At 37.3% G+C, this 144,179-nt stretch overlaps 1 protein-coding gene and 1 pseudogene across 2 annotated transcripts; both read left to right on the forward strand.

Annotated features, from left to right (window-relative positions):
• The window catches only part of LOC114507306, an 18,868-nt pseudogene extending 6,988 nt beyond the window's left edge, over positions 1-11,880 (forward strand).
• A 35,893-nt stretch (positions 11,881-47,773) lies between these two features.
• On the forward strand, positions 47,774-107,238 carry TES (testin LIM domain protein). 2 transcript variants are annotated; one of them, XM_036010828.1, is made up of 8 exons: positions 47,774-47,984; positions 48,604-48,686; positions 75,258-75,343; positions 96,487-96,739; positions 97,809-98,144; positions 99,273-99,488; positions 99,890-100,048; positions 106,447-107,238. In XM_036010828.1, exons 3-8 carry the CDS (start codon positions 75,258-75,260, stop codon positions 106,633-106,635), a joined length of 1,239 nt encoding a protein of 412 aa, XP_035866721.1. In that variant the 5' UTR covers positions 47,774-47,984; positions 48,604-48,686; the 3' UTR covers positions 106,636-107,238. The 2 variants fall into 2 exon arrangements, with proteins under 2 accessions (XP_035866721.1, XP_028381571.1); XM_028525770.2 differs by lacking the exon at positions 48,604-48,686 and having other exon boundaries at positions 47,775-47,984.
• The last annotated feature ends 36,941 nt before the right edge of the window (positions 107,239-144,179 follow it).

The following is a 144,179-nucleotide window of genomic DNA, read 5'->3' on the forward strand; positions in this document are numbered from 1 at the left end:
ATAGTTCAGAGATCCCTGGCAATTTCGAGGAAGCTGAATGGAAGGGGCTTGTTCAGAAAAGCAGCCTATTCTAACTAGAAAAATAGCTTTGTGATTTCTACTCTAATCTGGGGAAGAATATACTAATCTTGTTATAGAACAGACCTGTGGAAGAGTCGAACAATATACTATTACCAAGTGGACCCCACCCTTCTCATGGGGTCCCCCTGTTCAAAGTTTGCCTGGCCAGCCACCAAGGGAATTACATCTCTCAATGCCAGAGAGTCGTGAAAAGGAAAGGAATTATTTATTCAAAAGTTATACAAACTTAAGAGTAATTACTTAATGTTTTCTTTGAGATACCAAAGTCCCTTAAAATACCCACAAATGCACACAATATTTCCTTCCCCCTTTGCCCAGCCCATGGTACCATATCTCAGGGAAAGAAATAGAAGTCTGTGGCTTCGGTAGTCCCTCGGTTCCCAGCAATCCACGCTTGGCTGGCCATCCTCCTGTGGTTCCCCACACCATCAGGTGTGTTGCCTCCAAAATCTCCAGTTAATCCAAAAGCATGTGGCACCTTTTCATGGCCCACCAGCAAGTCCTCTCATCCCTTTTCTTCCCAGCAAGGTCTTTCCTACTTTCTAAGCCACATGGCAAAAGGGAGCACCCCAAAGCTTTATGGCCCCAGCCTCTCATGGCTGCCAAGCCTGGGTTTAAATCCCAACGCCAATCTTTCTCTGCAGCTCCATTTGAGACTTCTCCCACAATTAGCTATACCTTCCAGCATTCCTATATTTTTCCAGCTTTTCTGGTCTGCCATAGTAAGTCCAGGCAGTCATGGCCCCATGGCATGGAGCCAATCATCTCCAAGCTCTCACACAAGTGCTATAACCAGAGGGAGCTGCCTCCCAGTTACATCATGGATTGAAGTCACTCCCATCCCCCTGGCTCAAAGCCTGGCCACAGCTATTGAACATATCCATGAAACCGGTTAAAAGTTATAGATGTGTTAAATGACCATGCCATAGGCTAGCTGAAAAACTATTGCTATGCAAAACAGCTTTCAATGGCCCTGCTCCATGTGTCCCATCCCCCAGTTCAGACTTGTGGGGGTAAGGACATCCTATATATATTTTTTAATATTTCCTGGACACCTTGAGTCCTGGACCCCATTACAAATCCCTATTTGGCGGCCCCTGGCTGCACCCTGTATCAATCTCAGCAGAAGACAATTTTGGGAGAATTTTCATCAACAGCTCACATCTTCGAAATTATTTTCAAAGATTTTTAAAGCATATTCTCTGGAAGTAGAAGCCTCCATTTCAGGTCACCCATAGCAGATCTCAGAAAGTTCTTATTATTCAGATATTTAAATTATTTCAGTATTCCCTTATCCTTTGCTTTTCCATATGCAATTAAAATATCCCCCTGTTTCCTACATTCTTATTTATCTTTCTAATAATGAGTGTGGCTCACACTCATTACCATTTTTCTCATTTGTCTCATAACATTCTTCTAAGAAATAACATTACCATTTGAATTTCACAAATTTGACTATAAACTCAAAGAAATATTATATAAAGTCTATAAATGTGTAAAGGTACTAAACAAGCCAACAGAAAAAAATATTTCTAAAATTCAGTTCTAGATCTTTCACATAAGCCTCTCCAATATAAATCTACAAAAAGATATTTTTGGCCCATCTTACTGTCTATAGAGTATATTTTAAGTGACTATGTCTTTATTTCTCATTTTCAATAAGAAATGCCAGCTAGAACTCTGTAGCTTTAAATGAGTACTATGGACAAGAAAAAATATTAAAGTGAGTAAGTCAAATTATGTAGTTGTATGAAATATTATGCAGACTTCTGAAGCATGTATTCCCATTTCTTGTTGGCCTGATGTAATATAAGCAACTAAATACTTCTCTAGCAGAATTTAACAAATTTACATCCTAATTATTCCCTCTAAGCAATTTATTTTCTATTTTTTAAAAATTCTGACACAAATCTCTCCAAAAGGGAAAGGTATGGTAAAGAAAGTTTTAATGACACCCAAAAGAAAAAAAATTAACTTCTGAGCTAGCTATAAAATATTTAATGAAGTTCTGTGTTCTCCTTGCTGAAAGTAGACAATAATAAATATCTATCTTTCTCCTTTCTTTTGTGATAGCATATAAATATAAAATGTAATACTACTAGCATACAATAACAATATAAATTCTATTTTACAGTATTTTACAAATCCTCATTAAAATTCTGTGAATTGTAGAGGGCTTTTACTCTTTGCTTAATTGTACTTTTGTTTTCAATATTTGACCAATTTTTTTATTTTTCAATTAGAGTTGACATCCAATATTATTTTATATTAGTTTCAGGTGTATAGCATACTGGTTAGACAATTATATAATTTACAAAATGATCCCCCTGATGATTCAAGTACCCACCTAATACCACACATAGTTATTACAATATCATTGACTATGTTCTCTATGCTGTATTTACATCCCTGTGACTATTTTATAACTATGAATTTGTACTTCTTAATCCCTTCACCTTTTCCACTGCTCTCCCCAAGCCCCTACTCCTCTGGCAACCATCAGTTTGTTCTCTGCATCAATGAGGCTCTTTCTGTTTTGTGTATTTATTCCTTTTGTTCTTTAGGTTCCACATATAGGTGAAGTTACATGGTTTTCCCTTTTCTATCTGATTTATTTCACTTAGCATAGTACCCTTTGGGTCCATCATATTGTAGCAAATGATACAGTTGTACTTGTTTTTATTTTTTATATTTTCTCAAATTAAAAATATAAAGTGGACAAAATATAATTAAATATTCATTTGTATTCTTAAAATGGTATAAAATATTGTTCTAGTTTATGTACTACATAATTAATATGCTTCAAACAATAAAAGTCAACCATACAAGTATGAATTCATATAACCTGTATTTTATATCATTCATATCTAATTCAAGTGATTTTAATAGTTTTTATTTTTATATAATTCATTTTCCCCATTTAAGGGCTATCTAAAATAGGATTAAACATGGTAAACAAAATGAGCACTAAGTTGCAAGTGTATTAGTGCAGTGCATAATGAGAAATAATACCTTACATTGAATTATAGAATTCAAAGTTATTATGTTCACATGAAGAAAATATAATTTTCAAAATTTTGGATTTATAGTGTATATATCTTTATCAAAAATATACCCCATAAAATAACTTACTTATCTGGTGCTCTTTTTTTTAAATTAATATGATTGATGAATGATAGATAAGGAAATAATATATCTTACATTACATATAATAATATCTCCAACCAATCCTTTGTAAACACATATATGCATAAAATGAGATAAACATCATTCTCCATAAACTTTGGAAAAATTTGAAACAATTTTTGCACAGCCAAAAGAGAATATTTTAGAAGTCTCACGTATCAGTTCTTCAATTCACCACTTCCTTTCTCTTCTATCAAATTCATCATTGAAGCATTATAATAAAACATTACCAATAATTTTAACATTAGCACTAAAAATCATATCTAGTTCTAACCTATAGAGTAAAATATAAGTTAAATATTTCTGATACTTAAACACTTAAAATTCAGTTGAAATTTATACATATGTGCTTTTAAAACCCTAGACATAGTGATTTTATATTTTGCATTATAATTAAATGATTTAGAGAAAAAAATACCTTTAGTAAGACTCAGGAACATAATCTGTGAGAATCAATCTCTCCATTTTTTTTAAAGATTTTATTTATTTATTTTTAGAGAGGGAAGGGGGGGGAGAGAGAGAGAGAGAGAGAGAGAGAAACATCAATGTGCGGTTGCTGGGGGTTATGGCCTGCAACCCAGGAATGTACCCTGGCTGGGAATTGAACCTGGGACACTTTGATTCCCAGCCCATGCTCAATCCACTGAGCTACACCAGCCAGGGCTCATTTTTTTAATATATGAATTTTTTCTGTTTACTTCTACCTCTCTACTTTTTCTACTTCTAAGGGAGGCTAGGCTATATAAACTATGATTTAGTTTCTCTTTTTGGCCTTGTATTTATTTCTCACATGTCTGACTGTTAAAGCATTCTCTAGTATTATTTAATAGATCATGATGTGAACAATTTGCTTTTACAAAGAACAGACCAGTTCTTTTATTTTCTTTCTTCTCCCTCTATAAAACATTTTATTATGTTATCAACAACTATCTATATACAAATAAAAGTAATGGGTGATTAATATAAAAACTAAGAAGCAAATACAAATTGTAATGTATAATATGAAGACAATACTGCCACTGTTGGGTGAAGGCTCCAAATAGAAAATAAATTGTTTCTCTGTCATTAACATCTGGCTTCTGTTTCCCTGGATTTTATGAACCTCTTTGGAGAACTCAGCAATAAACCCAAGTAGAAAACACTGGGCTACCATGGTTGAAGATTTGACAGGACAAGTGAGCTGTCTTCCCAGAAAAAGAAAAGTAGGTCGCTATCAATCTGAGGAAAGAACAGTTGGTTGAGGTGTTTAAAAATACAGAGCAATAAAACCTTTAACTTGGAGACACAAAACCATTCTCCAAAAAAGCATCATCAGTATCACCACCAGCAGCACCACCAGCAGCAGCAGCAACAAAAACAGCAGGAGCAGCAGCAGCTACTGCCACCACCAATACCTACAAATGGGCAACAAGGCCTCAGACAAAATGAAGTCTTGACTATTGACCTGAAGAATTTTAGGAAACAAGGAGCAAAGACCTTCATCCAGTGTAGCCAGCTCTTTGTGGGCAATCTTCCTCCTGATATCACTGAGGAGGAAATGAGGAAACTATTTGAGAGATATGGGAAGGCAGGTGAAGTCTTCATTCATAAGAATAAGGGCTTTGGCTTTATCTACTTGGAAACAAGAACTGTGGCAGAGATTCCTAAAGTGGAGCTGGACAACATGTCATTCCGTGGAAAGCAGCTGCATGTGCGCTTTGCCTGTCATAGTGCATCTCTTTAGGGGTTAGGGTTAAATCTTCCTCAGTATGTGTCCAACGAACTGCTGGAGGAAGCCTTTTCTGTGTTTGGCCAGGTGGAGAGGGCTGTAGTCATTGTAGATGATCGAGGAAGGCCCTCTGGAAAAGGCATTGTTGAATTCTCAGGGAAGCCAGCTGCTGGGCAAGCTCTGGACAGATGTAGTGAAGACTCCTTCCTGCTAATTACATTTCCTTGCCTGTGACTGTAAGAGCCCATGGACCAGTTAGATGATGAAGAGGGACTTCTAGAGAAGCTGGTTATAAAGAACCAGCAATTTCACAGGAAGTGGGAGCAGCCACCTAGATTTGCACAGCCTGGCTCCTTTGAGTATGAGTATGCCATGCACTGGAAAGCACTCATTTAGATGCAGAAACAGAAGCAGGATCAAGTGGACCTTTTTATAAAAGAAAGAAAAGTAACCTGTTACACACACATCGTATCTGTGTGTGTGTTTGTCAGTGGGTGGGTGTGATGATTGTTACCAAGGTTCGCCATTTTCATCTATATTCCATTTTCTTGTCCTTCTAACACACTTAAAGTTAGCAGTGTCAGTGGGACTACTGGCCAGTGAAATGAGAAGATTTGACACATTGACTAGCTTTTGCTTCACTCTCCAATCCCCTTTCCAGCTGCCAGGTGATCATGGAAGCAGATGTTCAAACATAGCTTCCATCAACCCAGGGCCCCAAGTGATTGATGGGCAAAGCTCTCCTATAACATATGCTGGGCTTGTGACATAAATAAAAAAGAAACTATTTATTAACTACTAATATATGGAGGTTATGTGTTTAATGCTGCCAATTATGACTGGCTCAGGAGATGAAATTATAATTATTCTGTTTTCAAAAGTAGCGTACCATTACCTACCCACATGTAGAAGACTGAACTTCTGCACACTCCAATGAAAGCTATTGCCTCTATATGGATATTCAGAATAGCAGCATGGTAAAGTGGAACCAGAACAAACTTGGAGATTTGGCTAAGTGTCCAAAGTAATGCAAATTAGTAGCAAACCTTGGACTTTTCATTAACTTGTTTCATTACTTTGGGCAAATCATTCAAGCACTCTAAACTTAAATTTCCTGTTTGTAAAAAGAAGACAATATCAGCCCCTCTATGTAACAAAGCTAAATGTCAAAATGATTTATAAGTTTTATATGTTGCTCTTACTAGAGCATAGAAATATATCCCATTCTTAAATCCTCAATCACCTAGTAAAGCATCATATCCCAATAGGTAATAAATAAATGTTTAGAAATTACAGGCAAATTCTTCTGGAATTATTCAAGTATTTAATGAATGTCTGACTGGTTTATAGACTAATTGAGAACATGTCTTTCAAGAAATACTTCATTAGCAAAGTATTTAATAATTTTAATGTGTTAGATACTTATTAACCATTTACCACATGCCAGATACTGTTCTAGGTACTGGAGGAGTGGGAAATTGAGCAAATTAGACAAATTATTTGCTGTGATGAAGGAAACAGAACATGGCAAGCAAAAATTGTGTGTGGGAGGAGGGAGAGGGAAGAATGATTAAGTGATCAGGACATTTGAGCAAAAAATTCAGTAAAGGAAGGTAAGCCATGTAGCTACTTGAAGGAACAGCATTCCAAGTAGTGGACACAGTATGTGCAAGAGCCCTGAAGCAGGAGTGTTTCTAATGTGTTTAAGAATAGCATAAAAACCATTCCAACTGAGGCCACATGAGCAAGACCATAAATGTAAGCAATCAGATCAAAGAAGTAAAGGAGGAACCAAGTTTCTTTTAGTTTATAATATCAACAATGAATTTTATTCTGAATGACATAGAAAGCATTAGAAGGTTTTGAACAGCAGAGAAACATGAGTTGACTTACATTTCAAAGGATCACCCAGGTTGCTGCTTAGTGGAGGATAGATTGTTGAAGGATCAACTATGGAAGCAGGAAGATAAGTGGGAAAGCTATTGAAACAGTTCAAATAAGACAACCAGTTCCAAGAAGTCATCATATATATTTATACAAAAAAATTATATATACATATATATATATATATATATTAGAATATCGTTCTGCATCCATACTCAGCTCTATGCTACTATGACAACAGTAGCACACAGAAGAAAGGTTAAGGCTGTTGTGAATCTACATCCTGAAGTCAAGGCAGCCAGGAGACAACAGTTGCTCCAATAGTTCCTGAGAACTGAGACTATTAATGTTACTACCAGCTCAGCCCCATAAACCACTGCTAAGAACAAAATCTCTGGAATCTTTAAAGATCTCTGATGCTTCTGAGTGTTACTACCCGCTGTCAGGGGTGTACACTCAGTGCAATAAAAACCCCACAACAATGTTTATCTAGAAAGGACCTACTTTTTCTCTAGCTATTGCTGTGTTCTTCTGTTGGGTTCAATTAGCAGGACATAGACTAAGCTTCTACAATGAAGATTTAAAATACAGTGGCTTAAACAAGGTAGTTTATTTTGTGCTCATATAATCATAGAGATAAGAGGTGACAGGACTGGTCTGAGTAATCTGCCACTCTCAACAGGGGCCTTTCATTTTTGGGTCAACGTACCTGTATCAGTTTCATCATCTACTAGTGGTACACATCACTTTCCCTCCTATCTTCTCTGTCAGAACTGAGTCTGTGAGGGAAACTGGAAAATAACACCAAGTCAGGCAGACATGCATCCTGCTAAAACTCAGGATTTCTTTTAATAAAGAAAAGGAGAATGTATTTCATTGACATCTAGGACACTCTGCCACAGGAATCTTAATAGGTGTTACACATGTGAGACTTGACAGGAAGAGATTTATGAGGTTACCTCCCTCCCCATTTTATAGATTAAAAACCTAAAATATAGTCTCGTGCCATCTTCTAACTTATTCAAAAATATCTGGAAAATCAGTGAGTGACTTTCCTTGTTATCATTCACTATAAAGATTCAATATTCATACACTTGTTTCCCTTAGTAATTTATGTCCTTTGTATTTATAAAAAACATTGCTGGAAATAATTTTATTCTTCCACATAGCCCTTTAAAATTATCAGTGATTCAGAAGTTAGAAAACTAAGAATTACAGGATATACGATGTAAAACTTAGCTATACTTGAGGCCTCCATTTCTTCTCCCAATGGAGAGACACATTTTAATTTACAGTTGCAGACTCTAACCTCAAAGGAAAACCCCTTTTCACTGAGAAAGATTGAGAAAACTGTATGCTATTTCACCCTAAGTTATCACTCCCATAAACAAATGAATGCATATAATTCCCCAGCTAGGGGTTATTTTTAAATCTTGATTCTTATTTTAAAGTAAATATACAAGAAAGGAGTTACAGAAAATAACTGCAAACTTCTTTGCAGTAGTGATACTACAGTATAATTGCCCAGGCTGGTAATAGGCATTTTACACACAGCATCTCTAGTTCTTCCAGAGCTTCAGGGAAGATAATATGATCCCCATGTTATTTTACTTTTTTACTACAGTTATTTTTTTTAAGATTTTCTTTGTTTTTAGAGAGAAGAAGGGAGGGAGAGAAATATCAATATGTGATTGTCTGTCACATGGCCCCTACTGGGAACCTACTGGCCCAAAACCCAGGCATGTGCCCTGACTGGGAATCAAACCAGTGACCCTTTGATTTTCAGGCCCATGCTCAATCCACTGACCTACACCAGCCAGGGACAATGCTCATATAAAATCTTAGAAAATAGATGCTTGAAGAATTTAAGTATCTTACCCAAGATCACATGGTTATTAAGATAGAGCCAGAAAGCCAATTGAGGTCTTAAGTAGTATTGTGTTAGTGCTGCAATTGATTCCATGATTAAGTTGTGCTCCTTGGACTGTTAAGTTAGACAGTGCACTTCTGGAAAGGGCCAGCACTTGAAATAACCACTACTTTTAAGTGTCCCTGAGTTTCCTTTGGTTTTTGCTCCATTCTTAATCATTTTTTCATATTTCTTAATCATTTTTTTATATTTTAAGTATCTAGAGAAAAAAACTAAGAAATGTTCACTACAGAGTTAAAATTGGTCTGTTTTAAGATACTAATATCAAGCAAAGATCTTAGCTACTAAGTTACAAGAAATAGAGCTCACACTGTAAATTTAGAAATGACCCACATATAACTTCAGTGTGGCTATTTGTGATTTTCTAATTCAATGAACTTAAACTGAGAAGAGTAGAATATTAGCCAGAATGCCCATTATTAGGTTATGTATACTTACCTCTTCAATCTATCAAAATAATTGGCTTTCTTTTTCTGTTTTTAGTGCAGTTTCTATATGAAAGGTTGGTACAATTATGGCAATTACAGAATTCACCTCATGTGCAAAGATAAAACAAGTAAAACAAGCAAATACCTTCAAAACAAAACTTTCTTCAGGAAGTAGATTTATTTTCAAAAAGTAAAATCTACCGTGGAGTTTGCTCTTTTTTAAAACTGTTGAGACATGGACGATTGGCACTTTTTACTTCTCTATTCTTGTCATTGTAGTTCCTTTTTTTCTACTTGGGTAATAATCAAACTAATAATAGTCTTAGTTCTTGTTAAAAAGTCCCCCCTGGTGGTGGTGAGGGAGATAGTGGAATTAAACAGTTGATTCAATCTCGTATGACTGTATTGTAGTTCCTGAATTTAGGGGTCTAGAATAAAAATTTTGTGTCAAATATACTACATAGCCACAAAAAAAATGATACAAATTTAAATTGAATACACTATGGCTAGATGGAATTTCCATTGGTGGCACAATAAAACTGACTTCTAATAAAAGATTTAGTTGCACCTTCTCTGTATTAGTTAGTAAACATTTTTTATGGATCATCTGAGAAGACTGGAGGGAAAAGTGCCAGTAAAATTACTGCCTTAAAAGGCTAATGAATAGTACTGAGTAGGAATGCATCAATGCCAATTACATTACTAGACATTTGCAATAATTCAATAAGAAGAAAAAATGGGTAAAGCCCAATCTCTATGAAGGTACGGTATAAATCAATTTCACTAATCCCTTGGCCTTCTCTCATATTATCCTCAAGAAAAAGATGATCAAATACCAGGTGATTATGGTTGAGGAAGACTGATATCACTCCAAAGTACAGGCACTTGTGAAATGCCAGCAAATTCCAAACAAGTCAACATTTTAATCAGCTATTTGGAGGAATTTACAAGCCATGCTCTTCTGAATCTTGCCCATTTGCCTCAGCCCCACCCCACATCATTTTCTGAGCTCTTCTGTCCTGCTCTGTGCCTGAGAGTAGAGACTCATTCACTGTGGAGCTAATGAACTTGCAGCTTCAGAGCCCTTCATATGTTGCTTCATCCAAATCTGGTGCCTAAGATCACTTTTAATTCTTTTACCTAGAGAAGGCCTCCATACCATGTGAGCTTCATCCGCATATAACCTGGATCCAACCCTGCCTAGGAGCCTGCCTCCTTCAGACTGTCAACTGATATGGTAGGCAGAACAATGCCCCTGACACAAATGTCCACATCCTAACTCCTGGATCCTGTGAAAGTTATTAATAGCAAAAGAAGACTCAATCTACCATATTGTCTTTAAAGATGGAGGAAGGGAGGAAGCTAAGAAATGTGGATGACACCTGAAAGCTGGAAAAGACAAAGAAGTGGATTATCCCCTAAGGCCTCCAGAAAGGAACAAGCCCTGCTGACACCTTGATTTTAACCTAATAAAACCTCTGTAGGAATTCTAATCTACAAAACTATAAGAGAGTAAATTTGAATTGTTTTAAGCTACTAAGATGTGGCCATTTTTACAGCAGTAATAAAAAATTAATATACCTGGTTTGATTGCATTTGGCTAATGAGAATCATCAGAAGAAGATTGGAGACCGAGAAGAGAAAGCGTTTCCTTACTGCACTCTACCTATTCTGTGGCCAGCACCCTCACAGGGGCTGCATCTCTCTGCAAATAGAATCCTGCCTGGGGCCCCTCCTTTACTGCCCCAGCTCACTGGGATCCTAGAGCACAATTTCCCGTCCTTGCCCCTTCAAGGCTAGAGCTGGCAACGACTTCTCCCTCTTGCTTATTTCCTTATTCTACCCACAGTTTTGGAAATGGTACCTCTAGTGGGTCGAACAGTGTTGCCCAAAAATTCATGTCCAGCCCTGGCTGGTGTGGCTCAATGGATTGAGTGCCAACCAAGGAGTCACTGGTTTGATTACCAGTCTAGGGCACATGCCTGAGTTGTGAGCCAGGTTCCCAGTAGGGGTGTGTGATAGGAAATCACATATTAATGTTTGTCTTCCTTTCTTTCTTCCTCCCTTCTCCTCTCTAAAAATAAGTAAAATCTTCTTTAAAAAATTTATTCCTATCCAGAACATCAGAATATGACCTTATTTAGAAATAGAATCTTTTATGTGTAATCAGTTTAAGACCTTGATATAAAATCATCCTGGATTCATCATTAAATCCAATTATTTATGTCCTTGTAAGAAAAGAAGACACAGAGTTACACAAAGAAGAATATTATGTGAGGATGACTTTACAAGACAATGAATGCCAAGGACTGCTGACAAACAATAGAAGCTAGGAAAGAAGCAAAGACAATTTTTTCTTTAAGAACCTCTAGATTCCAGGGGTGTCAAACTCATTTTCACCAGAGGCACTTCAGCCTCAAAGTTGCCTTCAATGGGCTGAATGTAATTTTAGGACTGTATAAATGTAATTTCTCATTAACTAGGGGCAAGAATCTTGGTGCTACCACCAGGAGAAACAAGGTGCCCAGCCAGATAAAACAGGTGGAGGGCTAGTTTGGCCTGCGGGCCTTGTGTTTGCCACCTGTGATCTAGAAGGGACCAACTCTGCCAACACCCTGCCTCCAACTCTGCCAACTCTGGCCTCCTTGACTATGAAAAAATAAATTTCTTTTGCTTGAAGCCACTACTAAGATTGTAGTAATTTGTTATGGCAGCCCTGGAAAACTAATACAGTACCTTTGTTAAAGTTTCTTGAACCCCCTGAGTTGGCTTCTGTTTTCTGCTGGGACCCTAGCTGACACAAACTTATGCCGATTATACTTGTAAATGACAGAAGATGGGAGAGAGGGTAAAAACCTTGGATATAGAGTCAAAATTTAAAATTATCTCAGTCTATGTGAAGGGCCACAACAAAAGTATAACAAACAGCCTTGTAGTTAGTGTCACCCAAATCAGTCACCACAATTTGGTATCCCTGACATTGTGCCATTTTATGTATAAAATGAAGTTAATAGATCTTGTTCTTCCTATCTCACAATGTTCAAGAATAAGAAGAAATAATAAAATACAGAGAGATAAGTATAGAACTAGGAGCCACAGATCTGAGTCTAGACCTGACTCTATCACCAACAAGCTGTGTAATCCTATTTAAATTAACCTCTGTGATCTCTAGTTCCCTCATCTCTAAAATGAGGAGACTGGACTAGATGATCTACAAGTGGATCATTCAGTGCTAACATTCTGTGGTTTGGTTGATTAGGACAGGAAGACATGTGAAAAAAAAAAGCCTATTTATGGAAAAGACCAAGGTGATTTTCAGTAGTTGATCACAAGCTCAAAAGTAACCAAGCAGTGAGGGGACTGCTAAAAATAAACAGTTTAATTAAGTAATTTAAAATAAAGGAAAGTGCTTATAGATTTAGTGTACATTGGAAATGTAATATCCATCTAAAGGGAGATGAGTTCTACTGAGATACATTGCATGGTCAGTTATAAACATCAAATTGTAAAGGAATACTAACAATGAAAATTTTTTCCAAGCCAGGGTTATTAGAATAGTTTGACACCTGAAAAATGTTACATATGTATTGATTTAATGAGCAAAGAGTATATATACTGAGGAAAGGAAGATTTAAAATGATAGTAAACAGAGAGAACTAAAGCCAGTTAGTCAAAGTGAAACAAAAGTAAGTAATTTTAGAAGAACACTCAGGAGAAGACTAATAGTAATTATGGCTATCAAACATTAAATGGTAATTTTGGATGCTGGGACTGTTTAAGCTAAGTCTAGATAGCATTTTAGGGTTGCAATCACCCTGGCAGTGGTTTGTTAAAGATGGCTTGCACCAGCTCACAAGATATAATTATTGTCATCTCTTCCAAACTACTTGTTCATTAATATTATTTAAGTAAGTTGAAACTGGCCATCATGGGAGTATTTATACCACAAAAATAAGTTAACACTAAAAATAATGGACTTTGTTTTCCCTTAAGGCTTGATGGTTAAGCATTTACCATTACACTACTAGTGTTATAGAATTCCAGTATTTGACCTTGAATAATTCGACCTTGTATATTTACTCTCATTTCTATGACTCTAAGATTACATTTGACTTTGTCTAGTGGAGGGAAAAGTCAGGAGAGATAACTCTAAATTTAGTTAAAGAGCCTTCAAATTGGGACTTTTGGAGTCAGTTTCCTTGTTTTGCACACTTCTTCCCTTGATGATGACTCTTTCGCCCACTTTAGATATCCCCACCCTACCAGCTTTCTGAACTTCCTTTCTTTCTTATCAAAATGAGGATAGATTTGAAACCAGAGTACATGCAGAAACATAATAAAGACCTTCAAATAGGTGAAAGATTGTCATGCAGAAGAGATAAAGCTATTGCTATTGTGTCATTCATTAGCAGAGATTTATAGTATGATTTAAACAATATCAACAACTATGTATGGATCAACACCATTCATTAGTTGGCATTTTTAATCTACACATGTGAGGAAGTATCTCAATACCCCCTGCATTCTCTCTCTCATCTGTGAACTAGGACTTATAACTCCTAACTCAAATGTTTTGAAGATTCTATATGACATAATAAAATGAAAATATTTGTCAAGTACTATGCAAATAAAAACTTATTATTACTATATTATCACTAAATTTTATTTGCATTCCAATTCAAAATTGTACTTATTCTATGATTTTAACAAGAACAAGAATCAGCTACACATCCATACTCCACCATCCCCTGTCCACATCTAGCTGAATGTGATTCACAAGCAAAACAATGCAATGCAGACCTTATCATTTCTCATGTGATAGCAGTTGTGACCACTGCAAACAGATCTTCTTCTGTGACTTTGCCCATCTCCTCAGAACATTAGTAGAACTTATGATATCAAGGGTATCCCAGAGCCTTGCTCATGTGGAGCATATCTTTTCTCAACATAGTTATTCTGTGCTTTAGAAAATAAATAAAATGTTGAAAATAAATCATTTAAAAATAACTCACATTGTATTTTCTCTTGCAATGTCCTTTTTTTCCTTGTCCTTTTAAAGGCCATTTCTTAAATAAATAAACAAATAAATATTTCAGAATATAGAAAAATAAAATTTAAAAAAATAAAGGCCATTTCTTCCACCACTAACTCTCAATGTCCTAGAAAAAAAGAGAGTTATAAGAGCCTAGAACAAAAAGATCATTGTTTCTCTTTGAAGCCCAAAGTTTAAATTTTTGAGTCTATACCAAGAGATACTCTTGAAAGTCAGGCTTTGTAGAGACAGTAAACAATGTTCTAAAATCCAAAGTCTGCCTTTGCATATCAAGCTTGGAGGTCTGACTATAAATTTTGCCTATATAATGCATAAGCAGAGAAGATTCAGGATAACACATGAAAACCTGAAGTTCCTATCTGCCTATTGGTTTCAAGTGGACAATTGGGAAGGAGAATGCTGGGGGATGGGTGAGAGAGGTAGGGTGGGAGGTTCAGGGAGTAAGGAATGAAATTCGGATGAGACAAGTCCAGGGTAAGGAAGCTGCAGGTACCTGAAAAGGGCCTCAACCCAGAGGTTTGTAAAATTTCTGATAGAAACTCAAAAAAAGTTGAGAATAAATCTGACAGCAACTGATCTGGTACTCCATCCAGTTCACACTGTGAGGAACGATAGAATAGCCACGGCAGAGAAAAGGCCTAGGTATGTGGGGCTGGGTGTTCTCACAGCTCCCCCTTGCCTCCTGAATAACAGAGAAGTGATACAGAAGTTCTCATTCGAGGCAAAATGTAGATGAAGTAAGCTTACCTGATGAGTCTGGAAGAGTAGGGAATTAACTTTTTAGCAGGGAGCTTTGAGGTCAGCTTCTCATGTAAGGGATTGAATTAGAGTCTGGAAGGAATCAAAACAGGACTTTGCCAAAGAGGGGAGGTGACCAAATTCACCAGCAGTAATTTCCACACAATGTCAATACCAAGATAACAGAACACAAGTTTATACTACCTAAGGACACATTAGAAGTGGTAGCAGTGGACATGGATTCCTCAGTGAAGGCCCTAGTGAACTACAAGTTACATAGAGATGTGTCATCGTAAGACAAAATGTGATTTAAGTTATGAGAGTAGGATTAGACCCCCAAAGAACCCAATACAATGTCTATGGAAGCCATACATAGAGGCAAAATGTAGAGAAAAGCAGATTGTCTTTCTTGGCCCTGATATGTGTCTTTTAAAAAAAGGAGAAGCACATATATGAATGACTGAGCTTAAGAAAAAAAACACTGAATTTTACCAAAAGAGACTACTTTAAAACAAGGGCATGAGCTACTTAATTGATGTTTATGCCCATCCTCCAAACCTCTCAATAGCAAAAAATGGGTGCTTGTAGGTAAAATTAGGTCAAAATAAAGAAAATAAAGGTTATTCTCTTTTCTTGCACATCTGAATAGTGAAGCATATAGTTTAATCTCCCATCACCACTCCTAGTCATTTACTTTGGGGAAAGGTACTTTATGTAATGTCAGTTAATAAAGAGACCAGCAAGCCCTTGGTTCTTGCCATGAAAGGGTTACAGAGGAAACTCTAATTTAAAGACCTGCATTCACTGTCACTTATGAGATAGAAGCCTGTCCCCTTGGAGATGGGGCAGCCAATGTCCATCAGACCACAGCCCACAGCACCAGACTCAAGTGGATTCACGTAGTGATGGTCCTTTCTATAGAAAGTGGTACTTTTCCAGGGGAACATAGTAGAGATTTGTGGAGAGTGTCCAGAAAGTAAATGTGTGGACTTGTAGGGGAGATGACTGGACAGGCACCTTTCGAAGGTGGAGCATAAGTCACCCATAAAAGTCCCCTCCCTGGGAAGCCCTAAGTATTTAGGTCCATTAACATTTGGGATTCAAAGAAATTTTGTTAACTAAGACTTAGTCCTTTAAACCTGGTAACTCCTTTCTAAAACTCTCCCCTTAACATGAAGAAGTCACATATTCTCAGAAAATCAAATGTGATGGTTTTGTGGAAGATGAAGGAATAGGGTGACCCAGATGTTCCATGGCTCCAATGAAAAAACATTGTTGATGGATTGAGGCAAATATACCTCAGAATATCAGAAGATGAATAGAAATACTAGAGCCCAAAGGAAAACTGGCTATAGGGGAGGGTCCCTGGGATTTGAAAAATATTCCAGAAGGATATATAGATGAGAGATTTCTGCAAATAAATCCTCTAGAGACTCTCATAGGTTATTGGAGGGGAAAAACGGACCTAGTATACTGCACGTTCATTGTTTATGTGTCATTGAAAGACTAATATGATTTGGATTATGAGCAAAATTATGGTGATTTGCTCTCCTTTCCTCTATTTTCTAGTTTATATAGTTACATAAATACTATTTTTTATCAAAAAAATAATTATTAACACTTAGAATACACCAAACATTTTCACCAGTGAGAAAAAGAGACAAAATTCAATCCCTGACTGTATTTTAGTTAAATGCAATGTAGGAGTAGATTATAAATAGAAAAAAGCAACTGAATTTCCCCAGAATCATTCTGTATTATGGTTTATTCCTCATTTCATTCATTGTTTTATCAAAACTGCCTAAAGCACATTGAGCAAAAAAAGATCACTTTTCATAACCCTTTAGATCTTTAAATCGGTAGTAATTTTAACTTAAACAAAATTATAAAAATGAATCAAATTATTTTCACAGCCCACCATAGCCACTGCATTACCACCACCACCACACACACACATATGACATCATACCATAGCAGTAAAACTAATATAAGTGAAAAAACACTGGCAAATCAAGTATATGTTAAAATAATTATTACAGTTTTATATGAGTGTCCAATAATGTAAAAAGGAAATTGTTTATTTCAGAATAATAAAAAGTATTTCATATCTCCATTAGGTGGCAGCAAAACTCTTTCATACTATTAAATTTTCAAAGCCTTGTTTTTAATGCCTTCCTACCAGGTTTGACAGATTATACTGCACAGACAGAAATAAAAATGTTCAATTGTTACCTCTCAGATGAAAGGGCTCCATAAACATCAATATTTATAGTGCATTGAATTTAAAGGCTTACTATTTAGAGTTAATTATCCTTAAAAAATTTTAAAGCAAAAAGAATTATTTAATTTTTCAATTAAAATCCAAATATTTCAATTTAATCCAAAGACTTTGTGTGACTTATCTGTGCCAGTAATTCTCTAGGAGTTTTCTATTTTTATGAAGTTGGCTCCAATTTGTAGAACTTGAAATGGAATTAATAAATACTAGCAACATTTTTAAAAAGTCAGGCTGCAACTTCTATCTCCTCTCTCACCTGTCTCCTGTCACCTATGAAAACTTCCCTCTATCTACAAAGTTACATCTTGCCTAAAAATTTAAGCTTGAAAATCATAACATACATCATTAAAATCACTCTACCTCTCTAAAATTTTCTAGATAAAACAAAGATATCTGTTCCCCCCCTTCTAATTTCAGGTGTTCTAGAGGACCCAAGTCCATTCTCAAAGTTTGGGTATGGGATCTCCACGTGTCTTGTTCCTTCATTTATCAAAATCTTGGGGTGTAGCAGAAAAGGGTCCAAGGTGGCAGAGTAGATGAAAGGTGTACTCACCTCTTCCCAGGACCCGGCTAGAATTACAACTAAAATATAGAACAAGCAACCTGAATAGCCAACTGAAGACTAGCTGAATATAAATCTTATAACCAAGGTTTACAAAAGCAGCCATGTTGAGACTGGTAGGAAAAGTGGAGACTCGAAAAGGGCTAGCCCTGCTCCCATAGGAGGTGGCTGAGGTTCAGGAAGGATATCTCAGCTGCAAAGCCTCTACCCCCGGAAGAATGTGAGTTTCAACCCCATGCTAGGCTCTCCAGCACAGAACACTAGAGCTAGGAAGAGGTACCCACATAACATGTGGCTGTGAAAATAAGCAGGGATTCTGTTTGCCAGGGAGAGAGAAGAGTCTGCTAAAAAGTAAAGTGCCCTCTTAAAAAGCCAATGCACAAAATCTCATTGGCAGCCACTCACCCAGGGATCCTACAGAGGAAAGGGAAAGCAGACTTGAGTTGTGTGAGGATAGACTGGGGTTTCTGGCCCTGCAGAGAGACCTAAAGGGATAATAGCCAGGATCCTTAATCTGAGTCCCTCTCACACTGCAGACACCACCTTCTTCAGTGGACTATTTCCATTCTTAGGGCATCAGCCTGAGGGATTGCAATAGCCCCACCCTCTGTCTGGTCTCTCTGTCATCCTCCTCTAAGGAGCTCATACCATGCTAAGGAATCAGTTTCCTGGACTGGGGAATAGAGGTCCAGGCAGACTCAGGAGATGTCAATGGCTGAGTTATGTGGCTTTAGAGCTAGAGGCCATCCCCTCTACTTTTCTGTGAACCTGATTGGCACCTCTAATGGAAGGTTCACTAGCTCATGATCCCACCATGCCTAGGAGGTTCAGGCCGAACCCAAGATAGACTGAGATGTGTGGATCTGAGGTAGGGTCCACTACTCTACCTTCCCCCAAGCCTGACCAGTAAGTGAATCCTCCTCACAGGAGCTCCACTAACCCCACCCAACAAACTCCCAATGGCATGTCCCACTGAGCTCAGCCACCTAACAGAATCTGGGAAAGAATGACTTGTGTGGGTCTATTATGAGAAGCCATTTTCCCCTTGCACATACACCAGTGTGGAGCATTCCCTTCACATGGCCAAGCCTTGGTGTGTTAAAACTGGTAAACTCTCCTGGCCTCACTCTGACCACTCTGAGACACTGTCCCACCCATCAGGAGGAAACCAGCTTTGGTATACCTGGCATTTTTCAGAGTGCAGTGTCCTCAGAGCCAGCACTGGCACTGAGTTTAAATCTGTATCAGTCTGGTAAACATCAGTCACTCCTACATGGTGACTCACTGAGAACCTACCTCATGAAACTCTAGTACTGCTAGAGGTTCTCTGAGTGACTGAGCTTAATAAGCAGCTGGCAGGTAGAGGCAGGTAGAGGTGGATAGCAGGGTGTCTTGGGACTTTTGCTGACCTACCCTGAGCCCATTTCTGGTAAAAGCAGCCTTGGTGCACAGCTTGGTCCTTCCATGCACACCCGCAGAGGCAGCCACAAACTATGTATTGCTTTGTAACTCCAAAGAGTTTGCCCAGGGCCAGTCACACGCAGAGTCTGAAATTGATCTGCACTAAAGTGTCTCCCAAGAGGCTGCAGGACAGGCATATCCAGTGACCATTTTCAAACAACATCAGAGAATATCCAATTAGATCCACAAGTGGCATCTCCAAAGGGAGATTTCAAAAGGTACCAGGCCCTGCTAAGGCAAAGTCCAGTTTGTGTGATCAGCGCCTGCACAGCCGCTTGTATACTCTGATTTGTCCTCACTGTCAACCAAATGGGGAAAAAAAGGAAAAAAAACTTATATCTGACAAAATAGACTTCAAAACTAAGGCCATAAAAAGAGGTAAAGAAGGTTACTACATAATATTAAAGGAATTGATCCAACAAGAGGATATAAGGATATAACCCTTATAAACATATACACACCCAATGCAGGAGCACCAAAATACATTAACTTTAAGGAAGTCTTGCACTTTAAGGAAGAAATTGACAACAATATTGTAGGGGATTTTAACACTCCACTGTCATCAATGGACAGCTCTTCCAGGTAAAAAATCAATGAGGATATAGTGGCATTTAATGATGTACTAGATCAGATTGATTTAATTGATGTTTACAGAACATTTGATCCCAAAGCAGCAGAATATACATTCTTCTTAAGTGTACATAAATTGTTCTCAAAGATAGACCACATATTAGATCACAAAGCAAGCCTTAACAAACTTATGAATATTTAAATTATATCAAACATTTTCTCAGATCACAATGACATGAAATAAGAAATCAATTTTAATACAAAAACTCAAAAACACACAAATACTTAGAGATTAAATAGTATGTTATTAACTAATGAATCGGTTACCATAAAATCAAGGAAGAGATAAAACAAAACAACAACAACAAAAAAAACCCCTGGAAACAAGTGAAAATGAACACACACAACTAAAATCTATGGGGCATAGCAAAAGCAGTCCTGAAAGGGAAGTTCATAGCACTACAGGCCTAACTCAAGAAGCAAAAAACCAACAAACCCTCAAATAAACAATCTAACACCACACCTAAAAGCACTAGAAAAACAACAAAGCAGAGAGCAAGTGGAAGGAAGTGATCAAGGTCAGAGAGGACAGCAAAGATGTAAAGACCAAAAAAAAAAAAAACCAAAACCCACAATACAGAAGATCAATGAAACCAGGAGCTGGTTGTTTGAAAAAACAAGGCTGATGAACCTTTATCCAGACTCATCAAAAAGAGAGATAGAGACAGAGAGAGAGGACTTGAATAAATAAAATCAGAAATGAAGAAAGCAGAATAACTACTGATATATCAGATAAATACAAAGAATTGTAATAAATTACTATGAAAAATTATATGCCAAGAAATTGAGCAAACTGGGTAAAATGAATAGTTTCTACAAACATATAATCTCCCAAAACTGAATCAGGAAAAATCAGAAAACCTGAATAGACTGATAACAACTAATGAAATAAAGCAATAATAAAAAAAACTCCAAGCACACAAAAGTCTTGGACCAGATAGCTTCACAGGTAAATTCTACCAATCATTCAAAGAAGAACATAACCAATCCTTCTCAAACTATTCCAAAATTTTCAAGAGAATGGAAGAAACCCAAGCTCATTTTACAAGACCAGCATTATCCTAATTCTAAAACCAGATAAAGCACTACAAAGAAAAAAAATTATAGGCCAATATCTTTGATGAACATAGACACTAAAGTCCTCAATAAAATATTCACAAACCAGATCCAGCAGTATGTCAAAAGGAACATACACAATGATCAGTGAGATTTACATCCCTGGGATGCAAATTTAGTACAATATTTGCAAACCAATAAATGTGATAAACCAAATAAAAGAGAATGGATAAAAATTGCATGATTGTATCAATAGATGTAGAAAAAGCATTACATAAAAGCTAGCACCTATTTAAGAAAATAAAAAACTCTAGGTAAAGTGGGAATGTAGGAAACATACATGATAAAGACCGTATATGAAAAACTTACAGATAACATCATATTCAATGGGAAAAACTGAAAGTCTTTTCCTTAAGGTCAAGAACAACACTGGGATGTCCATGTTCACTACTCTTATTCAGCATAGAATTGGTAGTTTTAGCCGGAGCAGTTAGAAAAGAAAAAGATATAAGAAGTATCCAAATTATAAAGGAAGAGGTAAAACTGTCATTTGAAGATGGCATGATACTATATACAGAGAACATTAAATATTCCACCAAAAAAACTACTTACTAGATCAATTCAGTACAATAGCATGATACAAAATTGATTGTGTTTTTACATACTAATATGAATTATCAGAAAGAAAAACTAACAATTCCATTTACAACTGCATCAAAAAAAAATTAAAATAAAATACCTAGGAATAAATTTAACTATGGAGGTAAAAGACCTGAACTCAGAAAACTATGACCTGTGTTCAGAAAATTATGACATTGAAAAATTAACATCATTAACATCTCCATAGTACCTGAATCAACTTATAGATTCAACACAATTCCTATCAAAATACTAATGGTGTACTTCACAGAACTAGAACAAATAATCCAAAATTTTATATGAAAACACAAAAGAGCCTAAATAGTAACAAAAATCTTGAAAATATAGAACAAAGTTGGAGGTATAAAGGTACTTGAGAGTGAGTCAAGATAATAAGAAGCTTGGAAATATCCTGGGCAAGTGGAATGGGGAAACTGAATCAAGAAAATTAAACTAGACCAAACAGATTGAGCGACTTACAGCCAGCTGGTGAATTTCAAGAATTTATCTTCCCTAACCAAGGACACTTGAGAGTGAATGGTTTACTAGTCTCCTCCTTAACCAAAGAATATGTAGCTTAAATCTCCTTGGTCTGGGAAACAGAACAGAGGCCTGATTTTTGTCATTTGGGCCACCTATACCCAAGGACAGATGAAATCAGAAAAAATAACAAAAAAACCATTAAAAGCCAAATGGACCCAAAATAAAAGTAAAACAGTATAATGAACCAAAGAATATTCTCCAAACCCCACTATGTGTTCATTCCAACACATCAGCATATTAAAATGCACCTGAAAAACTAGTGAATATTTTTCTGAAACCCTCTCCTAAGTTTCTCACCCACAGAAAAAGGATAAAAAGCCCCCAGAACAAAGACAAAAGGCATGCTTACTCTAGAGTATTCTCATGCTCCTTCTCAGGCATGAACTTTTTATTTACTCTAAGGTTCCCAAGGAGACTTGCAGCCAGGGAAGCAGTGGGCAGAGGCAACCTGACCCAGGCTTACCCCCGATTCTGATCTGGGAGATGGGACACATGGAGCAGGGTCATTGAGAGCTGTTTTGTACAGCAACAGCTTTGCAGCTAACCTCTAGCATGGTCATTTAACACATCTATAAACCTTTAACTGGTTTCATAGATATGTTAACTAGCTGTGGCCAAGCTCTGAGCCAGGGGGATGGAAGTGACTTCAACCCAGGACGGAACTGGGAAGCAACTCCCCCTGGTTACAGCACCTGTGTGGGAGCTTGGAAATGATTGTCTCCACGCCATGGGGCCATGCCTGCCCGGACTTACTATGGCAACCCAGTAAAGCTGGACGAATATGGGAATGCTGACATGTGTAACTGATTGTGGGAGGAGTCAGAAATGGAGCTGCAGAGGAAGATTGGCTCCGGGATTTAAACCCAGATGTGGCAGCCACGAGGGAAAATCACCACGTGGCAAAATCACCACGTGGCTTGGGCAGAGGTTGGAATCATGCGGCTTTGGTGTGCTCACTTTTGTCACATAATTTAGGAAGCAGGAGAAACTTTGCCTGGAAGAAAAGGGGTAAAAGGACTGTTGCTGGTGAGCCATGAGAAGGTGCCACATGGCTTTGTATTAACTGGAGGTCATGGCAGTGACACAGCAGATGATACCAGAACCGAGGGTGCTGCCTGAATCACGGACTTCTACTCCTTTTCCTGAGATATGGTACCCCAGACTGGGCAGAGTGGGAAGGAAGGACTGTGTGTGTTTGTGGATATTCTGAAGAACTTTAATATTTTAATGAAGATATTAAGTCATTACTCTAAATCTGTATAACTTTTAAATAAATAATTCCTTTCCTTTTCACCAGTCTCTGGCATTGAGAGACGTCTTTCCTCTGGCCACAGGCAAAGCAAACCTAGTATGGGGGAGAGCCCCTGGAAAAATGGGGGGTCTTTTTGATAATAATATATCATTCACCACCACCACCACCCCCACGTCTGTTCTGTAACAATTCTGTCTCCAGGGCCCTCTTTTTCTCTGACTTCCAGGTGAGCTAACAGAAGCCCCTTCTTGGCTCACTCCTTGCCAATATATAACTTTTCTAGAAAGCCAAAGCAGCCGTACCTAGGCTCTCACCTGTTACTTCTTATACCCTAACACTTTCCTTTGTTTCACTGTCCCTAGCCTTAATAAACATATTATTAAAGTTACCTGAACTCATGTTGTGAAATCTTTGCTATGCTAAGTCAAGAATGCACACACTACAGGCCAGCCTGAGGCAAACCCTCTCCAGCCTGGTGCCTGTCCAGTAAAAGAGCAAACTATACTATGAGGCTATTGTGATCAAAACAGCATGATAGTAGCATAAAAAGAGACACAGAGATCAATGGCACATAACAGAGGCTCAGAAATAAACCCACACCTACATGGTCAATTAATCTAGACAAAGGAGTCAAGAACATACAATCAGGTAAAGACAGTCTAGTCAGTAAGCGGTGTTGGGAAAACTGGACAGATAAATGCAAAAAAAAATTAAACTATATTACTTTCTTATACCATACACAAGAATAAACTCAAAATGGATTAAAGACTCAAAATGGATGTAAGACTCAAAACCATAAAAGCAGAAAACATAGGCAGTAAACTCTCTGACATTTCTCTTACAGTATTTTTTCTACTATATCTCCTCAGGCAAAAGAAACAACAGAAAAAAATAAACAAATGGGACAACATCAAAGTAAAAAGTTTTTGCACTGCAAAGGAACCCATCAGCAAAAAGAAAAGACAACCTACTGATGGGAGAAGATGCTGATCAAAGATACATCCAAAATTTATAAAGAACTCAAGTAATTCAACACCAATAAAACAAACAATCTAAATAAAAAGTGGCAGGGGACCTGAATAAACCCCTCTCCAAAGAAGACATACAGATGGCCAATAGACATATAAAATGATACTCAATATCACCAAATATCAGAGAAATGCAAATTAAAACAACAGTGAGATATCACCTCACACTAGTCAAAATGCCTATCATCAATAAATCAAAAAACAAGTGTTCTTGAGGATGTGGAGAAAAGGGAATTCTTGTGCACTATTAGTGGGAATGCAGACTGCTGCAGCCACTATGAAAAAGTGTGGGAATTTCTCAAAAAATTAAAAATAAAATTGCCTTATGACTCAGTTTCTACTTCTGGACACATATCCAAAGAAACCCAAAACATTAATTTGAAAGAATATATGCATTGCTATATTTATTGCAGCATTATTTACAATAACCAAAGCAACCCAAATGCCCATCAACAGATTGTCTAAATAAGATTTAGTACTTTACCTGTTGACAATGGAATATTACTCAGCCATAAAAAAAAATAATAAAATCTTACCACATGCAACAGCATAGATGGACCTCAAGGATATTATGCTAAGCAAAATAAGCCAGACAAAGTAACAAATGCCATGTGATTTTATTTACATGTGTAATCTAAAGAACAAAATAAACAAATAAAACAGACTTAGAGATTCAGAAGACACACTGATGAATGGCAGAGGGAATGGAGGATTACAGGGATTGGTGAAAAGGTAAAGGAATTAAAAAGTACTAATTGTTAGTTACAAAGTAGTCATGGAGATACTAAGTACAGCTTAGGGAATATAGTCAATAATATTGTAAAAACTATGTATGTTTCCACATGAGTATTAGAAATACTGAGGGGAGCACTTTTTAAAGTATATGATTGTCTAACCACTTCTATACATTTAGAACTAATACAAAATTACCTTGAATGAAAACTGTAATAAAAAAATAAAATTAAAAAAATATGTGTATTTATTATCAATCACGTATCAGGCAGTATATCAGGCACTAATAACATATGGATAAAAAAAGTCAGTTGTAGCCAATATCTTCATGGGGTTACAACTTATTTTATTATAGCATAACAATTAATTCTGTTCTTTCCTTAGGAAAATCAAGAATTTAAAGGAGATTTCAGAGAAGACAACAAAAATAAATTACCCATGCCTTATATATTAAATTAAATTAAGTTAAATAGATATCTTAATTAAAAGGAAGAAAAATAAATATTGAGACTTCAGAAATTAAAATACTGACTTTTAAAAGTACTGATATTCTAACTAAATCCATTTTATATAAGCACCAACCCACTAGATGTGCTATCACAAGTTCCAGATATTGTTAAAACATAAACTTCAGAGAGAAGAAATTAATACAGCTTGAAATAAAGTAATGGAGAAAAGAATATGGACATAAAATTCAGTAAAAACAATATTTAGATTGCTCAGAAGGATGATCATCTCGTAAGAATAAAGTATTAATTAATGCAATTTGTGAAAATACTTTTTGCTATCTAGTAGACAATTGATCATTGTCATCATGAAATAATAGTTGTTAACATGGAAAACTGGATTAGACAAAGCCATAAAAGTTTTACACCAATAATTAATTTTGTTTCCAGAGATCAAACTACCGTATAAGATCTTTAATATTACTTCCTTTTCTTAATCCTTACCTGAGGCCATGTTTTTTATTGATTTTTAGTGAGAGAGAGGAAAAGAGATAGAGAGATAGAGAAAAAACTGTAGAAACATGGATGTGAGAGAGAAACATGTATTGGCTGCCTTCCATAAGCACCCTGACTGGGGTTAGGGGGAGGATTGAACCCACAACCTAGGTAAGTGCCCTGACCAGGGGTTGAACCTGCAACCTGCTGGTGTACCGGACAATGTTCCAGCCCAGTCACCTGGCCAGGGTAACTTTTTCCTCCAGTCCCATAATAGCTTTTCCCTACTTTCCACTATTTAATTTGGTATACTATAGCTCTTTTCATAATCTTACCTCGTCCTAGATCTCTAGCCTCATTTTTCCCAATTCCCCAATCTTTTCCCCACTGCATGCCCTGTAACCTGGTCACACTGAACTATAGTTCCCCAAGTAAGCTATGATCTTTCAGTTACTCATTTTGCATATTCTCTTCCTTTTGCTTAGAAAAGTCTTGCCTTTATCTTGAAAAAGAAATCAGAATATGCTAGTTTGCTAGGGCTGTTATAACAAAGTATCACAGACTGGGTGGAAAAAAAAACAACACAAATATGCATATATCTCCTCACAGTTCTGGAGGCTGGAAAACTAGAATCAAAGTGTTGGCAGCGTCAATGACTTCTGGAGAGCTTCTTCTTCCCGTCTTCACATTGTCTTCTTTCTGTATCCTTCGGTGTTCAAATTTCCTCTTTGTACAAAGACAATTGGTTGCAATGGATTAGAGCTCACCCTAATGACCTCTTTAAAGATTCTATCTCCAAATATATTTACATCATTCTCAAGTACTAGAGTTAAGAATTCAACTTTTGAGTGTTGGAGGGACACAATTCAGGGCATAGCACAGACAGTTTGTACAATTTGTACACAGACAATGAGTACAATATATAGCTTGATAGTAATTTCCTCCAGGAAGCCTTCATCTTGAAACTTTCCATCTCAGGCTGGGTTAGGTCTCCTTCCCAGACCTCCCGAAGCAAGACATACATTCCACTCACACATTAAACAGTCTGTTATCTTCCCTCTACTATAAGGTGTGTCTTTATTTTCTTTTATCCAGACACCTATTCCAGTGCCTGGTACACACTAAGTCTGTAAGACTCCCTGTACTTGAATGCTTTATTGAAGTATAAGCCCTATTTGGCTGGGCTGTATTTTGACACTATTTCGTTTCTTGAGATAGGAAACATAGAATTAGAAAGTTCGGTCATGTTAATTAAAAGAGCAATCTAAATAGAAACATCTGGCAGGGAATTGGAAATATGCACATGGGCTCAATGGAGAAAATCATGATAAAAATATCATTTGGTGAATTGATGTGGTAATTTAGAGAAAACATGTAAATAATAAAAGTGGCATGGAAAAACTATTAAGAAATGATAAACAATTTAAACAGTGGAAGAAAGAAGAGGGAAATAGAAAGGTCAGAGAAGTAGAGGAAGCTTCTAGGGAACGGTTTCATTTTCCATTTACTCTACTGTATTTGAGAATGGTATTTTGTGGTGAGCTGTATTTCCTTTATGTTGCCACTAGAGGTCTCCAACAACTCCTGCAATATCTGTCAGGCAGATCTCTCAGCAAGTGTCTTTTTTTTTTTTTTTAAGATTTAATTTATTTATTTTTAGAGAGGGAAGGGAGGGAAAAAGAGAGAGAGAGGGAAACATCAATGTGTGGTTGCTACAGGCCATGGCCTGCAACCTAGGTATGTGCCCTGACAGGGAATCAAACCTGCGGTGTCTGGTCCACAGCCCGCACTCAATCCACTGAGCTACACCAGCCAGGGTAATGATGGCAGCAAGTGCCTTTTAGCTGTTCTTAGAAGGATTTTTCCAGCAGTGACATCCACTCATCAAGACCAGGTGCCACATACCAGTGATGTTTCATTGGATGCCTGACACTCATGACTGAGCTGAAGTTCAGAACAGTCCTTCAAGTGACTTACAGTCTGTGGTTTACTGACTTCCACATAGTCTCTTGTATTGGCAACTTTGTCACATAATACATGAATGAGGCATACCCTGCCTATTTCAAGAATTGAAAGTGGTTATCTGTTTGGGACATCCTGAAGTGCTATATAAACAGAATGAAAAGAACTGAATGTTCTTTTGAAAATTCCATTATGATATTGTGACTCTAGAAACTCTTCCTTCTAAAAAAAAAAAGAAAAGAAAAGGAAAATAAGTCTGTCCCCTAGAATGAGAAAAGATTAGACTAGATAAAACTGACAAATGTTTATTTCATAAACATATTTTGTCTAATTATTTCTGCAGACAAAAGTATTTCTGTAATGATAACTTCATCTCCAAAAAGTTATAATGCAATTATTATAAGTTATATGCATATGTATTTCTATATTAGATTTTTAAAGTTCTAATAAAATGAATATTTTAATAACACAGAAAAGTAGAGGTAGCACAATATCACTCATCTATTTCCTGTATCATTAACATTTTTGCATATTTGTTTGTTCTGTATGTGTTCTTTTTCCTGGACCATTATAAAATAAATGATAAACATTATAAGGCTTCAACCAAACTACTTTAGCATGCATTTCCAGAAAATAAGAGCATTTCCTACCCATTGTCAGTACTGTCATCACATCTAACAAATTTAGGAAACTTCTTGATGTCATCTATTTCTGCATTTATATTTATATATTGCTATTTGTCTCCAAAACATATTTTATTGCTGTTTTTGTTTTCAAACCAAGACCTAATCAAGGACCATGCATTGTCTTCGGTTGTTACATCTCTCTTAATCTAAAGCAAGGTGTCAAACTCACTTTCACCACTACATCAGCCTCATGGTTGCCTTCAAAGGGCCAAATGTAATTTCAACTCCTTAACTTTTAAGGAGTAGTTACATTTATACAGTCCTAAAATTATTTTGGCTCTTTGCAAGCAACTGAGAAGCTGATGTTGCCCCCAGTGAAAATGAGTTTGACACCCCTGATCTAAAGCAATTTCCATTTCCTCTTCCTTTTTCTTTCATCATAGAGACTTTTCAAAAAAAGACATGTTGTTTTGTAGAATATTACATATCTTTGATTTGTCTGTGTATTTCCTGTGGTATCATTTAAATTAATCTTCTATTCTTTATATTTCCTATACACTGGAGGTTAAAACTATAGGCTGAATTATAGTCTAGTTACACATTTTTAACCAGAATAACTCCTAGGTGATAACTATGTAGAACATTGTGCATCTATCACATGTTTGATGTCCCATTATAAGTGATGGTAAATATGATTTCTGGATTAAAGAGGAGACAAGCTAGTCTCTTTGTTTTAAAGTTACATATATTTTTTTACCTTTGGGACCTGCGTGCAATCTGTGTTCCCCACTGACCTTTTACTTAATGGTTTTAGAATCCAGTCGTTATCTCGACTGTGATAGGGAGAATAAAGCCCTGACAAGAATATCCACATCTTAACCCTCAGAACCTCTGAATGTGCTACATTACACACACAAAAAGGGGATTTTTTGAGATGTGATCAAGATTAAGGAATTTGAGATGGAGTCCTCATCCAGGTAAGTCCATTCTAATCTTCTAAGAAAAGCAGAGAACCTTTCCTGGCTGTGGTTAGAGAAAGAACTGTGATGATGGAAGCAGTCAAAGAGACACCAAGTCACTGGCTTTACAGATGGAACAAGGAAGCCTTCAGCCAAGGATTCAGGCAGCCTCTAGAAGATGAAACAGGCAAAGAAACAAATTCTTCCCTAGACCTTCCAGAAAAGAATGCATCCTGCTGACAGCTTGATTTTTAGCTCAGTGAGATTCCTGTAAACCTTCTGATCTACAGAATTGTAACATAATACATTTGCATTTTTAAGCCATCAAAGTCGTGGAAATCTATTTTAGCAGCAATAGAAAACTAATATACTTACCTAAGTCAATCACTTATTAAGGGGCATAAATGAGAGCGTATATGTGTTTTCTATATCAATCATATTCCAAATTATGTGTTCCTGAAAGCTCTACCTGGTCTATCGTATCGAACTATAAACACAACCATGGCCAATCAGTATCTATGTGGTTATACTGTGGAATTACAAATTTTCATGTCATAGAATAGAATTTTTTGGTTTTTCACATACCCCATGCCTTGCCTATTAAACCTTAGCACTTTATTATATAATAGTAACATAGAGGTAAGCCAAAAAGTAGTCATTCCTAGAAAGCATTATCGTATTCAGTAAAATAATATTGCTTATATGGAAAATTTCCTGCACAGTATAGAAAATTTTAGAAGTTTATAAACAGTTTCCTCTTCCTTCCCACCCAGTACTTTGTCTCAGAAGACAAATGTCAACAGACACCCAGGAGTGGCAATTCTACTACCAGACAAAATGGACTTCAAGATAAAAATTCTTATTAGAGACAAAAAGAAACTTTTACCATTATAAAAGGAGCAATTCTTTAAGGAGATAAAATAATTATAATATATAAGTACCTAGAAACAGAACTCCAAAATACAGGAAGCAAAAACTGACAAAATTGAAGACAGACAGAGATGATTCAACAATAATTGTTGAACACTTAAATGCCCTATTTTATATAATAGATATAACAAGCAGATCAACAAGGAAATAGAAACTTGATCAACATTATAAACATAGTAATTCACATAGAACAACAATAGAACACTCCTCCAACATTAGAATATATATTTTTCTCAAGTGCCCATGGAACCTTCTTCAGGGAAGATCATATGTAAGGTCACAAAACATGTGTCACTAAATTTAAAAGGGTTGAAATTATACAGTATGTTCTCTAGCTTCAATGGAATAAAATTAGAAAATGACAACAGAAGGAAGTTTGGGAAATTCACAAATGTATAGAAGTTGAATAATAATCAGTGGATCTACCAGGACAGCTGGATAGGGCAGTGTTAGTTCTGTAGATGATTTTTAATGATGAACGTCAAAACTAGAGCCAATGTTAGGCAGGTCCTAAGAAATGCTGATGTGTTGAACTCTCAAATATTTCTTGAACTTGTCTTTGTCTATAAACAAACAACCACATATTTAATATCTTCCCAGATAAGCTCCCAACTTCATTATAATCAAATCTCATGAATCTATTGGTCTGTTACTCACTACTGCCCAATCCAACTGCCCATTTGGTTTGATCCCCACGGTCTCATAACCCAGGATGTGCCTGCATGTGTTCTGTGCCTTGGCTATGCTATTTTCCTCAGTTTGAATGTCTGTTCTCATCTTTCTCTGCCTATACAGATTCAATATCACACCATGTATATGCTACATTTTGTAAACTATAAAACAACACATGAATTTTAACTACATTTACTGAGATTTACACCTTTCAAGGACCAGTCTAAATCCACCTCCTTCCAAGAAGACTTATTAAGCCTTTTTAGCCCTCATGGATTTCTTTTTTCTTTTCTGTATTTTCTCCCTCCCTTCTACTTTCCTTCCTTCCTTCCTCTCTTCCTTCTTTCTAAAATTGTATTCTCCTTGCTCTGTCTTCCTTCCAATCCCTCACTTCCATACCCTGGTAACCACTATTTGCATTCTGTGTTCATTATTTCCTGGTTTATTTCACAGTATTTGTCATCTATGTATATATCTTGAAATAAAAAACTGTCATATTTTGCTTTCTTTTGACTTCATATAAAAGCAATCATAATGTATTTATTCTGTACTTTGTTTCTTCTTGTCATCACTGTCTGTTAGTTAATATGAGTAGATATTATACACATTGTTTAAAAATCAAAATGCTACAATACAATATAATGAAAAGCCTTACTTCCTCCCCTGTTGTGGACCTATGTCCCCCTCAACCTTCTTCCCATAGGTAATCACTTTTATTAATTTATTTTGAATCTTTCCAATATATTCTTACTTTCCCCTTTTAAAATTAAAAAGCACTTATCACATATAGATCTTTCCATATCTATGTGTATGCTGATTACTTTCTCATTCTTTATATTTGTGTAACATTCCATGAAGTGCATCTACCATGGTTTTTAATGGACTCTTGGAAATTCACTAATATTTTCCTAGTACAATGTTACTAATAGTAACATGTCATTTTTTAGTGTGCATGTATTTCTGTAAGAATAATTCCTGTGAGTGTGTCTGCTAGGTCAAGAGAGAAATACATTTGTAATTTTGATATGCATTACCAAATTATACTTCATAAAAGATGTACATTTTTATACTTACATCTATGATGTATGAGTGTCTGTTATCTCTCTGCTTCATTAAACTTAGAATTTGATCATCTAATAGGTAAATAATAGATCTCATTGTAGTTTAATTTGCAAAAAATTAAGGGGGAAAAGGAGGAAAGGTTATCAAGGAACATATATAAAGGACACATGGACAAAGCCAAAGGAGAGTAGGAGAGAGGGTGGGAGGTGGGGATGGTTGGGGTGAAGGAGAGCGGTGTGGGGGAAAGATATTATTGTTCACTGTACTTGAACAATGATGAAAAATAAATAAATAAAATTTAAAAAATTATGAACAGAGCCAGCATAAACATGCTTATACAAATTTTATTTTTAAAGTTTATAGCCCTAACTGCCTATCACTTATAATTTGCATCAACTAAATTAATGAGTTGCTATTTAACCATTTCCTATTATTTACTCACTCTTTTCACACTAGAACTTCAGAGAGAGAAGATAATCTGACATCTTTAGGTTATATACCATATTGACTAGGAGAGGAATGAGCTCTCAGTAGGAAATAAATTGAATCGATTTCAATTAAATTGAATGTAAATAATAGTAACCTGCTGTAAGCCGTGAAGTGTAACATGAAATAGTTTAATTCACCAAAAGCAAAAGCAACAGGATAAAATTAGCTTTATGTATTTTAAATATATATGTCTTTATTTTTTAAGGTTACAGAAAAATTAAATCTTAACAAGAAGTGCACAACTCAATTAATTCATTTCCCTTTGGAATGAACTTCTCTTGGAATTTCTCATGTGCATTTGAATATTGATACAGCTTCTATGATCTATCAAAAACACATAAAATATAATGGACATTTCATTGCGCAATTTACTTTTCACCCACCCGAAAAGAGTAAGTTGGTCTCATTTGGCATATTCCTCACATCATAATTTTGCCTAATCCATTTTTTTAACTGATAGTTGTCTAGAGTTGTTATTACACCCCCTTATGGTAGAAGCCTTTCAGAATGCATTCCAGACCAAGTTTTTATCCAGGGCTTAAAAGCCTGTGTTTTTAATGAACAATATCTACATGTGTTTCAGAACTGTAATTGATTTTCTTCTTTATACCCCTATTAAAATAGTCACTAATAGGCTGGTGCCATCCTTTTTTTAGGACTGATTCAACTTATGAAAAGTAAATTAGTAGCTTTTGTTCACACTGAGGCTTACAGAAACTCATATTTATATTACAGTTAAGGGCCAGTCTTAAAAGTGCACATTTCTACTAGCCGTAACATATTGAGCTCTTAGGAAATGGTATACCCAAGGAAAAGCAGTTTAAAAAATGAGATATTGTGTAAATTTTTAAAGTAAAAAAAAAAAGATAAGTGACAATATGTTAGGTAGAGGAATGTTTTACTATAAAGTAAAATTATTGTTTTACTATGAAGTAGTAATACCTCATTAAGGAAAAGCATTATGCTATAATTAATGTAGAATTAAAATGTCTGTGAGCTTTGAGGCTTGTAGAACTGCACTTAGCACTATATTTCACATACAAGCCAACTTCCCTTTTTTTTGCACTAAAACATTGTACTGGGTACCTACTAGAAAAGTCATAATTACATTCTTTGGAAAACAAATTGCTACAATGGTTAAAAGAATGTAAGAAAATTATATTTGTTTAACTGTTGCCTGGTACTTGTCTTAGTCTGTTCAGCTGCTATAACAAAAATACAACAGACTGGGTGACTTAAACAACAAACATCTATTTCTCAACAGTTCTCTAGATTGGGAAATTTAAGAACAAGTCACTGACAGAACAGTTGTCTGGTGAAAGCCTGCTTCCTGGTTCATAGTCTGCAGTCTTCTTGCTGTAGATGCACATAGTAAAAGGAGCATAGGAGGTCTCTGAGATCTCTTTTATAAACACACTAATCTTATTCTTGAAGGCACTGCCCTCATGACCTAATCACATCTCCAAGGTCCCAGTTCCTAATAATATCATTGTAGGGATTAACTTTCAACATACAAATTTTGAGGGGGACACAAACATTCAGACCATGTCAGTGCTCATGATCCTTTATTCATAGAACATTTCCACAGCTGTTTTATTACTGAACAAAACTAAAAATACCCTCATTGCTTATTGCTGAAAGATATTATTCTACCCGGGAAGCATGTTCCCATAGATGGTAATTCCATAAACACCACTCAGTACTCCCTGCATTTGCCTGCAAGGAAATATTTATTTGCAAAATGATATAAAATTCTCCATTCCAAGACACACAGAGATTCCATACCAGTTACCTCAATAAACTTTAACAATATAATGTCTCATACTTTTATTTTACAGTCTTTTTACATCACATTTTTCTTGTTTGCTTAGGAAAGTAGTCAGCATGTACTTAGCATCATTGTTAACAGTTAACATGAACTGGTGAAAGAAGCAGATAATATTTTTCCTATCTGCTTTTTACATCATTTCTAAATTCATCCAGTAACTTGAAAGGTGTTCTTCACCGCTCTGGGTTTCCTTTAAAAATGAATCTTGCTATATTTCTTTTGCAATAGTGTAGAGTTTTTGCAATCAAAATAATTTTTTGAAGTTTTGTTTCTTGAGTAGAAAAATCAGTATTTTGTGCTAGTATTTGCCGTAAGATTATAAGGAACAGAAAGTGGATAATAACACCTTGTGACTTCTCATTTTAATGGAAAGAGAAAACCTGTTGTGCAGAGATCATTCTTAGGATTTTTCAAACTTGAACTTTTAAATAAGAGCTACCTTTTATTTGGTTATGAGATATGTGACCTGGAAGTATCTGTAATGGTGTCCTCATGACATGGAGAAACTGGTCTGAGAAAATGAATCTGAAATGCTATAAAGAAGGGAGAAGCAGAGAGGAAGAAAAGATTATAGTGCAGCTCATGCATCCCAATTGGCTTAAACGAGTTCAAGTTTTGTTTTGTCCTATAAAATTAGATAATTGCAATACATTAATAAAAGTGAGGTACTATAAAGGAAGGATGTGATTTTGTTGGGCGAAGAGGCCACGGTGGGATAACAATGCTTTGTAAATGATATTAAGAGAGCTGGTTAAATTTCTTTCCAGTTTTCTGTTGGGACACAAGCCATGGGACCAAAGCTGTTTCTTAAGAGGGTTTTATAACAAATGTCATAGTTGGAAGGTACTGGTGACTCCTTGCAATCTTCCATAAATACAAGGCAGAGACAAGCTAGGATCCAAGCCAGCTCATCAGAAAGAATCAGAAAGAAGAAACCGATCATTGAGATCAATCAACAGTTTTGTCAAAAGAAGCCTTTTCCACCTGTCAGTAGAAATCCAATTAGAGGCAGGTCAAAAAATCATGTGTCCTACTAAATTACACAGACTGAAAGCTTTGTCCCATCCCAAATGTAGTGTGTCATCTTGGAGTGTTCTTAGAAGGAGTCAAAGAAATAGGGAAGGCTTACTCTCTCATGACTCACCAAATTATCTCCTGTGTAGTCTCTGACTTACTCCATCTCCCAAACCTCATTTCAAAATACAGTAACCTGGGATCGCTGAGCTGCAAAGTGAAGCTTTGTCTCTGGCTGTTATAAGACAGTAGTCTACAGCAGGCAATTAAATTGAGGATAGAAGAATCAGACAGATACCCCAAATTGTTACCAATAGATAAAACCTATCATTATAGGCCAGGGATGCAAAGGTGTTACTGACAACCATGGCACATTTTCCAAAGATGCCATGGAAATATTTCCCATACCACATTCTTACTATGTGATATTGATATTCTCCCTATTGCACATAGGTATGTCTCCTTGATCCTGAGATCTTTGTGACTGTCTTGACCAACAGAAATTGGTGAAAGTGGTACAATGAAACTCATGAGGTTAGTTTAGAAATATGCCATGCACTTCCACCTTGCTATCTTGGGATATTTGCTCTTAGAACCCAACTACAAAGTGTGAAGAAGTTCAAAGTAGCACAAGCAGAAAGAACCCAGGCCAAGTTCCAACAGAGATAGAGGCATAGGTAGAAACCCTTCGCTTCCTCGAACAACCAAAAGGAAGATAACAACCAACCTAAAATCAATAAACAACCAAAAGCACCAGAAAATCAAACTGCATGGAACTCCAACAACCAAGGAATTTTAAAAAATCAATCAGAACAACCAGACCAGTAAGGCAGCAGACCGAACAGGCCGACTCAGAAAAACTTTGGCAAGGTGGCAGATCATTGGGGTGGGGCTGGCTGCAGAACTCCTCAGCCTGCACGGGAGGGACTGACTTAAGGGGAAAACTGAGACTCAGAGCTGACTGTAGACTATGGCTGGGGTTGCTGTCGTGGGAGAAACTCCTAATTTCAAATGAGAGTCCATTAAAAAGTGTGCTAGAGAAGAGCAGGTGAGCCATACTATTCCCTCTCTGGCCCCTCCCCCATAGGCAGTACCTCAGCACAGCAAAGAGGGTTACCCTGCTGGGTGACTCCCTAAGGCCTTGAGCCCTTACAACTTATCAGCTAAGCCAAGACAAAGAAATAGGGCCCAAATGAAAGAACAGAGCAAAGCCTCAGAAAGAGAACTAAGCAAGGAGGAGACCGCCAACCTATCTGATGGAGAATTTAAAGCCCTAGTAATCAAAATGCTCACAGATCTGACTGAGCTTGGTCAAAAAGTGAAAAAACAAATGAAGGATACCCAAAATTTAATAAAACAAAATATTTATGGAACCAACAGTGACAGGAAGGAAACCAGGAGTCAAAGCAACAATTCAGAACAAAAGGAAAAAATAAACATCCATCCGAAACCAGAAAAGACACTGGAGTTCGGGCTGCCTGTCACTACCAAACCCAATAAGCAGAGACAGGGATTGAATCTTTATGGGCGCTCTATTCAGATGGCTGGTGATCTGAGAAAATGGCAGGTTCATACCCTAACAGATCATCTTGTCTTTTGTTTCCAGGCCAAGGTTTTTACAGCAGGGAATAAACAAGGTGTGGTGAGGGGTTTTGGAGTTCAGGGAAAAGTTAATTGGATTAAAAAAACAACTTTTGCATTCTCGCCCTGGGCAGTGACCTTAAGCTACTCCCCAGGAAGTGGTCTTTAGCTGTGTCCTGGGTGGTGGTCTTCTCACCCTGGAGGACAATGACTCAGATATCATCTTGAATTGCTTTCAGTCCTCCTGAGGAACAAAGGTGGAACTACTTGTGGTCTCCTGAAGTCAGGGTGGGTCATGCTTTCAGTTCCTGGAACAAAAGCTTTTACTTGCATTGATTAATAAGCTTATTAGCTATTACTTAAACTAAAATTTTCCAATTCTTAAGTCCCCTATCACATCTAGAACAAAATGAAGAAACAAGAATCCAAAAAAGTGAAGAGTCTTACAAGCCTCTGGGACAACCTGAATCATTCCAATATCCTTATTATAGGGGTGCCAGAAGGAGAAGAACAACAGCAAGAAATTGAAAACTTATTTGAACGAATAATAAAAGAAAACTTCCCCAATCAGGTGAAGGAAATAGACTTCCAGGAAGTCCAGGAAGCCCAGAGAGTCCCAAAGAAGTTGGACCTAAAGGGGAACACACCAAGGCACATCATCATTAAGTTACCCAAGATTAAAGATAAAGAGAAAATCCTAAAAGCAGCAAGAGAAAAGGAGAGAGTTACCTACAAGGAGTGCCCATAAGGCTATCAGCTGATTTCTCAAAAGAAATCTTGCAAGCAAGAAGGGTCTGGAAAGGAGTATTTGAAGTCATGAAAGGCAAGGATCTATATCCAAGATTACTCTATCCAGCAAGGCTTTCATTTAGAATGGAAGGGCAGATAAAGTGCTTCCCAGATAAGGCCAAATTAAAGGAGTTCATCATCACCAAGCCATTATTATATGAAACATTAAAGGAACTTATCTAAGAAAAAGAAGATTAAAAATATGAGCAGTAAAATGACAACAAACTCACAACTACCAACAAATGAAACTAAAAGGAAAGAAAAACAATGAAAACAAAAACTAAGCAAACAACTAGAACAGAAATAGAATCAGAGAAATGGACATCACATGGAGGGATTTCATCGGGTGGGGGAAGGGAGGAATAGGAGGGAAAAGATACAGGGAAGAAGAAGCATAATTAGTAGGCATAAAATAGATGGGGAGAGATAAAAATGGTATAGGAAACAGAGGACTCAAAGAACTTATATGTACAACCTATGGACATGAACTAAGCGGAGGGGGGATGCTGTAGGATTAGGGGGACAGGGCTGAAGGGGGATAAAGGGGGAAAAATTGGGAAAACTGTAATAGCATAATCAATAAAAATACTTAAAAAAAAAGAACACAGGCCGAGGCCATTTATTGATATTCCTGCTGAGAGTCTGCATGAGAGACACATGAAAGCACCTTCTGATGATTCTATGCCCAGCCATGTTTCAAGTCTTCCAGCTAAATTTTCAGACACATGGAACAGAGAGAAGCTTTTCTATATCCAGGGTCACCAAGATCACTCTCACTTTCAATAATTCAGTAGGATTCATTGAACTCAGATAACCTATTGTACCCATAATTGTGTTTTAGTAAAGTAAAACAATAAATTAACTAATTATAATAATTAAAATCAGCAAAGGAAAAAGGAAAACAGGGCAGAATCTGGGAGATCAGGCATGAGTTTCCAGTTGTCTTCTTTCATTGTAGGTTAAGAACAGCACTGAATTCTCCCAGTAATGTTGTGTGGCAAAACTCATGAAATGTTGTCAACCAGGGAAGCTCATCTCAGCATTTGTGTCTAGTGTTATTATTGGCAGTCATTCACATAAGTACTGAGTGCCTGTTTGGCTGACCTTGCTGGTGAATCTATAGCCCCTCAAGAGATCATATCGATATAGTGTGGCTTATGTACAGTCCTTACCACAGGCAGCATTTTGGGTGTGTTCCCTAAGTTTCTAGCTATGACATTCTTATCAGGCAGAATATTCCAAGGGTTTAGAGGTTATCTCCTGGATCCAGTCAGAGCTAGTCTTTGTTTAGAATGTGCAGGGTTTGAACAATCTAGGTCTGCTGAGTTAACTCTCCACCAAATGCAAGGCTAGTTCAGAAAGATGTCATGCTCTTCCACCTTGCTCTGTGGGATATTCATTCTTGGAATCCAGTAACTTTGCTGTGAGAAAGTTCAAACTAGCCAATGTAGAAAGAACACATAGAGAGATCATATATAGTTGGTGTTTCTGATAGTCCTAGTCAACAGCCATCATTGACCAGACATGTAGAGACACCTGTGTGTGATTTCGGCTCCCAACCATTGTGTCATCCCCAGCCTTCAAGACTTCCAGCTGAAGCCCTAGACATTATGGAACAAGACTTTTCCACTATTTTCTGTCCAAATTCCTGGCCTAGACAATATTTAAGCCTACTGAATGGCTGTTTAAGCAAATAACTTTGGGGTGTTTTGTTACAAAACAATAAATACTACATCAGCTTTTGGATTCTGGAAGTAGAGTGCTGTCAAAAAAAAATCTAAAACATGGCAATGGCTTTGGGTAAAAGTGAGACGAAACTCAAAGGTTCTTGGGGATACTATTTGAAAGTCTGAACTGCTTCTAGGAAACAAATTAAACACAAGGGCTAAGAAGATACTGTCACTGAAGGCTTAAAAGAAAGTAGGGAAATGTTATTAGAAGCTGAAGAAAGCAATTGTTATGCTGTGGCAGAAAGTTTGCCAAGACTATTGTCTTACAGTAATGTACAAAATAGAAAATACCTAGAACTTAATGGTTGCAGAATATTAAACATGCCACATTTTTACTGTCTGAATTTATGATTTATGATAAGTGTGAAAGGAGAGATGAACTAAAGAGTGCACTGTTGAATAAAAATGAATTGGTACTTTCTGGGTTCAAAGTAAAGCTGTTTCTTGTACCCTGCATTTTCATATGGCAATTTTTTTAAATCAATAATGAAGAAATGATTTCTGGGTAAATACATAATCCAGAATGCTGTTTAGGAGCTGTTGTTAAGACTTCAGAAATAAGTAACATAGTGACTCACAAAACTTTTTAGACAGACAGAAGGCTCCTTAAGAATCTTAGGAATAAGTCTGCATTTAAAAGAGTTTCTAAGAATATCAAAGAATACTAAATGTGCTATCACATGGAAATCTCACACTGAGAGCACAAGATAGAGAAAAGATAGTTTCAGAGAGATTTGTTGGCATGGCTTTGGCCTAAAAGAATGGATCATACATTGATACATTAAAAAAACACAAGGTTATGTAAATAATTATAACAGCTTGGATGGAAAGGAACAGTGTCAGTACAAAATGGAAAGTGGCCTTTGGACTCCCAACTTTTGCCTAGGGTAGGGGGCAGGTTGAGAAAATGACTGAGATGCAAATATAGAGTATTTTTGATGGAAAAGATAAAATGTCTCAGAAGGCAGAACCAAGATTTCAGAGAGTGGAGCCAAGATCAGTGAAGAACCATGTCCAATGAGTAGGAATGAATCCTAATAAAAAAAAATGACAAGTTCCTAGCTGGATGTCAGAATTGCTATGATACAGGGATTGTTATGTGCTTCCTGTTTTACCAATTTTCGAAAGGGATTGTCTATAGCAGATAGGCTAAGACTCTCCCACTAACTGTTGAGTGTCTGTGAGGGGCAGGTATCATGTTTCTTTATCTCAGAGTCTTTCAGATCAAGAGAACGGTACTCAAAGACTGTAACCAATTATTCCATAATAACACCTAAGGAGCATTTATCCACACCTTGACTTGATTTAGATGACAGATACTAGACTTTGAACTGAGAAGACTTAAAGAACTTATAAGGTGAAATAATTATATTTGGCATGCAGAAGGGGTGTAAATTTTTGTTACAATAAGGTATATGGTAGAATATTATATTTTCCAAAGAAGATTGAAACAATATCTCCCATCCTATATATGTACTCTTCTTAAATTGTGATTTTTGACACTCCTCTCATCAAGGTGTGATTTATGTCTCCTGCCCTTACACTTGCACAGGTATTTCTTATTATCTGAAACAATAGAGCATGATGGGAGTGACACTATGTGACTCTCATAGTCCGATCACTAAAATGCCATGAATTCCACTTCACTTCACTGTCTTAGAACACTGGCAACCCAGTCACCATACTGTAAAGAAGTCCAAGCAGCTCAGAGAGGCCATGCTTGAAAGCAACTGAAGTCTTTCACCTGCCAGCATCATTGAGGTCTCATCCAACAGTCAACATCAACACAGCAGTCATGTGAAGCCATATTGCACCATTCCAGTCCAGGTATTTCAGCTGATATCATATGCAGGAGGGACAAAGGATCCATGCTTTTCCTGCTGAAACTGCAGTTTAAAGCCAGTATATCTTGAGGTGGTTTGTTACATGACAATAGATCATAGATTTCTGGAATCATTTAAAGCAATGGTTCTCAACTGGGGACAATTTTGCTCTCCAAAGGCAATATTCAGATATTTTTGGTTGTCACAACTGTGACAGGGTGTTACTGGCATCTAGTAAGTGAAGGCTAGGAATGCTGTTAAACATCCTACAATAGGCAGAATGGCCCCCTTCAACAAAGGATTATCTGACTTAATATGTCATTGGTATCATGGTTGAGAAATACTGATTTAAAATTCCCTTGAAATAAAAATGGCAGGCACATAGTTACCGTAAGTCTCAAGCCTAGCAAAAGTGGCCTACAGTTTATTTTCTTATGTTATCTCAAATTCTCCCATCCTCCAAAAGGTTCTTTTATGATAGCACAACTCTCCAGAAGAAAAATTACAACCAATGCCTTTTTTGGGGTTAAGAAGAGCTTCTCAAAAGTAACAATCCAATGCATCTAAAATGGAAGATGAAAGGACTAACACTACCAGTAAAGAGGTTCTGATATTACCGATTCTGCAAGATAAAGCATTTGCTGTGGAACAATGGCCAATGATACCTTCCATTTTTCAATACTTAGAAACAGGACTTTTGTTCTGCTGTGTTGCTTTTGTTTCTTCACTATAGTGGGTTGACTAATGTTCCCCCACAATTCATATTTACCTGAAACCTCAGAATGTGACCTTATTTAGAAATAGAAGTTTTGTAGATATAATTAATTAAGATTAAGTCATATTGAATTAGGGATGGCCTCTACGTCCAATGATTGCTGTCTTCATGGGAGAAAGGAAAGAAAGATTCAGACACAAACACACACACACTAGGTAGCCATGTGAAAATTTCTTGGGGAGTGCTCATGAAAATTGTTTTTTCCTGAATTCTCTCTTTATCAAACTTTGCCTGTGCCCTTTATTCTTGAAAGTCACTTGATATAAAATCTTTGGCTCATACTAGCTTTCTTGAATATTGTTAATATGTTATCCTTCTGTCTTCTGATCTAAAGGATTACTATAGAAATAGTTTGATGATAATGTAATTTTCTTCTTGTAGGTTATATCCCTCCCTGGACCTAGAGGGATACCCAAAGAATTTATTCCCCTATTCTTCAAAGTCCAATAATTTTACCAGAATATGTCTTGTGTTGGCTATTTTCAGTCGATATTCTCAGGTATGCATATGATCTTTCAATTTGTACTTTCATATCATTTACTTTAATTTAGGAAAGTTTTCTTGAATCATAGCTTTTGGTATTATTTGTTCCTTTGGTTTGGTTTGGTTTTTGTCTTCAGGTATTCCTATTGTTCACATGTTTGATCTTTTTATCCCATTTTCAATATTTGTTACTTTAACTATAATATTTTGTATTTCTTTCTTTTTTGATGTTTTAGAAAAAAAATCCCTTTTTTACCTTCTCTTGTTCTTAAGCATTATCAGTTTTTAACCTCATAGTCTTTTTAGTTTAATCTCTATTTATATAATACTGTATTTCTTCACTTCTAATTCTTTCCTGAGGTCTATTACCTCACTTGTGAATTTTAAAAAAAATCTGCTTTGTATGGTTCTTTTCTGGCATGTATTAACTTTTTAATGTCTCTTAGCTTGTTTTAAAATAATAGCTTACAGTTTTGTTCTGTTCTGTGGACACATCTTTGTGATGTTCTTTCAGTATCTGTAGGGAAATTATTGTGCTCTATTTTTTTGATAATTTTGTATCAAATTTGACCTTGGTAATTTACTGTTGTCCATTTTTATGTGATATTAATTTCCTGAATGTTTACAGTAAGGCCAGGTTTAGAAAATCATGTCCTAAATTGGAGAACTCCATCCTCTCTTGTTTTTATGAAGTGTTAAAAAATGTAGTGTATTTTGGGGATTTCCTGACCCTCCCTCTCTGGCTGGTGAGCACTTGAAATATGGCTAGTGTGACTGAGAAGTTAAATTTTTAATTTTAATTAATGTTGGGTAATTGATTTTTCATTAAAATTTAAATAACAACGTATGGTTACTGGCTATCGTATTAGAGAATGATCCTTTAGCCATTCACTTTCCACTGCCTCTTTTTCTCCATCCTATTCATTTTAGATTTCCTTCCATGTGGTTTCTTTTGTGTGATCCTCTCCTAGAAGGGAGTCCAGGAGCATCAGTTTTAAGACATCACAAGAATGATATTGCTTTAGCCCCTTCAATTATTCTGCTTCAGTTTCTTTTACAAAATTGGCCTGCAGTGTTTAAAAACGAATAACTGGAGGAGAACATCTTGAGTTCTTTGTCCATCAGTCATTGTTTCCCTTCCTTCTCCCCACAAAATTGTTTATATATACATGTCTTGTGGCTTTTAGTAATTTGTTCTCATTGTTTGTGTTTTGGGGTTTATGGAGATGCCTTGCCACCTAGTTCCATTGCAAAGATTGTCCATGGGTTCTTAGTTTTGCTAACTAGTTGATCTGTTTTTTGTTCTGTTTTTTAATGTGGGTTTTGAAAGAGATTAAAAAGTATGCTGCCATTGCCCCATCTTCCTAAAATGCTTTGAATAATATATTTTTAAATAAGTTTTTTCCATTAAGAAGTATTTCATGCTCATCATGGAATATTTTTTTAAAGGAAGAAAAAAATCCCCATGGACTCAACTATGAAAGGCAATCCACTCCTGACATTTTAGTGTATTTTCTTCATGTTGTTTTTCTGTGTATGGTATTTTGCAGAGTGGTGAGTATAATGTATATACAATTCTATATTTTATTTTCTTCCTATAACATTATATGTTTCCTATTATAAAAATTCTTATGTATTATCATTCAGAACAATAATACTTATGCTATCATAAATCTAGAATATAGCTCATCCATTATTTACTTAGCCAATCCCTAATGTGTGTTCAATTAAAAAAAAATTTACTGGTAATAGTTTGCTCTGTGATATGTTGGTGTTTCCCTATAAAACAATGTATAATCTTATACAAGCTGCTAATGAGCAATAATAGCTATATTAGTAGCTCAGGAGTGCCTCTAATGGGCATTGAGAAATAACTAACATCTTTAAAGAGGACTCCTGGGACCACATTAATAATTGAGACAGGTGTAGTTGTTTCTACCTTGAAAATTTACCTCACCTAGTACAGAAATCTTTCCTATTGGTGTTTCCTTCCCCTAGTGTTTTCAGTATGTTTACTGCCTGAATTTATATGCACATATGTATTTGTGTATATGTATGTGACAGTGTATTTATAATCAATCACCTGTATCTCCAGCCCAGAGCTTTCTTTTAACTATCAAACTCAGCAAATTGCCTTTGCTAAATCAATACATACAACAGTAAATCTGTTAATTTTTCTCAATCTTCCTTCTTTTGTTTCTTACATTAAGGAGTGAAGTACATCCACCATATAGGTCACCAACAATAAATTCTGGAAAATTATTCTAGGCTTTGTATCATTCCTCCCTTCAAACCAATCAATCAATTCCAGTATTTTCTATCTCTTTAATATCACTGGTTACTCCTTCTAACTCTCCATACCCATTGCTACTACCTTTGGCCATTATCCTAAATGCTTGGGAAATAGCTAGCATTTCCCAAGTTCACCAGTGATTTCCTTTATGTTAAATCCAATGGACATTTAGTCCTCATCTATAATTTGTTGACTAATTACTTCTTGAATTTCCTCTCTTGGTTACCTGAACTCCACTCCATTTGTTTTTCTTACCCTCTCATTAGCCTTATCTCCTTTCTTGTGCTTTTCTTGCTCAGTTTTGCTCATTTGTAGTCACTGATACTCTCTTATTTTCCAATCTCCCATGTTAACCTTATTTTGCCCATGTTTTCCAATTATTTAACTATATAGAATATTGACTCCTAAATCACATTTCCAGTCCAGGTCTCATTTCTAAGACTTATATTCAGATACTTCATTTCCATATCCCAACCTCAAACCCACTATATTTAAAACTGTACCCTTTATCTATACCATCCCCCAAAGAAAGCAAAACTAAACAAAATCCTACCGCTTATCTTATATTGTCTCTTTTCCTGAACCATCCACATAGGTGATCAAGTAAGAAACATGTATGTTATCTTCTATTCATTTCTCTTTCATCAACAACATCTAGTCACCAAGTAGTGGCAATTCTAACTCCTTAATACCTAACTTCACACTTTAATAGCTAAATAGGGACTCACAGTTTAAGACTCCTAACTTAGCACTTATCTACATCAACTTTTTTTCTATATAAGTGGTATAGTAATGAGTCCAGAGAGAGATCACTGAATTTTAACTTACATCCTTGCCAGTGATAAACATACAAAGTAATGCTGGGAAGGTGGGCAAGAAGGAGATGAAGGGCAGAATTCAGTGGTTAAAAATAAATGTATCCAGATCTTTGAAATCCCACCAACTAAACCCAGGATTTAAGTTACAACATGTGTCTGATGCCTTATTTAAACTGTTTTACTGGACATTTTCCATCTGCTAATCTCCCTGAAAGAGACCAAAATGCCTTTTCATAAACCTCATGTTTACTGGATCTTACACTGAGTGAACTTTTCGGGGGCCCAAAGTGTTAGGATAGTTTGGGAAAATGGGATGGGAAAGTTTTACTTCAACTGAATGAAAAGAAAAATTCATGATCCATTTTGGTCACTCCACTTTTAGTTTATTAATAGGATAAGGAAAACATGCCCATTATAAATCAATGTTCTGTTGAATTATGTTAACAAATAGCCAAGTAAACAAAAGATTTAAAGTGTTGACTAAAATAAATTTTGGATGTTTTCATACCAAGTTTCTCTAGGCACAGGAGAGAGACATCTGAACCTAAATATCTACATTATTTGGAACTTTTTTCATTTTAAAAGTAGGGGCCAGATTAGAAAATCATCTGCTGTCCACCCATTATATTGTGTTGTCATAACATCAAACTGAAGAAAAAAAAAACCCTGGACTTTCCTCTTTTACTTAGTCAAAATGCTGTGTTTACATTTCCAAACATGCTGGAGACATCACTTAAAGACTTAGGAGCACAAACTCTGCCCCAGGAGACTCAGATGTTAAGGAGGTCTTTGCACCTCCAGTATCCTCAGTTTCCTGTAAAATGAGAAAGCCAGACTTAATCTCTGGTATCCCTTCCAGATCCACCAATCTGATGGTATTCATTGCAATTGTTCCTGAATGAGGCCATGAAATGGATCCTGTGCTGGTGCTCCAGTGCTGTGTGTTAGACCTATGAAACTGTTTCATCAAAGCATGAGACGCAGGAGCAGCTTCACACCAGTTCCCATAGCAGGGACAAAGAACAGGCTTCTACTTCCAAAGGAATGACACAAGCTGTCTTTGAAATGACTCACACTATCCTCACTTTGGAACAATTGAATGCTCAGAAAACATACATAACAATCTTCGCTGATGTTTAGATGAAATGAAGTTCCTTTATTTTTTTTTTAAACCATGCTCCCAGGGTTCCCACTTCGAACCCTAAGTCTTTCTTACTCCATCCTAGGATCAACCCCCAAGACCCTGTTTTTTAAAATTTATTTATTGAATTTATCATGGTGACATTGGTTAATAATATAGGTGTCAGGTGTACACTTTTACAACAGGTTTCTTGCCAGTGCTTGAGACTGGAGAAATGCATTCAAGAAAGACGCTCTCCACAATTCAATAGTGAAATTAGGGTTCAATGCCTAGCACAGCGATCCCTAACAATCTCCGCAGTATGTTGTCTTTCTCCTTGCCCTGAAAATAAATCAAGAAGTTAGTAGTGGGATAAGTACTCCTCAGGATACAGAAGTATTGCACAAGCTGCCAGAATGGAAAAGGAATCTTCCTCATCTTCAGCTGGGGAAAGGCTGGGCCCCCAATACTTTAAAAGTGGGTCGACAGACACCGTGGAATCCGCAGAGACCAGGTCCCGGCTCCCGGAGCACTTTCCTAGGGCACCGCCCCGGACATTGCTCCGCTCCTTACCTCGACGCCACCGCACACTGGCCGCCAAGGTGCGTGAGGCGCTCGGTGATTGGCGGCTGCCGGCGCTGCCCTGCTGCCATTGGCTGCCTAGGCCTCTTTGTTCCCCGTCCCCGCAGTCGGACGGCTTCCGCGGACTGGGCGGCGGAAGTTTGACGGCGCCAGATGAGTGGCGGCTGCAGTGGGGCCGGAGTCCCGGCAGATATCTCCCCCGGACCCCCAGTACCCGCGGCATAGTCGGAAGCCAGGCGAACCTGGGTGTGAGATCCCGGACAGGAGAAGGAACCTTTCTGACACGCAAACATGGACCTGGAGGCCAAAGTGAAGAAGGTAGGGGAGAGCGGGCGGCGCCACCACACCTGCGCGGGACGCCGCCCCCTGGCCGCAGGCGGTGGGTGGGGCGCACGGGCCTCCGAGAGCCCGGCAGCGCGTAGACCCTCGTCCGGGGCGCAAGTATCGCTCCAAAGTGTAGAAGGGATTCCCCACTTCCCTTTTAACTACTGAAATCTTGGAGCGACGGAGGGAGCGCGAGGAAGGACAGGCGCGGGGCCTCACTCCAGTCTAGCCACGTACAACGGTTGGAAGTGTTTCAAACTTTCCGTAAGATGGTTCGGCTGCGCCTTGACTCCCAAAAAGAAAGGACGAGGTTAGCGACGGTTCAGGCGAGACCATGACACTACTTCTTCCTGTCTCAGGAAGTGCAACTTTATTAAACATCTGTGGTTTAGAGGCACTGGTGTGACTTTGACAGCTCAGACCTCCTCCCCTCCAGCTTGGCTGCCCGAGGCTCTCCAAAGTGAGTGCTGATTTAATCGACTTCCTTTTCACCCGCGGCTAGTGATAAAGTGAGAAGTGATGATTTGGGGGGCTCATTCATTTCTTTACTTCCAAAGCACTGCCTCCCTCTTAGAAATTATCTCTCAAAGAAAACGTTCTCCCTTGTTGGCAGCTAGCCCCAAACAGTGATTGCCACCAGTGCTTTTAGCTCCCGGAGACGGTTCCGCCTGGCAGACCTGGGCGTCAGGACCCAAGGTACTACCTGAGCTGCTCCCTGGTTACCTGAGCTTTCGTCTCCTGGGAGGAAGGGGTGGGGACCAGACTGTGACTCAAATGGAATGCTGATGTCAGATTCCACTGATGTCACATTCCGGTATAATGTTGTGTGTGTAAAGGTCTGTTTCCAAGGAATTGGTCATACTTTGCGGTAAATTTAAGCCAGCTGTCTCTTATCAAATAGGGAAGGAAGTTTTGCAGAGAGAGAAGAGAACCTAATTTTCTTCCCTTGCTCACTGTGGTTGCCAATATTGCCACGTTTTTTCTTCTAAAGATAAAATTCCTGACCTGAGCATTCAGTTCAAAATTGTCCAAAATTGGATTTTTTAAGTGTACAAAAATGCAAAATATTAGGTTAGCAAGCTGTTGAAAAATAAAAACTTTCAGTGGGAAAACAGATCATGCCTTATGAGAACCAACATTCAAAATGAAATCCAAGGACAGGAAAAGGTAATGTAAATTGGTGCCCAGTCCTCTGAGCCACACTGGTTCCGTGCTAATTTAAAGAGTAGTGTGATTGCATTCTAGTCTTCTTACACTTGGTTTCTTAATTCTTTTATTTGCAGTGAAATGACACTGTATTTTTGTTAATTTTGCTTACCATTAAGAAAGTATTATGGTTGCTCCTTCCGTTGAACACTTTGTTTTTAAGTGGGTAGCAGTTAATTAATTTAGTAGATGTCTAAAATTTTGAGGGTCTTGTCCATGCTTATAAATACTGATTCCAAAACTACTTTACAAGTCAACATCTGTTGGTAGGGGAAGGAGGGCTGAATACGTGAAGCAGAGACTATTTATGATGGTGGATACATGTGATTGTATATAGGGTCTGGCAGAAGTAAGACTTGCTTGACTGTGATTGGTAGAGTACATCAGTACCTGGCATGAGACTGACAGCAATTTGAACTGTTCACCTAAAGTGTCACATGGTGTGCTTGAGTGATAATTGTTCTGTTACAAAATTACATGCTTGTGATTTTGTAATAAAAATGGGTGTTATTTGTGCTGGATGCTGTATTTTTCAAAACCTACAGACTAAACAATACTGAGAATGAGCCCTAATAAAAACTATGGACTTTAGGGGATAATGATGTGTCACTGTAGCTTCATCAGTTGTTACAAATATGCCACTCTGGTGTAAGATATTGATACTGGGGACAGTTCTGCGTGTGTGGGATGAATGTATGGAAACTGCATTCGGCTCAATTTTGCTTGAACTTAACACTGCTCTGAAAAATAAAGTCTACTTAAAGGAAAAAAAAAGTCAATATCCAAAAGTGATTTTGAAAGTATTTGAATATGGTGTTGAAAGAAGATTTGACTTTTGGTGGCGGGCACGCAATGCACTATACAGATGATGTATCATAGAATTGTATACTTGAAACCTATATAATTTTATTGACCAGTGTAACACAATAAATTTAACTTTTTAAAAAAGTATTTGAGACAAAGAAGGAATAATTCCAAGAGAAAAAATCAAAAGTTAAGAGTTAACTTTGCGCTTGCAAGGGAAAAATTCAGACATCGTTTATAAACAATTTCCTTAGTTTTTAAATGTGGAGTGTGATGAATAGTGCCCTTGATATATGGTATAATTATTCTCCATCACCTCCCCTTTACTTTAAAAGGTAATCTTTTCAACTGAGAATCATATCCTTCTTTCTAACCCTCCTGCTTTTCTTCCCCCACAATAGAAAGCCATAAATTTAAAACTTTTACAGATAATCCCATGACAATAACAAATCCTTGTTTCATTACTTTTTCCTCAAGCAGTAAGTTGGAAACTACTAAACGACTCCAAAGATGTCCAGTTTGACTGCTAACCATACCCTCTCTGCCTTCGTAGGCAGGTCCCTTGAAAGAATTGATATTCTGTGAATTTCACAAAGTTGCCCAGGCCAAAGGTTGTAGATCCAGGAATACATTTTATAGTGCTAGTCCTAATCTAAAAACAAACATACAAACGAACAAAAACATTGAAAAGGGGGGAAAATTTATTCCCTTTAGAAATTGTTTTCTAACATACCAGAAGAAGGAAACATCACAAAATTATCTCGATTTACTGGCAGAACCCTCTCACCCTATTGTGGGTACCTAGATAGTTTTCAGGTCTCCCTTTTAGGCTTGGGCAGACAAGAAAAATAATAGTTTGAATGTAACTTTTAAAAAGCCAGATTGGAAGTTGGAACAAAGACACAACCAACCATTTAAAGAAAACTAAATTTGATTTTTGTTTTAAGATATGTGGCATTTTTTCCCTTCTAAAACTCTTATACTGCTGATTTCTTAAAAGAGTTTTCCCCAGGCAGATTAAAGCTGTTATTTCTTTTTTTACATTAATGTTTTGTGTAAGAAGAGCTACAGAGGGTTGTCTTTATTCCACAGCCCAAGTGGATGATCCTATTATAGTATTCTTGGTTTATGAAAGAAGTTGGTGTGCAAATCATTTGCACATATTTGGATTAATTACCAGTTAAAACCCACCATCACAAAGACAAGGAATTTTTATAATTAGATTTTACTATATTTTATTTTGTTTGAAGTAAGTCAGCTGTTGCTAGGATGTGAGAGCTAGTTTGGTTATACAGAGTTTTTGTTTTAATAATATTTTAAAATAGAATTTGACTTTTACATCTTTGCCCTATCTTCTGAATGATGCATCTAGATTTATTCCTTATGTTTTCAGTATCTTCATTATAATTGACTTTGTGTAAGTGGAGCCTGTAACTATTTGGAAAAAACACTGGCCTTTGAAAAACAGAAAGAGTCTCATTTTGGGGTGAATGATAAATCATGGACCACAGCCAGCTGTTTTCTTTTATTTTGTGTTACTCTCTCATGAGAATCACTTTTTTTCTTTAGAAACGTAAGAGAAAAATAAATAATGAAAAAAATCATACCAGAGAGAAAGAGAACCATTCTAGAAGGAGAAAGAACTCCAGTAATTTCCATATGTTGCCTGGAATTGGTTGAGGGCTTACTCATTCTAACTTCTATCTTTTGATTCTTCCTAAATCTTGCATTTTTTTCTAATACCCTTTTCTTTGTTCCTTTCATTTTATTTTTAAAAGATGAAATGCATTTTAAAGATTACAGGCCACTGAAAAATCTCTTCTTAGCATCCAAAGTTGGTTTAAAAGCTTCTGTCATTAGGAAAAACAGAAAAAATTGTGAAACCAGGGGTTTGCAGTTGGAAATAGAGTACTGAACCACAGACATTATTAGAAATTTGAATGAACATTTTCTCTTAGGTGTTCCCTGATTGAAGTGGAAAAGGCAAGTATGGTATATAGTGACCTCAATGCTCAAATCTATAGTTGGATTTCTGCTTGAAACCATTCTTGCTGCAAGAATCACTGGCAAGGCTAGGGGTAGTGGAAGGGCAGGGCAAGGTACTTCCAGGGCTCTGCCTCTCAGAACAAGTACAGAAGGAAGTAAATTAGTCCTTATCTTGGCTTTAATCCTCTTCTAACTAATGATGTGATTCATTACATTAATTTGATATGAAAAGTCACTTTTTCTGACTTGCCCTGAATATTGTTTTTGAATAGAACTGTAGTAAGTTTTCTATTGATCTTGTTCCATTATGCTATACTATGAAGTAGAATTGATTATGTCTCATCTGGCTATTAACTGTGTACCACTGCCTCACCTCGTGACTTTGCGTTCCTATCTTCAATACTAAATCATACTCATCCCTCAAGGCACCCCCCACCATGCAGCATCTTCCATGAAATCTTTCTCATTATTCTTAAGCTAGATGTAAAATCTTTCTTCTGAATTTCCAAACAACATTATCTGTAACTCTTAGGACACTCATCACTTTCTTCCTCTAGACCAGTGATTTATAACCTTTTTCATCTCATAGAATACAGAAACTAATTACTAAAATTCTGTGGCACACCAAAAATATATATTTTTTGTTGATCTGACAAAAAATAGGTATTTTAATTCATTTGCACTAGATGACTATTGTCGCTTTGACTGTTGTCATTTTTTATTTCAAAATCTAGGGGAAAAGAGGTCAGTGCTCCTGACTAAAGTCAGGTATTGCACATTTTAAAAATTCTGTGGCACACTGGTTGAAAATTACTGTTCTAGATTATAGTTTTCTTAGCTAGAGTGCATGCTTATTGAGAAAAGGATTCATATTTATACTTGCATAGCTATTTTGTGTGCTGTTCTAACGTAATCTCATGAAGTAGACTTTAGCCTCGTTTGAAGGATAAAGAAACTGAGGCTTTGATAGGTTAATCTGAACCTGGCAGAACCTATGATCTTAACCATAGTCTTCAGAATTTATGTTCCTTCCATCATGAAACCCAGCCTCTAAGTCTTCTTATGTCACTGCCTTGCTCACAAAATATATGGTGAATGAATTACCTTAATACAAAAAGTGAAATAACATAAAGTATATTTTAACATTTTTATTTGTTTAAAAGAATTATATTGGAGGAGGTAACTTCTATTCCAATAAAATTACCACCCTACTTTTTAAAAATATTTTATTTACACTTTATCCATGTTTTATGTATGCCTTGTTGTGTAAGTTGCCATTAACCTTCTTTGGACTGAGACAGAGTCTAACTAAAGTAAGAAGTATCATGAAAAAGAACTTTTGGGAGAGTTTTACAGGCATAGGTATACCATAACCTCCAATGATACTCTGGACTGTATCTTATAGTATTCTTCCAACTTCCCAACTTTTCTTGGGAGCTATGGTAGTGTTGTCTCCTACCTATTTAATATAATCCCGAACAATAGAGACCCTATATTTGGCTCTCTGCTTTGGAATTTCAGCCAGTGGCAACTGAAACTATATAGGGACACTCACAATTGGACCCTCACATTCTCCTTGCTGAACTCTAGAGTTTAGAGAAAGCCTTACACATAGCATGGTAGACTCAATCTCTCCTTTCACTAGCAGCAAAGTACTCAAAGTGCCACTGGTATGGCAGACCAGAATGCTAAGAATAAAGTAGTTAAAAAAACAAAGAAACACTCAATGCTAGATAGGAGGAGAACTGGTGTTTTTTTTTTAATTTTGTTTTGTTTTAACTTTCCCATTCTTCATACAAAAGCATCCATTAAGAAACAGTGAGAAACACCAAAATGGTCAACTATTTTATGAGGCTTTCACTGAGCTCCAAGATTATACCAGCATTATGTGCATGGAATTTAAATTGTGAACCATCAGAGCACAATAAGGGTTGCTCTGAAGGACCCACTTAGTAGAAAGAGAATGATGATCATTCTCAAATTATTATTTAGTGATAAATTATAAAAGACAACTATTTCCTGTTATTTTTCTGAGCACTAGAAGTAAGAATAGAGTTTGGTTTGATGCTGATTTGAATATAAGTTGTTTTTACAAACCAAATCACCACAGTGTGTTAAAAAATTAGGAAAGATCAGAAACTACCCAGTATATGTAAAGAGCTGTAGTGTGTGGAAAGCTCTGTGGTATATTAGCTCTCTCATTTCTGTCTATCAATATAGTTGTAAAATCACTGCACTGAGAGTTGATAGATCTGGATCCACTCTAGATTTTTTGATGTTGGCTACTTTGGATCTGTTTCCATATCTATAAAAATCAATAGAGAGGAACCAAGTGATTTCCAAGGTTTCTCCAAATCCTATGATTCTTTTAAACATTGTCAATAGTCTATAAGCATAATAAAGATCCACAATGCTTAGAAATCACACAAGCCAAGAATGTATAAATATATGTATGTTTTGAATGAAATGCTATAGTGTACCAAACTGAATAATTTTTTATAAATCTTAGCTATTTGTCAACTTGTTTTTACTTAATTAGCCCACCTTTTTAATATTTGTGGGGTATTTGAACATGTTAAATTTAATTAATATAAGTCTGTTGTATGAAGCTTCAGGGGCATATAGATTGATCCATTAGCCTGGATCAAGTAAGCCTAGAAGTGATGTGTTATTTTCTTTAATATTTACTTACAGGAAAATGAAAAGTAATGCAGATTTTTTTTGTTTGTCTTTAAAAGTTATCACTCTCCAAATACAATGATTCATTGAAAAACTGTGTTAGTACTCTGTGCCAAGCACTGTTGTAGACTCAGGGGTATGATATGAACAAAAAGACAACGTACCTTGGAACACAGAACTTAACACTGTTGAGAGGAATAATAGAATAAAAAAGTCAGTGAAAATAAATGACAAAGTAAATGATGGAAAGTAAGCACTACTTAGACGACTCCCATTGATGAACTCTACATGTCAGCCATGCACTAGTCCACTAACACAGAGAGAATGGGTAGTTTTAGTGGTAATTCTTAGCATTCATTCCTGGTTTTTTCAAACTTTGTAAGTAGGGATTCTTATTTCATTTATCTTAAGTAATGACAAATGGAAAAGGAATGAGAAAGCAGCTTTTATGTACTAAAATGTGAAAAAAGCTCATAAATGAATAAGACTGTAATAATTACAAACTTATACCCATATAAACATAAACTAAGTCTTCTTCCTGAGTATAAAAGAGTCATTCTTGGGTTGTTTTTCCTGTTTGCAGTCATTACTAATTTTTGTTTGGTAACAAATACCATAGAAACTAAAACCATGATTTTTAAAAATCTGTGTACTAGATCATTTAGATCATTAATAAACAGTACATATAGGAAATTATTTTGCTTTTTATAAATGGTCTTCAGAGGACATCATATAAATTACAAATTATGAAATCAACTTTTTTGAGGACACGATAGTAGAAAAACAGACTAACCAAATTAAAAATAGGTTTCAAAACCTCATAGATTTTCAAGATATTAGAAAAAGTATTTGGTAATAGATTAAGTTCACTCCTGTTTTTCAGTGAATATTCATTTATCAAAATTTGTCTTAAGATTCCTTGCCAGTGTGGCTCAGTTGGTTGGAGCATTGCCTGTAAACTGAAAGGTCAAATGTTCAATTCCCAGTCAGGGTGCATGCATGGGTTGCAGGCTTGTATCCTGAGTCTGGTCAGAGGTTAGGGCACCTATGAGAGGCAACCTATCAGTGTTCATAATGTCAATGTTTCTCTCCCTCTCCCTTTTTTCCCCTTTCTCTAACATCAATAAGCGTGTCCTCAGATGAAAACTAAAAAATTGTCTGAAGCACTGTTAATAGAGATTTAAATTTAGATGTTATGCTTTTCAACTCTCCAGCTGCAATCTTTGACTCTCCTATTAAAAAGCTGTCAGATTTAGAATAGTTTTACTTGTTTGTTTGTTTTTTTAAGTGTCTGATCTACCCAACTCCCTACTTATATAATTGGGAATGAAAGAGATAAGGGTACGTATAACTATAATTTTCTAATGCAAGTTCATGCTGTGACCCTAAAATGACTTCACTTGCTTTTCTCTTTCTTCTTTCTCAACCCACCAGTATAATCACTACTCATTGCCAAAAATATTAGAAAACAGCAGAAGGTGGTACAGGATAAAAACCACAAGAAACTCACTAGGTATAATTGAGAACAGGGCTAGGGAAGCATTTCATGTTTCTGTCACACTGAGAGCATAGCTATAAAAACTGGATGATTCTAGGTATCACTGTCTTTATTTTAGACATATTAACAAAAGGATAAGAGCATAGTTTAAGACTGCCACTTTCTGTGATCCTTTGGTAGTCTGTTAAGAATGGGGGACTGACTCCCCAGGGTTAAGCAAAGCTTAAAGGGTAAGAGAAGTCAGGGAATGAGAATTTCTGAGATCTCATCTGCTAAATAACAAGGCTACTACTGTGTACATATATTTAATCTCTGAAATGCTGGATTGTCCTCAAGTCATAAATGATTCAGTTTGTTTTTATTATAGTGACATTCTGATCACCATGCAAAATTGTAAAAGGGGGTTTCCATGTGTCCAGCTTATTATCTCACCAGTGAGCCTAACAAAAAAGAGGCTGAAAACATCAGACAAATGCCTTGGTTCTGAGTCTGTTAATAAGTTGGTAGCCACATTGAACTTGCTCTTGCTTTGTTTGAAGATAAAGTGATATCATGTGTCCTTGAAAACTGATCATGCATATGTTAGATAGATTTTTTTTTGTTTCTATGAATAACATTATGAAAGCCTTGATAGAATGAGTCACAAAGTAAAAGTAAAAAGTCGTTTTGTTTCCTTATGAGGTACTGGCCTTTAATAAAAATAGTTGGGAGCTAAACAAAAGAAAGTTACCTTTTGTTTTTCATAGAGAGTACTAAGAGGGGAGTTAAAATGTAAGACTACAGAAGAATCTCAATTCTATTTCTATTTGCATCACCTGTTGATCTTGTATCCCTGCCCTCTCCCTGCCAAAACACTGTAGTATCAGCTTTGGCAGATAAAAAAGGCAGGCAGACACGCAATCCAGCAGGTGGACAAGACAGAATGTAAATTAACTACAATGCTGGGTAGAATGAAATAAATACTATAATGTGATGTTTCTCAAAAAACCTGTGGTGCAGAACCATTAAAAATACTCTGAATCTATTGTGGGCCTGTATTTTTTAAAAAACAACAGAAATGAATTACTAAAAGACCAAAGGCCAATTTAAAAAAATTATTAAGTGTATCAAATTGCTTAATAATTCCTAGTTGCTTATTCTCAGCTTGTTTATGTTTCTTGTCATGGACTGCCGCAATAATAGAAATACAAACCACTATTATGACCTCAGAAGCAGAAGTAATAAATTTTAATTGTGTGGGTTAGGAGTATTTTATGGAGGAAGCAACATTGAGACTAACTCCTGTAGGATAAATTCAGTTTCATTAGGCAAAGAAAGGCATTGTAGGAAAAATAAATAGCATGAACTAAAAGAACATGGCTGCAAAAACTCTAAATTCTTGGTATTTGCACTATTACATTTTCAGTTTTGACTCTTCTAAAATAAAAACAAGGTACTTACTCAGCAGTAATTTGTCATTTTTCCAGGTCACAGATTTGAATTAAGGAAGTATGTCACTGAGCTAGTACAGGAGCCTGGCCTATTGTTGAGGATCTATACCTCTGTCCTAATTTTGATTCTTATTTAATACACTGTGTCATTTCTCTTGAGATAGAGGGGGAAATGTCACAGTGGGGTTTTAGCCGATGCTGCTTGGCTCCCCTTGTGGGTTGGGACCACGTTGATTTCACATATTTTTCAACTTCCTTGGATCATTAGATAACTTAAGCAAAAGGATGGGTTCTAGTGGACAATGTCCTAGCAGACATTGCAGCAAGGTTGATTACCTGGCTTCAGAATCGTGGGTTCAGTTCTTAGACTTGGTACTTACTAGCTGTGTGAATTTGGCAAAGTTACTTAACCCTCCAGTTATCAGGATCCTAATCTGAATATGGGTTACAGCCCTTTACCTTCCAGAGGCATTAGGCTAATGGAGGTGAACGTTTTAAAGCACAAAATATGGTGTCAACAGTAAACAGGTATGTTATAATCATTATCCAGAAATCAATGTAAAGGGAGGAAAATCCTTCATAGATCTTCAAACCATTTAATAGGCACCTATATATATTATCAAGCATTTTATGACAACATGCTTTCAGGAAACTGTGGATACTTGGTGCTTTACTGGGCACAGAGAAATGTTCATTTAAAGTTCAATACTTTGGATGTATTAAATTATTAGATTTAATTTTTTGCTTTTTATTATTTGCAAGTTATTTCAATTTTAGTTTTCTGTGATGAAAGGAACATTTATAAGTAATCATTTATAACACTTGTCTTGAGTACATACCAAAGCTATATTAATTAGTTTCTCTAGAGAGTGGGCATTTAAAATTACCAGGTATTCTGGTATAGAGAACAGGTATGTTTTCCTGAACAGAATCTCAGAGTTTTTGTAGTAATTACAAAATGGCTACAATTTGTTATAGCACCTGCCAATGAGAAATGAAGTCTATTATCCTACCCTTTGAATACAATAGACTGGGCAGCCAGTAGACCGTGGTGGAAGTAATGTTATGGGACCTTGGGAGACCTTTTGGCTTCTAACTGCTTTCTTGGAATCCTGCTGCTACCAAGTGAAGTATCCTGCTCTGGAGGATGACAGAGCACATGGAACAGATGAAATATCTCAGCCAAAGCTCCTCCAGATCAGCAGACCCAAGGTGACTGCTGATGCAGTGAGCTCAGCTGAATCCAGCCGAAGGTGCCCAACGTCAGAAGCATGAGTAGAATTATCATGATCAGAAACTACAGAATAAACGGTTGTAATGAGCCACTATGTTCAAGGGTTTTTTTTAGGTAACAAACCATAATTTACACCTCATCTGTTACTAGGATACTAGTCTTCTTGCCTGTCATAATGAGCCATGGAGAAGGTTTTCCTACTCTGAATTACGCTCATAGTTCTATGTACATATTAAAGAATAAAGAATGAGGACACTGTAGCTCCCATGACATCACTGGTTACTTGAGAATGGGCCCTCTTTCCAGTCTCGTCAAATCTAATTTTGATTTATTTGCTTGTTGTTCCATCAAAATAAGGAAAATTAAATTAATGTGCAACTGAAATTTGATCCTACTTGTAAAAAAGTGGTGCAGACATGTTTTTAAAGTTGTCTGTTTCCCCTGAATCATATAGACAAATGTGCAATGATGTCTGTTTATCTTTTGTAGGTGGAAAATCCTTGGGCTATAGTCTAAATATAGAACAAAAAGCATGTGAAATCAAACCACTTCTCTAATAGATGAAAAATCAAAATATGGGTTAAAAATTAGTTAAGGTTCCTATGTTTACACACCATGCCATGTAAACACAATTCATTTTTTTGCAAGTAAGGGATGGTGTGAAATGACTAGGCCATAAATAAATAGTTAACTTACAGCATCTGGCAGGAGAATTCCTGGATTTCTCCCCTTCTTTTCTCCATTTACAAGACCCCATCTGTGCTGTAAGGTTTTGCTTTTGTTCGAAATGCCCCTCACCTATCTTGGGCAAAAGTGGAAAATGAAATTGTCTTATTGTACATGCCCCCCAACCCAGTCCAGGTTTTCTGTGCCTTCTCTTCAATGGGTTTTACTCTCCAGGTTCCCTTAGGTCCTTCTATTCTGCTGGGAAACTTCCTCAAATAGATCTCAAGCCACTTCCCTTCACTCTCTGCTCTGTGAAAAAGCACACCTCTACTGCCCTATCTCCTTGCATGTGCTCTGATTAGATTGGGAATTAGTGACAATAAGTCACATAATTGTACAGTCATCCTTTCCTTTCCTTCACCATACTGTTACAACAGCTTACTCCTAAGGAAACAATACTACAACCCTTAGGCCTGGCATAAGTGATGGTAATATTCAAGGTTTTAGACCCATGGAACCTTAGTACAAACCTCTCAATATTCAGCTGTGAGATCTTCTCTTTAGAGCCAGTTGGAGGTAGTAACAAAAGATCAAATGAGGAGTGTTTGTCATACTTTAAATTCTTTTACAGCATTCCTACAGATGCCTTTTAGAATCAGGTACTTTAAACTCCCTTTACAGCTAAAAATCAGAGGCTTGGAGGGCTTGTGTATAAAAGCATGTGCCATTGCAGTGTCCTTTCTTGGAGCCAGATCTTAGCCAATCCTAATTATAAAGCAGTTTCAGCAGCCATCATAGCCTATTAATTCTGACATTTTTTATAGCCTGCATTATCTTTCTCAAAGTCACAGATACAGGAAGAGGCATTTTTTGAGTAGACTCCACAGGAGAAGTACTTTATTGAACATTTCAAGCAATTTCCTTTATGCAGTAGTATGAAAATAATTTGATAGTAGCCACTTTGGAATATCTTTTCATAAGGAACAGGCATGAACTGAACATGTTACAGAACAGGGCCAAGGAGGGTACAGTATACTATTACCAAAAGGACCCCTCACAAGGTTCACATTGTCTGCCGCCAGAGGAAGATATCTCTCTGTGCCAGAGATTTGTGAAAAGGAAAGGAAATGTTTATTTAAAACTGTACAAGCTTAAAGTAGTGACTTAATGTCTTCATTAAAATATCAAAGTCCTTCAGGATACCCACAGACTCACACAGTGCTTCCCTCTTCCACTGCCCTAATCTGGGGTACCAGTATCTCAGGAAAAGAAGTATTCAGTATATGGTATTCAGGAGCCAGTATTCAGGCTCCTGGCACCATCAGCTTGTTGCTGTCAGGATCTCCAGCTTTGGATCCCAGTTAATCCAGAGTCATGTATCACCTTCTCATGGCCTACTGGCAAGAGTCGTTTCACCCTTCTTCCAGGCAAAGACTCTCCTGCATCCTAGGCTACATGGCTAAAGGGAGCACCCCAAAGTCACATGGTCCTCACTCTGGCTAAAACTTCATGGTTCTCTTTCACATGGCTGCAGGGGTCCCCACCCTGGCAAAACTGCATGGTTCTCTTTCCTCATTGGCTGCCATGTCTGGGTTTAAATTCCCAAGACAATCTTCCTCTGTACCCCCATTTCTGACTCCGCCTACAATCAGTTACACCTGCCAGCTATTCCTGTATTATTCCTAGTTTACTGGGCTGCCACCGGAAGTCTGGGCAGGTGTGGCCCCTTGTCGTGGAGCTAATCTTCTCCAAGCTGTCATGTAGGTGCTATAACCAGGGTGACGCCCCCCCTTACATCTTGGGTGGAAGTCACTTCCATTGCCCTGGCTCAAAGAATAGCCACAGCTATTTAACATATCTATGCAACCAGTTAAATGTTATAGATATGTTAAATGACCATGCCTGAGGTAAGCTGCAAAGCTGTTGCTATACAAAACAGCTCCACCTGTTCCTGCTCCTGTGTCCCTTCCCCCAACTCACACCTGTATGGGGGAAGGGGTGAGGACATCCTATATATTTTTTTAATATTTCCTGGACACCTTGAGTTCTGGACCCCATTCCAAATCCTGATATGGAGCCCCCCTCTTGGCTGCACACTATTTCAAACAGACAGAATATACTTTGTTTTATCATTTGCTTGCCCAAAGTGCAGATCTTTTTAAAAAATCAAACTATTTTGCCCATAATAATACTGTCAGGATACATTAGGTTTTGAATAAGTAAGCAGTAGTTGAAAAGTAGTTATGAACTGCCAATTATAATACTATCTAATTTGGATCAAGTAATTTGCATCCTGACATCACAAAGTATTGCTGTATTTGTTTTATTTTACTTAATTCCATCATCAGGTAGATGTATGTAATAGCATAAAGTTTATATAAATCATTGTCCATTTTACATTTATTCTGTGTTCATTAAGGAGAACTAGAGCATATTATAAAAATTGTGAAATTTTTCTCTTAAATATATTTCTGAAGATTTTTTTCCTTGTTAACTTGATAGTTTGTGTTCTCATTCATGATTGAGTTCTGTAATACAAGTATATTTGTCTAAAAGTGTACACAGAAGTGTGTACATATGAGGGGGACCCAAAAAACCCCCTCAGAATTATCTTCTGGAGGGTGGTCCCCTTGTAGTACAGACTTCCCTTGCTAGATGAGTGTTCTAGGAACCTGTCAATATCAGTGCACCAGTTGCTGTTTATTGTGAGGGGCTGTGTTTGGCTTCAATGAATTTTTTTGAAGATTCATTCAACACATTTGCCCATTTCATGATGGGTGATTTACGAGCACACCTGCCCCCACCACACTGACAGTTGAGCAGTTTTTGACCCAAAACAGCTTGACCCCTGTGCCCCACCATCCCTATTGTTTTTTGTTTGTTTGTTTCCTTGGATGAAAAAGAGTTGTCAATGGGAAACATTTTGCCAATGTGGAAGAGGTGAAACAAAAACCAACGGAAGCACTAAAATGCATCAAAATCAACGAGTTCAAAAGACTGTTTCGAGCAGTAGAAAAAATGTCTCAATAGGCATATTGCATCAAATGGATAGAACTTTGAAAGTGACTGAAGTTTAAATGCCTAAGAATAAATACATAATTTTTATAGATAAATTCTGGTTTGTTTTGGATCTCCCCTTGTATGTTAAGATGGATAGAGCATAAGGTGTAGAGACTAAAAATCATATTCTATCCTGTCTTCTGGAAGACTATTCCCTGGTCCTAACTGACTGAATACTGACAAATAGAAGAGAATAAGAATATTTATAAGAAAGGAGCAAAGTTTTCTTTTACTATGCCCATTTGGATGAAGAGATATTTAAATATTTGAAGTGGAAAAACAAAGGCAAGGGTAATAGAAAATCATCCCCTTGTACTACCTCCTCTCTTTGTAATATATCTGTCTCATCACAAATCATTTAGTCTTTGGATTTAAAGTCAAACAGAAAAAATTGTGGTAGGTAGCCTGGCCCCACTGATTCCTACCTCTTAGAATTCATTCAGACCCTGTGTATTTCCCTGTCCTTGAGTGCTCACTAGACCTGGGCAGATTGCTGAATATGACAGAAGGGCTGTCTCCTCCGAGATTAAAGACCTTGGTTTCTCTGTTTCCCTCTTGGGTGATCTCACTTTTTGGGATCACTTACCCTGAGGGAACCAGATTTCTTATCATGAGACTTGCCATGTGAGAGAGCTTAATAACAGGTCTCGCTGGCAGCTGAGCCTTAAGATGATCGCAGCCCTGACCTCTTATTTGCAACCTTGCAAGAGACCCTGAGCCAGCCCACCTAGGTACGCCACTACCATTCCTGACCCACAGAAACTGTGAGATAATAAATGTTTATTACTTTCAGCCACTGAGTTTCAGCCATTAGTTTTATAACTAATACAGAGATATTGCTCTATAAATCTAGAAAACTAGTGATTTTTTTAAAGATTTTATTTATTTATTTTTAGAGAGGGGAGGGAGGGAGAGAGAGACAGAGAGAGACAGACAGACAGACAGACAGACATCAATGTGCGGTTGCTGGGGGTTATGGCCTACAACCCAGGAATGTACCCTGGCTGGGAATCGAACCTGGGACACTTTGGTTCCCAGCCCGTGCTCAATCCACTGAGCTACGCCAGCCAGGAGAAAACTAGTGATTTTTTAAAAAATGAATAATATTTCAGTTTTTGCCTCCTTATATTACCCCTGCTGCACTAATCTTGTACAGAATCATCTATATAATATAGCAAATTATTTTCTTTTTTTTTAAGATTTTATTTATTTTTAGAGAGGGAAGGGAGGGAAAAAGAGAGAAAGAGAAACATCAATGTGCAGGTGCTGGGGGGCCGTGACCTGCAACCCAGGCATGTGCCCTGACTGGGAATCGAACCTGCGATGCTTTGGTTCTCAGCCTGTGCTCAATCCACTGAGCTATGCCAGCCAGGGCTAATATAGCAAATTATTTTCAGTACTAGTGGTAAGTCTATACATTTTAAATAAAGATCTTTCAACTCTGAGATTTAATTTGTTCCTTTATAGTTGGTTGTCTCTCTTAAAACATTTTTCTGTTGCTATAACATTGGAAGAGACTTATTTTGCATCAGGACTCTGGATTTTCCCTGACTCACACACCGTTCTTTTGAAGGCCCTTGTGTGTATGTCTGTATCTGTGTCTGAATTAATCACCTCAGGGCCTTCAAGTTGGTGCAACTGGTGTGAAGACATCCTTGTTCCTTATATCAGTCTCAGATTTTTCTAGGAAGGAGATGCTCCTGGTAGTGACAAATAGGCAGTCTTTCAGATCAAAACCTATTGTGCTAGAGAAGTTACACATGAGGAATATAACTGATTTAAATTATTACTTATCTTCAAAATCTCATTTGGGATAAAAACACACTGTGACTTTGTAGTTAAGAGCTGAGGATTTGGTTTTAGAAATGCCAAGATTCAAACCTCAGCTTTGCCACTTGATAACTGGGCAATCTTGCACAAGTTATTTAATCTAACAATTTCCTTATTTGTAAAATAGGGATGATAACACTTTCCCATAGGATATGTTGTTTTGAGAAACAAACAAGATGTGTGTTTTATGCCTGGCAGGTATACCACATCTTACCAAATGGTGGTCAAGGTATTTTTTACTACCACCTGCACTATCAAAACCAAGAATTCTCATCCAGAAGTGCTTTAAGGTATCCTGCCTAACTAAAATTAATTATTGCTTCCTGCGAAAAAACACCAGGATCTACTTCTGGTCTTTGTCAACTATGTTACCAAATTTTTTGAGGTTGTATAGTTGATTTACTACAACCTGATTGTATCTCACACTGCAGTATACACAAGTTGCCATTGTGAGGGTCCCTGTGTCACTGTTCTGCCTTAAGAGATGTAGCAGCAGATTGGGTGGGAGTAATATATTTCATTTGTTAAACTCCCAGAAAGACTGATGCAGTATCTCCAGGTTAGAATTTATTATAAATTATTTATGCTAAAAGATCAGTTTCCTTTTTTTTCACAACAGAATAGTCGATGTGATTATTTACTAGTGTGTATGCAAAAAGGTATCCATTTGGCTCACAGTGAATTTGATGATATAGCTTCATATAGGGTTCTGGTTTTATACTTCATACACTGAAAAGTTGAAGGAATGTGGAAGTGAATCCTAGAATCTGTTTTTGTTCCCATCTGCTTCTGGATAAGTGATACTGACAACTAAAGACCTTTAATTGATTTTTCTGTTCATGAGCTGTAATCCTTTGGTCTTAAGTTAAAAATTCTATTTCTATATTTTTAAAAATTGATTTCCTGAATATTGGTCTAATCCAGGATCTTTCCATGATCATTACCTGTGTTCAGGCACTGGTAGTTTAGAATAGGTATTTGCAAGGTAGTCACCTTGGGCAAGCTAAAAACTCTGCTATAATTTCTTCACCTAGATGAAAATGCAGATAATAATAGTACCTCAGACTCCCATAGGACTGTTATGAGGGTAAAATTTGATGATTCATGTAAAAAAACTTAGAACTATGGCTGGTAATATAAGTACTCAGTAAATAATAGTGTTTTGCATATTTGAAAGTTATTTGAAAGAGTAGATCCTAAAAGTTCTCAGCACAAGAAAAAAATTTTTTAATCTATTTAAGGTGAGAGATGTTAACTAGACCTAGTGTGGTGCTCATTTCTGAATGTATACAATATTGAATCATTATATTGTATGTCTTAAACTAATCTAATATGTGAATTTAAAGAAAGAAAAATAAATATTTGCTGCTGTTATAATCATCACCACCCCTGCCATAGCCTTTTTGTGTGTTGGGGGAAGGATGTGTTGGGGTAAAGGTGTTCTATGTTAAAGATCATTTGTAATTAAAACAGGTATTAAATAAAACTCTGTCATTATTTCTGAAAATCTCAGGTTCTATGGCAGGCATCAGGAATTCAAAAAAGAACAAGAAACTCAGTTTAATAATATAAACTAATGTGTAAACAGTCATAGTTAAAAAGAATTAAATAATGGAATTTGTATCAAGACCAAGTAAGAATTCAGAAGAACATATTAGAGTATAGATGGAGAAATGCATCACAGAGTAGCTGACTTTTGAATTGGGTCTATAGAGAGTAAGATTTTGCCAGATGGAGAACACAGGGAATGATATCCAGGCAAAGGGAGAAACTCCTCTAGAAACAGCACAGCTGGAGGGAAGGGAACTGTGAGGAAGCGGGGTAGTGGGAGTGAGGGTGGTGCCAGGTTGAAAAGACCCTTCACTGCCATGCTAAGACATGTGAAATTCACTAACTGGTTAAAATATCTAACAAGGGGATGGTTATGAACATCTTTAGGTTGTATTAAAATATTCTGGGAGCAACTATATGACTTTATACAAAGGGAGCACTTAGGAGTTCAGTGGTCCTGGAGTGGAGATGAGGTAACAAATTATGTCATTTTTAGAGAAGAGATCAGCAACACGGGAGCATAGTTATAGGATGGCTGCACAGAACAAGAAGGCCTCCTAGCCCTAGGCTTGCCCTCCATTCTTCTTCTTATGTATTTCAGACTTTAGTAAGGGAAAGATGGGGAATTTTATTCTTTTAAGCAAATTAAAAGATAGAGCAATTTTATTAGAATGATTAATAGGAGCTTTTAATCACAATAGTTTTTATTCTCACCTAAGAAAGTTGGCAAACTATAAAAAAGTTGAAGGGTGCCTGTTTTTATATTTAAGTCTGGTTTTCTAGTTAACTTCCCTTTTTTGGCACCTTAGGTCTCAGTAGAGACTAGAAAACAGGGAGTGAACTAAAAACCTAAAACAGTTTGAAACCTTGAGTCAGAGATATATCAAAATATATTGATTCATGGGAGGGGATTTCACAGATTTCACTAGGTTTCTAAGACAGCCATGTGCTGATAGGAATTTTTTATTTAGAAATATAGTTCTATAGTCCAGAATATTCATTTGTGCTCTTGAGTATAATGAGTATATGTATACATATTTATATGTAGGTATATATATACATGATAAGTAGATAAATATGTACAGGTATACATATACAGAGAGAGATGTACATATATACCATATACTGTACTTTGATCAGCTTCATTCCTAAATGATTAAAGAAGTCCTGGTAAACTTGTTTAGTAATGACATTTGGTTCCTTGCTTCATAGGGAAATTTGGTTATAAAAACAGTATGATCAGATGATCTCACCCTGAATTCTGCATGATATCTGCCAGATCCAAATTGTCTCCAAATCAACTCAGACCATGTTTGAAATACCAAAGGTTCCCTACCCTTTTCTTTTTCTTTAAAGAGTCTGATATGCAATACCCTTTTTCTGGATCAAAAGGGTCACCTGAAATGTTGCCAACACATCCTGTTGCCTGAAATTATAAATATGGGGATACAGATTATATCCCATTTCTTATTCTGAAATAAGCACGGGATAAGAGGATGTTTGGAGGCACAGATTATGTGGCTATAAGTTCAATATCCAGATTTAAGGATATTTAAAAACTTATATTTTTATGACTAGTGTTTCAGGATAAATATGGTCATTTTTATATTTTCAAAGACTTTGATAGATATTCCCAAAACCTGACTGTAGTTTTTCCTAATATAGTGAATCCAAAAGACCCATTTTCTTGGATACTGAAGAAGAAAAATTAATTTTTCATATCCTTGTTTTGATGCTGGCCAGGTGTTACTAAAATGAAATGAGGTAGACAGCTTTGGGATTTGTGTGCTTATGAAAATATGCTTTGATACACCGAGTGTTGACTCTGCAGGGAGTACCGTATCACATTGCTATTGAAATAATTAAATGCAACAGAACTGAGTCTTATCCCTCAGTACTTAAACATTTTGTTTCCTGTGTGTTTCCAAACTAAGTTTAGGCTATTCTGACTTATAAAAGCCAATAATATAGTTGCTTTCTTGAGTAATTATTTTCTATTTAGTGTTTAAAACATGAAGCAGATGACCATGTTGAATAACAAAGTTGTAGTTACTTTGAAACGTGACTTGTAGTCATAATTGTAGAATTAAGAGGTATCCTCACATCGAGCTAGTTGATTTATCATTATCTAGATGAAGCTCAGAAAAGAAAAAAATGACTTCTGAAATCACAGAACTTAGCAGTGACACCTTGGGACCAGATTCCAGTTTTTCTGCCTCTCCTGCAGTGATTCTTCTATATTTTCACAGTTCTGTGTTTTGTTAGTTCTCTAGTATATATAACCATGTAATTTTTAAAATTGAGACATAATTGGCATATTGCCATGTAATTCTTGATCATTTTACTTTCTAGTCAGCCAGGTTGCCTTTAGCTGAGGAGCTTTCTGGTTGCCCCTTCCTCTCTATCAGCCCTGCCCACATACCTTCCCTGTTCTTACCCCTCGCCAAGAATTCTCGAGTCCAGACACCTGGAAAGAAGTAACCTATAAGAACTAGGTGTCCAAGTGGAACAGTCACTGCTCTTGAGGAAAGGAGAAAGAACCTGACTGGAGGATGTGGTTTATGTTGTAGGTAAAGAGAAGGGTGGAAGTATAGTGAGAAGAATGCTGGGTCCTGAGCTTGAGGGAATCCTGAGCACAAAGTGAAGGAGTGAGGGAAATTGGTTGAGCTCTTGGGTCAGATGAGGTCTTTCAGGTCTTGAACTGAGACCAGGATGAGTAAGGGAGTCCCAGCTCTTGTGAACCCTTGCCGCATAAGGACTGGGAATCAGACTTGAGAAACTGTGCCTGGTGAAGCTCTGACTCTGAAACACATTATAGAGTAGAATTAGTATGTTTTCCTTTATCTGATATATGTTTGACTTGTGAAGGGGAGAATAGCAGATGCCTGGATGCCTAAATACAGGCAGGAACAGATATGGAAAAAATTTGCCTAACACTAGTAGAGATATGTCTACTCTGGTGCACTTTTAGCATACAAATTGGATTTAACAGGATTAGAGAACACAGTAATGCTCTAGATTACAATTCAGTCTGAAACATCCAAACTGCTAAGCAAACACTAACTAGCTTGTGAACCACATATCTTTCGTGTTTGAGTGGCATTGTGCTTTTTTATCCTAACAGGTTAGTAAAAAGTGTAAGGATATGGAAGAAATTCCTACCCGGTAATGTGGCATTGCTTAGAGATCCTCAATGCTGAGTATCAATTAGATTTAAGTTTTATAACTATACATTTATAGCTATAAAGTAATTCTCTAGCCCTTGCCAGTATGGCTTGGTTGGAGCATTGTCCATGACCAAAGGGTTCAGTTCCTGGCCAGGGCACATACCTAGGTTGTGGATTCAATCCCCTATCTAGGTGTGTGTGGGAGGCAACCAACTAATGCTTCTCTCTCACATTGGTATTTCTCTTTCTCCTTTCCTCTCTCTCTCTAAAAGCAGTGGAAAAAATATGCTCAGTTAAGGATAAAATAATGATGCTGATGATGATGATAATTTCTCTAAATCAAACTCTCCAAGGAAAATAAGTTCATTGCCAGTCTAAAACTCTGTCGAGTCACTTAAGCTGCTAACAATGGCTTTGAAAACTAGGCGTCTTTTTGTTTGGGTGTTTATTTTTAATTAGAACTGTTTCCGTTTGGGTAATAGCAGGAGAGTGTATTATATTGCCATGACCTTATTCCACTCTTTTTCATTTACTTGTTCTCTCTCTGGGATGTTTTCAGAATTCCCTCACTCTGTGTGTCTGAGCATTTGAAGAAGATGAAACATAGGGAAGCATACTTTTTAAGGTGGTAACAACCATCCTGGAAGGAGCCAATATGAAGATTAAGTTGGCCTTCCAGGCAAGCCAGTAGGGGTGGAAGAATGCTGAAGCAGTGATTTCTGAGCTTTCCAGGGCAGGCTGTAGAGCCATTTTCTCAAATTACTGCTTTTCTCAGTCAGGTCTTCTAGTTTCCCTGACGGTCCTCCCTCTGAGGTTTGGGTAGCAAAGATGAGAGGCCCTCTTGTCCTCCCACACTCAGCCTCATTGCCTGGCTTTTTTTTCTAATACTTTCTCTTTACCAGTCCCATCCTGTCTCTGGGAATATCTTTTCCTGTGTCAAACCTGGTGGCTCAAGACATGGTGCCAAATGTTTGAGACTTATTTCTTCCTTGGGAAAAGAAAAGGGAGGAAAAACCCAGTCTGCCTACTACAAGGTTAACCGTGTCACCTTGTAAGTCTTCTAAGATGTCTGTGGCTCCTCCTGTGCCGCCTTCTGCCACAGGCCTCCCCATATGTGTCCTCTTTACCTTGAATGTACTTTCTCCTCTTTGCTGACTTGGATGCCGCCCATCCTTTTGATCACAGTTTGAGCATACTTGTTCAAAAGAGCTTTTTCAACCTCTTGACAGATTTAGATCTTACCTTTATAAAGCTCTCTTAAAGTTTTCTACATTTAGAGGTGTTCAGGAGGCTTTGGGGACTTGTAGTGTTTTTCTTTGCAGCAGAAGTGAGCAGCAGAAGGGAATCTCTTTGGAAGACTAAAGACTGCAGCTCAGTGGAACATGAGTCATACACTGAGTTTTAGGTTAGCTTGCTGTTGACTAGCTGTGTGACAAGTCTGTATTTTAGCTTCCTGATCTCTTATGCCAAGAGAGTGCCTAGGCCTGTCCAGCACGGGCATTTTAAAAAAGCAGATATTGGGCTTCTGGTCAAGATGGAGACATGGGCAGACATGGCTTGCTTCTTTGCACAACCACATCAAAATTACAACTAAAATATTGAACAACCAACCATCGTATAGGAACATCAGAAATTGAGTTGAATGGAAGTCTAAAAACTATGAAATCAAGTTGAATGGAAGTCTGACAACTGTAGAATTAAAGAAACCACATCCACCCAGACTGGTATAAGGGGTGCAGATGTGGATCAAGCTGGCCCCACACCCATGTGTATAAAAATTTGGGAGGGATATCTTGGAAGCAAGGAGTCCCAGACCCACATCAGGGCCCCCAGCCCAGGATTCCAGTGCCAGGAAGATAAGTCCCCACAATTTCTGGCTGTGAAAACCAGCAGGATTGAGTCAGTAGGGGAGGTTGCTGGAACCCTAAACAGTTCCTCTTGGATAACCCACACATGGACTCACCTACTCAGACTTGTTCCCTCTGAGCTCCAGCACTGGGGTGGCAGCTTGAAGGGCACCAGTGGTATACAGGGAAAAACTGAAGTGTCTGGCATCAGGGTGAGCAGAGGCCATTGTCCCTTTGTTGACCCATCCCCCTTAACCCCCCTGACAAAGCCAGCAGGCTGGTGTCATATCTGAGACTTCATCAACCTGGGTAACACTGTGTGACCCACCTTGGAGATCCCTAAAAGCTCAACCCCAACCAATTTACAGGCTCACCCAAGCTGTTTTTCCATAAGAATGGAAAAGCTCCTGGTCTTGGCTCCTAAGTCCTATCAAATAAGCAACAGCTATCTTCAGTAAACCTTAGTGGCAGCCCGATTAGAGTCACAGTTTAGCCTGACCTGGGAATCTCTAAGCCCAGCACTAGTAGCAGCCACCTCAAGATTGATTTACAGCTCAGGCACGGTGCCTTGGACAAAACAGAGGTTGGGGCTGCATCACCCAGGAAACCCCAGAGCTAACATACACAGTGCACAGCTATAGACCACCTTGGAGCACCACCACCCTGCCCCTGCACAGCTGATCCTCCATGGAAGGCAGAGGTTAGTGGGCAGTGGTCATAGCCAGTCCTTGCAGCTGACTGGCCTGGGTAAATCCCTGCCATTGATATGCCAACAGCAACCAAGGCTCAACTACAAGAGGAGGGTATACCCAGCCCACACAAAGGGCACACCTCAAATACCCAGCTTGGGTGATAGGGGAGGCTGTGAGACTGGACCATACAGGTACACTTCTACATTAGACCACACTACCAAGACATGGAGTCAAAGCAACTTCACCTAATACATATAAATGATCACAGGGAGGCTGCCAAAATGAGGAGACAAAGAAACGTGGCCCAAATGAAAGAATAGACCAAAACTCCAGAAAAAGAGCTAATAGACGAAATGGAGATAAAGAATCTATCAGATGCAGAGTTCAAAACACTGGTTGTAATGATGCTCAAGAACTTAGTGAGGACCTCAGCAGCATAAAAGAGACCAGTCAGAAAGGAAGGATACACTAATTGAAATAAAGTACAATTTACAGGGAAACAACAACAGAATGGATGAAGTAAAGAATCAAATCAATGATTTGAAACATAAGAAAACAAAAAACAACCATGCAGAACAACAAGAAAAAAGAAAAAAAAAGAGAGAATAGTACAAACAGCGTCTGGGACAACTTTAGGAGATCCAACATTCACATCATAGGGGTGCCAGAAGGAGAAGCGAAACAGTAAGAAATTGGAAATCTACCTGAAAAATGTAGTGAAAGAAAACTTACCTAATTTGGTGAAGGAAATAGACATGTAATTCCAGGAAGTGCAGAGTCTCAATTATGATGGATGCAAAGAGGCCCACTGCAAGACACATCATTATTAAAAGGCCAAAGGTTAAAAATAGAGACTCTTACAATAAGAGAAAAGAAGTTAGTTAGCAGAAGGTTGCCAGATGGGAGGAGGAAGAGGGGGAATGGGAGAAGAGGTGAGGGGATTAAGAAGAATAAAATAGGTAGTTACAGAATAGCCATAAGGATGTAAAGTACAGTATAGAAAATAATAGTAGCCAAAGAAATTATACGTATAACCCATGGACATGAACAATGGTGGGATTGCCTGAGGTAGTGGGGGGCGCTGGGTGGAGAGTGGACAAAGGGAGAAAATCAAGACAACTGTAATAGCATAATCAATAAAATATAATTTAAAAAATAAAAAGCAGATGTTCATGGAATACTTCCAGTTTTAATAATTCTAGTAAATAATTTGCTAACCATTTTAGGGAGATAAAAAACAGGTGGGAAAGAAACAACTTATTCCTTTCCAAGGCTGACTTTGTAAATCAGTGAGCTACACTGAGGCCATAGTGTAAAATGTCTGTTATTTGAGGTTCTAGCGATATTAGCTGAGCTTCCAAGTTTCATTCAGAAATGAAAAACACAATGATATTGTTTCAGTATATTTGTAGTATTTTATTAAGCCCAATGTTTTTCAGATCAGGGGATTCAGATTTAAAAGCACGCAAAAATTTGTTTAGGTGGTGATTTGATTTAGAGGCAGAAGCACACTCAGTCCCAGTTATTATCTAAGCCACTACATCTTTGTTTCAGAATTTAAACATAACTAATACACACATAAGTTTGTATGTATTTTCTTTGTCACCAGACAAAATATATTTCTTACTGTGAATTACATATGAGGGAGTTTAAAACCAGTTGATTTAAGCTGAGCTGTGTGATTCAGCCTTAATAATATAATCTTAATTTTCATTTGGGATTGGAGTTTAGTAGGAGATGCATGAAACACAGTATGAAGCAGATCCATACAACAGGTGAATTTAGGATTGTTAATTCTCCTTAATGGAGAAAGGGATTGAAGAAGAATATACCTTTTTAGATATACTGTTCATTTTATTATGGGTATCGTAATAGAGAAAACTCTAAGTATGTACATTATGAAAGACTGAAAACCTTAAGTAGCCATCTCTCCCTGGCTTTTGCTTAGCCCATTTTTTTTTTTTTTCTGTACTGTAACTATGATCATCAGTGACAAGGAAACAATTTGATTCCTCAAAAGAAGAAAAGTGTATTCCAATGTTAAAGTTAAACATATGATTTAGAGAATTAAAATTGTTTTAAAAATTGGTAATGCAGACATGGCAAAGGTAATGAAGTTTAGTTAATGTTGGACAGATTTTTATCACCATTAGAAAGCATGCCTCAGATAGTCTGACTTAAAATAACATGGGTTCTCCTAAGCAGCTGAGTGGACCAGTTGGTTTTGAATATGCCCTTAGTTATAGTAAGAGGACATGGTGGTTTTCTTCACACACACACACACACACACACACACACACACAAAGGGAGGGTTTATTTGCTTTAATTAAAAGAAAAAGAGTGGTCTTCCTGTTTATTAATTATTAAACTTCAGGGCATGGTCAGGCTGATATTTTAAGGAAAAAGTTACAGTGGTGTTTTTGAATGCTTATTGACAAACATAACTTGGTAAGGTTACAAAAGGGTGCCACTGAAAAAAAATATGTTACTTTTCTGTCTTGAAGTATCACTCCAGATAGTAGCAGATAATGAATTTCTCAGTTGTGACTGATGTGAGTTTTTTAGTAGATTTTATTCATTTATTTTCAGAAGGGAAGGGACGGAAAGAGAGGGAGAGAAACATCAATGTGTGGTTGCCTCTCACACGCCGCCTACCGGAGACCTGGCTAGTAACCCAGGCATGTGCCCCGAATGGGAATTGAACCAGCAACCCTTTGGTTCACAGGCCGGTGCTCAGTCCACTGCGCCATAGCAACCAGGGCACTGATGTGATATTTAAAACACAAAATAACTTATTTTTTGCCAATGTGCTATACAAAATCTTTTTTTGATCTTTTTTACTTTGATATCAATAGTTGCAAAAAAGAGCTTACATTGCCTTCTTGTGACCTTCCCTCGTGTTCTCCTCCTCCTGAGAATTATTATTTAATGTGATAAAGAAAAAAGTTGTTTTGCCATAATAAAAGCAATAGTAATGCCCCCACCCCTACCTAGGCATAAAAGCACAGGACTCAGGGTTGTTTATCTCTAAAATGGAGAATAATATCATCTACTCTATAAGCATTAATTATCAGCTTATGAGATTAATGTTTATCCCCGTTCCATGGTATTCAATATGTTTGTGGTTGCTCTTGTTGTTATATTTATCATAAAATATGAAATAATATTTTTAGTGTAAAAATATAAACTATAAAATAATATTTTTAGTGTAAAGCGTAAAATCTTTACTCATTGGTTATTTTCTGCAAAATAATGTCATTTGCAGACAGGCTTACCTTCTAAGCTCCTTGTACCTATTGTACACAGGGGCATGTAGTGCCCAAAGATAACGATTCATGGCTTTTTACAAATCACAGTATTTGTTATCTTCTATATAGTTTTATTTTGATGCTTTTCTTTTTATGAACAAAAGCAGTAAGAATTGAAGTATGTATGTACATGGAGTTGCCGTGTACATACCTGGGAGTCATTGATTGACTAAACAGTGTGATACTCATGAAAGATTTGTTTGAAAGTTTATAAACAGGAGTGGTAAGTGGAGTTAGAAGTGTAATTTATTGAATTTTTTAGCTTTTCAAACATGTAATAATAAATCCATATTGTTTCCTTCTTAACAGATGGGCTTAGGTCATGAGCAAGGATTTGGAGCCCCCTGTTTAAAGTGCAAAGAAAAATGTGAAGGATTTGAACTGCACTTCTGGAGGTAATATTTTGAAAACTACAACCACATTAGGAATTTCTACTCTTTGGCACTGATTCCTCAGAGAGTGGAAATCTCTTAAAAGTTCTTTAGCATGGTTGCTAAATTGCAGATCTGTTACATTCTTTTCTGAGAAATAAATAAAACATAAAGCTATTCTGTATTCCTGTCATTAAGTTTGAGCTAATTGGGCCATAGTAACTATATTTAGAATTATTTGATTTATTGGCTACCCTACAGATTTCCTATGAGTATAGAATACTGAGTAGGTCTCTTATTTGAGTGACAAATTTGTGATAATCTCAGGAATGTTTATTAATTTAATTTTTAGTCTTTTTATAATTATGGGTAACTTTGCATATCTTATCTGAATATTTGCAATAAACAGTAAGTATGAATGATGAATTAAACATTCAGATCCAAATTGTCAGGAAACTTGAATCTGAGTCTCTTCAAAATTTTCAGCTATAAATTTACTGCTGAAAAACTTTGAAGCACTTGAATTTATAATAATAATAATAAATAATAATTCATTGCCAATGTCTTGATTTGAATTTTGTCTGGCCCTGGCTGGTGTGACTCAGTGAACTGAGCACTGGCCTGTGAGCCTAAGGGTCACTGGTTCAATTCCCAATCAGGGCACACCTAGATTGCAGGCCAGGTCCCCAGTAGGGGCGCATGAGGGGTAACCTCACATTGGTGTTTCTCTCCCTCTCTTTCTCCCTCCCTTCCCCTCTCTAAAAATAAATAAATAAAATCTCTAAAAAAAAAGAATTGTGTCTATATGGAGGACAAATATTAGATCAAAAATGTGAATTCTGTATAGATCTTGCATGTTATTAAAAATAATATTGAATATCATATGAACCTAACATTGTATTTAAAACCTGTTCTAATGAAGAACATAGATGGTGTTTATCAGTGGCAGTCAGGACAGTAATGGTAGCTCATAAGTCTGTTCGAAGCTAGAATCAGCACATTATTGTTAGAAGGAAAAAATAAATACAGTCAATTATACATTATTAGGATGGCAGCTGCCTGTTAGAATGAATCTTACTTACGAACCACTTCTGTACTGACTGTTTCTATAGGCAACTATCTAGAGTAAAAAATCTCATCAGCTAATGGGGCTATGTGCAGCATAAGTTAAAGAAGAATGTAGAAAAATAAAGGGATATTAGACTCTTTTAAAAGCTAACTTATTTAGGAAATGAAGGCAGTTGTTTTAAATAGTGAAGGCAACAGAAACTTCAGCCCTTCTAGAAATGAAGATACAGTTCTCTGTTTTTTAGGGAGCTAAAATTTTCCAGGTAGTTTTTAAATTATAAGACTTTAATAGCTCATCCCTATGCTACCTTTTCAAGGGACATAGCAGTTAGGCAATATGTCTGACATGTATTAGAAAAGTAAAGTCACACTAGACACAAAATAGTTTTCAAGGATTAGTATATTTTAGCTCCTACTATATGCACCTGTCTCTTGTACTCATAATACCTTCCTGGAGAGCTGCACTGCCCTCTGCTGGGCATAGTTCTTACTTCACAATCTTTTTTTAGTTATTATTACAGTATTTTATTGTTTATGCTATTACAGTTGTCCCCACTTTTTCCCCCTTTGCCCACCTCCACCCATGCACCCCCTCAGGCAGTTCCGATATCATTGCCCATGTCCATGGGTCATGCATACATGTTCTTTGGCTCATCCCTTCACCTTCTTTCATCCAGTGCCCTCCGCCTTCTTATAGTTGTCAGTCTGTTCCAAGTATCAATGCGTCTGTTTCTACAATCTTAAAATAGTCTTTTTAGTTCTTCTGTACAGTTGCCAAAAACTTCATTCCTGACAGCATCTTTTCTTCAAACCAGAAGGTTATAGTGATTTTTGCATGCTCTATATTATTTTTCTATTGCTGTTTACTATAATCTGATATTTTGAGATAAAAATATGTCAGACAAGAGATCTCTGTGGTATGAAAATCACTTTTTAAAAAAATTTTCCACACAGAGTCACAAATATGTCTAGGTGTAGTCTGAAAATATATTAAGAGGCATGAAAAACAAGGGCTTTGGCATGACCTCCAGTCTAGCCTGGGCCCATCCATGTGGTACTAATGCTGTCTTCTTCCTAGCAGGAGTCCAGACACATTTTTCTCAGAATTCTTAATGATTCCCCTTTTCCACCACAACTGGAAGGCTTTGTGGGCAGTGCCTTTGACATTCAGATGAGCCATTTTCCATAGTCTTTGAAGTAAAATATTCTAGACTGGTTGTTCTGAGTGTATCGAAGATTCCAGGTCCTAAGGCCACAGAACTGCTGTAATTAACGTGGTCCTGGGGGTCCCAGGACCCTGCCCACTTATCTCTTTCATCTTTATGGTGACTCTTCACTCTAGGAACTTTGGAGCTTCATGAGGCACAATGTGAAAGCCAGAGCTAAATTATTCTCCATTTTTATGAGTCTGTCCCTCCACACAGACACAAGAATGGTCTTTTGAATGTGAATACTATTATATACTTCCCAAGCTTAAGAACCTTGAGTGCTATCCCACTGAACTTGATCCTTTAAGCAAAGTCTTGGGCATTTGTTGTTAAACCTCAATGACTGGCCTCAGCTGTCTTTTCCAGCCTCCCTTCTCATTTCCCTTCCAAGCACCTTGTACTCCAACAGCTTGTGTCGATGCTGCTACCTAAAATTTCTGTGCCTTGTTGCATGTTTCCTATGCCTGGAAAGACACTACATCTAACCACCAAGAAACAAAATGTCTTTCCTATTCTTTACATCTCAGCTGAAGCACTACCTCTGAGAAGTCCTCCTTGCTCTCAGTATTAGTCCACTCAGGCTTCTATAACAAAGTACAATAGACTCTGTTGGCTTAAACAACAGAAATTTATTTTCTTACATATCTAGATACTAGAAGTCCAAAATCAGGATGCCAGCATGGTTGGGTTCTGGTGAGGAACCTCTTCTTGGTATATAGACAGCTACCTTCTTGTCATGTCCTCACATGGCCTTTCCTCAGTGTGAGCACATGGAAAGAAAGACATCTCTCTGTCTTCCTCTTGTTATAAGATCACGAGTCCCATTCGATTAAGATCCCACCCTATGACCTCATGTAACTTTATTTACCTCCTGAAAACACTATATCCAACTATAGTCACATCGAGGGTTAGGGCCTTACCATACAAATTGAATTGGGGTAGAGGGGCACAATTCAGTTGATAGTACCCTCTTTCCCTGCTTCCACACACCCCTCCCCAAGTAAGGGATTATTTTTCCCCTTAGCACTTTGTACCCTTGTTGGAAGCCAGGAAATAAATACTCAGACCTGACTGTTCATCACTTGGATATCCTGCCGGTTCCTTCCGTTACAGTGACAAGGTAGTCCACTGCTGCATTCCTTGGAGGTCAGCCTCTTGGGGCGCAGCATGGGGTAATGAAGGGTACTGAATGGATCTGGGGAGTGAATGGAGGAGGTCCAGCAGGTATGGCAACAGTTGCAAAAAGCTAAAAATGAATTCTCGGCTTAAGGAAGTTTAGAGTGGAATTTGTCACTTAGCTAGCCACACCTCACTTTACAGATCGAAGAACTAAAACCCAAATAAATTAAAATCACTTATTTGAGCTTATGAGTTATTAATAAGAATATAATTTGTGAACCTTTCCTATGTGCTGCATACCAACAATCACTTGTAATAGCTTTTTATTGCTGCAAAACAGATTATTACAAATTTAGCAGGTTAAAACAATACCTGCTAATTAACTCAATATCTGTTTATGCTTTAGGTCAGAAGTCTGGGCAGGCTTATCTAGATTTTCTGCTTATGGTCTCAAAAGGCTGAAATCAAGGTGTTGGCCAGGTTGGGATCTTATTTGGAAACTCTGGGGGAAGTCTGCTTCCAGACTCATTCCTGATGTTGGTAGAATTGATTTTCTTTGGTTATAGGCCTGAGGTCCCTGTTTTCTTGCTTTCTATCAGCCAGGGCTGGCTCTCAGCCTTCAGAAGCCACTCATATTCCTTTGCACAGAACTACCCCCATCTTCAAAGTGAACAACAGTGCTTAGACTCCTTTCTGTACCTCAAAGCCCTTGGACCTCCTCTTCTGCTCTCAGCCAAAGAAAACTCATTGCTTGTGTGATTAGATTAGGTGAACTTGGATAATGTCCTTTGCCATATAAAGTAACATAATCATGAAAGGAACACCCGGGAGTAAAGGTAGTAAAGACCATCTTAAAATTTGGCTTACTACAACATTTTATGTACCTGATTTACCTTTGAGATAAGTGGTAGTTTTCCCATTTTTTAAATAACTTACCAAAGACATGGTTTAGAGATGGCAGTGCTGGAATTTGGACTCATAGCTTGCCAAAACCTTCATCACCACCACCTTTCTACATGGCAGAGCAGAAACTAGAATCCAGGCGTACACTCTTATGACCAGTGAATGTCAGAGTACATGAGAGTGTCTTCTGTAAAGTGTGGTACTTTTGTGATATTGACATCTTTGTAGACAGTGGGGTCCTTTAACTATAAGCTCACCCCTTCTCTAATGCACCAGTGATTACAAGACTAGAGGAAAATAGAAGATTGAGGATGCCAAACACTTACTAAATAAGAACTACAACCTTCTGGGCATACTTTCAAGTAATATTTAGAGATAATAAATATTTATGAAATATAAGACATAAACCCAAGCTTTCAAGAAGTTTATAGCCAATTATTTTATATGAAAAGATAGTAATTTTGGAACCATAGATCAGTTATCATGTACATAATAGAATTATTCTGTCTTATCTTTTTTATCTGACGAATCCTTCCAATAAAACACTTGCATTTTACGAGAAAAATGTTATTTGAATATAGCATACATCTGTTCAAAGAATTTCTGATTGGTGTAGAGCTGGCTGAAACTAAAAATTCCGTACCATAAATGGATTAATGCCTGCATTGAATTCTATAACAGGCCCATGCTTAAGTCCATATATGTATATCCCTGTTACAAAAGGGCAGCTTCCAACCCTGTTAAAATTATGGTTTGTAGCAGTGCCATGACCATGCTTTTAAATCACTGTGAAGGCTGGCAGTGTGTCAAAGCACTTCACTTGCTACTACTTGCCTTGGAAAAATAATAATTTTTACAAATAGGGATACAAAAAACATTTCTATTTTGGGAGGATGAGGGGTAGTTTGACTGCCTTCAGCTTGAAAATGTAAATCTGTGTATTTTTTTGAGGCCATGCTTTTGATAAATTTTGTTACTACCTTGGATTTAGCACAAGGACTCTGAAGTTATAATGTAAATTGCGAGTATACAGTTTGCTTTGTTAGTGTACATAGAAAATCCTGTAGGTTCCACCAAAAAACTACTTGACCTAAGAAGTGAATTCATACCAGGATTCAAAGTCTGTATTCAGAAATCAAAGGCATTCTTATACCCCAACAATGAACTGTAAGAGAAACTAAGAAAAAACCCATTTACTATCACAACATCAACAAAAATAATAAGATACTCCAGTAATAAATTTAACCAAGGAAGTAAAAGACCTGTACTTGGAAAACTATAGGACACCGGAGAAAGAAATTGTGGACAATACAAATAAGTGGAAGCATATATTATGTTCACAGACTGGAAGAATTAACATCATTAAAATATACTTAATACCCAAAACAATCTATAAATTCAGCACACTTTCTATTAAAATACCAATTGTGTATTTTACAGATCTAGAACAGATATTCCAAAAATTTACATGAAGCCAAAAAAAACCCCAAATAGCTTATCAATCTTGAGAAAGAAGAACAAAGTTGGATGTATCACAAGCCCTGGTACTAAACTATACTACAAGGCAACTGTAATCAAAACAGTATGGTACTGGCATAAGAACAGGCATATAGGTCAATGGAACAGAACAGAGAGCCGAGAAATAAACCCATGCCTTTATTGTCAAGTAATATTTGACAAAGGACACAAGAACATACAATGGAGTAAAAAACAGTCTCTTCAGGGGAGATGTCAGCCAAGTTGGTAGAAGCTCAGTCCACTTGCCCCCAACTCAGATTCTTAGCTGGTCTTCTGACAAATAACCTGAACAACCAATGGAATCTTAGCTGATATGAAGTTTGGAAGCCAAGGATTACGGAAGATGCTTTACAATGGGCAGTAAGGAGATTTTATAGGCATGAATGGTGCCTGTAGCCATGGAGAGACTTGTCAGTAATTGCAGCATTGTGGCTCCCTCCTCTCCCGGGTAGTGAACTCCCAGACCCAGGCTTGGAGTGACTTGGGAGGGTATATGAAGTTGGGGAGATCCAGGCTACACACACACAGTGAGCAGCATGCCCATACCTGCAGCACGAAATACCAACTGGGAGAGTGCCAGAGAGAAAAAGGGATTCTATCCCCCATATGGATCAGGGGCCACACCTGGGTTGGGCAGAGGCAGGCTGCAGTCATCTATGACCACGAGATACTTTTGGCTTTTTGGAGAGGTGGTGTGTGTGGAAAACTGAACCATGACTTGATACTGCAATAGTTGTGCCATGGAGAGACTTTTTAAAGGAGGAGCTGAAGCATGCTGGGCCGGGACCTTGTGAGTAGCTGCCCTGCCAACAATGGACAAGGTTGAAAAGCATGGTTTGCTTTCACTGAATATAGCTGGGCATAGACATCAGAAATTTATACAGCAAGGGGATTTCTGGGCCTCGTCCTGACATGGCTGGCAGGCTGGGGGCTGCACAGAGTGTAGTATTCAGGACTGTGTCTGCTGTGAGGGCAGTGGTCTGGGAACTGGGTAGGCAAGAGTTGAGCACTTGAAATTATTTATAGCCAGGCAGAGCCCTCTTCCCCCTCAGTTCAAATCTCTGGGAAGGAAAGGACATATCCACCTCCCATCTTCTGCAGTATTACAAGCACTGCGTCTAACAGAGAAGCTCTGCAAAACAGGCAGGACAGGCTCAAGAACCCTGTATAGGAGGAAGACAGGAAGAGAAACTCCAAAAGGGCCAATTGTGCACCTCTCTCAGAGAGACAAAATTGACTGGCTCCCAGGATCATATGCCATTGAGGCCAGCTGGGTAGGGAGATCAGGAATTGGTTCTGCAAGGGGGAATCAGGGTCCTGCCCAGCCTTGGCTCTCACACAGATCTGCCATCAGCACCAGGCAGGAAAGAGCTGACCCTCTTACACAGATTGGCCCTCCCTTGAAACAGACAGCTAGCTCATCAGAAACTATACATTATTGGAAATAAGCTGGGACAACCAAGACAGGTGGCACAGGGGCAGGGGGACACACCCACAATTTTCCCAGAAGACTAAACAGTGCCTCCCATGGGAGACCCAGGGACTCTACCTCCTGATCACAATAGAAGCCCCCTCTAGAGGCAGGCGAAGGTGACACATGTGGTGCTGCCTGAAATTGGATGACACACCCCTGGACCTTGGGCTGATAAGCCAGAGCCAGATCAAGCAAGAGACAACAGAGAGCAAACACCAAACTGTGCTGAGATGAATTCCACCTTGTTCATCTTCAGAATTTGTGTTTTTTTTCCTCTTGCATAGCCTTTTAACATTTCTGCTTTTCCTTCCATTGTATTACAACTAATTAGCTTACTGGTTTTGGTCTTTTATTTTTTATTCTTTGTATTTATATTTTTGCATTTTCTTTTTATTTCAAATATCACATTGTACTCCATTTTGCCTTCTTCTCGCCCCTTCTTATTTTCATTTTAAATTTTATTTTTCCCATTTCTATGCCTTGTTCCTACTCCTTACTCCTACTATTTCTTCTTCCTCTATCCTCTCAAAATCATTTTTCTTTCCTTTAGTTACCTCACATTCTTTTTCCATTTCTTATAATATTCTTGTTTTCTTTCCACCTTTATTAATCATTGTTTGGCATAGATATTGCATTTATTGCTGTTTTCAATTTTATTCCTATTTGTTCACTATTTTTTTTATTTCAAATCTCATAGGTTAGTCTCCCCATGTGTTACTACATTTTGCTTTCCTCTTGCCCTTGTTTATTTGCGTTTGGAATTTTATTTTTTCCCTCTATTAGCCTGGTTTCCATTCCTTACTCTTATTAGTTCTCCTCCTTATGTCCTCTCAAAATCATTTGTCTTTACTATAGACATCTCTCTCATATTCTCTCTTCTCTTATAATATTCTTACTCTCCACCTTTATTCATCTTAGCTCATCTGTCATTGTTATTGACTCTGTTGTGGTTTTTCTTCAGTTTTGTTCCTATTGGTTCACTATTTTTTAGATTTTATTTCAAACCAGATATCATACTCTTCCTTTTTCTTACTCCATTTTACCATTGCCCTTGCCCTTTTTATTTATGTTTTAAATTCTGTTTTCTCCCTTTCCTTGCCTTCTTTCTAGTCCTACTCTTATTTCTTCTCCCTTTTCCCTCTCAAATCATTTTCTCTCTCCTTTAGTCATCTCATATTCTTCTTTCCTATCATATAATATTCTTAATCCTTTTCTATGTATCATTCTTTGCTCATTTGCTATTGATATTGCTGATGTAGTAGTGGGGCATTTTTGCTGGTGTGGGTTTGGTTTTCTGGGTAGTTTTGACTTGTTCTGCCAGTACCTGTACAACAGCATTCAAGATGTGGTAGGGGTGTGACTCTCATCCAGCCAGCCAGAGGTTAGAACCCACCAATGAATGAGCCATCAATAATCAAAGCCCAAGTACAATAAGAAAGGCCACATAAATGGAATAAAGGGCACTCCTAGAGCACCTAAATCAAGAGATCGCACCAGGGAGTCCCACAGAAGGCCACTGCATGGAGATAGGCAATCCAAGCACAGCAATCTGAGATACAGAAACAAAAAAGAGTCACCTAAAATGGACAAAGAAACAACCCTCAATCAAAAGGAAAGTTGGAGTCCCCTGAAAAAGAGTTAAATGAATTTGAGGCAAGCAGTGTATCAGATATAGAGTTCAAAATAATGGTTACAAGGATGCCGAGGAAACTCAGTGAGAACTACAAGGAACTTTATAGGGGCTACAACAGCTTACAAAAAAGATATGGGAACTATGAATAAGAACTAGGGGGAAATGAAGAATACAATATTGGAAATGAAGAATACACTAGAAGGAATTAAAAGCAGGCTGGATGAAGAAGAAGGCCAAATCAGTGAGCTAAAAGACAAGATAGGGAAAAAACACCCAGTTAGAACAACAAAATGAGAAACACTCAAGAACAACAAAGATAGTTTAAGGGAGCTTCAGGATAACATGAAACATAACAACATACACATCATAGGAATATCAGAAAGAGAAGAAAAGGACTAAGGGTTAGAAAACCTGCTTGAAAACATAATGACAGAAAACGTCCCCAACTTGGAGAGGGAAGAAGTTATGCAAGTTCAGGAAGCACACAGGATCCCAAACAAGATGAAACAAATGCATATGGATCATTTTCAAAGATACACTACATAGTACGACACAAAACAAGCCTTAACAAACTCAAGAAAATTGAAATCATCATTCATCTTCTTGGATCACAATTGGTTGAAACTAAAACCAACCTCAAGAAAAAACTCAAAAACATTCAAATACATCGATACTGAAAAACAAGTTTTTAAATAATGAATTGGAATAACAATGAAATCAGGAAAGAAATCAAACAGTATATGGAAACAAAAGAAAATGAACACACAACAACCCAAAACTCATGGGACACAGTAAAGGCAGTCCTGAGAGGGAAGTTCATAGCGATATAGGCTGACCTAAAGAAAACAGAAAATCTTCCGACCAAGAAGGAGGTGTAGGTAGATACACTGTGCTTCCTCACACAACCAAAAGGACAACAACAATTTAAAAACAAAAAACCAGAACTGACAGAAAATCGAACTCTTTGGAAGTTCGACAACCAAGGAGTTAAAAGAAGACACATTCATCCAGACCAGTAGGAGGGGTGGACTTGGGCGGCTGGGCGGAGAGGGCTCACGGCAAGGTAGTGGCTAGAGGACCAGGGCAGACAAAGCAGCAGCTGGCGGACCCAGTGAGGTGGTGCCTGGCAGACTGGGCGGTCCCACATTCGCAGACAGATAAACTGGGAGGAACAACTGGGTAGTGAGACAGACCACAAAACCCAGGGTTCCAGCTCAGGAAGTAAAGCCTCAAAGTCTCTGATTGAAAACACTGGTGGGGGTTGAGGAAGCTGCAAGAGAAACTCCCAGCCTCACAGGAGAGTTCATTGGAGAGACCCACGGAGTCCTAAAATGTGCACAAGCCTACCAACCCAGGAATCAGCACCAGAAGGGCCCAATTTGCTTGTGGGAAGTGGGGGAAGTGACTGAAATCCGGCAGAGAATGGAGGAAGCACCATTGTTCCCTCTCAGACCCCTCCCCCACATATAGCATCACAACTCAGCCACGTGGGTTGCCCCACCCTGGCGAATACCTAAGGCCCCGCCCCTCAATACATAACAGGCACGTCAAAACAAAAAAATGGCACAAATGAACCAATCAAAGCTCCAGAACAAATACAACTAAGCAACAGAGAGACAGCTAACCTATCTGATGCACAGTTGAAAGCACTGGTAATCAGGATGCTCACACAATTGGTTGAATATGGTCACAAATTAGATGAAAAAATGAAGGCTACAATAAGTGAAATGAAGGAAAATGTACAGGGAACCAATAGTAATGGGAGGAAAATGGGGAGTCAGATCAATGGTGTGGACCAGAAGGAATAAAGAAACATTCAACCAGAAAATAATGAAGAAACAATCATTCAAAAAAAACGAGAGACTTAGGAACCTCCAGGACAACTTTAAATGTTCCCACATCTGAATCAGAGGGATGTCAGAAGAAGAGGAAGAGCAACAAATTGAAAACTTATTTGAACAAATGATGAAAGAGAACTTCCCCAGTCTGGCCAAGGAAATAGACTTCTGGGAACTCCAGGAAGCTCAGAAAGTCCCAAGAACTTGGACCCAAGGAAGCACACACCAGGGCACATCATAATTACATTACCCAAGATTAAAGATAAGGAGAGAATCTTAAAAGCAGCAAGAGAAAAGAAGACAGTTACCTACAAAGGAGTTCCCATCAGACTGTCAGCTGATTTCTCAAAAGAGACCTTGCAGGCAAGAAGGGGCTGGAAAGAAGTATTCCAAGTCATGAAAGGTGAGGACCTGCATCCCAGATTGCTCTATCCAGCAAAGCTTTCATTTAGAATGGAAGAGCAGATAAAGTGCTTCTCAGATAAGGTTAAGTTAAAGGAGTTCATCATCACCAAGCCCTTATTATATAAAATGCTAAAGGGATTTATCTAAGAAAAAGAAGATAAAAAATATGAACAGTAAAATGACAGCAAACTCACAGTTATTAACGACCACACCTAAAACAAAAACAAAAGGAAACTAAGCAAACAACTAGAACAGAAACAGAACCACAGAAATGGAGATCACATGGAGGGTTATCAGCAGGGCAGTGGGAGGGAGAGAAGGGCAAAAGGTTCAGAGAGTAAGTAGCATAAATGGTGGGTAGAAAATAGATAGGGGGAAGTTAAGAAGAGCATAGGAAATGTAGAAGCCAAAGATCTTACATGTATGACCCATGGATATGAACTAAAGAGGAATGTGCATGGGAGTGGGTGTGCAGGGCAGAGGGGAATAAAAGGGGGGATGGGACAACTGTAATAGCATAATCAATAAAATATATTAAAAAGAAAAAAGAAAAATCTTAAATAAAAACCTAACCCTACATCTGAAAAAACTGCAGGAGCAACAACAAACAAATCCCAGAGGAAGTAGAAGAAAGGAAATAATTAAGATCAGAGCAGAATTAAATGACATAGAGACTGAAAAACAATCCAACGAATCAATGAAGCCAGGAACTAGTTCTTTGAAAAGAAAAACCAAAATGACCAGCCTTTAACCAGACTCATCAAGAAAAATAGGGAGAGGATCCAAATAAAAATCAGAAACAAAAGAGATTACAATTGATACCACAGAAATACGAAGGATTGTTAGAAATTACCATGAACAACTATATGCCAAAAAACTGATCAACCTAGGCTAAATGGACAAATTTCTAGAAACACACAATCTTGCAAAACTGAATCAAGAGGAAACAGAAAGCCTGAACAGACGGGTAGCAACCAGAAAAATTGAAACAGTAATCCAAACCCTCCCAGTGCACAAAGGCCCTGGACCAGATAGCTTCACGGGCAGATTTTACCAAACATTCAAGAAGAAGTAACACCTATCCTCAAACTATTCCAAAGAATTCAAGAAGAGAGAAGACTCTTAAACTCTGTTTACAAAGCCAGTATTACCCCAATTCCAAAACCAGGTGAAGACACAAGAAAGAAAGAAAATTACAGGCCAATATTGCTGACTAACAGAGATGCTAAAATCCTCAACAAAATACTGGCAGTCTGTATCCAGACTGTATCCAACAATACATTAAAGAGATCATACGCCGAAATCAAATGGGCTCTATCCCTGGGATGTAAGGATGATATAACATTTGCAAATCAATAAATGTGATATGTCACATAAACAATTTCCAAGACAGAAATCACATGATCATATCTTAGATGTTGAAAAAGCATTTGCAAAATTCAGCACCCATTTATGAAAAAACACTCAACAAAGTGGGAATAGAGGGAGCATACCTGAACGATAAAGGCCATATACAAGAAACCTACAACCAACGATATACTTAATGGGTAAAAACTAAAAGCATTTCCCTTATGATCAGGAATAAGACAAGTGTGCCCACTTTCACCACTCTTATTCAACATAGTACTGGAAGTTCTAGCCATAGTGATCAAACAGGAAAAAAATAAAATGCATCCAATTGGAAAGGAGGAAATAAAGCACATTATTCAAAGGTGTCATGATATTGTACATAGAAAATCCTATAGTCTCAACCAAAAAACTACTTGACCCAATAAGTGAATTCAGCAAAGCAGTGGGATCCAAAGTCCATATTCAGAAATTGATGACATTCTTATATACCAACAATGAAGTATCAGAAAGAAAAACTAAGAAAAAAATTCCATTTACTATAGCAACAAGAAAAATAAAGTACCTAGCAATAAATCTAACCACGGATGTGAAAAAATCAGAAAAACTATAGAACACTGAAGAAAATTGTGGAAGATGGCAAATAAGGAAGCATTTACTGTATTCATGGATTGGAAGAATTAACATCATTAAAATATGCATACTACCCAAAGTGATCTATAGATTCAACACAAGTTCTATTAAAATACCAAAGGCATATTTCATAGATGCAGGACAAATATTCCAAAAATTCAGATGGAACCAAAAAAGACCCCAAATAGCCTTAAAAACTTGAGAAAGAAGAACAAAGGTGGATGTATCACAATACTTGATATCAAACTATACTACAAGGCCACTGTAATCAAGACAATCTGGTACTGGCATAAGAACAGACTATAGATCAATAGAACAGAGAAGAGAGCCCAGAAATAAACCCATGTCCTCTACGGTCAATTAATATTTGACAAAGGGGACATAAGCATACAATGGAGTGAAAATAGTCTCTTCAATAAATAGTGTTTGGAGAACTGGACCAGTACACGCAAGAAAAAAAAAATAACTAGACCACCAACTTATACCATATACCAGAATAAGCTCAAACTGGATAAAGGACTTAAAAATAAATTGTGAGCCCTGGCTGGTGTGGCTCAGTGGATTGCGCATGGGTCTGCAAATCAGAGGGTTGCTGGTTTGATTCCCAGTCAGGGCACATGCCTGGGTTGTGGGCCTGGGTTGTGAGAGGCAACCACACATCGATGTTTCTCCCTCTCTCTTTCTCCTTCCCTTCCCTCTAAGAGTAAATAAATAAAATCTTTAAAAATAATGATTAATTAATTAATTAATTGTGATACCATAAAAGCCCAATGAAACACAGGCAGTAACATTTCAGACATCCCACATAGGAATTTATTTGCCACTATATCTCCTAGGGTAAGGGAAATAAAGGAAAAAAAATAAGCAAGTGGAACTGCATCAAATTAAAGTTTCTTCACAGCTAAAGAAGCCATCATCAAAATTAAAAGGGAGCCCACTGGGAGAACATATTTGCCAATGATACATCAGACAAGGGTTTAATCTCCAAACTATATAAAGAACTAACACAACACAGGGAAGACAAACAGTTCAATTTAAAAATGGTCAAAGGACCTGAATAGACACTTCTCTAAGAAGGACGTTCAGATGGCCCATAGACATAGGAAAATATACTCAACATCACTAGCCTTCAGAGAGATGCAAACTAAAACTACAAGTTATCACCTCACACCTGTCAGAATGGCTATCATTAATAAAACAAGTGCTGGTGAGGATGTGGAGAAAGGGAACCTTTGTGCACTGTTGGTGGGAATGCAGACATCTGCAGCCACTGTGGAAAACAGTATGGAATTGCCTCAAAAAATTAAAAATGGAACTGCCTTTGACCCAATGATTCCATTGCTGGGAGTATATCCTAAGAATCCTGAAACACCAATTCAAAAGGATGTGTACACCCCTATGCTCATAACAGTACTATTTATAGTAGCTAAGTGTTGGATATAGCCCAAGTGCCCATTAATAGATGAGTGGACTAAAAAAACTGTGGTACATTTATACAATGGAATACTGTCCAGCAGAGAGAAGTCCTATCTTTTGCAATAGCATGGATAGAACTGGAGACTACTATGCTAAGTGAAATAAGGTAGTTGGTGAAATGCAAATACCACATGACCTCACTTATAACTGGAATCTACTGAACAAATAAACTAATGAAAAAAATAAAACTAGAGGCAGGGAAATATGGAACAGTTTGATAGCTTTAGGAAGAGATATGGTAGGGTGGGAATAGTGAAAGGAAGGGGAAGGGACTAGTCAAAGAAAACATATGAATGCCTTATGGATATGCACAACGGAGAGGGGATTGACTGTGGGTTAGAGTGGTGGTCTGGGTAGAGGGGGGCATGAAAGGGAAAAAAGAAATAAGGACAACTATAATAAAATAAATAATTTTTTAAAAAGTTTAAGAAGTCTCTTCAATAAATGATATTAGAAAAATTGGACAGGTCCACACACACACACACAAAATGAACTTAGGCCACCAACTTACACCAAACACAAGAATAAACTCAAAGTGGATAAAAGACAAATCTTAAGTCACAAACAATGAAAATTCTAACAGAAAACATAGGCAGTAAAATGTCAGACATCTCTTTTAGAAATATTTTTGCTGATATGTCTCCTAGGACAAAGAAAACAAAAGAAAAAATAAACAAATGGGACTACAAATTAAAAAGCTTCTACACAGCAAAAGAAACCATCAACAAAATTAAAAAGGAACACGCTCTATGGGAGCCCCTCTACTCCCCTCCACCCTGCACACCCTCTCCCATCCACATACCCTGTCCAAGTGTCATACTTATAAGTTCTTTAGCTTCTACATTTCCCATACTATTCTTGCCCTCCCCCTGTCTATTTTCTACCTACCATCTATGCTACTTATTCTCTGTATTTTTCCCCCTCTCTCCTCCTACTCCCCTGTTGCTAACCCTCCATGTGATCTCCATTTCTGTGGTTCTGTTCCTGTTCTAGCTGTTTGCTTTGTTTTTGTTTTTGTTTTAGGTGTAGTTGTTAATAATTGTGAGTTTGCTGTCATTTTACCATACATGTTTTCTATCTTCTTTCTCTTAGATAAGTCCCTTTAACATTTCATAAAATAAGGGCTTGGTGATGATGAACTCCTTTAACTTAACCTTATCTGAGAAGCACTTTATCTGCCCTTCCATTCTAAATGAAAGCTTTGCTGGAGGGAGCAATCTTGGATGTAGGTCCTCGCCTTTCATGACTTGGAATACTTCTTTCCAGCCCCTTCTTGCCTGCAAGGTCTCTTTTGAGAAATCAGCTGACAGTCTGATGGGAACTCCTTTGTAGGTAACTGTCTCCTTATCTCTTGCTGCTTCTAGGATTCTCTCCTTCATTTTTACCTTGGCTAATGTAATTATGATGTGCCTTGGTGTGTTCCTCCTTGGGTCCAACTTCTTTGGGACTCTCTGAGCTTCCTGGAGTTCCTGGAAATCTATTTCCTTGGCCAGATTGGGGAAGTTCTCCTTTATTATTTGTTCAAATAAGTTTTCAATTTGTTGTTCTTCCTCTTCTCCTTCTGACATCCCTCTGATTCGGATGTGGGAACATTTAAAGATGTCTGGGAGCTTCCTAAGCCTCTCCTCATTTTTTTTGAATTCTTATTTCTTCATTCTTTTCTGTTTTGGTTGTTTCTTTCTTCCTCTTGGTCTACTCCATTGATTTCAGTCCCAGTTTTCTTCCCATCACTATTGATTCCCTGTGCATTTTTCTTCGTTTCACTTATTGTAGCCTTCATTTTTTCATCTCATTTTCGACCAAATTCAACCAATTGTGTGAGTATCCTGATTACCAGCACTTTCAACTATGCATCTGATAGGTTGATATCTCTTAGTCACTTAGTTGTGTTTGCTGTGGTGTTTTGATCTGTTCTTCCATTTGGGCCATTTTTTTTGTCTTGTTGTGCCTGTTATGTGTAAGGGGTGAAGCCTTAAGTGTTCACCAGGGCAGGGCAATCCAGTCACTGGGTTGTGATGTTGTATGTGGGGGCAGGATCTGAGAGGGAACACTGGTGCTTTCTCTGCTCTCTGCCAGATTTCAGTCCCTTCCACCGCTTCCCCCAAGAAAACTGGGACTTTCTGGTGCTAATTCCCACTTGGGTGGGCTTGTGCACATTCTAGTACCCCGTGGGTTTCTCCAATGAACTCTCCTGGCACCTCAACCCCCACAGGTGTTTCTAATCTGTGCCCCAAGGCTCTAGTTCCTGGCGCTGGGACCCTGGGTTGTGAGGGTGTCTTGCTCCCCAATTTCACCTGGTTTATCTGCACGCAAATGTGGGACTGTCCGGTCAGCCTTGTGCATAGTGCCTTGCTTCACAATCACTGCCTCACTAGGTCTGCAGGTTGCCACCCCGAGCCTGGGGTCTGCCAGCCACTGCTTGCATGCCCAGGGTCTGCCTGCTGTGGTCTTGCGCACCTGGGATGCCTTATGCACCTGGTGCCACAGCTTTTTGTGCCGTGACCCCTCTCTGCCTGGCTGCCTGACTCTGCCCTTCCTTCTGGTCTGGATGAATGTGTCCTTTTTAACTCCTTGGTTGTCTAACTTCCATACAGTTCAGTTTTCTTTCAGTTCTGGTTGTTATTTTGTTTCTGAATTGTTGTTCTCCTTATTTTGGCCATGGGAGGAGGCACAGTGTTTCCACCTACACCTCCATCTTGGCCAGAAGTCTTGATATGTCATTTTTATATGTCTGTTAGATAAAGCTTATTAATTGCTTTATTCAAACCTTTATTTCTAATTTTCATAGTTTCCCTGTAATGATGGATTTGTCCATTTGTTTCTTATAGTTATTTTCACTTATATATTTTGAAGTTAGGTTATTAGGTTACATTAAGTTCATGATGGTTACATCATAGAGATATTTTTAAACTTTTGTCATTATGTAGTGACTCAATACTTGTTAAAGGAAAACTCACTGAAGTCCAATTAGTATGATATTAACATAGGTATCTAACTTAATTTTTGCTTGTATTTACCTGTATTATCTTTTGCATCTTTATGCTTTTATCCTTTCTGTGTTCTTAAATTTTGTGTCTTTTACGGTAGCATATCTGTTGAAAGCCATTAGCTTTTAACTGGAGAACTGGGTCCATTTATTGTGACTATTGAATATATTTGGATTATATCAACCATCTTAATTATTACTTTCTACATGTCCTAATTTCCTGTTTCTTTTTTGTCCTTATTGCCTTTTCTTTTTTAAATTCGAGATAATCTTTAATATCAATAATTATATCAAATATAAATAGTATAGGTACACTAATTAATAGACTGGAATTGAAAGAATACTTTTACTTTTATTTTCCCATATGGTATTTTTATTTTTTTTTAATATTTTATTTATTTATTTTTAGAGAGGGAAGGGAGGGAGGGAGAGAGAGACAGAGAGAGAGAGACAGAGAAAGAAACATCAATGTGCGGTTGCTGGGGGTTATGGCCTGCAACCCAGGAATGTACCCTGGCTGGGAATCGAACCTGGGACACTTTGGTTCCCAGCCCGCGCTCAATCCACTGAGCTACGCCAGCCAGGGCTTATTTTTATTTTTTAAATTTATTATTGTTCAGCCCTGGCTGGCATAGCTCAGTGGATTGAGTACGGGCTGCCAGCCAAAGCATCGCAGGTTCGATTCCCCAGTCAGGGCACATGCCTGCGTTGCAGGCCACAGCCCTCAGCAACCGCACATTGATGTTTCTCTCTCTCTCTTTCTCCCTCCCTTCCCGCTCTAAAAAATTAATTAATTAAATTTAAAAAATTTATTATTGTTCAGTTAAGTTGTCTCACTTTTTTCCCCCATCTCGCACCCCTACCCAGCACTCCCCCACTCCCACAGCCAGTTATTGCTTTCTGTTTGACTAATTGCATTTTATATATTCACTCCATTTTCTCTGTTTAGAAACAATATAAATTATTTCTCTCGTTAGTTATCTGCATATTTTAACATGCATACTTAACATCTAATGTTAATCTATATTTTTAATATCTTCCTGACACTGTAAGTACATTGGAATGGTTTTTAAAACTCTCAGATTCCTCCTCTACTTTATATGCTGTTGTTGCCTTGATTTTTGGTTTGTTTTCAACACCACAGCCTTTCTACTTCCAGTTTCCTTTGTTGCCTTTTGCTCTTGTGCCAGACTTCTTCCTGAGTCCTCACCTTTTCCTTCCACTCTTCCCTTGGGAAGTGAATGTGATCTGCTCAACTCATAATGCATATGTATCATTCCCTGGCTCTTGAATATCAGGCTGCAGTTTTAACACTAGATCTATATATCCTACAGTCTACTTGAGATCTTTACCCTTTCACATAGACATTTTAAAATTAATAATAATTCAGTTTCAGGGTCCTTTCATCAGCCGTTTCCTCTCAAATCTCAGATCTGTTCTTTTGCATTTGGGCATTTGAAACTTATCAATAGATCAGTTGTGGACACTTTCATTACCCTCCTCCTTGCCCATACTTCAGATGTATTCTTTTCCATTTGGGCATTGCAAACTTATCAATAGTTCAGTTTTGGAGACCTTTCATTACCAGCCCCCCCATACCTCAGATCTGTTCTTTTCCATTTCTCTCCTAATAAATTACATTTCTTCTTCCAACACTCGTTTCAGAAACCTGGTTCATTTTTATGACCTCATCATTTTTTGACATACTGGGCCTTCCCTTCGCCATCACTATATCCAAATCAACCACAAAGTTTAGTCAGTTTTACATTTAAGGAGATCTTAAATTTGTTCCTTTATTTACACTCCACTGTCAAATACTGTAGTCCAAGCTCTAATACATCTTACCTAGACCACTGCAAATTCAGTATACTTCTAAAGTAGTAGTAGAATCCCTGTTACTTAGAATCATGCTACTGCAAACTGGATGCACCATTGACATGTTCATTGGTTTCCCTACTTCCAATTATTCATATCCCTCATCTTCTCTCCACATGGTGGGTATTACAATTTTTTGGGAAATGGTAGATCTGATCATGTAAACTCATTAATTAAAAGCCTATAGTGCATCTAGATTCCTCTTATAATGATGACCAGATCCCATAAAGTGTTCTACAAGTCCCTACATAATCTCATGTTTACTTCCCGTCCTTGTCACTGCCCCATTTCTTACTTCACTACAGCCATACCAGCCTTCTTTGATCACAAAAACTGAAGGAACAATCTCTCCTATTTTAGGACCACCACAAATACTCTTTCTACCCAGAATGTTTAGAAGCACCTCTTTTTCTTCCCCCCTTTCCAAATACACACACACATACCCTATTCATACCTATTATTTTCCGCATCCTTCAAATCTCAACCGAAATGTCACTTTCTTATGGAATAATGTTCTTAGGTTCTTTCCTCGTCATTTCTAAGGTGTCATCTCAATTATACCCTCTCAATGTGTCCTGTACTTTTCTATCACAAAAGAAATGATAGGGTGTATATGAATGTGTAAATGTGTGTATATGTGTATTTGTTTAATATCTGCCTCCCCATCAGGTGGTAATTTTTAGAATGTCAGAGACTAGGCCTATTTTTGTCACCATTGTGTCCTACTATCAAGTGCATTGCTTGGCACATGGACACTCATATGTTACATGAATGAATGAGTGATTGTATGCTAGACAAGACTGGGGGGAGCTAGTGATGTACTTCAACTATAGGAAGAGCAGAAACTTTCATTTAGGTAATCACTAAGTGTTTGAAGAAATAAAAGAAGAAAGAAGAAAAAGGAAAAGAATGGGAAAATGGAAAATGAGAAAGGAGAGGAAAGGAAATTGGAAAGGGAGCAGAAAAGGTAAACCTAAATCTAAAATTATAGTCCTTGACAACAAAAGTTATATCAACCTCCCTATCCCTCACTTAAAAAAAAAACAAACTTGAATAATGGCTAGAAAATTTTGAATGAAAAATATGTATGAAACTTCTTGGCTGGGATAGGTATTTTGCTAGATTGGTTGTTCATTGGTTGTTTACCTGAGAGAATAAAGAATACCAGATGAGGTTACTCTCAAAATGCCCCCTTGAGCATGCATTTTTAAATCAAAACCTAACTTTTTCAAAATCTCATAAAGTGAAGGTACATTTTTATGTTTCCTTACTTAAATTTATGGATAGTTACTTAGTATTGCCCCCACCACAAAGAAGATTTTCCTTTTCATATTATTAAATGGAATATGTATAAAAGTATTTTATGATGCTTTGGCTGGTGTGACTCAATGGATTGAGCACTGGCTTGTGAACCAAGAGGTTGCCAGTTTGATTCCCAGTCAGGGCACATGCTCGGGTTGTGGGTTAAGTCCTCAGTTGAGAGTGTGCAAAAGTCAACCGATCGATGTTATCTATCGTACATTGCTGTTTCTTCTCCCTCTCTTTCTCCCCGCCCCCACCTCTCTCTAAAAGTAAATAAATAAAATCTTTTTAAAAAGTATTTCATTAATTATAAATGTATGCACATAATTATTATTGATGAGGTATAATTAATCATTGCCTTCTATTTTCCCCAAAATTATAGAAAAATATGTCGTAACTGCAAGTGTGGCCAAGAAGAGCATGATGTCTTATTGAGCAATGAAGAGGATCGAAAAGTCGGGAAACTTTTTGAAGACACCAAGTATACCACCCTGATTGCAAAGCTAAAATCAGATGGAATTCCCATGTATAAACGCAATGTTATGATATTGACCAATCCAGTTGCTGCCAAGAAGAATGTCTCCATCAATACAGTTACCTATGAATGGGCTCCCCCTGTCCAGAATCAGGCATTGGTAAATAATAAGTGGAAGAGGAGCCCCTTTATCAAAGTTACTGAATTCCTTCTTTAGGGCATTGCCTTTAGTTACCTAATCAACCTCAGGTCAATTAGTTTTCTGGGATTTATATTACTTTGACTTTCAGCTTCTATTACAGTTATCTTGAAAGTGAGATTAGATACCTCATAGAATTTTTCTATCAAATATATTAACCTTTTGAGGCAATGGCCTAAAATTCTTAATATTAGATGTAAAACAGATGTTTTCTACAAATCTAGTGACTCTTCTAGCTTACACGTGAGAATTTATCTTAAGATGATAATATCTAGATGTTAAAATTTCTGTCATTATTTAGAACTCCATGTTCAACACTATATTTATTTTACTGTGTAAGGCAAAAAAAAAAAAGGACTACGTAGTGTGTGACACTCTTGCTTTAACTAGATGAGGCATGTGGAAATCTTTTAAGAAGGTCAGTTAAATCATCAGAGTGAATCTTGTGTTGTTTTTTTTTAAAGATTTTTTATTTATTCACTTTTAGAGGGGAAGGGAGGGAGACAGAGAGAGAGAGAGAGAAAATCAGTGTGCGGTTGCTGGGAGTTATGGCCTGCAACCCAGGCATGTACCCTGGCTGGGAATCGAACCTGGGACACTTTGGTTCACAGCCCACGCTCAATCCACTGAGCTATGCCAGCCAGGGCGTGATTTTTTTTTTAATAATGAAAATACTGTTCATCCATAGGCCATTCTAAACATGCTACCTATGTGTGTTCTCTTACAGTTGTACATTGTATATTTAGCACAAGTAAACATTAGTAACCTGATTCTTTTCATAAATTGAAGAGAAAATCATTAATTTCATGGAGAAATATGCATTTATTGTTATTGAACTAAATCTATTTGTTGTACCATTTTTTAATATGTTAATATCTTGGGATGTTTACATGATGAAGATAATTTGTTGGTAATAGATTATGCCAACTTCTTTGTTAAGTCACTTGCTTCTGATGTGTGCTGTAAGATAGTATTGACTTTCTGATGGACAAGGCATCTCTCAGTTAACACTGGTTTCCTTGTGGTTCAGGCCAGGCAGTACATGCAAATGCTGCCCAAGGAGAAGCAGCCAGTGGCAGGTTCAGAGGGGGCACAGTACCGGAAGAAGCAGCTGGCCAAACAGCTCCCTGCCCACGACCAGGACCCTTCAAAGTGCCATGAGTTGTCTCCCAAAGAAGTGAAGGAGATGGAGCAGTTTGTAAAGAAATACAAGAGTGAGGCTCTGGGTGTAGGAGATGTCAAACTTCCCTGTGAGATGGATGCTCAAGCCTCCAACAGAATGTACATCCCTGGTGGAGACAGAAGCACCACGGCAGCGGTGGGCACCATGGAGGACAAATCAGCTGAACACAAAGGATCTCAGTATGTGAGTACAGTGGTCACACCATTGGCCCAGGTGGTGTATTTTATGTATACTTTCTCTTTCTTTGAACCTTTCTGAACGCCATCTCTCTGTTTCCAAAAGGAAGTAAGTGAGGGAAATAAATAGAATTAAAATTCAGTTTATACTGATTTTAGAGAATCATGTTTGAAATATCTTCCTGAAGCCAAGTTTTCATATTACTTGTTGACAAGAATAATTGTGAGTTTTTTTGTTTTTTGGGTTGTTTTTTTTTATTTCATTTATTTACTTTTAGAGAGAGAAGGGAGGGAGATAGAGAGAGAGAAACAGCAGTGTGTGGTTGCTGGGGGTTATGGCCTGCAACCCAGGAATGTACCCTGGCTGGGAATCGAACCTGCGACACTTCGGTTTGCAGCCCGCTCTCAATCCACTGAGCTACGCCAGCCAGGCTAATTGTGAGGTTTAATTAAACATAGTAGTTAGCATTGGTGTCATTCTAGAATACAGCATACTAATCTATAATCTGTTTCTAAATATCATTTAGGTGTTATTTACCTCTTCCCATAAATAAGAATAATATATGGTTAGGCTAATTCAGTTTTGCTTATGACATTATACCTAAAATTCAAACTTAAATTTATGTAGATATATGTTCAATTGTATTTTTTAAAATCTCTCCTAGAGAGGGAAATTGAAGTCTTTTTTTAATGGGTTGAAGAAAGTTGTGACACCAGTGAGCAAAAAATGAGAACTAAACTTAATGTAATACATCTCCCATAGATTCTATTAGCACATCAACCAACAAGACTTAGTTTTGTAAAAATATTATTTTCAAAAAGTACTAATAAGCTGTTTAGGGACCACTTAAAATTTAGGTAAAATTACTATTAGCCATTTTCCATAAGAAACTTGAATTTGAAAACCAATACTCTGTTACACACAGGCTGCAACAGTGAGGTGTGAAAGGGCCGCAGAAAGCCAAGAGATTCTGTTTCACAGAAATACAAACACCTTATTGTCTGTATGGACAAACTATTAATTTCAGTAGAAAATATTTCTCTTGAAAGTTGTTTCTCTGAATTTTTACTAAAGCTACTGATGAAAAATGCCAGTATTACGATGACTAGATTGTTTTGGATGGATTTCTTTCAGTCCTGCTACTGCTGCAAACTGAGTATGAAGGAAGGTGACCCAGCCATCTATGCTGAAAGGGCCGGCTACGATAAATTGTGGCACCCAGCTTGTTTTGTCTGCAGTACCTGCCACGAACTCCTGGTCGACATGATTTATTTCTGGAAGAATGGGAAGCTATACTGTGGCAGACATTACTGTGACAGTGAAAAACCGCGATGTGCTGGCTGTGATGAGGTATGTTCTCTAAGGCCACCTACATGCAGGCTCATTTTTGTACCCCCACATGGTCCTCTTACCACCCTAAGGCAGCTCCTTAGTGATGAGGGCAACATGGATTAGCCAAACATCATTTGCTTTATTTATATTCAAAGGAGTTAAATGAAAAGAAACTTTCAATTTCAGTCATTCTGAGTACTGTGTTAATTGTGTTGACTAAGGAAAGAGTGTCCAGAAACATAAAAATGACTGATTTAGACTAAACTAAATAATAACCTTAGTTCAAGCTTCCAGTTATTTTTCAGACATGAATGTAAGTTGATATATTTGTGGATCTAATTCCTTCATTATATAAAGAACCTAGCTTTACTATATGGAGAAAAAAATACATGATCCAACTTATTTTATCTTCTTTCCAGCTGATATTCAGCAATGAGTATACCCAGGCAGAAAACCAAAATTGGCATCTGAAACACTTCTGCTGCTTTGACTGTGACAACATCCTAGCTGGGGAAATATATGTGATGGTCAATGACAAGCCTGTGTGCAAGCCCTGCTATGTGAAGAATCATGCTGTGGTAAGAAGTAATCTAAGGATACAGTTGCCTTAACTTGCTTTATGATTTGACTTTGTGCCATTAAACCTCTTACAAGTGAGAAATAGAAAGTACTACTCTCATGTAGGAAACATGTGATTCCTACCATAAGGTGTCAAAATCCATATAATATAAAAGCAATATATGTGTTGACTGTGGGCTACCTCAAGATTTCTACCTGTGCAATTTATACCATAGATTATAAATGCTACTCGATTATAAAATCCCTATTTTCAAAAAAGTTTCTTAATGAGAATGAGATTAATTGATTGATTCTCATATCATACAGATGAAATTCCATTTAAATTAAGGTTTCTAGATGCTGTTCATATTCTTTGGCTGTATTTTATGATTTCTGTTCATGTCGCTAGACCATTACTAGGACTTTGTTTTTGCTGTTTGAAGTGATTTATTTGCATGAGCCAAATACTCAAGTATTTAATGCAAGAGTACATTTTTTTCTTAGATCTACCCTACTTATACAAAGCTACTATTGCATGATGGCCAAGAGATCATTTAGATAATTCAGTAAATTTCAAAAGTTGACTACATATGATAAATCTTATAAGCCAGGGAATATTAAAAACACAGACATTGACTTCTTTGAATGTAGGAAATACCTACTAGTTAAAGATTTCCCTGAGCTATCAAGTAGAGGATACTCTGGCTAAGAAATAAAATGACATATTTATATAGTTCTCGGTATGATACTATGAAAATAAGGTAACAAGTTTTGGTGTCAGTGCCAATTTTCAACCCTTACCCATTGTTCCAAGCTATAAATAATTTTCATTTTTTTTTTAAATCAACTCTGCCTCATCAATATATCTCAGGTCCTCACATTTACAGCTACTCTACTTCAGACCTTTATTTTTTGTTATTTGGGTGATTGCAGTGGCCTCAAATGTGGTCTTCCCCATCCATTCTTGGCCTTGTTCAAAGCTGCCTTCCAGAATAATGGAAGATAATCTTTTAAAAATGCAAATCTGATCCTTAAGCTCTTGGTTAATGATACACCAGTCTTTTCTTGCCTATCAATATTTTTTACTTACTAAGTAACTAACTTCCTTCCTTATTTATTTATTTATAATCCTTACCTGAAGATGTGTTTGTTGATTTTAGAGAGACGGGAAAGGAAGGAGAGAGAGAGAGAAAGAAACATCAATGTGAGAGAGAAATGTTGATGTTTCCCCTCATATGCACCTAGGAATGGGGACTGAAACTGCAACCTAGGCATGTGCCCTGACTGTGGATCAAACCTGCAACCCTTTGGTCTATGGGATGACGCTCCATCCAACTGAGCCACATCAGCTGGGGCTCTTCTTGCCTATCTAGCTGCTTCAACTATTAATCCAACCCAAATCATACATTTCTGTAACTAACCAGTATTTTCTAGTTTATACACTGTTCTTTTTCTTGCTCACATTTATTCCTTTGTCTGATTCACCCTCCTATTCCTGTTTTACTTGACTATGCCTACATATTTTTCCAGACTTGATTTAGGCTTAACATTTTTCAGAAAATTTTTCCTGATCCCCTGCCCCAAGCTCCACTCTTTTCTCTCCAGCTAGGGCTGGATATGTCTCTGTTCCTATAAGTCTTTGTGTGTGTGCTTGCCCAGATGTGTGCAATTGTTAATATCATTCATCTGTCTCCACTAGACTGTAAGCAGCTGGAGGATAGAGCTTGCCTTTTTATTATTAGAAAACATTTGAGTGACTGACTTGTAGTCTGAGACTTATCATTTGTTTTGAGGTCAACATGGACCCTCCTTATACCTGGGGGAAAGATGCAGAATTACCATGTGGCCTGATAACATAATTTAGTCAGAGAACTGCTTCTCTGAATATTGTTTTATCGGTTTCTGTAAAGAACAGGGATATCATAATGTATACTTTATTGTAGAGTATGTGACCTTAGTCTCAAGGACTAGAATGCAAACTCCATGAAGTCAGGGATTTTTGTCTGCTTTGTTTTCTGTTCTATTTCCAACAGTAGAACAACACATTAGATACTCAATAAACACTTATTGAATAAAGCTTTAAATAGATGAAGCTGCTTTATTTAACTTTTATAAGCTTCTCTCCATTACATTATACCAAATCAATGGGGAGGATTATAACCACAAATACGATTTTCTTCTAAAAAAGTAATCTCTAAGTATTTAGTTTTATAATACGGTTTGACTCCTTTTAAAGGTTTACTTTTCTGTAAGATATATTATTGTTCTTTCTCTAATATCAAAATGAACATATCATTAAGGGGACTAAATGGTAATGAAAAAAAATATAATAAAGATTAAAAGAATGAACATATTATCACCTAAACAAATTGCATCTGATGCCACCTAAAGCATGCAACATGCTAAGTGACGCAAAATTTTGAAGAAAGTTATCTAGTTTAGGGCACAGATCTACTTAGATTGTTAAAAAAAATTTATAGCCCTGGCTGGCATAGCTGAGTGAATTGAGCACGGGCTGGGAACCAAAGTGTCCCAGGTTCGATTCCCAGCCAGGGTACATTCCTGGGTTGTAGGACATAACCCCCAGCAACTGCACATTGATGTTTCTCTCTCTCTCTCTCTCTCTCTCTCTCTCTCTCTCTCTCTCTCTCTCTCTATCTCTCTCTATCTCCCTCCCTTCCCTCTCTAAAAATAAATAAATAAAATCTTTAAAAAAAATTTTTATAAAAAGGCAAGAGATACAAATTACTTTTAACCTGAAGCCAAAAACTCAGCTCAGAACAAGGCATTTCTTAGGGGGAAAAATACTAACCTAGAAGGAAGATATGGGAAATGCACTGTTTGTCTCTTCATGATCCCTGGGATTTCAGTATCAAATCACCACCCCCAGAATTCACATCCGCAAGATTTCCCTGCTGCTAGAGAGCTCATTACAGCATGTCATTAGCTATTTCATATTGTATATACAAATAAAATAAAAAGTAGAAGGGCTTGAAGGAAGTAAGAACTCTGAAGTATTTAAGGTTTATGAACACAGGAGGCACATTATCTCCCTGCAAGGGTCTGTAGTCCCCAGACCCTTCCAGGTTTAGGAAGAATTGGGGATCAGGGGGGTTTTAGCTAGGATTACATGTCAGACCTAAGGAGGAATGACAATCAAATTGTTAATAAAACTAAATTGTATGAAACCATAAACCCTAAATTCAGTGTGTTCATTAGATATGGTGTTTTTTTTTAAAGTATTTTATTTATTTATTTTTAGAGAGGGGAAGGGAGGGAGAAAAAGAGAGAAACATCAATGTGTGGTTGCCTCTCACGTGGCCCCCACTGGGGACCTGGCCCACAACCCAGGCATGTGCCCTGACTGGGAATTGAACCTGCGACCCTTTGGTTCAAAGCCCGCGCTCAATCCACTGAGCTATGCCAGCCAGGGCCATTAGACGTGTTTTAACCTAAATAATTTCTTTAATATTATGTATAGTTAACAGTAATCTCTTTTATAAATTACAGATTAAAATGTGTGTTTTATAACAGTATTTAAAAAATGTACAAATATATAGGGCTGAGATAAAGAAGGCAGTTCATGGTCTAAAAGCAATGGAATAAAAAATTGAGTGTGAAGGGCTTCTATTTTACATAAACAATTTTAAAAATATTGAAAAATTAATATAAAATTAGAAAAGTACAAAGGAGGACATCCTAAATGAATTATAAAGCTATAAAAATGAATATATAGAACAGCAATTGCTCGCATGGTGCATCTACAAAACTGGAGGGTATTTGAATTAAAACACTTGTTATATTCAGAAATACTATATCAATTATGCAAAGAGATTCTCTCCCGTGCTTCTCAGGGAGACCAGGTTGACATAATGTAGGAATTAGCAGCTACAGTCTCTGTCATTAGAGGCCATGGAGCTCTAAAAAATATGGAAAGTATCTCACAGGCCCGGAATGAATATCTGTAACAAGGCTAACCCATTGAGGCACAGCCACATTTTGAGGTCTTTTCAAGTGAGGAGGCTCAGACTAAACAACCCTCTTCAACCCACCCACCCCTCATCTCTCAGTAATTCCTTGCAATCACATTTAAGATATCAAGAATGCTGAATTACCATATTTTTGGACCATAAGACTCACCCTAGGATTTAGAGGAAAATAGGAAAAAAATTTTTGAAGTAAAAAATGTGGTAAAATATTTAATAACATAAATAACATAACATTTCACCAATGTAAATGTAAATAGAACTCAGCAGCGTCATTAACAACCATTATTTCTCCCAAATTGGCGGGGGCGGGGGACATCTTATAGTCTGAAAAATACAGTAATCACTTTCATGTAATTATGGACAATCTTGTTGATTTCATCACTTGCTATAAAATATTTAAAACAGAAACTTTAGATAGTCACATTCATGCAGAACATGCATCAATAACTAGGCACGTGAACTGTCTAGTGTTTTGGAGGTCTCAACTGAGTATTTTGCTTTCTTGTATGATGACAATTACTCATTTTCTTTATATGTATAATCAGCTAAAGAAAATTATGTGTGTTATGTATATTTGTGGCTGTGGATTTGCAGACGTCATATATATATACACACACAAGGTTCAGCAGAAGTAATGCCTGCTTGAATATGGTTGGCAGGGTAAGAATATGGGTGTAATAATTTATAATTTTAATTTGAACATTTCACCTAAATGTCATATGGTGTGTTTGAGTGTGATATTGTTATGTTACAGAATTACATGCTTATGATTTTGTAATAAAATATTTTGTGATAAAAGGACATTATTTGTGCTGGACCCTGTATTTGTATATAACATACATACACACTTAATGATTTAGGGGATGTAAGTATTAATATTCTATAATATTAGATTTTACATAAATTATGACATGGCAAAACAAAAGCCAATTAACTATGTTATATTTTTAGTACAAACTAATTTTTCTCAAATACTGTCAGTATTTTTAAGTCCTTAATTACTTTGACATGATTTTCACTAGAAATTAGTGCTGTTTATAGTCTCATGTGTCATAGGTAAGGCTGTTAAAAGTACCACTTCAGCCCTGGCTGGTGTGGCTCAATGGATTGAGAACTGGCCTGTGAATCAGAGAGTCACTGGTTTGATTCCTAGTCAGGGCACATGCCTGGGTTGAGGGCCTGGGTTCGCATAAGAGGCAACCATACATTGATGTTTCTCTCCTTCCCTTCCCATCTAAAAATAAATAAAATATTTTTAAAAATTACCACTTCAAAGCTTTAATGAGTGAAGAAGTCTTTTATTAAGAGTTTTCTCAGAGTAATTTTAATGTTTACATCAAAATTGAAAGAAGGATAGAAATTTCTGTATACCCCTTATCCCCACACATGTATATAGCCTTGCCCATTATCAATATCACTTTCTAGAGTGGTACATTTTTACCAAGGGAAACCTACACTAACACATCCTAATCAGCCACAGCCCATAGTTTACCTTAGGGTTCACTCTTGGTGTATAGTCTATGGGTTTAGATAATGTGTAGAATGGACAAATTTTGTGTGTGTGTGTGTGTGTGTGTGTGTACTCACATGTGTATATTATATATGCTGTCATAGGGTATTTTTACCACCCTAAACATCCTCTGTGTGCTGCATATATCTATTTGTTCTACCTGCCTCATGCCCACCTCTAGCAGCCAGTGATTTTTTTTTTATCCATAGTTTTGCCTTTGCTAGGATATCATAATTAGAATGATGCAGTATGTAGCTTTTCATATGGACTTCTTTCACTTAGTATTTTGCATTTAAGTTTTCTCCATGTCTTTTTCTGACTCAATAGCTCATTTGTTTTTACCACTGAATAACATTTCATTGTCTAAATGTGCCACAGTTTGTTTATTCTTTCACCTATGAAGGAAATCTTGATTGCTTTTAAGTTTTTGCAGTTATAAATAAGGCAACATCCAGGTACAGGATTTTGAGCTGACATAAGCTATTAGCTCTCTTGGGTAAATATCAAAGAACATGATTACTGGACTGTGTGATAAGAGTATGTTTAGTTTTATAAAAAACTGCCAAACTATTTTGCACACTATGTCATTTTGCACTCCCACCAACAATGACAGAGTTCCTATTGCTCTACTTCCTCCCTAAAGTTTGGTGTTGTAGGAAAAATCATGAACATTTGTATAATTACTAATGTACAGTCTGATAGAATATGCTGGAACCAAATGCACTGCTTTGTAACTCACCGTCAGGACTTTCTGTGTTGAGTACCATGGTGATATTTTATGAGCATCAAATCACCTGTTTGATCTTCATCTGTTATTTCTCACAGTGTTCAGCATATAGGCCCATTAACAGTTGTTCATTAAAAGATTAATTGGAAGGTCACTCTCATTCTCTTTTTATTTGAATCTTTAACTGAACAGGTATGTCAAGGATGCCATAATGCCATTGATCCTGAAGTGCAGCGGGTGACCTACAACAGTTTCAGCTGGCATGCATCCACAGAGTGCTTCCTGTGTTCCTGTTGCAGCAAGTGTCTCATTGGGCAGAGGTTCATGCCAGTAGAAGGCATGGTTTTCTGTTCAGTGGAGTGTAAGAAGATGATGTCTTAAGAGGAGAGCACCAGTCAGTATTGAGCCATAGCTGTCCAAAGTGATCTGCATTTCTACTGTAAAATGCAATTTGGAAAAATAAATGAAACAAAAGAAACTATAAAGGATATTAGAAGATTTTGTTAAGTATCTTTCTTTGCTGTATTTCTCTTACCAGTTTTTTTCATCTCTACATTTAAAACCTTTTTTAAGCATTTGATTTTAAAATGTAAAGAATGTTATCTTTCTTTAACTTTCCATATGTAAAATCACTGAGTTGGAAGCTTGGGTTTAATTCATCTTTCTATCCCTATTTCCCTCGTGCCAAATGGTATATATGAAAAACTTAGAAGGTAATGTGATGAATGGAGAGATGAGCATTTCTACTTCTATATTCTTGTTTCCTTCTAATGTAAAATGAAGAGGAAATGAAACTTACCCTAATGCCAAAGCTCTACATTTATTGCCTCATCATATCCAGTGAGCTTTGTAGTAATACATAGTAAATTCTTTTGACAGAGGAAATAGAAATGCAGCATAGAATAGAGAGCTATTATCATTTTAATGCCGATGCATTTGCTATTTCCTGATTTAAGCAGAGGTGGCTTTATTGCATTTCTCTTTTAAAAAAATTCCTACCTCTCAGTATTCTCTTTGTAAGCTGGTGATGTTCATATGTGGCCTTGAATATTTTGCCACATGTGGCATCCACACTTTTTACTTCTATAGATGTTTTTCAACTTGGACTTAAAAGCCATTCAGTTATATTATGTTTTCAATCCAAAGAACACATATATTTTGCATACCCAAGAATCAATTTGTACCAATTGCACTTACCTGCTGTGATTTGGATATATTTTTTGGATATATATTTTATTGCATAGTTTTCATTCTTTTCTGATGGATACTGTCCTATGATGCTTCTAAGGCCTGTTAGTGGGTATTTCAAATGTCTTCTTTACCCATATACTTCCATCTTTAAGTATTTCTAATGTTTATTTTTCCTTGTATAGTTACATACACTATGCAGTATGAAAATTAAATGAAAGTAATGATATGTATATTATTATTCAAAATAAAGTTTCTTTCACTTTAATAATTGTACCTTTATACTTCATATCCTTTTCATTAAAGAGCAGAAAAAAAATCCTTCTGCAATTAAACGCTTGTTAGAGCAGGGGGCGCTGTCTCCAAGGATTAAAAATTACCTAAACAAAGGCTGCTTCTGACAAGACAAAACAGAAACTAGACTTTCACTATAAAAAATTTTCATCAAAATAAGTTTTAAGAAATTTTAAAATCAAGGAATTTAAATAGATAGTTTTCAAGTCATGTTGGGTTTTGGGGGGTTTTTTTAGAAAAAAAGGAAAGTGACGTTTTAATTGAAGTTTGGGAAAATTGTCTTGAGGTGAATCTAACAAGGATTATTATACTTGAATTGCAACTCTATTTGGTTTAGTAAAATTTTTTTCATGTCAACCTATTGTGAAAAGGAAGCAAATGTGGAATAGTGGTAGATTCATTTTTTCCTTGTATTAGGAAATCATGAGATTTTTTTTCTTAGTGTGAAGTATTTCTGTTATAGTTTTACTCTGATATATACCCAGAATAATGTGATTTTAATTTTTTTTTCAGTTCCTGTTTGTTTGGCTGATAGTGCTTCTTCTTAAATTCAACTCCCAGCCCCCGGCATGACTAAGTGGGAATAAATTAAAATAATTTCCCCACATACCGACATGACAACTCTTTTTATATGTGTGCCTATCCAGCCTTCAATTTCTGAGGCTGAGGTAAAATAAGACTGGTTAGGGGGATATAAAAGCCCAAGAAATTTGACCAAAGCCATAATTCACTACCAAAGATGATAACTGCATGTACATTAGGAATTTCCTAGGCAAATAAACTACTTTGTCTGGGAGATACAGAACCACTAGGTTTGATTCTTCTTTTTTTTTTTAATTTATTGTTGTTCAGTTACAGTTGTCCCTCCTTTTCCCCTATTGCTCACCCATCCCCCATCCCCCACCATTCCCACAGTCAACCCCCCCCCCCCCCACACTGTCCATGCCCATTAGTCCTTTATTTATGTTCCTTTGCTTGCCCTTTCCCCTTCTCTACCCCCATTATTTCTCTCTCCCTTCCCCTCTGGTCACTGTCAGTTTGTTCTTTATTTTTAAGTCTAGTTCTATTCTGCTCATGTTTGTTTTGTTGATTAGGTTTTACTTATAGGTGAGATCATATGGTATTTATTCCAACCTATTTTTAATTTGGCCTTTAATAAACTAACTCTGTGAAAGATTTCAAAGTTCCCTTTCATTTTAAATTGTTAATCAAGTAAAAAAAATTCTTCCAATACTTTGTCCTGTGAACACTTAACAAGAGAATAAGTAAATGGATTAGTTAAGTCCTTCTCTTGCAGTTAGGAAAAGATAGGGAAGTAATAAAAGTTTTTATCTAGATTCATGCATTATTTTCTTCAAACATAGATAATGAAGAATAACCTTTTGTTCTACTTATTTTCTATTGGTCAATAAATGGAAATCTCTATCATCCAGGTCCCATTTAGTTGTATTTCCCAGAGATATAGTTTATCCTTTTATACTCAATATAACAGGCATTTAACAACCACATTTGTGCAATTAGCAGTAGAGAGACCCTCACCGTGAGAGGAACTAGATTGGGAGGGAAAGAATACCAGAATATGAAACATGATAAAGGCACCACAGAGAGTAAGAGATGGGCTTTTTCCTTTCAGCAGAAGCCACCACCTTGGATATTGGAAGGTATAATAATGATTTCTGATTCTTACTCTCTAATCAGCAGTAGGAACTTGAGAACAGAGTGGTTAGATGAGAGCAAGGGGAGAGAGTTCTTTCCTGAGACCCAGGAAGTTCTGAAGATTTTGACACATCATTGTTGGGGCCCGCCCTGCCTGGTCCCAGGAAGCTGTAACACCCCCCCCCTCAACTTAGGCTGAGTGAGAGACCTCTGAACCAGGAGCCACTAAGGAGGCAAAACTTATTTCCCTGGCATGAATGCTGCCTGTTCTGTGCCTGGCCTCCAATGCTTGATCAGTTAGCCAATGGGGTAACTGATTCCCCCATAGGGGGAATCTCCTAAGACAGGCACGATCGCATGGAGGCCTCAGGTAAGAGACTCGGGACTGTGGAAATGAAGGGGTGATTGACATCGGCCCCTGCCCCTTTGGCTTTGTCAAAGCCTGGGTCCTTGTTCTTAGTTGTGAGAATTCCAAGTCTCCTGGCTGCCTTTGTCTCCTCTGTTGACTCAGGCCTGCAGAAATAACAAGGGTGGTGCAGCCCAGACCAGAGTCGGCAGACCCCTGGGGTAATCAGGCCTGGGGCATAGAATATGAAAGATCCTGTGAGACCTGCTTGCTGGAGGATGCTATTGAATTAGAATATGAAGGCATGGGCAGGAAAACGGGACCAGCCTTTTAGGTCCTGTAGTAATAAAACCCCAAACTCTGCCCAGAATCCCAGCAGAAGCTCTGTCAGCACCTTTGAAAATTACCTACTTATTTGATCTTCCCTGCCGGACTGGAATCCACAAACTGTGTCTGTATTCTTAATAAAAGCACTATTCAGGCAGGGATTGGGGTGCTCTGCACTAGAGAAAGTGGCTGTTTCGTTCCTGTTTCCCCACAGGACTCGGTTGTCCGTGTATGTTTTTCTCATGTTTCGACGAGCCATCCGCAGCGTTCCGCAGTCACTGCAGGTTGGTGGCCGAGTCACATCATGAGTTGCTGAAGTATATTGAGGTAATACATTTACCATCTTTTGGTACAGACAATATTAAAGTGATTAATCATGAACAAACTCACAGAATATGCACATACCCTATTCATCCCTAAGCAAAGAAATTTGCTTGGAACCCATGGATACAGTTATAGTTTTGAGAAATCAGTGGATTGGGGTTATTTAATCCCATTAAGAAATACCAGTTGCTCAAGAGAATCACTGGCTTTCATATTTCTTATATGGTATCCTTATTACTCTATCTATCTATTTTATTTATTTTTTATTTAGAAAATGAATAGCTAAGAATTGTTTTTTACTTTAACCAACTAGCTGAAACTTCTATGACTCTGAAGTCTTCATGCATAGATTTCCAAAGTATTTCAGCCCAATTTTACCAAAGGCAAAAGATTTATTATTGACTCATTCTTAAGGAATTTCTAACATTCAATGTTTGAGCTCATCCAACATCACCATGGTTACCAAAAAGACACCACCACCCAACATCAGTCATAAGCCTTTGCCTTAAAATGCCCTGGCATATCTGAACTTGTCATCTGAATGTTCACTTACTTCATCAGAAAACTAATGACACCAGTAATGTCTCCATAAAAGAGCACTTTACTACAAATTCTTGCTAGATTCTCTCTGCTCCCCTGACCTCTCATGATTTAAGTGTTCAATGAGAACTTCAATGATTATAATGAATGCTCACATATATAAAAAGGATTCATTGTGGTGGGATAAATGGGTGAATTTTGAGTATACAACCTGGAACACATTCTTGCTTGACTAATGGGATCTTTTTTTCCCTATATTTACTAAAGCCTAAACAGCTTTAGCTGATTATTTTGTCTCTTCATGGAAAACAACATGCCATTGTAGCTTCTATTTAATGGTAATGCATTTTAAAACACTTAAAACAAGATATTAACCTTTTATACTTGTTTTGAATGTCATCTTATGCTGACATTTATGAAAGCTGCTATTGATTTTTTCTTCAATGATAATTTTCCCTGGGATATCTTGACCCTCAGACAATAACAACAAAAACTTATACCCAGTTATCTTTACTAGAGTCTGCCATTATTAAATGCAGAGACATTTGAGTTGATGTCACCAGAATACTGATTGTGAAGGCATTACGGTATAGTTCAACAAAGGCCAAGAGACCTGGCCAAGTCCCATTGATTCTGCCTCTCCTCATCGGAGTTACAGCTGAGTAGGATGGAGGATAATGTTGTTAGATTTCAAGAGTCTGGGAATAACAGGCCCAGCGTGTGGTGGACATCTGTGAATACGTGGAAGTCACCAAGAATAACAACAGGGAAAATGGTGGAAAGAAGAGTGAGTCAGAGGCTAAAGTTATCAAAAATATGGAGTGTCCTAGAATTTGATAGAAGATGTCAACTAAGTGTAAAAATGAGTGGTAAAGTCTGAAGCCATGTACTATACTTCAAAGAGCATCGATTTGGTTAGGAAGCAAAAAGGAATTAGGTGGAAATAACAATGAAGTGTGAGTAAAACTGCTACCCCAGAAGCACTGTGAAATGCCCATTTTCGGGAAAAAATAACTGGTCTCAACTTGAGAGTACTACAGAAAATACAGACCTTGAAGCATAATGAACATCAGCTGGAGCAAGGAGATGAAATGGTTGAGAGTACAAGCAAGTTCAAAGTTCACAGAAGGTGGACTTCAAGAGGGCACAGTGGTAAAATGAAGCAATGTAGAAAGGGATAGAGCCAGATTAGGGGATTAACAAAGGAGAATGGATATCAGGTTTCCAAAAGAGGCCAAAAAATATAGATGCCTAGGGTAAAGAAGGCTCACAGGCATGCCAAGGTTAGTTCTGATAGTTTGCTAGAGAAGGATGAGTAATCAGTTAAGAATGCTTTTGGCTATAAGTAACTAAAAACACTGCTAAGACTGTCTGAAAGACAAGACACAGGCTAGCACAAATTTGGCTCAGAAGAAGCTTTTTTTTTTTCCTCTTAAGTCTCTGCCATCCTGTACTCATTGCCTTCCATTCTCAGGTTTGTCCTTTTATTCAAGTACCACTCCTTCACATGACAGCACCCAAAGTGTAAAGCAGAAAGGGAGCAAAAGGGCATTTTACTCTCTTAACAAGGAGAAAAATCTTTCCTGGGAGCCCCCAACCGACTTACCTTCCATTTCATTGGCTGGAACAGGAATAGTTGCTTTATGCCTCAGAATTTTGGAGTGATTTGCTGTGTATCCATGATATCTGTAACATCTAACAATTATTCAGTGCATATGGGGGAATTCCTGCAACATGTGAATTTATGCTAAAAAATTATTTGTACAAATGCACTACTTAGGATATTAGCTTTTATTCTTTTATCCATATCCCCTTTCCTTTTGCTTAAGAGTTTATAGAGTTGTATAGTTTTGTTTTACAAAAATATTTATTTATTGTCAGAGAGTAGAAGGGAAGGAGAGAAACACCAATGCACAAGAGAAACATGGATCATTTGGCTCTCACACACCCCCAGCTGGGAACCTGTCTCACAACCCAGGCATGTGCCCTGACTGGGAATCTAACCAGTGACCTTCCTCAGGCTGGCACTCAATCTACTGAGCTACACCAGCCAGGCCTGGTTATATAGTTTTAATAAATATTAAGTCCATAAATTATCTGTAGAGTTTAAAATCATCAAGAACATTTATAATAATCTAGACTCAGAGAAACTGATGAACACTATTTTCAACACAGTACATTCCAGGGATTAGGGTCATGGCCTGGGAGCAAGCAGGAGGCCTATATTCCCATGTGGAGTCTTTAGATTTTGAATTGTTTTACTGAACAAATGAAATCCCCAGTACTCCTGTTGCCAAGGTTAGAAACACCTTTAGTGCAGCTAAAGATTCAGGGGGAAAAAATTTAGAATACAAGAGCATGTTTATTTTAAAAAAAAAATCTATGAAAAAAGTTACTTAAGGAAAATTGAAGGGAGATTTATTTATTTTGCACAAGCTACCAAGTACTATAGGTATAAAACTATATTCACTATAGTTCTTGCCCTCCAGAAGTCACAATCTCATATCTCATAAAGGAAACAGGTAGTTAAACAAACTATCAATCCATTGTAGTAAATCAAATAGAAAAGATAAAACCTTGAGCTTAGTCCAGTTGTCAATACTTACAGTTTACCAAAGAATAATGGCATGTGATACTATACATAATCAGTGATTTACCCTATTTCTTCAATTGTTTAAGATTAAAAATGAATTACTTCCTTAGAATTGCAATTTATATAGTTTAGGGATCATACCTTCAAACTAAAGTATAGGAAGGAGTGAGTAGCAAGGGAGCATGTTAGAGTGTTGGGAGTCCTGCTTGACACAGGTATGTAGTACATTACTTTTTCCACACACACACACTTTCTCCTTATTCCAAATGAATTTCTGCTAATAGCTTGAAGTAAGGGCTAGGGAGGTGGGAAGAGAGAAGCTGGAAGACAAGGTAGGACCACAGCAACATGTACTTTCATTCTGTATTGACTTTCCACCAAATAGTACTGCATCCAGTATTGTCCAATATCAGGAAATACCCTGTAGGGTTTTGCAAAATCAACAGGGTAACTGTAAGACACTATTGTGAAATTATCATCACCACTGCATATTTATTAAGGATTCCTCTTTGCCCAATCCTATGGCAACATAAGACACAGCAAGCTGGCAGGCAGAGCTCCTGTGTCAAGGAGCGGCATCCAGTAGGAGGGTGCAGTATTCCCACCAAGGGCTGAAAATAATTCTTCTTTACTTATAAAATGAACATGGGAATTTTCACTACTTCTCTGCAGCCAAAGGTCTTCGGAGAATAATCATAGAGCCTTTATCAGAACACTTAATATAGATTTTACCAAAGGAAGGGTTAATCTTTAGAATGAGTTTTCTTGCATGCATATGTTAGGTAAAGCATTATCATATGAGAGAAAATTTTGCCTGAAACATTTTTTAAAAACAGAGTTCATTCTTAGTCTCTCTCTCCTTTTTAAAATTGCTCTAACATTATTTTGAAGAGCAGAGCTAGTCACTGTGCTAAATGTTTTATATATATACACTCAATCCTCACAAACCCTGAAGGTAGGTACTTTTATTATATCATTTTATAGATAAGGAAACAGGACAATGGGGTTATGTAATTTGACCAAAACCACTAAGGGAGAAGCATTAGAACTGGAATTCTAACTCAGGCAATCTAGCTCTAAAGTCTGAATTCTTATTTATTTTACCATACTGCCAGACAGTGTACATATCTCTTCCCCTTCATATAAGCTATCTCAGGACCACATAACAATAGTTTTCTTTTACTTGTTTGCCCTTCCTCAGAGCTTCTTCCATACACCTGTGCATCTTCCAGCAGCATTAGCTCATCCTATAGAGAATGGTCTTCCCTTGTTAAGGAGTTGCTCCATATCACATTGATTCTAGGCTATGCAACCAGCAGTAGCTCAATGTCAGCCTGCTAAAGACAAAATCCTTTGTTTCTCAACCAAATCTCTCATATTCCGAGCCGAATATGAGAACTGCCCTGCTGAGGTGCCAAAGGAAGCATACTTACATTATGACGTGTTTCTAACAATGTTTTGGAGATTTTAAAGGGGCAGCTATCTAAATGTCTGAGCCATTTGAAAACAACCCAAGCTTTGTTTCTGGGTTCTACAATCTTGAAAACCAGCAAAGCTGTTGCAATGTCTGTTTATCAATTGTCTAGTGATATCAACAAGTGTTTTCTAAGGTCAAAGTCATCAAAATGCTATTCCAGGTCTTTCATTTGAAATGGGCATTGTTAATATAATTTTGGCATTCTTTTAGAGGTTCAAAGTGGAATCAGAGATTTATGTTTATAAATTTTGTAATCATTCCACAAAGCTCAAGATGTTTGGCAATGCCTGGAAAACTTGAAACAAGTAATAAAAGGTTAACATGAGGAATTCCAAGCTGCCTTGTATGGTAATGCCAATGCAAACTAGCACATACTTCAGCATTACAAGTTTAGCAGTGACTTTAGGGATGGATTGGTGTGTAGTTACAGAAATAGCTAGATATAATAACATTGTGGCTTGTCCATCACACAAAGAATAAGGGACTTTGGAAGATTTACAATTAATGTCTCAGCTTAGAAAACACTTCAGAGAAATAAAAAAATAGAAGGAAGGGAAGGGAAGGGAAGGGAAGGGAAGGGAAGGGAAGGGAAGGGAAGGGAAGGGAAGGGAAGGGAGGGAATTATGACCTTACTTATTTTTTGGCCTCATTTACTGAGAATTTACAGCCTCCTTGACCCTTTTGCAGCATCAACAGTTCAACCTTTCCTTGCAGTTGTAAACTCTGTACTTTTGTCAACCTGGAATGCATAGCACATTCCTTCCCAGCCCAAGCCCATTCTGAATACATTTTCTCAAACCCTGCTATCCCAAGCTCTTGATTTGTTGGCTGCCAATTAAAGAGGATTCCTTATGAATCATAGTGTGTAGGGAGGTTGAGTGGTATAATCTACACTTGTGCCATAATCATGTGGAATGCAATCAAAATAGAAGTCAGAAATCTAGAGTATAGTTCAACATCTGACTTCATGCACAGCCTCAAGAAATTGGAGTGCAATAAGGAAAAATCACAGTGTCTCCCCTGCTATGGAAAACTTTACTCCCATAAGATTTACTACAAAGGGAGAGGAACCAAGTTGCACACGTTCAGGCTCCAAGGTCTCTGATTACAAGAGTCTGTTTCATGACCCTTTTATATGATCCAGTTTTCCTGTATGGATAATAAAAGTAGCCCTCTTTTGGTGAGCTGAAGTGCAAAGGTGTGTGTTGAGAATACATAGTTGTCATAGACAAAAGCTTTTATCAACTTTGTTGAAAAAATGTAAAATCTAATGCATCACATCTTTAATGGCAAGAAGAAGGCTGACCTGGCAGAGTGGTTCAGTTAGTTGGAGCATCATCTGTCCACCAAGGGGCAATCCCCAGTTGGGCACATATTGGAGGCAGCCAGTCAATGTCTCTCTCTCTCTCTCAATCTCTCTCTCTTTCAATCTCTCTCTCAATCTCTCTCTCCCCCAGCCCCCTGTCCCTCTAGGGTCAGTGAATGTATTCTCAGGAAAGGATTTAAAAAAAAATAAGGCTAAAGAATATTATAAGATAGGTGTGTTTATAAAAGACCAAATGTGAGAATACTGTTTCCCACACTGTTCCTTCATTTGTTTACAATAAGATCAGTTTTCTTATCAATAATCAGAAAACTTATCTGACAAAATGAATTAAGATACTTGTTGATTTTGATTACGATTCTAATTCCATCCTGGACCAGCAAAAAAATGTGCAACAAAAGACATTAAAGAGACAATCAGAATAATTTGAGTAGGTAATATGGATTAAATAATAGCATTGTATCAATGTTAATTTTCTTTTAGAACTAGAAGTTTGTACACTTTGGCCTTCTGCACCCATTTTGACACCCCTCCCCTCCCACCTCTAAGCATCTACTAATCTGTTTTCTTTTTTTTCCTAGCAAGTTTTTTGTTAAATTTATTGGAGTGACATTAGTTAATAAGATTGTGTAGATTTCAAATATAGATTTCTATGATACATGATCTGTATATTGCATTGTGTGCCCACAACCCAAAGTCAAATAAATCACCTTCTGTCACCATATGTATGGTCCAAATGCTAATTTTTATCATTCCAGAAGTTTCACTGTGATTATGTGGGAGAATGTTCTTATTCTTAGTAAGTAACACTAAATAATTAGGGAGAAAAGAGTATGCAGTCTTTAACTTACTCTCAAAAAGAACAGAAAAAATTATATCAATGTGCATATATATATGCATATACATAGAGAAAGTAAACATGAATGATAAAGCAAACATTAGACAATGTTAACATTTAAACTTAGTGACCAATTTAGATAAAAGACATATGGAAATTCTTAGTACTGTTTTACAATATTTCTGTACATTTCATATTATTGCAAAATGAAAAGTTAAAAGAAATAGCTCAGCAATTCCACTTGCAAAGCCAACAGGTACAAAATATAAATCAATGATGATTCTACGGTTTCTAACTTCAGACCAGCATACAGTCTGGGAAGTAACAGGTTTGAGAGAGAAAGATGGTGAATTCTGTTTGGGGTATGTTTCTTTAAAATCCCAGGGGACATGCTTGGTAAGATGTTCCTGAATTTCTGGAAATAGGAGACACTGAAGTCAGAGATTTTGAAGACATCGTTACATGGGATAGTCTCCATTTGCTGGTGTTCTTAAATGACAGTATCTCTATTCATTCAAACAAATTAAGTTGAGCAACAGCAAATTTATAACTTTAGCTTGGGTTCAATCTTTAATCTACAAATATAATACCTGAAATTTTACCACCTTTTTGTTGAGCTAGACATTCCCCCAAAAGATACTGACATAAATGACTTACTTACAATTAAGTTTAGAAGAAAAATTTGGGTACATTGTATTCAATAATTGATTCTCAGTGGACATTAGGAATCAATAGCCACAACCTAGATTCCTAGACATTCATGGCAATAAAGTAGATTCTGTATATGTTCTCAAAAATTGATTGAGAATGATAACATATTAGTCGAGATTTTAAGATTCCTCAAGAATGCCAGTCAGTTATATGTTTTAACCTTCCCAGATTTCACGATCTGCAGAGCTTGTTCCAGAGGCAACTGAATTACTGTTTTGGTTATATTAAACAACATTATGATAAAAACAACATTTGCTTTAATAAATACTTTTCTTTAACTTAAAACTCTAATTTTATTAGAAAAATAGATTAAAATAGGTTACACTAGCTAGGCTAAGAAAATGTCAGGTTTGCCAAACCTTGGAGTATAAAAATGAACAGATTCAAACTATTTTGCTGAAATAAATATTACCTCAATTTTGTATGTACAAGGCAGTTGCAAGATATTCTTGCATGATTCTTGCCCGTTGTAAAATGCCAGAGATACCCTCCCATCACGCTGTAACACCAACTCACCCTAACATGTAACTATCTCAAATACAATTTTTTTTTCATTTCTTGGAGGAATTATTTGAATAATAGCAGAATCATCCTGCCACTCTCTTTATCAGATTGAGTGCTAATAAGAGTGTCTAGTCAGATGGTGTGGGTGTGATTCTGACTGCCCCTTGTTAACTGTGAACTTAAATAAGGTTTTGAATCTCTTTGAGCCTCGTTTTCCCATCTATAAAATAAAGTGATGGCAGTAGGTAAAGTTTTGGTGCCATATCAGCCAAAGACCAAAATGAATCCTATCTGCTTAGATGAACAGAGAGGATCCAACTTCCTCTGTGGGCCCATCCCAAGTATCATCAAGAAGCTATAAGGGTACTTACTTTTATCCAAAGGGTGAGTCCCATTACTTCTTAACTACAATTCAGATAGTACTTCTTGGAATGAGAAGACCCCACCAGACCTCTTTATACACTGGCAATTCCAGAAACAGATGCCCTCTCTGCTGCTGCTGCTGCTGTTGCTGCTGTGACCACTGTCATTTTTATCATCACCCTAGAAGCTTCTAGAAGTGATGGGGGCCACTACTCATGCCCGGCCTATGTTTGTTTAACATTACCATGTCCTGGCCTAGAAAGAGGGAATTCACCTTTCATCTTTAACCATCTTGTCCACCCAAGAACTGTGACCTCTGTAAGCCCATCAGTGCAATTCAGCAGTTCCAAAAGCTAACCACCACTAGTTTTGAATTATCAAGCAGTCTATTTTGGTATTTTCTTTGTAAAATTCTTTATTAAATTGTACCCATAGGGCATCTTGGGTAAATATCTTTATCCCAATACAATGTTTAGGAAAGTTGGCTCAAAGTCAGCTGAAAGAGGCAGGGAGTATTTAACCTGAGGAGAAGCACATAGTAGGGCAGACAGAAGATTGGTGCAAAAGAACTGCAAAAAGCAAACTGTGACTTGTGGGTTGAAGAAAATACTCAGAACTTTCGTTACCTATCAAAAATAATGTGGTGGTAGCCCTGGCTGGCGTAGCTCAGTGGATTGAGCACGGGCTGGGAACCAAAGTGTCCCAGGTTCAATTCCAAGCCAGGGTACATTCCTGGGTTGCAGGCCATAACCCCCAGCAACCGCACATTGATGTTTCTCTCCCTCTCCCTCCCTCCCTCCCTTCCCTCTCTAAAAATAAATGAATAAAATCTTTAAAAAAAAATAATGTGGTAGAGAATTAAAAAAAGTGAAGCTCAAGTAGACTATCATAAATTTAGGGTAATTCTAAACTCAAATATAGGAGGCAGTGAAACATTTGTATCACCATCTACCACTTCTTCAGGGTCTTTTATATTATGCTTAAGGAATGCTCTAATGAAAATCAAAATAAGTGAAGGAATTAAGATAAAAATCTCATAAACAGATAACAGTATGGTGATTATCAGAGTAAAAACAAGTGGAGGGATATAGGAGAGGGTAAAAGGGGGATAAATGCTGATGGAAGGAAACTTGGCTTGGGTGGTGAACACACAGTACAATATACAATATAATTATAGAATTATACCTCTGAATCCTATATAATTTTATTAACCAATGTCACCCCAAGAAATCTTTTTAAAAGTTGGAAATATTTTCTGATGGGTGGTTTTACTGGTACTGACTGCTGATTCACAATGAGCTTACACTTTTCCTACCATAACTATGGATATTTTTTTATAAAAAATAATTTGTCTTTCCATCACAAATTGTCAGTAACCCTAGTGAGAAGATTAGAGGATAAGTTAAATGCTAATGGCAGCCCTCTGTGGCTGCCCCCAGGACAGTGTCAAGAGGGGCTCAGCAGCCCTTCCCCTGGCCAGGTGGCTTAGTTGATTGGAGTGTGGTCCTGTACACCAAGGCTGTGGGTTTGATTCCCTGTCAAACACATACCTGGGTTGCATGTTCTATCCAGGTCCAGGTGCATACAGTGGGCAACCATTTGATGTTTACCTGTCTCTCTCTCTGCTTCTCTTTCTCTCCTTTCTTTGCTCTAAAACCAATAAACATATCCTCTGGTGAGAATTAAAAAATAAATAATAAATGCAAACTTGTTCTTTAAAAATAAAAGAAGGCTTAACACATGTTTTACAGTATCAGGTCCACTTCATCTCTTGGGGCAGCTCCCAAGGCCTGAGTGGCAGAGTCACATCTGGGGCTCCTCAGAGGGCAGCCAGTGGCCTTCTGTGGTCCACACAGGCAGGCAGTTCCATGTACAATAGCCACTCCAGCCATTCTGCAGGAACGGATGCAGCCAGTGCATCCCCTTCACTTCAGCAGCCAGCTCCCAAGTGCCCACTGCCTATTGTGGACAAGGCCCCTGTATATCAGCTTCCTGTGGCTGCTGTACAAATTGCTGCACACTTGGTGGCTTAAAACAATGGGAATTTATTCTCTTGCAGTTCTGGAGGCCAGAGTCTGAAATCAAGGTGTCAGGACATCAATTATGCATGAAAATATTTTTCAGCTCTCCAGCCAATAGGAATTGGTGGCCATAAAATAACTCAGACTAGCAAACATTGTTAATGTTTACTTTAAAAATCTAATAATATGGCTATATTCACACAGTGGAATAAATGGCAATAAATGGAAACAAACTAATAGCACAACATAATAATATAAAACTCAAGATAATGCTAAGTGAAGAAAGCATGGCACAAAAAATATGTACTGTATGATTCCACTCATGTAAAGTATAAATTCATTTATGGTGTTGAAAGGCAGGATAGTGGTGGTCCTTAGGAGGTTATAGACTAAAACAGGGCTCTGAGTTACTGGTAACATTTTATTTCTTGAACTGGGGGTTGATGACCCAGCTATGGTCAGTTTGTGAAAATTCATTAAACTGCACACTAATGATATTATACTTTGTGTATATTTTCTTTAATCAAGTTTAAGCAGAGCAGAATTTTAAAAATTTTTAAATAATTCAAAATTTTTCAATATTATTCTATACTAGTTTCAATATATAGCATAGTGGTAAGACAATCATGTGCTTCACAGAGTGGTCCCCCCAATGTTTTAAGTACCCTGGCCCCATTTATAGTTGTTATATTATTGACTATATTCCCTAAGCTATACTTTACCTCTCTGTGACTACTCTGTAACTGCCAATTTGTACTTCTTAATCCCTTCACCTTTTTCACCCAGACCTCCAACATCCCTCGCCTCTGGCAATTACCAGTCTGTTCTCTGTATCTGAGTCTATTTCTGTTTTGTTTGTTTCTATTGCTTTTTAGATTCCAGATGTTAAGTAAAATCATATGGTATTTGTATTTCTTTGAGTTATTTCACTTAGCATAATATCCTCTTGGTCCATTCATGCTGTCGCAAAAGGTAAGGTTTATTCTTTTTTATGGCCAAGTAGTATTCCATTACACACACACACACACACACACACACACACACACACACACACACACACATATATAATGGAATATATATCTCCACCTTTTTTATCCACTCATCTATTGATGGGTACTTGGGTTGCTTCCATATCTTATCTATTGTAAATAATATTGCAATAATAAAGGAGGATATATATATTCTTTAAAGTAAGTGTTTGGGTTTCTTTGGTATTTTCAGAAGTGGGATCACTGGATGATGAGGCAATTCCATTTTTAATTTTCTGAGGAATTTCCATTGTGTTTTCCATAGTGGTTTCACCAGTCTGCATTCCCACCAATTGTGCACAAGTGTTCCCCTTTTTGCACATCCTCAAAAACACTTGTTATTTGTTGACTTATTAATTATAGCCATTTTGACAGGTGTGCAATGATAACTCATTACAATGTTGATTTGCATTTCTATGATGATTAGTGGTGCTGAGAAAATTTTCATGTTTTTTGGCCATCTGTATGTCTTTTGAGAAGTGTCTGTTCAGGTCTTCTGCCCACTTTTTTTTTTAATTTATTGAATTTATTGGAGTGACATTGGTTAATAAAATTACATAGGTTTTAGGTTTTAGGAGCATAATTCTATAATATATCATCTGTACAGCATATTATGTGTTTATCACTTTTTAATTGGTTTGTTTTCTGGTGTTGAGTTGTATGTGTTCTTTATAAATTTTGGATATGAACCCCTTATAGGTTGTACCATTGATGAATATCTTCTTCCATTAAATAGTTTTTTTTTTTTCATTTTGTTGATGGTTTCCCTTACTGTTTAAAACCTTTTTAATTTGACGTAGTCCAATTTGTTCATTTTTTCTCTTTTGTATCCCTTGCCCTAGGAGATGTATCAGAAAACATATTGCTACAAGACATGTCCAAGATTATACTGCCTATATTTTCTTCTAGTACTTTTATGGTTTCAGATCTTACCTTTAAGTCTCTAATCCATTTTGAGTTTATTCTTGTATGTGGTGTAATAAGATGGTTTGATTACATTTTTTGCAGCACCATTTATTAAATAGATTATCTTTATCCCATTGTATGTTCTTGTTTCCTTTGTCATGGAGTAATGACCAGATAGATGTGGGCTCTCTATTCTGTTCCATTGATCTGTTTTTATGCCAGTACAGTGCTGTTTTGATTACTATAGCCTTGTAGCATTTTTTTTTATATCAGGTGGTGTGACACCTGCCATTTTGTTCTACTTTTCAAAATTTCTGTTGCTATTCATGGTCATTTGTGATTCTATACAAATTTTACAATTAGTTGTTCTAGTTCTGTGTAATACATCATTGGTTTTTTGATAGGAATTACATTAAATCTATAGATTACTTTGAGTAGTAAGGACATTTTAATGTTAAATCTTCTAATTCATGAATGCAGTATATGCTTCCATTGATTAGTGTCTTCTTCAGTTTCTTTTGTCAGTGTCTTATAGTTTTCTGAGTACATATCTTTTACCTCCTTGGTTGAATTTACCCCTAGGGCTTTTTTAATGTAATTATAAATTGGATTGTTTTCTTAGTTTCCTTTTTTGATAGTTCAGTATTAGTGTATAAAATGCAACTAATTTCTGAATATTTACTAGGTATCCCACTACTTTTCTGAATTCATTTATCAGTTCTAGTAGTTTCGGGGTGTAATCCTTAGGGTTGTTTACATACAGTGTCATGTCATCAGAAAATAATGACAGTTTCATTTCTTACTTTTCAATTTGGATGCCTTTTGTTATTTTTTAGTGTCATAGTTGTGACTGCTGTGGCTAGGCTTTCCAGTAGTATGTGGAATAAGAGTGGTGAATGCGGACATTCCTGTCTTCTTTCTGATCTTAATGGAGCTGATTTTAATTTTTGCACATTGAGTATGATGTTGGCTGTGGGTTTGTCATATATTACCCAGAGCAGAATAAATTATGAAATAAATGATTCTCCTACTTTTCTTTCTTATGCTTCCTTCTAATTCTATTGGAAATGCTATTCATTGGAATGGAATACAACAGCAATGCTCTCAAGATAAAAGCTAAGGGCTTATATGGTCTTTGGCAAAAGGTATCCATTTAAATATTAAGTGTGGTAGCATGACTAGAAATGTGATTGGGAAAATGAAAAGTGCTTTCTTTTCTGTTGAGTTTAAGGTAATTATAAGGCAGATATTCTGGACCCCAAGACCTATGCATTTTCAACTACCCCAAGTGTGGCCAGGGCTGTTGATGCTTGCTCCATTCCCCAGCCAACCTTAAAATTAGGGTGGGGTCACATGACCAGTTATAATTGATAGATTAGGAGTGGGAATAGCAGATGTCACTTTGAAGCCAGGCTGACTCTTCTACTTCTCTTCCTAACACATGTTAGGAAGCAGGATTTTATGTAACAGCAACTGAGAACAGTGTGGGAGTAAACTTAAGAAAATGATCACATCATTCACATCAAAATAAAAGCAAAAAGTTTAGTTCAAATGAAAGAATCATTATTGTGTAATTATATGATTTGAAATATTTTTTCCAGTATCTCTTGCTACTTCCTTCTAACTCCACTTAAATATTATGTAGCTATATTCTTGTTAATGTCCCTTGGTTTTTTTATTGTTGCAAATAATATAAAATAACATTCATCTAAAATATCTCTGTCTAGATCTCTTTTTTGTCTCTTTTTCTGTATCTGTCTTTCATACACACATACTTATTTTTCTCTATATTCATTGTTTATATTACAAAAAAGTCTTAAACCATCATGAGGAAATTTGAGCAAAAAGCCAAAGTAAAAATGAGATCTACATATTATGTATGGATTGTTAACTGATAACAACCTAGTATCAGTATGATTCAATAATTAAAGTTGCACTTTCATTTGAATAGTTAAACCAAAAAAAAAAAAAACCTAGCAGTGGGTAAGGGAAAGAAAGAAAGTGAAGAAAGGAAAGGGAGTAACCTGGGTATCACAGAAGGCAAGGGTGTTAGAAATTTGAAAGTGCACATAGTTAGGAAAAAAAGGATATTTTTGAAGAAAGCCATGTTGTAGAATGGAACCCATTATGGCAGCACTGGGCTTGCAGTGTAATGCCTATTCTTTAGTATACTTATTTGTTAATTTACTCAACTTAATTATCTGGCTAACAAAACTGTATCACTCTCTTCAGGCTCAAGGATCAAGCACAGGCAGAAAGATAAATAGAAAATAGTCCAAGATTTTATATTGCTTGTTACAGCAATGCCCCTTATAACTTTTTTTAAAATAGAAGTATGTATACCAATGTTTTATCAGAGGAAAGCAGTCTTCACAGACCAGAAACTCATGTTGAGGTCATTGAAAAGAACGAGCTGTGCACACAAAAACATGCCCCAAAGAACCACCCTTTCCCTGAACTTACACATGAGATTTGCTTTGAAATAGCTGAGACAAAATGTTGACCTTTCTGGAAAAAAAGTGAGAATGAAACCCAACAAAAGAATCTATCCTGGGACCTTAGGTAAGAAAGAGTAGGTTTGGCGAATCAGTTTATGGCCATAATTTTATTCAATGTAGGTAGGATTTAGGATGCTACATCTAAGGAGTCAGTAAATGAAGAAACCAGATTAAGAAGAAAAACAAAAATGAAATCTTGAGTTCTAAGGTCAAATGGAAGACTTGATTGTGTACAAACAGAATGTCAGTGTGTGTGGTGTGTGGTGGTAAAGGTTGGCCAGACTTAGAGAACTGAACTCCAGTTTGCACCTAGTGCAAGTCACTGTGTAGGTTTAACTCTTATTTTTCTAACTGTGAAATGAGCTGATTTTTATGAGATGAGCTATGAGACTTACTATCATCTAATAGTTTATTACATAACAGAAACTGAGAACAGAGTAGGGGTAAACTTAAGGAAATCATCACTAATTGGTAACACCAAACTGTAACTAGAAAGATTAGTACAAACAAAAGAATCTTTGTTATACAATTCTATGATTTTAAAAAATTGTTTTCTGGTATCCTTTTCTACTTTCTTCAAACTCCACTAAAACAGATGACCTTTCCTAATATCCCTCTATAATGAATTTCTAAGTTTATTGCCTTGTCAAAGATTGACCCTTACAGTAATGTCTTATAAGTTGCATGGCTTATTCAACTTATAAGCTCAAAGCTGTGATATTTATTTTCTGTCCACAGGGTAAAGAGTTTGATTTAGTTTCTTAAACTAACATAATCCTTTTATTCAGATCCCATAAATTATTCTGTAATACCACTTAAAATCTCTATTTTAATTGAAGTCCTAAAGACTAAGAGCAATAGATTAGGTTCTGAGACCTCAAATCCCAAGTCAAGAGACTGAATGACCTAGATGGTAGCTGCCAAGATATTATAAAACCACTTCTTCCAATACTAACAGGTCTCAGTGGATTAACAAAAAGAACGTGTGCAGGACCCTCCCCTAAACAATGTACACTGTCCATCAAAAGATATTTAATTTCTGCAGCAGAAAATTGGGAGCACCCTAAAATCTATAGTTCACATATAAAAAGTCTTTATAGTTGTTTTTCCAAATTTTATAAGAATTTCAAAAATTTGCATAGCTGTTATAACAAAGAAGTGTAAAGGTGAAAGGAACTTTTAAACTAATAATGAAAAACAAATTTTAATTAACTATGCAAAAGCAAAAATTGAAATACTTTCCTAATATATTTATTGAAAATAGTTATTTATAAGTCATTGGCATATGAAGAGGATGCCAGATATGCGACCAAAATCATAGGGAAAAGGACATTTTAGAGGTATGTCAAGTAAATTTTTTAAATATTGTAATTTTTAAATTTTAAAAATATTGTTATTTTTAATTTTGTGAGGGTTAGGGTACTTGTAAGCTTTAAAATTTTTTAAATCAGTTCTGATTTATTTTTATTTCTTAGTAAATGTTCATATTCCTTCTTAATTTTGCATTTGTTCTTTTGTGTTATTTTTGTTAGCACCCCCACCAAACTATATCCATTTCAGGCCTCACCAAGATGGGTGATTCCCTGGTGATTGCTCACTTTCAGTGACTAAAGAATGAAGTAGTGAAGATTTTAAAGGGAAGATTCATTTGTCTCCCCTTATCTAAATCAAAATATCCACAACTTTGATGGATACAGAGCCTGGAGAAGTTATTAGATCACTATGTAGACCCACAATCCCCCCACCAACTCTTAGACCTCCAACTCCTCCAACTCTTAGAAAGGTCTTTCCCATCATCTCAATCAAGTAAGAAAAGCTGTGAGAGAATTATCTTGAGGAATCAGTTAGTTTATTCTTTGGAAGAAATAGTGTCTGAGGCTTCCTTGGAGATTTCTAATGTCTGGAATTGCTTCCTTGATTCAGTGACAGAAAATAGAAACACTGGGCACAAAGTTCCTATACTTTCCAAGGAATAGGGCAAGGATGCCTGAAAAAGAGTCAAGTAGTTCCCTGGGAGGGAATATACTTGGGAAATTTTAAAATGGCCCTACTCCAGAGAACTGCCTGGAGACACAAAGGGACTCTAACAGAGAAGCTCTGTAGGGTGAATTGCCCTGCCTGAGGAAAGGGAGAAAGTTTCACCTTAAATGAAATTTAGAGTTCTGGTTCTGATTACTACATTAAACTGAGCATTTTAATTATTATTGAATTGTGAGTATCCTGGTGGCTGAGTGGCTCACCTGAGATATCATTCAACAGTGAGGAAAGACTTCATTGAACTTGAGTTTAAAGGACTATGGGAAAAGAATAAAGTTGCTCTATGTGTCCAACTTATTCAAGAAAAGTCATAACCATTTAACTTTAACCTTCTTAATTTACCAAGGACATTTGTATAAAAGTCTGCCTTGGAATTTGTGTAAAAGTCTGTTTTTAAAACTTCTTTTCTATTTTTAACAAATTTTTAAAAATTGTATTTCGAGGCCATATAAAAGTATAAAGCTTTATTATCTTTAACGTTAATAAACATGTCAGTATAGTAATAGTATCCTCTGCCTTTCTTTCTTTCTTTTTTTGGAGGGGGGATTTTTTTTTGTTACCTTTAAAATAGTTTTAGCATTTTTATAAATGTCCCATGGTGTTCAAAAGACATCTATGTTCTTTCAAAGAAGATAACTTTTTCTATACATCTGTATTTTTCATACCTATAGCCAAATATGAGATAAAAGGATTTTTTCAAAAAAGTATCCATCAGAAAAGACAAAGTACCTTCCTTATATTTGAAACCCATGGCAAGTTCCAAGAGAAACAGAAGAAATCATGAAATTCTTTATGTTTAGGAAAAGAAGTATTAGATAGGATAGATAGTATACTAAGGCAGGGAGGTGGGGTGGGAGGGAGCCCTTGAAATTCTGTGTCTATTGCTTCCATGGGGAAGAAAGCCTCTGTAACAATTACTCTAGCTGAGAAAGAAAGCCTTTGTGGCAGCATATTAACAACAAGGCCTGGAGGTGGGAGATGGAGGGGGACCTAGAAGCTCCTGGAATTCCAATAGTCGGTACATTCAGATTGAAGCTTTTTGCTCAAGCATATAGATAAACTTGCTACTTCATTTTCCAATATACACAAGGCATTAAGATTAGCTGAGTACCTGCTTGTAGCTTCTGGCCCAAATGTATAAAACAGACTTACTAACAAACTTATTAACAACTTTATTTTCTCTATACATAGGGCATTAAGACTAGTCACAGAGGACATTCAGCCAGGTGCCTTCCTGTAATTCCATGCTCATGTGTGTTTCATAATGAACTTGCTATCTCATTTCCACTCTGCATGTCTGTCTCTCACCTGAATTCTCTTGCAAGCAAGGCAAGAACTAAGGAGAGGAAGCCCCCTTGATGTGGGTCTCCCTGATGACATCTTTTAGTGCTATGACTCAGATTCCACGCTTTGTCTCTAGCTGCCCAGAATGCAGTAAGTGACAATCTCACTAGTGATGTTTTATTGCTTGTTTCACCTTCAGGGTTAAAGGAGACATAGCAGCACTGCAGACGAGGGGTATTCAGATATTCTGTCCTGTGTTTGGAGGTAGAAACAAAGATAATATCTAAGATGTGTGCTCACGTTCGCCGGGGCTCCAAAGACTGAAGAAGCACTTCTTCCCTCTGGTCCAAGTTATCAGGTGTCCCTACATGAGTGGGAGCCTTGCAGAGGTGCTTGTGGTTAATCCCTAAGTCACGTAGGAGCCTCATAGGGAATCCCCATCACTGTAATGTAACCTTGATTCATCTAGGGATGTGCAAAATAAGGGCTGGTCACCCAGCACTCTGAGCCCCACTGGCTGTTATAGACAACAGGGGGAGAAATGAAGGCACGTAGGAGAGCTGGGAATGACCAAAAGTGGAATAGCTTTTTTGAGCTCCTCTCACAAAATAGCATGCTTTTGACCTACTACACAAAATCCTGTAGTTTTTTCTGCCTCTAAACCATGGCCAAGGAACAGTAAGTTTAAATCACTAACCTGTTGTGAGCCTGCTGCCTCTCTCCCCGGAGAAGCTGTATTGTATTTGCCGGGCGGGCGAGTGTCTTGCTCTTTCCCTCTTGAGAGGCTTGCTTCTTCTTGGGCATTAACATTTTATCTCCTAAACTCTAAGGGTCCCGCTGAGACTTGCTGCCAGGGGAACAGTGGACAGCAGTAGCTCTACCCAAGCTTACCCTCTCTGATCCTGTCTCCAGGAGCCAATTTTCCTCTAACTTCCATGTGAACCAAAGCAGCCCCACTTGGCTCACTACTTTCTTATAATTTTTCTAAGGAGCCAAAGCAGCCCACCTAGGCTCTTTCTCCTGTTGCTTCCTCCACCCTAAGTCTTTCCTTTGTTTCACTGTCTCTGAAGCAATAACTCCTCCTCCCTCAATATGTAAGACAAAAACTGGTACTTTTAAAACTCAAGCAGCTGAAGGTCACTCAAGTCTGATATTTACCCCCAACTTCTCCAGCCTCCTTGCTGTTGTCAAGGTCAGTAGATAATAACAAAGCTCACTTTTGAGCACTCTGTGTATCTGCCACTGGAAAGAAGAACTGCTTCTAAAAGTTATAAAATATAGTCATAAATTTATTAATCTAAAGAATGTTAATAAATTACTCTTGGTTGTCACCAAAATTAAAAATTCTAATTAGTTGGGGAATAATATATTGTTTTAGTAACAAAGGTAAATTATAGACCTGAAGTTTTATCAGCCTACATTGATGTTTCATACCTTTTATTATCACCTTAAATAAAGAGTCAAGTATTATTTCATAATATCTTCCTTAGGTCAAGTATGTTTGACAAGCTTTACAGGGTTTAAATTTTAAAAGACCTTTTCTTAACCTAGAAATGGTTTTGAGTTACTTCAAAGGGTCCCTGAAATATCTAAAGAATTTATTCTTTCCTCTTACAAAAGAGAAATTTTAGACTAATCAGGCTTATTTAATATACTTAAAATACATCAGAAGCTTTTTCAAATAAAGAAATTATGTCAAAATCTCCAAGAGTCTACAAAGTTCTAATATACTTTCATTTATAATTCTGATGCTTATTTTAGAATGTTGTAACTTGCAGAAAGGACTAGTGAAGTTGCAGAAGGATTGTGTAGATTGCAGAAAGTCTGTGTAAGTCAAAGAGGGTCTATACAAGTTAAAAAGGAATGTGTAGAGGGAAAGAGCAAAAAGAAAAGGGATTGAGGAAGGAAGTAAAAAAAGGAGAGAAAAGGTAAAGGAAAGAGACATACAGGAAGAAAAGACATTGAAGTAGGAAACTCAAGAAGGGAAATAGAAATGAGTAAAACTAGGAAGAAAGAAAAGGAAAGGCACATAGATAAATAGTAAAGATAATTTTAATTATTTTTTTAAATATAGATAGCCAATAGCCCCCTTTGATTTTCCAAAGCCAATTGTCACTTCCCCAAGAGAAACCCCAGGTACAATTAGACAGTGGGAATCAAATTAATTAATTCAAAATATTGTTACAAATAGCAAATTCCATTGTCTATTGAATTATAATCACTGACTTGTGACCTAACTTGGAATGACCTACATATTGTTCTTACACTGCTACACTATAAATAAAAAGTAGCACATATGGGGTTGCTAGGGCTTGTACCAATAAATTAGCTGGCCATCATACGCAATGTCCTATATGTCAACCAAGGATTTTAGTAGTCAATCAAGGCCAATAACTTAAAAACCTACCACCTATGTAAGGAAGGAGCACACCCAGAGGGCACAGAAGTCCCCTTTAAAATCTCCCCCAGGAGAAGACTAAGGTAGAGAAGGAGGTTTCCCCTGAAGAACAGAGAAACACCCAGGGCCTCCGAAAACAGGGCAGGTCAGGTATAGATCAGGTCAGTAAGGCTAACTATTCTGGAAACCCAGTGTCCAGAAGGGGACACCTTTAAAATCTTATAAATTTATTCTCCTCAGGGGGCCTCCTGCACACTTTTTCAAATCATGTCTCTAATTTCCAACATAACCAGGAATAGAACACAGGAGGAATACCTTAAGACTTGTGTCACACCTTAGACTGCTAGTATTTCCTTACATTCCAGCCTTTATCCTCTCCTCCTCCCCTCAGTTGAGCTCCTCCAGCTCCCAAAAGTATCCATTAAATTATGGGAATCCCGCTGATTAGTAAATTCCTTCTCATTGGTCAAAGACAAACTTGAAAGACAAACATTCTCATCCTCTGAAAGTATCCATCCATAACAGAAATGTCTATTCTGGATACTGAGGTCTCAGGTCCAAGGACACCAAGCCCTCAGGTTATGACCCCAGGACACTGGGCTGTCTCACCTTCTGGTGTTTGTTCTTTCCAGATGGGAAATCAGGAGTCCATTCCAGGTGGGAACCCATTGGGCTGTATCCTTTCCAACTGGTCATAATTCTATCCCCAAACTCTAAAGAGGAAAAGACTGGTATTCTTTTGCAACACTATCTGGTCTCAGTATCAGTTAGCTGATAGGAAATCCTGGCTACTACACGAAAGCTTCCAACTGGATCTCTTTAACAAATGCCTAGGCAGGAGGTCAGGAATCTTCTGTGTACAGACATTCTTCTATTTAAGGGGCAAAGGGGACCTGGGCTACAAATAAAAGCTAACTCCTACCACAGTGCCATCTGGTGGCCATTCCATAGCCACTTCTCCATCCACACCCCAGTCTCGGGGAAAAACTCCTTTAGAAGAGACACCCTCAGCATTTTCATCACTACTGCCATATCTGGGACCTCCAAACCAATTAACAAACCTCACGACTTTCATCCATAAGTCCTCTCCACAAATTAAGCTTTTACCATTTATTGAGGCTGCAGGAGAGTGTGACCCTCAGCTAGTACATAATCGCCACCCCCTTTCTAAGAACTTAAACAGATTAAGGTAGACTTGGGAGGCTACTCCCACAACCCAGATAAGTACGTAAATACATTCCAACACCTTACCCTAACCTCTGAGTTAACCTGGAAAGCCCCTATGTTTATCTTAGGGCAGACCTTACCAGTTCTTCAACATGAAAGGGTAATAAATAAAGTCAGAAAATTTGCTAACAAGTTATATCTATCTTATAACAAATAACCCAGAGGAGAGTCAGCAGTTCCACAGGCAGACCCTGAATGGGGACCATAATAACTCCTCCCAAAAATACCAAAGAAATCCCTTTCTAATTTGTATGAAAGCAGGCCTCAAGGCAGGCTGACAAAAGGCTATTAACTATTCCAAGGTATCTACCACCAGCAAAGGCCTGGATGAGAATCCCATCACATTTTTAGAAAGACTGAGAGGCACTTACCAAGAACACCAACCTAGGTTTAGAATCATATGAAGGCCAGTTCATGTTAAAAGAAAAGTTTCTAGCCCAACCTGCCTCTAATATTAGGAGAAAACTCCAGAAGCTTATCCAGGAAGCCAGAGTCTCCTTAAACAAGTTGTTAACCACAGCCAATATAGTCTTCTACAACCAGGAACAGGAGAGAAAGGCCAGGGATCAGGAGAAGGAAAAAGGAAGGAAGTTAAGACCTGCTCAAATTTCAGCTACCCTTGCAGGACAGCCATATCCCACTAGGCTTTCCAGGTTCACTACCAAGGACACTAAGTATTTTACGTGTCAAAAGACTGAGCACTGGAACAAGGGATGTCCAAACAGTGACAAGCCACCTCAGGAACCATGCCATAGGTGCAAGAAGGCAGGCCACTGGGCAGCACTCTATCCCTAAGGCCAAAGGGCCCTTGGGCCTAAGTTCCCAGCTGCCTTGCAGATAGCAACTCAGGATTGAAGCTGGCTGCCCCAGTTGCCTCACCGGAGGTAGGTCATCATTACTGGACTCCAGCCCAGGGTATGCATGGATTTGGCAGGTAGGACAGTAACTTTCTTACTAGATACTGGAGTCACCTACTATGTTTTTACTTCCTTCTCCAGACCCTTCTCCTCACAATTCTACTCTGTCCTAGGAGTAGCAAGAAAGTATCTACCATCAGGAATTCTCACTCCTCCTTTGGGTTACCTCTGGGACAGGTGTTGCTTTACACATTCTTTTCCCATAGTCATGGAGTGTCCAACCCCTTTACTCCAAAGAAACTTCCAAAACAACAGGACAACACTATCTACTCATGTGAGCCAGTGGAGGAGCTTACATTCCTCTTCAAAAAAGAAAAACCCATTACAGAGAAGAAAAATAATAAGTAGGATTTTAGTATAATTGTCTCTATCATATTCCTGAGACTTCTGATAAGGTCCTAGGCCCTTAACCAACAATGTTTGTTTTTCTTGTTTTCATATCCTGACTGTACTCAGGACCTCTATAAGGAGAATAACAGGCAAATATACTAGAAAACTTTTCCAATATCATTGCTACTAGAAATCAACTTTCCAATCGCTAGCTCTGCCATCTCAGTTTTAAACTGCAACCCTCCATTGTCAGAGTCCTCCCAAAATTTTCCCGAAGCCAGTCCTTTATTAGTAACCTCCCTCCAGTTCCAGGTGGCTTCCCTTTCACCAGTCTCAGCTCAATCATTAATCAGACCCATAACTGGTCAGTATTGAGGTTTTTATGCAAAATTCTAAAAGAATCCTATTGTCATTATTTTATATCCAATAAATGCATCAATAAGCAAGAACTAGACAATTTTGTCCCATTTCTAATATATCCAGTGACTTTTTCTAGCAGTACTACTTATACCCCTAATCTGACCCACTGGTGTCCACTAAGTCACAGGGGCCAACCAGGTTTCTAGACATTAATTCTCTAAATAATCCCCAGAATACCTGCAGCTATTGGCAAGGATAAACTAATATTAACTGGAAACTTGTTTACCAAGTTCCCAAAATACATAGAGCCCTCACAAAGTCAAAGGACCCCCTCCTAAAAGGAGGACCTCTCTCCCCTAATTACAAGGGAAACCCCTACATGGTCCGACCCTATCAGACTGGTTTTCAACAACATGTTCTTGGTAGGCGTGTGCTTCTCATGGACTCTTCCTCTGTGGACACCTCCAAAATAGCCTACCTTATAATGGTAGACCTTATACTAAGTTCCACACACCATTATCTGCTCTACCCTACCCATGTGTTGACAACACACAATTTCAAGGCCAGTACACCTTAAGTTTCCTTAGTGCCCAAGAAGTTTTTGTCACTATACACAATGCCACTCAGCCTCAGAATAAAAGGGCCATTGATCTCAGTATAGCTGGCATAGATGCAGCCATTGGCCCAGCAGCTCCATGGGGAGGATTTGTCTACCACGAGGCCACCTTAAGAAATTTAACAGACAGTATAGCTACTCTAGAAAAAAGTATTGGCAATGCCCTAAAAAACTTAAAACTGTCTCTATTCTGTCACTAATGTCATGCTAGATAACAGGCTAGCACTCAATGATCTTTTAGCATCAGAGGAAGGTTATGTACAGTCATAAACAAAACCTGCTGCACGTACATCGACTCTTCATACCAAGTAGAGAAGGACATCAAAAGGATCTATGACCAGGCTACCTGGCTCTATAACTTTAGAAAAGGGAACCCTATTACCAGTTCAATCTGGGATGCTGTGAAGTCTGCTTTCCCCTCCATTACCTGGTTTTTATTCCTCCTTGGACCCCTAACAGTTACAGTTCTTCTACTCATCTTTGGACCACACCTCTTTAAACTTGCCAAATTTGTCACCTCTAGTATACAATTCCATGTCAACCTGATGACTCTTCTGAGATTTCAGCCCATCCCTGCTTTGGGAGAACAGCCAACTGCCTCTCTATCCCAGTCTCAAATCCCATTCCCTTATCTCCCTTAGATCAGGCTGCTGGCAAGTTCCATACAAAACCATAACCCTTACCTGCCTAAGGAGGGAACAAGTATCACTGTCCCAGAATTCACTTTATGATTTTAACCAGCCTGAAGTAGATATAGTAATTACTATCGACCCCTGGAGCCCCAGGCGCCTGACATATATCATGGGACAATAGACAAACATTTCCCTCCACCAAATGTTTGAGGGGGGATATTAGGTAGGATAGATAGTAAGCTAAGGCAAGGAGGAGGAGGAGAGCCCTTGAAATTATATATATATAATTTCCCCCCACTTCCATGGAGGGGGAAGCCTTTGTAGCAATTTCCCTAGCTAAAAAAAAAAAAAAAAAAAAAAGCCTTTGTAACTATATTAATCCCAAGTCCTGGAAGGAGAAGGAGGGTGAACCTAGAAGCTGACTGAAGTACATGTTTAACTCCTGGAGTTCCAATAGTTGGTGCACTCAGATTAGCTGGGTGCCCATTTGAAGCTTTTTGCTCAAGAGTATAGACAAATTTGCATCTTCATTTTCCTATATACATGAGGCACTCAAATTAGCCGAGTGCCTGCTTGCAACTTCTGGCTCGCATATATAAAACAAACTTACTAACAAATTTATTAACAACTTTATTTCCTTTATAACTTAGGGCATTAAGACTAGTTATGCAGAAACTGAAGAAAATAAACCACTTTGTGCATCTTCCAAGTTCAGAATACTTAATAAACTAATTATAAGTTTTATTATCAAGTTTGCCTTTTATTACCAAATAAATATGTTCAAGTATTCATAAGTATATTATTTATAGTACAATATAGTGACTTCACTGCGGGGAGGGAGATGGAGAGAGGTGGAGAGGAGTAGGGGGGATAAATGGTAATGGACAGAGACTTGACTTGGGGCAGTGAGCACACAATACAGCGTACAGATGATGTGTTGTAGAATTGTGCAGCTGAAACCTGTATGATTTTGTTAACCAGTGTCACCCCAATAAATTCAATTAAAAGGAAAGAAAAAACACTAGTTATGGAGAGGGCATTCAGACTAGCTGGGTGCCTGCCTGTAGTTTCATGCTCAAGTATGTTTCATAAATAAACACGCTATCTCAATTCCACTATATGTATTTGTGGCTTGCCTGAATTCTTCTCTTGTGAGCAAAGCAAGAACTGAGGAGGGGAAGCCTTCCGACTCGTCTCCCCAGTAGCAGAAGCAGCACATCTGATTTTTTTTCCAGGTCTTATGAATCCATCTGTGTATACAAAAAAGGATGGAAATAGCAGAATTGTTCAATGCAATGACCCTAGATGCCTCCCCAGAACCCTTGCAAAATCTTAGAACTTTGCTAAGCCCACATTATGCTAGTATATGTTCAGCAAGGCAGTTAAACTTGGGGGTGGTCCGACATTTCAAATATGCTAGAAAACCAGAAGTGGGGTACAAAAATAACACTCCCAAATTAGCAAGGTTTGTGCAAATTTAAAATGTTCATTCATACCCTTGGGCCCTGACCTGCAAGGATCAGTTGGTTGGAGTGTCATCCAGTAAAGCAATATGTCATGGGTTCAATTTCTGGTCAGGGCACATGCTTAGGTTGAGGATTCAGTCCCTGGTTGGGTGCATGTGAGGCAACCTATTGATGTTTCTCTCTCACATAGATGTTTCTCTCCCTCTTTCCTTCTCTCTCTTCCTTTCCCTCTCTCTAAAATCAATACACACATCCTTGGGTGAGGATAAAAAGTAAAAATAAAGTAAAATAAAACAAAATTAAATTAAAATAGTCATACTCTTTGGGCCAGCATTTCCACTTATAAATACCTATCCTAGAAAAATATTTGTACACGAACATTACACAAATATGGTATTGTGCACTTCAGACTTGTTAAGAGTATAGATCACATGTTAAATATTCTTGCAACAACAGCCCCTCGCTCCTCAAAAGATACAACGAAACTCTGTAGAGTGTTGCAAATCTATTATCTTGATTTTGGTGATGGCATCACGGGTATTCACATATGGTCAAACTCATCAAACTGTATACCTTAAATATGCAGTTCTTTGTATATCAATTATACCTCAATAAAGCTGTTAAAGTAATTTTAAAAGATTTGGGTCCACCCTATATGTTTGAGATTTCTGGGGCGTGAAAATTGAGTAAATGTCAGAACGAGCACCCCCCCCCCCAAAGAAATGAACAGAAATTTTCATGGAACATTGTTTTAAGAACGAAAAATAAGCAGTTATCCAAATGCTAGTAATGTAAGGGTTAACTAAATTATAAAATACTATGCAATAATTATAAGTAAAATGTATATACTGATATGTGAGATTCATAAGACACAACATTTTTTTCATGAAGCCACAAAACAATATATAAAGTCTGACCCATTTGCAAAAATGTGCATAAATGCCTAGAAAAGTCTTTGGAAGGCCATATCACAAACTATTTTATAATATACTTTGACAAGACAAATGGAACTGGGGAGGGGATACTTAAGGGATACTAAAGATATACTTCTTAACAGATTAGACTTTATAATGAGGATATTCTTATTGTTTAAAAGGCTATAATAAAAATTTAAAATTTGAAAATCCCTCTCTGTACCACTTGGCAATTTGGGTTTTTGTTAACCCACAGAGCCAGAAAGTAAAATCAAATGCATTATGGATTATAAAGATTTAAAAATTTACATTTTCATTTGATTATACAATACTAAAATTTTATTCTGTATTATTGCCACTAAAAACTTTACAGTATTATCTCCTTACCATTAGTGAAGGTGCCAGATTATAAATGGTATTGGCAAATGAAGAAGTTATCAGGTCAATATCCATAAGGTAGAAAGCATTTATCAAATATAAGCTCTACTTCCCACACTGTATTAGACACAGATATCACCAAGCATCTTGGAATTTCAAAATGTAGAATGTAGTGGCATCATATCTGGGCTGCTCAGAGAGTTTCTGAAAAATTAACTCACATTACTTCTAGTTATTCAACATATATACTTTCAATATTATGATAATTGAATACTTCAATAATGGCAGTTAACCGCTGTGGCATTGTCTTGCAGCCATTCAAGGCCAGGCAGGTTCACACGGGATTTGGACAGACAGAAGAAAATTCTCAGAGTCGTTGGGATGTCTGATATGCCTTTATCTGCAGTGGGGTGGTCCACACATGCAGCAAGCCCCATGTCACACCATGGGAAGTCCCAACTCCTTTATATATTAAGTGCACAAAAGGCCTACAAGGTGCCAACACTGACCTTCAGTTATATAACAGCTCCATTCTACACGTGTGGGCCCTTGTTAAAGGCCCCATGAACACTGCCAAACCACAGTCTCCTGGACATCTGGATAAGGGAACCAAACTGACTCCATTTTCCCTACAGGTATTTACCAGTACTTAGATTAATAATAAAATAAAAAATATTATTAAAAATACCATATTGAATAAAAAATATTGTCACTATTTCAAATAGGAAGTGAGGGTAAAAGACTTTAAGTACCTAAGGCCATATTGTAAATAAGTGGGGCTGCATATTTCATCTCTTCTTCTCTATCACTATATCCCCTCCCTACCTATCTGGCAATTTTGAAAGGCTTGCATGAAAATATTAGCCACTCCCCACCATTTTATTCTTTAAGTTTTGAACTGAAATAGCAGGTCTCAGAAACTATTCAATTTTCTCATCCAGAACATTGCTTTGCTCATAAATGCTATAAATACCCTACTATAAAATGGGCCATTACATGTATTTCAGCTCATTTTTAAACAATTTAGATTCATTCATTTCTGATCTTCTGTTTCTTTAAAATCTTCTAGAAACAGTTCAGTCTTTCTTTATACTCTCTGAAGTTTTTCCAGTTTAAGTTTTATTTAACAAGTATTACTTTTAAAACACCAATCTCCTGAGTAGTTTAGATATTCTATCTTTAATGTGAATTACTTTATTGGATCACTCCCATCCAAGACTCAGAGTTCTCAAACAATGGTAGATAGAGAGTAGGGTTGCTGGGTAGATGGATAAGGGAAGGTGAAATAATGAACAAAGGTAATTTTAGAGTAGGACACTGGGATAGAGCTGACCCAGGAGTCCATCATCAACTTAGGTGGACAAGGGACAGGGTATGGATGTGAAGGATGTGAGGAAATGATGGTGGAGGTAGACTTGATTATAAAAACGATGTTGATCATGCTACTACCAATACTGATGAGCATTTCTAGTGTGCTTAACCAAGAGTCAGTCACTGATAAACGCTCTCTCTCTCTCTCTCTCTCTCTCTATATATATATATATATATAACCTCATTTACTTGTTATTTAATTTATCCCCACTCTGCAAATGAGAAAATGGAGACTTAGAGACCTTGAGCAGCTTAAGCAATTTCCATGTTAGTAAATAGAGACAGCTGGAGTAATGTTATTTCTAGTATCAGATTTCATATATATTGGGGAAATTCTCTAAGTTAATTCTATGAACTATGTATTCATTTTAGTGTTCAAAATATAAATAGAAACGTATAGTTAGATTTTCATTGCTTAAATTTTATTTTCTCCCATGAGACTCAGAGCAAAAAAGAAACAAAGGACCTGTGAAGGTCAAGGAAAATCTGCCCATTGAAACAATAAAATCCCTACTCAAATGCCTTCCTATTTCCTTATATTTTATGTGAAAACCTTCCCTCTGCTGCCTTTGTCTGATGACTTTTCATCACAGCCTTCATCATGGCTCTCCTGCTTCTTTCAATATTTTAATTTTCATATGTGTCCAGCTTGGACTCTCTGAATGTGCTGGGAGTTTTTCGCTGTTACTTGACACAGGTACGTCTCAATGTCAAATTCCTAACATTGCACACTCTGATTTGCCCAGTTTGAGTCAGTTTTCCATTCCTGGTATAATCAGTTATTATCATGGTCCATGTGATAATGAAGATGCACCCCCTTTGGGCTTGTAACTGGGAAGCATTTTTCCTAAGAATATGAATTAAAAAAATGATTGGTATTTTTTAGCACTGTGGCTTTGAAGCAATAGATGGAAAAGCCAAACTTTACTGGATAGAGAGGGGGCCTTGAAAACATAGGAGACAACCTGTAAGAATAAACCAGAAGAGCAAGAGGCTATGGGTGGTAGGGAAGACACTGGAAGGGGAGAGAAAATATCACAAGGTCATTTCAATTTAGTGTAAAACACAAAGGAGAAACACATGGAAGAAAAAGAAAATGATGTCATTTTATGCTAAAACTAAGGCAAGGGCCACAGAGAGTTAAGATGTAATATTACTTAGGGCCATGTGGGAAACCTTCACTAAGTGATAAAACTAGTCTCAGATTTTGGTTAGAACTGAAAATTCTATAGGTTCTATGGACTCAAATGTAGCTTAAGGTAAAATTTTGTCTTTTAAAAGTTTTCCAGACAAACTCAGATATGTGATTTTTCATGGTGTCTTTTGCTTTTTTTTGTTCAGTTCAGTACAGTTCAGTGCTATAATTATATTTTAAACCCTCTAGGTATAAAGGAATTTCACAAGAGAAAGGAAGAGATCACTGTTCCCACACCCATAGACTGTGATAACTCAAGAGAGGAGAGGTGGATGTTATTTAACTTTGTATCCTTAGCAATGAGCACAGGGTCTGTCTTCTACATAAATAAATGCTGAATGAATTTTTTCATAAATATATGCTGAATGATTCTGACCTGGAGTAGACCACTGCTAGCTGCCAGATGTCTTATTAGTATTCACAGGCCACGTCAAGGGCAGAAATGATTGAGCAATTGGAGCAGGCAGTAAGAAAGAATTTTAGAATAATAAAATTCAACTGCAAACATGACTTTAGTATTTCTGAACATATAATAGCATAGCCCAAACTGGAACTAGATAGATTGACTACCATGCTTGGGTCTAATCTTAAGTAACTAATGGAGCAAATTTTGTATTCCAATACTACCAGCAACAGTTCAAAGGACTTGGTGGTAAGTTAAAGCTATTCAGAAAAGTCTGGAAGTAGAACTGATGATGACACAGTGCATGCTTTTCATTTAAGCAGTTGACTCACACACTCACCCACTACTGAGCACCTAGGCCTTCTTTGATGGGTGATGAACAAATGGGTAGCAATAGGCTATTTTTCTGACACTCTTGCCAAGTAACTAAACCATAAGTCTAGTGAAGAGATTGCATGGGCCAACTAGAGATAATGGTGTTGGCTATTTCATAAAAAGGTTTTCCTCCAATTCATAACAACCATGATGCAAATACCACCCTTTGATCTGTAGGAAAATCAAAATGAATGGTTAAGGTAGTTCCCCCCCCCCCAAAAAAAAATCTCTTACTAACTAATCTCACAGAAATTACATAAAATGGTTGTGGACAAAGGAAGCAAGGAAATCCTTAAGTTATTCAGTCTCAGTCCCCACATATTTTACGTTAACCTAAATTTATCTAATAGTTCCCTTAACATTATCTCAAGAATGACCATTTCTCTCCATCTCTAAGCTGACAAAAAAATATTGCTCTTCACAGAATATGAGAAATGGGTACATATATTTTTAAATATGATATTCATATGTATTTAATCCAAGCATAAAATTTAATTGAAATTAAAAGGTGCCTGACTTTCTGAGTGTTCATTTGGAGATTTTGATTAATGGCTTACTAAGAAGGGCCACAGGCTTTGAAATAACTTGTGATCTTTTATTACTTGTAGTCAGGCAAGATTTCAATTTATTAGAACACCAAATGCCATTCTGATCATGAATGTAACTTCTAGGGTACCACACAGTTTTCCTTTGAAAAGCCTCCACCTTGTCTAAATTACATATTTGGCTGCTGTGTTACTCTTATCTCTTCTGTATTAGAGTTTGGCTCTAACACAACTATTGCAGCTGGACCAAGCTGCAATACTGTTGCCTGGCAAGAACCTGTGGAATTTTGAATTCACACTTTAGGAAAATTTTATTTTCCCTTCATATTAATTGTGATGTCAGATACAAAATATTTCCCAGCTACAGAGTAGGATGTTTTTTCCCTCTATATTCTCTCTCTTTACCCCACTATTATGGAATTAAAACTACAAATGTTACTAAATCCCTTGATATATGTTAGTTTAACATATATTAACATATATGCTGTTAAACTAACTTTGTCATGGAGTATCTTCCAATATACTTGGGTGATTTTTAAAATAATAATACACACAAACTTCACTGAACCTCTTATCTCTAAAGCAGTTAATGCAATAGAGGATACATATAAAGCAGAATTTGTGACCTTATGAATTTTTTCATAAGTTAGTGCAGCTTCAGAAATTGATAAAATTTGGCTTCCTTTCCTCCTAGCTCCATACCTATCTTTTGGTTTATAAAAATTCTAGGTTCAGACCACAGTCTCAAATCAAAACCAGCATATATCATAAGAAAATAAAAGATTCCTTTATAATTTTTGCCTTAATATAATTCTTTTAATTCACCTAATTACTTTTATGTATGCATCTGATTGAATCACATCCTAAATCCTAGATGCAAAGTAGGCTGAGAAATAAAGTTGTAGCTTCCTAAAGTATACAAGAGTATTCAAAAAATAATAGGCTAGTCACAAATGAGAGGCATGTCCATTAACTATCTTTTGCTGCCCAGTGTCAACAATTACCCCTTTTATTTAAACTTACAAAACACTATTTTCTCAACCAACATTATGCCACTATCATGTGAATAAAACACTTTCACTCTATGTTAAATGAAGCAATCCAGATCTCATTATTTACTACATTTCATTGCAAGTCAGGATTCCTCAGAAATATTCATTCCCCCTCTAATTCCATCATGTTCCTAAATATTTTGTAAGCTATGGATTAAATACTAAGGTTAGTTACTACCTACCCCTCCCTATAGTAGGAAAATGGGCATGGAAGGGTGGTCTAAAAAGGTAGTTATGATATGATGAGAAATCTCTACTGGAAACCCAACTATTTCAATACAGTGTTCTGTTGGGAACCACTCTGCCTGGTTTCAGAAGCTATAATTCCCCGTGCCTAAGGCTCAGTTAAAAGACCTTGGGACCATAAGCCACTAAGAAGACAAAGCTTATCTCGCTGGCAGGGGCACCGCCTCTGCCCACTTTACTTCACCCTGCCTGGCCCCCAGTGGATGACCGGTTAGCCAATGAAGGGTAAGATTCCTCAAGGGAGGGATGACTTAAGACAGGCACGGTCATGAGGGTCCTTAGGGAAGGACTTGGGGGGCTACAGAAAAAGGGGGTTATGGACCCTCACCCCTCAGCTTTAACATAGCCTGAGCATCATTCTGTCTGCAAGAAGTCTCCTAATCTCTTGACTGCCTTACTTCCCCGGACTGACTTAAGCCTGAGACAATGCCAGAGGTGGGTGAGGCCCTGTGCTGGGAAGGACAGGTTCCCCAGGGACCTAAGAAAGAATGCATAAAATCCTGTGAAACCCACTTTGCTAAAACCCTCAATTTAAATGATAGGGGTCCTAGCATGAAATGAGTTTGTTTCCCCAAAGTTTTATGGCCCTTTAGCTATCTGACTCTGACTTTAAATAAGCCCTCATAGTTCTTTGAATGTTATCTATTGTTTGATCCTTGCTGCCTGACAATGATTGATGAGCTTAACTTATACGTCCTGTATTCCTATGTAAATAAACCCAATAAAAGCCCATTGAAAAAAGTCTCTTGGCCCTTCTCCTTTGAGAGATCAGCCACCTTTCCTTCCCAAGCAGATCATGTCTTGGTAGACTTATTCTCATCCACAGCAGATGGGGTGGCTCTGTGGGTGGAGCCCATCCCCCGCCCAGTGTTTTGTTTTTCTAGATTTCCAATTGTGCATCTTTATTCCTATTTAGTAGAATTTATTTTATTTTGAAAATACAAATACAAATACAATTGGAGCAACTGTGAGGTTTTCTGTGTTGGAGTCAGGTGGTAGCAAGTTGGGATATAATGGTGGCATCAGCAGTCAATACACCAGACTCCCAGAAGTGAAAGAGACATGGAGAGGGAGTCAGAGGCTGCCTATACATCTAGAGTTCTTTTGGAACATTTTTCTGCTCAAATAGTTGAACAAAACTGCATTGGTTTAATTATGAAAACCAACACCTATAAAAGGAGATAAATTTCATGAATGTGATAACTGACTCAGATATGCACAAAAGGTAAACTCAAAAGTCA

This window comes from Phyllostomus discolor, chromosome 10, assembly GCF_004126475.2.
Source record: "Phyllostomus discolor isolate MPI-MPIP mPhyDis1 chromosome 10, mPhyDis1.pri.v3, whole genome shotgun sequence".
In the NCBI taxonomy this organism is placed as follows: domain Eukaryota; kingdom Metazoa; phylum Chordata; class Mammalia; order Chiroptera; family Phyllostomidae; genus Phyllostomus; species Phyllostomus discolor.

What these genes read in the sequence shown, in the direction of transcription:
- TES (XM_028525770.2), top strand. Translation starts at nt 47,958, where the DNA reads ATGGACCTGGAGGCCAAAGTGAAGAAG. An exon ending in TGGAGGCCAAAGTGAAGAAG is followed by an intron (nt 47,985 to 75,257) that starts GTAGGGGAGAGC and finishes CCTTCTTAACAG; the next exon opens with ATGGGCTTAGGTCATGAGCA. An exon ending in TTTGAACTGCACTTCTGGAG is followed by an intron (nt 75,344 to 96,486) that starts GTAATATTTTGA and finishes CCAAAATTATAG; the next exon opens with AAAAATATGTCGTAACTGCA.